Source organism: Bos indicus x Bos taurus, chromosome 15 (assembly GCF_003369695.1).
Source record: "Bos indicus x Bos taurus breed Angus x Brahman F1 hybrid chromosome 15, Bos_hybrid_MaternalHap_v2.0, whole genome shotgun sequence".
Taxonomy (NCBI): domain Eukaryota; kingdom Metazoa; phylum Chordata; class Mammalia; order Artiodactyla; family Bovidae; genus Bos; species Bos indicus x Bos taurus.
The window spans coordinates 4,021,512-4,165,690 of NC_040090.1; the positions used below are offsets into that span (position 1 = coordinate 4,021,512).

Sequence of the window (144,179 nt, forward strand, 5' to 3'; positions counted from 1 at the left end):
GGATTCAACATGGGGATGATAACAGTGTAGAACATGGAGGCCCATTTGTCTTGATCCAGGGAGTAGCTGGATGTTGGCCTCAGGTACATAAACATGACTGTACCATAAAAAAGTGTGACACCAGTGAGGTGAGACCCGCAGGTGGAGAAAGCCTTAAGGTGGCCTTCAGCTGAGCGCATTCTGATGATTGCGATGAGGATGAAGGCATAGGAGATAAAGATGATGAGGATGGTGCTGAATTCAATGAAGCCACAGAGACTGAAGAGCAAGATCTCGCTGATGTAGGTGTCTGAGCAAGAGAGGGCTAAGAGTGGTGGGATTTCATAGAAGAAGTGGTTGAGGATGTTGGAACCACAGTAACTCAGACTGAAAGTGAGGGCAGTGTGGGCGACTAAACTCACCAAGCCAGCCAGGTAGGAGCCCAGCATGAGAGCCAAGCAGACTCGCTTGGACATGAGAGCGCTGTAGTGGAGGGGTCGACAGATGGCCATAAAGCGGTCGTAGGCCATGGCAGCGAGGACATAGCACTCAGCATCCACAAAGCCTACGAAGAACACAAACTGGGTGGCACAGCTGGAGAAAGAGATGACTTTGTGCTTTGTTAGGAAGTCAGCCAGCATCCTGGGGGCAATGGCTGAGGAGTAGCCCAGGTCGACAAAAGAGAGGTTGCAGAGGAAAAAATACATGGGTGTGTGAAGCTGAGTGTCTGTTATGATCAGGATAATCATCCCAGCATTCCCCACTACATTGACCAGGTAGACCAAGAGGAAGATCACAAAAAAGATGATCTGCAGCTGAGGGTCTTGAGTGATGCCCATAAAGATAAACTCAGTCACCATTGAGTGGTTTTCTTTATCCATCTTTTCAATTTTATGTGTGTCTGGATTTGGCTTATTGTTTAAGGTGATTCTTAAAAATCCTCCCAGTAATTAGACTCAGTGATCCACAGGGCAAATCAAATGACTTTGGTGAAGGTGATGGCCATGGGTTTCCTGCAGGAACTCAGTCAACATAGGAGAAGATGTTAGCATCTTAGGGATGGCAAATCTTCTTCTCCAAAAACCTTGGTGTTCTGAGGTCATTTACCACATAGTACCAAATGTTTGACCTGATTGGTGTGAATATATACCTAATTAATTAGTAAAGAATAATTTTGAGTGCCCCTTCTTTCTAAAACAAAGCAGACAGCAAACATTAACTCTCATTGCATATAGGCACACAAACACACACACAAAAAGATCCCTGAGTCTCAGGACATAACACATCATACCACCCCACTCTCCACACACACACACACACACACACACACACACACACAGACACACAGAAAGTGAAATACTTGGAGCAGAGGGTGAGCAATACAAGATTAAAGCAGTGAATAATGATAATTTTTAAAGGGCCAGAATGCTAACTGTATGCCAGAATTTTTATTTCTTCTACACATTATGTAATTTCATCCTCATCACAGCTCTATGAAGTAGGTGCCAACATTATCTCCATCTTACATCTGAAAAGAGCAAGGCTAGATACTAAGTAGCTTCAGTACAATCAAGAGCCAGTAAGTAGCAGAGCTGGATCTGACTCTAGAATCTACTTCACTTTGTCATCTTCTGTGTATATGTGATTTGATGGAGGTTATAGATCTTTACTTTTGTGCCCACCTTTCTTTCTTTCCTGTCTTGCCTATTATTCATGGGCATGTAATCAGTTCTTTGGTTTCTCTGATCTTTAGAAGCACCCAGGATTTTGGCATGGAGCATAACAAGGATGAAGACACTGCTGTGTCTTTGGACGATTTTATAGCCTAGCCAACAGCTTCAACTCAGAGTTAAGATTCAAGGATTCCTCTCTTGGGAGAATAGGGAAAGTGTTATCCATCTCTATGGACACAAAGGAGCATGTGTTGGTAAACTTTTTCTCTGTTTTTATGGATAACTGGTCCATTGAAAAATTCTAAGAAGGGAATGGGCAAGAGTAAACCAAACTAAACCAAAATATGAACTTAGAAATAAATAGGGTGCATATAGATGTAAACCTGAAAGAAGTCAGACTGAATCTACTCTATTTGGTTTATTGCTCAAGAAAGTAGAGAAGTATAGTGCATCTTTCACTGGGGTGTGGTCATTCATAATGGGCTTCCCAGGTGGTGCTAGTGGTAAAGAACCTGCCTGTCAGTGCAGGTAGATGTAAGAGACCCAGGTTCAATTCCTGGGTCTGGAAGATCCCCTAGAGGAGGGCATGGCAATCCACTCCAGTATTCTTTCTTAGAGAATCCCTTGGACAGAGGAGCCTGGCAGGATGCAGTCCTGCATCCTGAGAGTCAAACATGACTGAAGTGACTTAGCACACAGTATGCACACATTCATAATAAGCTAAATCTTGGTGTGATTGATAGTAATACCACCATCAACTAAATTAATTGTTTGAACTTGATGAATTGCTGTGAGATGCAGCTTCCTTATCTGCGAAATTTCCAATTCTAGCAGTTTAAATTCTGACTTAGAGTGAGACATTTAAAAGTCAAACCCATGGTCTATATCTCTTTTGTAAACTTTAAGATAGCATGGACCTGATGCCAAGGAAATCCATGCCCAAAGGAGCACTTAGTAGCATAATACTCCATTCTGAACAGGTCATATTTATTTTTAGCCCCAAACATGCTGACATGGGACTAACTTGTGTGGTTTTGTGTTTGTTTGTTTGTTTTTTACCTTTGGGGAGAGGTCCAATGTCTCCTCTTCTCTTACTGAGTTATGCTGAACAAATATTCTGAGAAGAATCCCAAGATGAGCAATCTCACTCCTGCTGTCCCTGAGCCATCCGCTCATCCCACTTTTGCTCTATTTGCAGAAAATATTTAAGTTTCAGTCATCACTTCTCCCAGAGGAAATATGATGAAATGGTTTTTGCACTCACAGGAGACTCAATGATTTGATGAACTACCATTCCGTATGGAATTTCACTCTCTCTCCCTTCAACTTTAGTGATAAAAGAAGGAAACACAAGGGAATTTTTTTCAGCCTCTCTAGTTGTGGTAACTGAGTCAATGATGAATGTTACCTGCACTGTTTTTACAATCCCCAAACTGCCTTCATGATATTATTTTGGCTGTAATTTAGAAAGTTCTGCTTACTGATGGCTGAAGTCACTTCAAAGAGGATGAGACTTTCCACGCTATACAGAGTGGCCATATTTTGTTGCTGTTTAGTCACTCAGCCATGTCCGATTCTGCAACCTCATTGACTATAGCATGCCAGGCTTCCCTGTCCTTCAACATCTCCCTGAGTTTGCTCAGACTCATATCCTTTGAGTCAGTGAAGCCATCCAACCATCTCATATTTAAACTATACTTCTCTATTTAATGTGAAAGAATCTGGAATAAAAGACTGAAATTTAACAACAACAACAACAACAAAACCCAAATTTTTGAGATTGATCTTTTTTTGAGAGCCTAGTGGATAGGAAAAGGAAAAAAAAAAAAAAAGGGCTGCAGAAAATTAACACTTTTTGAGCATTTATTCATCAGAGATTCTGCAGGGTAATTTCCTTATTTGGTCAATTGAATCTTCTGATGGTACCATGATTGAGATCAGAAAAGTCATATGAGGAAAAGTCATATCTTCGTTAGTCAGCATTACTTCTATTTTTTGATGAGTAAATGGTAGTTGCTTGTTTTTTGGACTTGAAAGTCCCATGGCTCTCCATGAAAACTGTGTTGCAACTTGTCAGTGGTTTCTCTTTTATGGTGCCAATCTCACATTCTTATTTCCAAGGTGAATTCTCAGAAAACTCCATGGAGCTCTCATTGCATCCTAACTTCTGATGGTTCTCATCTTGGTTAGGGAGATAAAATGCTGTCTGTTTTCTAAGATAGTTATTTATTTGGCTGTGCAAGGTCATAGTTGCAGCATGTGGAGTCTTTGTTGCTTCATGTGGGATCTTTCGTTGCAGCGATGGACTCTCGTTGTGGCACATGGGCTCAGTAGTTGAGGCCAGCTGATTCCAGTAGCTGTGGAGGGTAGGCTTAGTTGCTCTGGGCATGTATGATCCTAGTTCCCTGACCAGGAATTGAACCCATGTCCCCTGGAAAGGTGGATTCTTATCCACTGGACTGCCAGGGAAGTCCCTGTCTGGTGCCTCTTTGAATGACACTTAAACTGGGTTTAGAAATTAATTATTTTCTTATTCTGAAGCTCCTTGAGACTTTCTGCTTCACAGCTTGGGCTGACTAGGACATGTCCCCTATCCTGTCCATGATTAATTACTCCTGTGCTGTTCAGTGGTCTCATTCCACCACTGTGATGTCACCTAGGGTTCTTTTAGTCCTATATCCCTTACCATTGATCTCTTAGTGCCGTGTGATCTTTCTTCCAGCTTCCACTCACAGTCCTGTATAATAATGAACTCACTATTAATTGAAGAAAGGTTATTTATTTACTTATTAAGTAAACTTCATTGTTTGCCAATTATGTTTCAGACTCTGTGTTGATAGGAGCCTACTGTATTTTCCCTCTAAAAAAAGGCTAAGGTTTAACCAAAATAATGCAAATGTTGTCTGAATTGCTAGAGATAAAGCAATGTACCTTTTAAGTCTTTGTGTCCCCCAGAATTTAGTGCAAATTACATTGATTACATTGTAATGAGAGAAATTAATTGGGATATCTTCTCAAAGTGACATAGATTATATAAATAATTGTAATATGTTGATCAATTTATTTGAGACTCTGTATCTCTTATATGAAAGATACATTTAGGTGATGGGAAACTTGTAAGCATCAATCTAGACTACATACACTGATAACTATTTCTTATTCTAGACAGTAGGAAGGAGAATCAGGGTGGGGGAAACTCTTGCTTATCAGTCAGCTATCTATATGTATTTGATGCAACAATTCACATGCATTCATCCATTTATCTACAGATTCAATCTATGAGGTGGGTATCAGTATTCCTACATAGAAATGAAAAAGCTGATATATAAAGAGGTTTGATGCATTATCCAAAATCACACAATCAGTGATAGATACCCATGACTGAAAGTCAGGTCAATCCTTTTTCTTGCTGGCTCCCTTTCAGTTCAGTTCAGTTCAGTCGCTCAGTCATGTCCGACTCTTTGAGACCCCATGAATCGCAGCACGCCAGGCCTCCCTTGTTCATCACCGTCTCCCAGAGTTCACTCAGACTCACATCCATCGAGTCAGGTCGATGGGGGCAGGTCCTCCTGCTCCCAATTCCTCCCAGCATCAGAGTCTTTTCCAATGAGTCAACTCTTCGCATCACATGGCCAAAGTACTGGAGTTTCAGCTTCAGCATCATTCCTTCCAAAGAAATCCCAGGGCTGATCTCCTTTAGAATGGACTGGTTGGATCTCCTTGCAGTCCAAAGGACTCTCAAGAGTCTTCTCCAGCACCACAGTTCAAAAGCATCAATTCTTCGGCACTCAGCCTTCTTCACAGTCCAACTCTCACATCCATACATGACCACTGGAAAAACCATAGCCTTGATTAGACGGACCTTTGTTGGCAATGTAATGTCTCTGCTTTTCAATATGCTATCTAGGTTGGTCATAACTTTTCTTCCAAGGAGTAAGCGTCTTTTAATTTCATGGCTGCAGTCACCATCTGCAGTGGTTTTGGAGCCCCCCAAAAATAAAGTCTGACACTGTTTCCACTGTTTCCCCATCTATTTCCCATGAAGTGATGGGACTGGATGCCATGATCTTTGTTTTCTGAATGTTGAGCTTTAAGCCAACTTTTTCACTCTCCACTTTCAATTTCATCAAGAGGCTTTTTAGTTCCTCTTCACTTTCTGCCATAAGGGTGGTGTCATCTGCATATCTGAGGTTATTGATATTTCTCCCGGCAATCTTGATTCCAGCTTGTGTTTCTTCCAGTCCAGCGTTTCTCATGATGTACTCTGCAAATACTCTGCATATGGATCCCTTTACCTCCCTCAATTAGTCCATTACAGTGATTCAGGTAGCATAATTTCCCCTATGTACCCAAAGTCCTTATAAAAGGCAAGATCAGAGATTGAACTAACCTGCTCTTTTGTGGATACTTGTAATGCTCCCAAGGGGACTAGACCACTAACTGTTGGGATGACAATAAAAGGGTGTTTAATGGTGATTAGCGGGGCTTCCCTGGTGTTTCAGTGATTAGGAATCTGCCTGCCAGTGTAGGGGACATGGGTTCAGACCCCTGGTCTGGGAAGATCCCACATGCCAGAAAGACCTGGTGCTGGAGCTACTAAGCCTATGCCTCAGCACTCAGCACCCTGGAGACTGTGAGCTACAACTACTGAAGCCCACACACCAGAGCGCATGTGCTGCAACAAAAGACCACAATAACGAGAAGCCTGCATAATGAGAAGTACTGCAGTGAGAGAGCAATCCCTGCTCATGGCAATTAGTGAAAGTCTGACATAGCAATGAAGCAAGGAATCAAAAAAAAAAAAAAAATCAAAACAGTGGTTAGGACTACTCATCTGAAAATTCATTCTATTTAGCCCCAGGTATCCCAAGGGTAAAGGAGAGGAACATGAAACAGACATGTGAGTCCCGTAGTTGCAGAGGGGAAAAACAAAAACAAAAACAAAAACAAAAACAAGTATATTAAAATGAGATAACATGGGGAACACAGTCCCCAGAGCCATAAGAACAAGAAATATATCCTATTTAAAATGTCAGGATGCTTACTCCAGACTCTGGTCTAGGGACTCTCCAACTGGAAATAGCTGCAAACAGTATTACAAATATACTGCAGCAATGTATTCTATATTTTGAAATGTATTTTACATTTTAACACATTGGGATTCTTACCTTAAAGGAAAAGTAAAAATAAGGAGGACTCAGTCTCTGCTGAATGTGAGAGATTCTCTCATGACAGGAAAGGTATAAGTGTTTCAGTTTTCTCATCTCTGTAATGGTTGGTGTCTAAAGTCCTTTACAACTGTGTCTACTGTTTAGCCTGGGACAATTAGAGGAAACTTTTCTAAAAAGTTTTTATGTTTTCTTGCCTCCTGATTTTCTTTTTCTGGTGAATTTGGGCATTGGATAAGAACAAGCAAAGGGATCAAGTAGAAGTCAACCAATTAAGAAAGGTAAGAAAAAAATATTAAAGTTGTGTACCATGTAGCTTACTGATCTCAAGAAAAATTCACAATCTTGTTAATTTCTCCAATTACCCACAGACCCAAGGTTCCAAGAATACTAAATGACTAAGAAAGTATGTTAAATAACTGCTCTGTCCATTTTTATCAACACAAAATTTCTTAGTCTTTAGGAGAAAGCTAAGAAGAATAAATAATATATGACTTGAATGCTTTTTTAAACACCAGAGATTTTAAGGAAATCTTACTATTATTTTCACAAACTCTTAGAAATTGAAAACCCAGATGAAGAATCTCTGGACTAAATGGTTGACTGCAAACTCTCAGTTGGGGGAAAGAGTATATTTCATAAGAACAAGAAATGTATTTGCTAAGGAAGATGAGAGAATGAGGCATGTAATTTACAATGCTAGATATAAAATAAATGGTATTTTGCTAAAAGACAAATTAATGAGAGTGAGTTCTGAAAAAGGCAATTTTCAGCCACTCTATTTTCTTTTTAGGAGATATACACTTTTTTTCCCTAATGTAGGTAAATGGATTCTAATGTATTAATACAGTTCTGAGAATTACAATATCAACATCTATGTATATTAGTGCTCACACCTATTATTGACAAGGTCCTTATAAATGACCTTGAATGTTAAGAGAAGGAGAACTGCACTGACTGGATGTAAATTATACATCCATAGGCGATCTATGGGACTCTGAGCAGCAGTCATCAATCTTTCGTACCTCTCATTTCTCATGTGCAAAAAGAGGACTGTAATACTGCTTACCTCATAGAATTTAAATAAAATAATGCAGGAAACATACTTAACACAGAGCTTGCAGCTCATAGGGAATGAGTAACCTAATTTAGTACTTGCTGTTTTTACACATTGTTGCCTTTCTTTATGTGCCTAACACACACACACAAGTTTCTAGAGCATTTTATTCTCTCTGCTATTTCTGATGGAAAAGTACTCTCATGGAAGCTTTCATGTTGAAGATGAGAGGAAAAGACCCTTTCCTTCTTTTTAATACCTGCTGAAGATGCTCTTCTGTGAAATTCAAACTAGCTTTAGTCCAAGGACAAGGACCTGGGCTGAATATCTGCCCAGTGAAATCAGAAGAGGGGCAGTGTAGTTTTGAGGAAAAAAATAATGTGGCATCAAGAGACCTATGCTCTATCCAGCATTCACCACTGATTAGCTGAGACATTCCTATACTTCACTGACCTCACCTAACAAAAGATTATCTTCTGGGTCGTCCCAGTGCACTAGCCCCAAGCATCCAGTATCGTGCACTGAACTTGGACTGGCAAATCGTTTCTTACATGATATTTTACATGTTTCAATGCCATTCAGAGGGATGGTATGGGGAGGGAGGAGGGAGGAGGGTTCAGGATGGGGAACACATGTATACCTGTGGCGGATTCATTTTGATATTTGGCAAAACTAATACAATTATGTAAAGTTTAAAAATAAAACTAAAAAAAAAGATTATCTTCTTAATACTCCTGGGCTTATTCTTGATTATCTCCTTCACTGAATTGTGGTGAGGTTTAGATAAGATAATGGGTGCAGTGATACATTGAAAGTATTACAGTACTGTATAAAAATGCCAGGCTTTTTACTTATTGGAGTATTGAGTCCCTGTCCCAGTGGAAACTGAGCAGATCTGAGCATGACTAGGCACTTCTTGTACAGTGGTGTCTGTAAGAATGGAACCAGATCCTGCCACCCTTCCCTCAAGCTGTGCTCAGTAGATCCTTTAACATCAATATTAGCACAGGTGCTGAGTTACTTTGATCTTCTGTTTTAAGTTTTTTTTAAAAAAGATTGATATTAATTCAGTTCAGTCGCTTCCGTTCAGTTCAGTTCAGTCGCTCAGTCATGTCTGACTCTTTGCAACCCCATGAATCGCAGCACACCAGGCCTCCCTGTCCATCACCAACTTCCAGAGTTCACCCAAACTCATGTGCATCGAGTCAGTGATGCCATTCAGCCATCTCATCCTCTGTCGTCCCCTTTTCCTCCTGCTCCCAGTCCCTCCCAGCATCAGGGTCTTTTCCAATGAATCAACTCTTTGCATGAGGTGGCCAAAGTATTGGAGTTTCAGCTTCAGCATCAGTCCTTCCAAAGAACATCCAGGGCTGATCTCCTTTAGAACGGACTGGTTGGATCTCCTTGCAGTCCAAGGGACTCAAGAGTCTTCTCCAGCACCATAGTTCAAAAGCATCAATTCTTCGGCGCTCAGCTTTCTTCACAGTCCAACTCTCACATCCATACAGTCGCTTAGTCATGTCTGATTGTTTGCGACATGGACTGCAGCACACCGGGCTTCCCTGTCCATCACCAACTCCTGGAGCTTGCTCAAACACATGCCCATTGAGTCGGTGATGCCTTCCAACCATCTCCTCCTCTTTCATCCACTTCTCCTCCTGCCTTCAATCTTTTCCAGACTCAGGGTCTTTTCCAATGAGTCAGTTCTTCACATCAGGTGGCCAAAGTATTGGCATTTCAGCTTCACCATGAGTCTCCTCTGTTCATGGAATGTTCTAGGCAAAAATACTGGGGTGGGTTGCCATTTCCTTCTCCAGGGGATCTTCCCCACCCAAGGATCGAACTTGAAGCTCCTGTATTGGCGAGCTCATTTACCATAGAGCCAGCAGGGAACCCCAAAAGTCATGTATTCATCTGACCAAATAGCATGTTCCATCTTTTCTCTTATTGCAGCCCGTGTCAGATATATGAAAGAGATGCAAACCAGGAATCAAACAGAAGTGACAGCATTTATCCTCTTAGGACTCTCGGACAATTCAGAGCTACAGGTCGTCCTCTTTGGATTATTTCTGTTGATCTATATGGCAACCGTGGTGGGTAATTTGGGGGTGATTGTGTTAATTAAGATGGATCCTTGTCTCCACACCCCCATGTACTTTTTTCTCAGCAGTCTCTCCTTTGTTGATGCCTCTTACTCTTCTTCTGTCACTCCTAAGATGCTGGTGAACCTTGTGGCTGAGAGCAAGGCCATTTCTTTTAATGGGCGTGCTGCCCAGTTCTATTTCTTTGGCTCCTTCCTGGGGACTGAGTGCCTCTTGTTAGCTACGATGGCATATGACCTCTACATAGCCATTTGGAACCCTTTGCTGTATCCAGTTCTCATGTCTGGGAGAATTTGCTTCTTGCTAGCAGCTACCTCATTCCTAGCAGGTTTTGGAAATGTAGCCATACACACAGGAATGACTTTCAAGTTGTCCTTTTGTGGCTCAAATAAGACCAATCATTTGTACTGTGATACACCAGCCCTGCTCAAACTCTCTTGCTCTGATACCCGCATCAATGGCATCGTGATCATGGCTTTCTCCAGTGTTACTGTCATTGGCTGTGTTATGATCGTCCTCACTTCCTACCTATGCATCCTCGTTGCCATCTTGAGGATGCCCTCCTTGGAGGGCAGGCACAGAGCCTTCTCCACCTGTGCCTCTCACCATATTCTTTGGGACTATTCTCTTCATGTACTCACGTCCTAAGACTAGCTACTCAATGGAGCAGGACAAGATTGTCTCTGTCTTTTATACGGTAGTGATCCCTATGCTAAACCCCCTCATCTACAGTTTGAAAAATAAGGATGTGAAAGGGGCCTTAAAGAAGATCTTACAGCAACAGATACTGTGAAGCCATGTTACATATCACCCTATTATGTGGAATAAGAATGTTTTCATGTTAATGGTATTGTCTAATTGCTTGAACTGTTTTTCTGTGTTAAACTATATTGTGTAAAATGAGATGCATTCTTAAATTCCTGGTGTCCTAAATGTGTATTTATTAGCCTATAGTATGAATCAATACAGTGAAGGAAGGCAGTGTCTGGCAAAATATCAAAATACTTGGAATTGGCTGGCCTAGATTTAAATCTCAATGTCAAATTTGAGCTTTTTCACTCTTAATTATATATATATATATATATATATATATGACTTTGATTGGATCTTGGAAAATAGACTCTGAGACAGATATTTGTATTTAGGAAATTTACTGGAGAGTGTTCCCAGGAACAATACTGATAAAGAAGTAAGGGAAAACAGATTGGGTAGAAGAAACTAATTTGTGATGAAATTGCAACAGAGTATTCAGCCAGTTCCATGTGGAGATCTAGAGCTGAGGTTATCCTTCTCAGAGATGTTTCAAATTTGAACAGGTATTTATACCTCCATAATAACCTGCTTTAGATATGGGTCACCCACTGGAAGCAGTCTAACTTTCAGAATGACAATGCCTTTCAGCAGGGATATTCCAAGAGTAGAGCTCAGCTATGAGGTGTGAGCTGTCGATGCCCTAGGAAGCTGGGAAGTAAATACTTCAATACTGAAAGTCCAATCTGGGTAGTATATCACAGCATCTATTGTAAACAGTAACACTCTTCCATTCACATGGATGTCAATAGTACCAAATACTATAGAAGAAAGTCTTAGCTGTTTAATAATAAGGGTGCCATAGCAATAATGGGGGTATAGTTTACTGACTTTGTGAATTAACTGAAATATTTAAGTGTAGTAATCTCAAAGTCAAAGTGTTCTAACTTTTTATCTGTAGCCCAGCCAAAGTTTCACATAATTTTCAATAAACAGTTATCAAACACAATTATTTATTTATTGCTCATTGTAGTGGGGTCAGGGCTGTCAATGTTGGAACAACAGGGAAAAAACTGTCTTTCATGAGATGATATGTTGAAGAAATAATTTCAAATCGGCTAAATGTCTGTTTCCTATGTCTTTCCATCCCACTCTCCACTACAGACCTGAAGGTGGAATACCAATGTTCCAAATGAGACCACTTCATCCCCAAAAGGTTTGTTAGAGACCACAAAGGAGGAGGTAACTCATCCTATTCCCCAGGAACAACCCTCCAATCTCCTGTTAATTCCACTTTTAATTATTGACCAACGTTTCTCTCGAGGACATTAGTGGAAAAATGTATTCAGCAGATAACACATGCTGAAGATACACCACGTGAGAAAACAAAATTATTGATTTCATTAAACTTGTTTTTGAGTGAGGAAGACTTTATTGTCAACAGCAAAGTGTGTATGCATGTGTGCACAGGCATTTGCTCCTGTTTGTGTGGGATGCATGTGTGTGACATGGATAAGAGTTGTGCTTTAAATAAATTAAAGTGAGAGAAAAGGGTTGCATGGGAGTAGAGCAACCTGTGGAAATAACATTTGAGCAAGTCCTGCATAGGAATAACATTGCATGAATATCTGTGGTGAATCAAAGGCCCTGAGGTGAGATCCTCCTTGGTTTGTTAAAAGAATAGTAAGGGAACAAATTATACATGGAACAGAGTAAGCAAATAAAAAGAGAGAAAAAACTGCAATTTCAGGAAGGTGTTTCGGGAGTGATGGATCAATTGGAGTAGATTATGGTAACTCATTCCAGTATTCTTGCCTATTAAAATAGATATGAGTATGGATTATATTTTCAGTGGAATTGTGAATTTTTGAGGCAAGACCTAATAAATTTTATATCATTTAATTTAATTCAGTGTTATTCACAATGGAGTCTTAAGACCATAAAATACATTTTGTACTTCAAATGCCTAACTTATTCACAAAGGTATAAGTGACTCCCTGGGGAGAAAATAGTTCAATTATCTCAGTGAAAAAAAAGTGGATGTCTTAATTTTGGGTTAGTATATTTCAGGCTTTCATTTTTTTAGTGTTTTGCAAAGATGATTAAATCTCAAGAGCATCATCACAACCTTAATAATCTGACCCTCAGCCTCAAATTCAGAAGTAGCATCTTATACTCTTTGTTGAATTAATTAACCATATCTTAAGTCTGTCACAGATGAGTTCCTTAAGCCACTTCCATTTTCATCAAAGCTATAAATTTCACACTGTAGGGGAAAAAAAACTGTATTCCTCCAAAAAGCAATAAATAAAACTAAACTTATAAACACCACTACTTTCAGTGAGTATGTCTTAAGGACAGCAGGTAAGATGATTTGATTTATCTCTAACTGGTTAGATATAGAAAGCTTCAAAGAGGATTCAAAAAGCATTCAAGGAATTAAGACAAAAGCCTCTCAGTGCTCTGTGACAACCTGGAGGGATAGGGTTGACAGGGAGGGAGCCTCAGCATGGAGGGGACACACATGTGCCTATGGCAAATTCATATTGATGTAGGCAAAAACCATCACAATATTGTAAAGTACTTATCCTCCAATTAAGATCAATAAATAAAAATGTTAAAAACACTATGTCTCTAAATTGCAATGTCTGAAACACTGAATTGAAGGTTAGCAACTAAACTAACACAATTTTTTTTTAGAAGAAAGAAGTTTAGGACAACTAATAAGAGATGAGGACTTTATAGAATATTCAACCTATGCACACACATACAAACACACATGTACACATGCATCTCTCTGTGTATATATGTGTGTTTTTGTGTGTGTATGAAGCTGCTGCTGCTAAGTCGCTTCAGTCTTGTCCGACTCTGTGCGACCCCATGGACTGCAGCCCACTAGGCTCCTCTGTCCATGGGATTTTCCAGGCAAGAGCACTGGAATGGGTTGCCATTGCCTTCTCATGTATGAAGCAGGGAAATTTAATTAATTTTGTGCAGAATGCCAAGGCACTTGGCATATTTAATACACTGTGTAGTACATTAAATAAAATTATTTTATGCTCTTATATGCACACTTTGAGAAACTACTGCAATTGTCAGCCTTTATCTATATATCTATATATCTATATACATAAACATATGTAAACACATACACACATATATGATCATATATGTCATATAGGATATAATTTATATCATATAGATAGATGTATATATATTTATATGTATAAAGTAGAGATCTACAAAATGGCTGTGAATTTTTTTAAGTGGTATTTTATAGGGTGGAATTTAACTGATTTTAGAGAAAGAACGGTCAGTTAAAGGACTATCTAGGTGAAAGATGATGTTGACTTGAGCCTTAATGGTAGAAATAAATAAAGTTGGCTTGTTGACGTAGACATTTCAAAAATAGAGACAACATGATTATCTGATAGACTAGTTACATAGTATGTGAGAAAGAAAAGAACAATTTCTTTAATATTTATTTGCCTGTATTTATTCTTTATTTGAACACATGGAAGTAGAGAGTTGTCACTGACTTGAGACAGAGAATGTTATGTTTGGGAAAATTAAAGGAAGACATGAGCAAATCAGCTTTGAGTTAGGTTGAGTCATTATTTGATATTAGTATGAAAATGTGAGTAAGTGATTGCATTATAAGTCTAGGATTTGGGAAAGAGGTCGGGGCTGAAATAAATTCAGGAGTTGTAAATATATAGATAGTATTTATAGTCATGAGACTGAATAAGATCATGAAGGTAGAGTGTAAATAGGAAAAAAAAATAGAAGAAGATCACAAAATGAGTTCTGAGCTACTCCAATCTTAACAGTCAGAGAAAAGAGGAATAAACAAAGAAGGCTGAGAAGGAGCAGCCCATATGGTAGGAGGAAAACTCAGAATGGTGTGTCCTGGGAGACAAGAGATGATAGTTTTTCAGGGAGTAGTTAGCAATTAACTCTGCCAAATATTATCAATAGATCAAAAAGATGAAGATTGAGAATTGACCACTGAATTTAGCAGCATAAAGAACCCTAACAACCTCGACAAGAACAATTTCTGTGGAGTGATGGAGTGAAAATTTGATTAGAGTGGGCTTAAGAGAAAACAGGAAAAAACCAAACTGAATTCAGAAAGTATTTATTATATATCCAAGTATGTCTTACATTTCATTGCCAAAGAGAATGTAAAGGAACTGGATGATAGACAGTGAAGGCAAAAAGGTCAACGGAAGAGGTGAAAAACTTGGGGAGGTAAGGTAAGATATAGACAAGCAGGGGCTGATTATCAACAATTTCACACATGCATGGATAAATGCTCATTTTAAAATAAAAGTTGCTGAGTTCACTAAAGAAATCTTTTTGTTGTTCTGCAGTTAAAAAAATAAAAAGCGTTAATACACATGTTCTTTGGACATTTTAGAAGTAATTCTATAGTAGAGAATAAACTGTTTGATTTTCTTTTTTTTTTCATAATTTATATCACCAATTTCTTTCTTATCTCAGCAAGCAAATCATCCATTCTGAGACAAAGGGATGAGCAACCATTCGACAGTGACTGAATTTATTCTCCTGGGGTTCAGCGATCATCCAGAGCTACAGTCTTCTTTTTATGGTATTTCTAGTCATCTGTATGATCACTGTGTTTGGAAATCTTGGCATGATCCTCTTAATCAAGATTGACTCACATCTCCACATGCTAATGTATTTTTTCCTCAGTAACCTGTCCCTTGTTGACTTCTGTTACTCTTCTGTCATTGCCCCTAAAATGCTCATAAATTTCTGGGCAGAGAACTCAGTCATTTCATTCAATGAATGTGCCACTCAGTTCTTCTGTTTTGGTTCTTTTGCTGGCATTGAGGGATTCCTGTTGACCGTGATGTCCTATGACCATTATGTGGCCATCTGCAAACCTCGCCTTTACACGGCCACTGTGTCCCCCCCAACTTAACGTCCTACTGGTGTTGACCACATACCTCACTGGCTTCATAAATGCTGCCATTCACATTGCCTCACCTTCCAGCTGCCTTTCTGCCACTCCAGTGTCATCAACCACTTTTTCTGTGACATTCCACCCCTCCTGAAACTCACTTGTTCAGACACTCGTGTCAATGAAGCTGTCATTCTTGCTTTTGCCAGTTTTAATGAGCTGAGCTGCCTCCTGACCATTCTCACTTCCTATCTCTGCATCCTCACTGCTGTCGTGAGGATCCGCTCTGCTGATGGAGGCACAAAACCTTCTCCACCTGTGCGTCCCACCTGATGGTGGTCACCATCTTCTCTGGCACAATCCTGTTCATGTATCTGCACCCCAGCTCCAGATACTCAATGGACCTCCAGATACTCAAGTATCTGGACCTCCAGATACTCAAGACCAAGTGCTGTCTGTGTTTTATATGGTGGTCACCCTCATGTTAAATCCTCTCATCTGAGAAGATAAGTCTGAGAAATAAGGAGGTCAAAACTTCCTTTGGCAAAAAATTTTTTAATTTAAATTTATATATTTTAATTGGAGGCTAATTACTTTACAATATTGTATTAGTTTTGCCATACATCAACATGAATCTGCCATGAGTGTACACGTGTTCCCAATCCTGAACCCCCCTCCCCGTACCATCCCTCTGGGTCATCCCAGTGTACCAGCCCTTTTTAAAACATTCTCTTTTTGCTTCTGTACTTAGAATTGCCAAAGCATGGGCTTTTAGGGCTCCGAGGGAACTTAGAAATGGTCAGATCCACATGTGTTTACTCTGGCTCCATGTCATTCTGTCACGAGGTTCCTGTTTTGTTTTTGCTTTTTTTTTCTACTAGTGGAATTGGACCAAATATTCCAAGCATCCTCAGGAATATGATTGCTCTATATAAATCTCATTTATTCCAGAGAACGTATATGCTTGAAAAAACAAATTATCATAGTTCAACTCCCTATTTAGAAGCATAAAAGCCAAAATAGACATACCTAAAATATAGTGTAGGCTTTGTTCTAGACCACTGCAATACTGGCATAATAAAGCAAATTACACAATTTTTTGGTTTCCCAGCTCATGTAACAGTTATATTTATATTATATTATAGTCTATTAAGTATGCAACAGCATTATGTGTAAAGCGTATATATTTTAGTTAAAATACTTTATTAAAATCTAGTCTTCAGTGAGTTACAATCATTTTACTGGTGAAGGATATTGCTTTACTGCTGATGACTGCTGACTGCTCAGGGTGGCAGTTGCTCAAAATGTGGACTAATGCAGCAATGAAGTTTGCTACATCAATTGACATTGTCACAGAAGATTTGCCTGTAGCATGTAATGCTGTTCCACAGCATTTTACCCACAGCAGAACTTTGAAAGCTCAAATTGATACTCTCAAAGGCTGTCACTGCTTTATCAACTAAGTTTATGTAATATTCTAATTTTTTTGTTGTCATGTCAACAATCTGTCCAACATTTTTCACCAGCAGTGATTCCATCTCAAGAAACGATATGCTTTGCACATCCACAAGAAGCAAGTCCTCATCCACTAAAGTTTTATCCTGAGATTGCAGCAATTCAGTCACATCTTCAGTCCCTACTTCTAATCAAGTTCTCTTACTATTTCCACAACATCTGCAGCTACTCTCTCCACTGAAGTTTTGAACTCCTCAAAGTCATTCATGAAGGTGGGATACAACTTACCCCAAATCCTGTTAATGTTAGTATTTTTACGTCTTCCAAATGGATCATGAATGTTCTTAATGGCATTCACAATAATGAATCCATTCTGGAAGCTTTCAATTTCCTTTGCCCAGATATCAAAGAAATCACTAACTACAACAGCCATAGCCTTACAAAACATATTTTTAAAATAATAACATCTGAAAGTTGAAATGATATCTTGATCTATAGGCTGCAGAATGGGTGGGGAATGTGATTGCTCTGTTGTGTTAGCAGGCATAAAAACAGCACATATCTTGTTGTACATCTCCATTAGAACTCTTGGGTGAACAGGTGCATTGTCAATAAGTAATAGTACTTTAAAAAGAAATCTTATTTTCTTCCTTTTATTTTATTTTTTTCTGAGCAGTAGATCTCAACAGTGAGCTTAAAATATTTAGCGAACCATGCTTCTCAGGTGGCACTAGTGGTAAAGAACTCGCCTGTCAATGCAGGAGATACAAGAGACGTGGGTTCAAACTCTAAGTCGGGAAGATTCCCCTGGAGTAGGCATGGCAACCAACTCCAGTATTCCTGCCTGGAGAATCCCATGGACAGAGGAAGCCTGGCAGGCGACAGTCCATAGTGTAGCACAGAGTTGGACACGACTGAAGCAACGTAGCAGCAGCAGCATGTTGTAAGCAGATGTGCTATCATCTTACACTGTTGTTTTATTTATAGAGCAGAGGCACAGTAGATTTATCATACTTCATAAGGGCCCTAGAATTTTCAAAGTGGTAAATGAGCATTGGCTTCAAATGAAGCCTTGAGCTACATTAGCCCCTAACAAGAGAGTCAGTCAATCCTTTGAAGGTTTGAAGTGAGGCAAACCTTGTCCTTTGAAACTTTGACTTCTCTTTAGCTTTGGAAGTCCTAGATAACATCTCCTTCCAATATAAAGCTGTTTCACCCATATTGAAAATATCTTGTTCAGAGTAGCTAAATTTATTGTTTTGAGTGCTGTAGTTCCTTACTAACTCTTAAAATTAGATAGTGTAAATCATTTAAAGATTTTTCTTCTGTCTCAAAATTGTTTTGGATAATTTAAGAATGTTTTTTTTTAATAATCACTATATACCTTAGAATCAGTTTGTCTATTAAAAATAAGCAAGCTGAACTGGCATTAAAACTATTGATCAATTTTAGACAAATTGGTAACTTAAAAATATTGGACTTAAAACTACTGAATATTACAATCCACAAGGAAGATATATCTCTCCATTATTCAAGTCTCCTTTAATTTCTCTCTGCATGCAATGTTTTGTGGTTATCAGTATGTAACTCTTGAAGTTTTATTAAAAAATCATTTTTAAGTGGCTTACTCTTTTGATGTTATTATAAGTGATATATGCTGCTGCTAAGTCACTTCAGTCGTGTCCGACTCTGTGCGACCCCATAGACGGCAGCCCACCAGGCTCCCCCGTCCCTGGGATTCTCCAGGCAAGAACACTGGAGTGGGTTGCCATTTCTTTCTCCAATGCATGAAAGTGAAAAGTGAAAGTGAAGTCGCTCAGTAGTGTCCGACTCTTAGCGACCCCATGGACTGCAGCGTACCAGGCTCTTCCATTCATGGGATTTTCCAGGCAAGAGTACTGGAGTGGGGTGCCATTGCCTTCTCCAAGTGATATATAGAAGCATTTGTTTTCTAGTTATGGTTGGCTTTTACATAACAATATAAATAATCTATGCATATTGATCTTTACCTTGTGACCTTCCACTATGTAGGCTTAGCTTTTCTTCTGCATATTAAAAAATGGGATGTACAACTTAATGATCACCACAATAAATCTAGTTAACATTTTATTTGTGTATCTTAAAAGGAGATTCTATATAAACTATTCGGAGAAGGCAATGGCACCCCACTCCAGTACTCTTGCCTGGAGAATCCCATGGACAGAGGAGCCTGGTGGGCTGCAGTCCATGGGGTCGCTAAGAGTCGGACACTACTGAGCGACTTCACTTTCACTTTTCACTTTCATGCACTGGAGAAGGAAATGGCAACCCACTCCAGTGTTCTTGCCTGGAGAATCCCAGGGACGGGGGAACCTGGTGGGCTGCTGTCTCTGGGGTCACACAGAGTCAGACACGACTGAAGCGACTTAGCAGCAGCAGCAGCATATAAACTATTAAGCGATCTATGAATAGGATGCTTTTATTTTTTTCCCCTTTCAATCAATACAATTTTATTACATAGATTAGAACTTCCAGTATATTATTGAATCTGCCATAACCAAAAATATAGTGAATTAAATAATCATAAGAACACAAATAGCAGAGTCAGTGGGATAGTTTCAATTATCTGACTGTTTGACATTTGTGTAGCTAAAACAATTATGTGTTCTTTTAGCAGACACGTGTCAACTGGTCATTGCAATTGAAGCAGAGTGATATTAACTAAGGCATTTGTGTCTTCAAATATAAATTAAATAGAATCTCCTGAAGGCTTTCCAGGAAAATAAAATAAGAATGCTGAAAATCCTTCTTTTAACCAGTATCAATGGTAGATAGGTAAATTCTGTGCCCTCCAGTATTATTTGTTGTTATACATGTAAAATAAATAAGCATTTACTTCTTATGCATGAACTTTTGATCAAATGATCCCATACTGAAAAGTATTGTTATTTTGCCTTTCCAGAGTTAATTCACTACTTTTTTCTTACTTGTTCAATTGCTACTGAGTTAGTCCTACCTCTTCTTGGAAAAATCTGTTTGTAAATATTATGATTATTACAACATTATTCTATATTAAAGTATATCAGGATGTAGTGGTGGTGGTGGTTTAATCACTGAGTCCTGTCCAACTCTTGTGTGCCCATGGACTGTAGCCCACCAGGCTCCTCTGTCCATGGGATTCTCCAGGCAAGAACACTGGAGTGGGTTGCCATTTCCTTCTCCAGGGGATCTTCCTAACTCAGGGCTTGAGCCAGTGTTTCCTGCTTGGCAGGCAGATTCTTTATTATCTGAGCCACCAGGGAAGCCCATATCAGAATGTACTTACATACATATATAAGTACTTTAGGAAACCAGCGCTGACATTCAGCTTAAAGAAGGGTCAAACCTTCAGGTATCTTTATGCAAGATAAGGAATCTTTACATTAAGGGGTCAGGAAATAAGAGCTCTACTATTCTACAATTAGCCTTACAATCATATAAGAAACTTTTATTTCATGGGAATATTTAGGATTTTACACTTTAAAATTTTATTTAATTTGTTCAAGGAATCAAGGTAAAACAGAAAATGTTGGGATAAATAAATATTTTTGACCCCAATCTGAAAAATACACCATTATGCTCAAATCTCTCCTAATGTGCTAAGTTGATGACAATATACATTTTTATAATGATATACAGCTTTATTTCACTGACTGATTTCTCAGACTATAACCCAGTATTTGGAAATCTAAAACAATCAGAGATGCCTCTCTTGTCTTAATGAGACTCTACTTTAATTCCTTTGATTGAATTGGCTGGAGTTATCAATGCCCTGGAAGATAGAGGCTACTGAGACCATCTATGGATTCCTTTATTCTCTAACAAATGCAGTATCAAACAATATTCAGATGTTCTTTACTCATATTTGACCTTTCCTCCTAAATCACCAATTTTGTGATACATCAATTTTATGAATGATCCTGGTTCTCAGTCACTTTTAGACACAAAAAATGCAAAATTCATCCAACCATATTTTTGTCCATTCATACTATTAAAAGTGATGGTGAACTTCTTTATTTTTGCCTAAGATTTCAGCCACATAGTATAAAGCAGCATACAAAGATGTTGCATACAGATTTTGGTCTTGAAGGAAAATTAAAGATCTCAAAACATGAAATTAAGGTTATGCCCTTGAGGGAACAAAATCTATCTTAATTGGATTATAAGAATTAAAAAAAAAATACTCTAGGGAATATTCCTAAGAAAGACTATAAATCTTCCCACCTGTTTTAGAAAATATAGTAATTCAGTTTTACACGTAAGTCATTTTCTACATTTGTTCACTAAAAATATGTTTTTTATTTTGTGTGAAAATTAATATTCTCACCAATACTGAAAAAATTATTTTCATCATATATACTTTCTATTCAAATGTTAATATTTCATGGCATCTCTGAAAAATCAAGTATTATATACAGGCTCTTCTGATGTGTATGTGAAAACTAAATTTAAAAAGCCTTAAGGTGAGATTCTTGAGGCATAATGCTTCCAGTCACATCTTACTTTCCCAAAAAAACAAAAACAAAAACCAGAAATGATAATTCCAGCTGGGAGCTAAGTCTACATTTAAATATTATCCTGATGTGTTTTCCTAAACAAATATATTCAGAGGTGTGTCAGTTTTAAAAAATAATGGAAACAAATTCCTCTTCAGGTATTTGAATTCTTTATTTACTGTTCAAATTCTGCCCCCTCAGATTTTCTTTGAATGGCCATCTAAAAGCACTCCACCTTTAATTTTCCTCATAGTGTTTTCTTCTAAGTGACACACTGCAGTAAACGTTTGTCTATGTGCTAAATATCTATTACCTCTCTTACAATATATGGTTCACCGGGATAGGTAATTTGCTCACTCATGTAACCCCAGAAGCTAGAATAGAAAAAAAAATGCCTCCATAAATAATGAGTGGGTGAATTTAAAAAGCAGAAAGAACAATTCTTCATTTCTTAGCCATATGTCAAGAGATGCATCTACTAATTAAATGTCTTCTGAATGAATTTAAGCTAGACAAGTATGGGTTTCAGGAGAAAATGCTGGATTGAACATGTCTTCTAATGTGTGTCGAAAACAATAGTGTATCAGAGGTGCAGGGACCATAGAAACTCTGCATCCTTCATTTGTCCATTTGAATGATGCCACTGACCTGCTGCTTTCCAGACCTGGTTTTCATTCTTTTGGCTTTCTTTTTCACAGAATTTGAAAAAAAAAATACTGAATATGGAGTTTTCCAAGAAAACAGGTTTAATTGTATATGTGTATACAAGATTTACAAATAAGAAGGAGAAAGAGAATGTGTGAGTTTGTGAGTGTGTGCTTCCAGTATATATATAGAAAAATATATCTCAAAGAGATAAGGTGCAAATATTTACATAGATGCTCTGATGCATTGGTTGAGAAGAGTAATTTCCTTATAGAGAGATAGGTCAAAAGTAAATGACAAAAGAATGGAATAAATGCATAATCAGGATCAGATAGAATTCTTCACTTTACCACTTTCAGTTTTTAAGGGATGAGAATATGTCTTCCCCTAACCACACTGCAGTGACTGAATTCATTCTCCTGGGACTCACAGATGACCCAGTGCTACAGAAGGCCCTGTTTGGGGTGTTCCTGGTGATCTACCTAGTCACACTGGCAGGGAATCTGGGCATGATCATGCTGATCAGGACCAATCCCCACCTCCAGACCCCCATGTACTTCTTCCTCAGCCACCTCTCCTTTGTAGACCTTTGCTATTCCTCCAATGTTACTCCAAATATGCTGTACAATTTCCTCTCAGACCAGAAGACCATCTCCTATACTGGATGCTTCACACAGTGCCTTCTCTTCATTGCCCTGGTGATCACTGAGTTTTATCTCCTTGCTTCAATGGCCTTGGACCGCTATGTAGCCATCTGCAGCCCTCTATATTACAGCACCAGGATGTCCAAGGACGTTTGCATCTTTCTAGTCACAGTCCCTTATACTTGTGGATTCTTCAATGGTCTCTCTCAGGCACTGCTGACCTTTCACTTGTCCTTCTGTGACTCCCTTGAGATCAACCATTTCTACTGTGCTGATCCTCCTCTGATAATGTTGGCCTGCTCTGACACCTATGTCAAAAAGATGGCAATGTTTGTGGTTGCTGGTTTCACTCTCTCGAGCTCTTTGTTCATCATTCTCCTGTCTTATGTTTTCATCATTGCATCTATCTTGGAGATCCATTCTGTGGAAGGCAGGCACAAAGCCTTTTCTACCTGTGGTTCCCACCTGGCAATAGTCACTCTATTTTATGGAACCCTCTTCTGCATGTACTTGAGGCCTCCAACTGAGAAGTCTGTAAAGGAGTCTAAAATATTTGCAGTCTTTTATAGTTTTTTGAGCCCAATGTTGAACCCATTGATCTACAGTATGAGGAACAAGGATGTGATCCAAGCCATGCAGCAAATGATTAAGAGAAATCTTTCATAAAATTGAAGTTTAAGCATCTGTTCACTTGATATGACTAAGTGTCCATAACAACTTTGTGTTATAGAGATTAGAAATGAGTAACACAGAACTCTGTGATAGAACTCCAGTTTCCTTTTTTTTTTTTTTGAGGATCAAATCATTTAGACATTGGGACATGACATATAGCAATCTCTTCTTTTGGTTAAGCAAAGAGCTGTGTTTCACCCTTAGCCAACAGAATATTCTGATGTCAAGATTTATATCCAGTTTGAAAATGTGTTTTAAAATCATTGTAAAGTACTTAACATTTTGCCTAAATTTTGTAGTCTTGAAAACCACTGTGGCTTTTAGGACCCAAATTTAAACTCAGTCTTTGCAATTCTTAATCCAATGGTTGACCTATTTGGAGTCTCTCATTTTTTAATATTCTAATTATTGACCTCTATTTGTGATTTATGTTTTCGTACTCTGTAAGTCTTTGTGTGAAACTTACCTCAGAAATTCTTGAGAGTATACATCAACATGTATGAAAATAATCATAAGTAACACCATTATATTTGAGTTCTCACTTTTATGTCATTATGCATTAAATCCTAACAAATGAACTAGTGAGAAAATGATCATCTCCATTTATAAGCTTTACTTTGTTAGGCACAGGGAGACCCTTAGGGTCTACCCAAAGTCATTCAGCCATTTAGTAGCACAAAGGCAATTTGATTTTATATTCTCTCTCTTTCAAATTCATATTGAAGTGGCTACACCTCTTTTGTGTGCATGATAAGTTACTTCAGTTGTGTCTGACTCTTTGTGACCTTGTGGACTGTAGCCCACCAGGCTCCTCTGACCATGGGATTCTCCAGGCAAGAATACTGGAGTGGGGTGCCATGCCTCCTCCAGAGGACCTTCCTAACCCAGGGATCAAAGCCGCATCTCTTGCCTCTCCTGCTTTGGCAGGGGGGTTCCTTTAGCACTAGAACCGCCTGAAGAACTCAGCTAAACCGCTTATTTTTTTTTTAAACTATTGCCAATTTCATTTAGTAATGGATACACTTGTTTTAAAAACAGAAAATAATTTCACAAAAAGAAATAATATTTTCTACTCACTATAAATATATAGTTTATGTCTTCATTGATGTTTCTTTGTCTTCTCTGTGTGTGTATTAATAAACCACTTATTATACAACAAATACTGGATGGGATGTTGGGGATGATGAATTGACCAGTTTAATGCTATAAATGATCATAGTGATTGTAATGAGAGCAAGATAACTAATAACAGCTAATGTGAATTTCTTCTACATGTCCTCAGGATAATTTGTGGGTAATATAATAGAACTGTCTTGTTGTTCCATGTAAAGCAGGCAATTTTGATATGTGGAAGATTTATTTTGACCATATTTTATGAATATATTTTTCAGATTATAAAACATACATATTCATTATAAATGACTAGAAAATAAAAACAGATGTGAAGAAATAACTTTTATGAGTCATGTGTTCTAAACCAATGAATGAATTCTCTTTGTGTTTTTAAATATTGCTTCTCAATAATATTATGTACATATATTATTATAATTGATAAAGCAAAATTGGAATCATGTGCTATATATAAATCTTGAGTTTCATTTGATAGTATAAGGTTTACATTTCAAAGATACTATTTTCGGTGAACACCACTTTTAATGCAGTTAATATTAACAATTAAATCACACTAACTTAGTTACAAAAATAATTGAACATATTAATTGTAGAAAAACAAAGAAATACCAAAATATATAAAATGTAATATTTTCCCTGTATTTTTTAATTAATTTATTTTAATTGGAGGCTAATTACTTTATAATATTGTAGTGGGTTTTGCCATACATTGACATAATCAGCCATGAGTGTACATGTGTTGCCCATCCTGAACTCACCTCCCACCTCTCTCCCCATCCCATCCCTCTGGGTCATCCCAGTGCACCAGCCCTGAGCACCCTGTCTCATGCATTGAACCTGGACTGGTGATCTCTTTCACATATGATAACGAGAGGGTAACAATTAGGAAGGCTAGGGGTTTCCAAACGGAGGAAATAGGCTGCAAGTGTCAGACATTTTTATCTCTCTTGAGCGGCAGGAGGAAACACACAAGCAATATTTTTTTTCCTTCTCTATACAAATGTAAAAGGTTTCTCTTAAAATACTGTGTTGCCATAATGACATTTGGTTTCACCTGAAGTTAACCATTCTCAAACCTTGAGTTAACCAATGCATTTTTCTTATGGAAATGTTTGTCTTAAGCTATGCTAATGTACTATGCATTTACCCCAGACTTTGTCTTCAAGTTGGTTCCGCCTAATAGCTCAGAATCTACTTGACAAACCAGTATGTTATATTCAGATATTGTTCCCCTGACTGTGAAGAAAGCTGAGTGCCAAAGAATTGATGCTTTTGAGCTGTGGTGCTGGAGAAGACTCTTGAGAGTCCCTTGGACTGCAAGGAGATCCAACCATTCCGTTCTGAAGGAGATCAGCCCTGGGTGTTCTTTGGAAGGAATGATGCTGAAGCTGAAACTCCAATACTTTGGCCACCTCATGCAAAGAGTTGACTCGTTGGAAAAGACCCTGATGCTGGTAGGGATTGGAGGCAGGAGGAGAAGGGGACGACAGAGGATGAGATGGCTGGATGGCATCACCGACTCAATGGACCTGAGTTTGAGTGAACTCCGGGAGTTGGTGATGGACAGGGAGGCCTGGCGTGCTGCTATTCATGGGATTGCAAAGAGTCAGACACGACTGAGTGACTGAACCGAAATGAACTGAATCTATGTAAACGAAACTATTTGTATGGTAATCTGCCCTTCTACAAGATTCAAGTCAATGGTTTTATGTCCCAGGATGAATCTTCTGGTGCCAAGATTATCCCAAAATGCATCTTATGGATGAGGGGCCTGGTGCCATTCTGACTTTTAAGACATTCTTTTCTTTCATTAACAGACTGCTCAGTTCAGTTCAGTTCAGTTGCTCAGTTGTGTCTGACTTAGCAGGGGGGTACTCTTTTGGCTCCCTTCTGATGCCTGTGTCAGAAGCTTTCTCTATCTCCTTTATACTTTAATAAAACTTTGTTACACAAAAACTCTGAGTGATCAAGCCTCATCTCTGGCCCTGGGTTGAATTCTCCTCCAGAGGCCAAGAATCCTGGCATCTTTTCGTGGGTCAATAACAACCTTTCAATAATATACGTGATTCAAAAAAATAATAATAATATACGTGTTTCAAAGCTATTATCTCAGATCATCCCACCCTTGCCTTCTCCCACAGAGTTCAAAAGTCTGTTCTTTACATCTGTGTCTCTGTCTTGCACAGAGGGTCATGGTTACCATCTTTCTAAATTCCATATATATGTGCGTTAATATACTGTATTGGTGTTTTTCTTTGGACTTACTTCACTCTGTATAATAGGCTCCAGTTTCATCCACCTCATTAGAACTGATTCAAATGCATTATTTATAATAGCTGAGTAATGTTCCATTGTGTATATGTACCACAGCTTTCTTATCCACTCATCTGCCGATGAACATGTAGGTTGCTTCCATGTCCTGGCTGTTGCAAACAGTGCTGCAGTGAACATCAGGGTACACGTGTCTCTTTCAATTCTGGTTTTCTTGGTGTGTATGCCCAGTAATGGGATTACTGGTTCATTTGGTAGTTCTATTCCCATTTTTTAAAGGAATCTCCACAGTGTTCTCTATAGTGGCTGTACTAGTCTGCATTCCCACCAACAGTGTAAGAGCTTTCCTTTTTCTCTACACCCTCTCCAGCATTTATTGTTCGTAGACTTTTTGATAGCAGCCATTCTAACCAGAGTGAGATGGTACCTCATTGACTTCAGTTTCTTGATGGCTCCTGAATGTGTCCACACACAGTTCATTGTCACGGGTATCTTCCTAAGGAAACTCACAATATATCTGCTTATCTCAAATCCAGAGAGAAAGAGATACTACTGGCAAGACAAAAGTCACAATTTTATATTGCCTAATTATGGAAGTGGCATCCATCATCTTTGCCACTTTCTGTGCACCCTCTTCAGCACCCTCTTCAGCATTTGTTGTTTGTAGACTTTTTGACAGCAGCCATTCTGACTGACGTGAGATGGTACGTCATTGTGGTTTTGATTTGCATTTCTCTGATAATGAGTGATGTTGAATATCTTTTCATGTGTGTATTAGCCATCTGTATGTCTTCTTTGGAGAAATGTCTGTTTAGTTCTTTGGTCCATTTCTTAACTGGGTCGTTTATTTTTCTAGAATTGAACTGCAGACGCTGCTTGTATATTTTTGAGATGAATTCTTTGTCAGTTGCTTCCTTTGCTATTATTTTCTCCCATTCTGAAGGCTATCTTTTCACCTTCCTTTGTTGTGCACAAGCTTTTAATTAGGTCCCACTTGTTTATTTTTGCTTTTATTTCCATAAATCTGGGAGGTGGGTCATAGAGGATCCTGCTGTGATTTATGTCACAGAGTGTTCTGCCTATGTTTTCCTCTAGGAGTCTTATAGTTTCTGGTCTTACATTTAGATCTTTAGTCCATTTTGAGTTTATTTTTGTGTATGGTGTTAGAAAGTGTTCTAGTTTCATTCTTTTTTTTTTTTTTTTTTAACAAGTAGTTGACCAGTTTCCCCAGCACCACTTGTTAAACAGATTGTTTTTTATTCATTGTATATTCTTGCCACCTTTGTCAAAGATAAGGTCTGTAGATTTATCTCTGGGCTTTCTATTTTGTTCCATTGATCTATATTTCTGTCTTTGTGCCAGTACTATACTGTCTTGATGACTGTAGCTTTGTAGTATAGTCTGAAGTTAGGCAGGTTGATTCCTCCAGTTCCATTCTTCTTTCTCAAGATTGCTTTCACTATTCAAGGTTTTTGTATTTCCATACAAATTGCAAAATTATTTATTCCAGTTCTCTGAAAAATACCATTGGTAGCTTGATACGGATTGCATTGAATCTATAGATTGTTTTGGGTAGTATACTGATTTTCACTGTATCGATTCTTCCAATCCATGAACATGGTATATTTCTCCATCTATTTGTGTCATCTTTGATTTTGTTCATCAATGTTTTATAGTTTTCTATATATAGGTCTTTTTTTTTTCCCATAGGTAGATTTATTCCTAAGTATTTTATTCTTTTTGTTGCAATGGTGAATGGAATTGTTTCCTTAATTTCTCTTTCTGTTTACTCATTGTTAGTGTATAGGAATGCAAGGGATTTCTGTGTGTTAATTTTATATCCTGCAATTTTACTATATTCATTGATTAACTCTAGTAATTTTTTGGTGGAGTCTTTAGGATTTTCTATGTAGAGGATCATGTCATCTACAAACAGGGAGAGTTTTACCTCTTTTCCAATCTGGATTTCATTTCTTTTCTTCTGCTGTGGCTAAAACTTCCAAAACTATGTTGAATAGTAGTGGTGAGAGTGGGCACCCTTGTCTTGTTCCTGACTTTAGGGGAAATGTTTTATATCTTTCACCATTGAGGATAATGTTAGTTGTGGGTTTATCATATATTGCTTTTATTATGTTGTTGAGGTATGTTACTTCTATGAATGCTTTCTGGAGAATTGTTATCGTAAATGGATGTTGAATTTTGTCAAAGGGTTTCTCAGCATCTATTGAAATAATCATATGGTTTTTATCTTTCAATTTGTTAATGTATATCACATTGATTGATCTTTAAATATTGAAGAATCCTTGCGTTCCTGGGATAAAGCCCGCTTGGTCATGGTGTATGATCTTTTTAATGTGTTGTTGGATTCTGTTTGCTAGACTTTTGTTAAGGATTTTTGCATCTATGTTCATCAGTGATATTGGCTTGTAGTTTTCTTTTTTTGTGGCATCTTTATTTGGTTTCGGTATTAGGGTGATGGTGGCCTCATAGAATGAGTTTGGAAGTTTACCTTCCTCTGCAATTTTCTGGAAGAGTTTGAGGAGGATAGGTGTTAGCTCTTCTCTAAATGGTAGAATGGTAGAATTTTTCAGTAAAATGCAGATGTGAAGCTGTCTGGTCCTGGGCTTTTGTTTGTTGGAAGATTTCTGATTATAGTTTCAATTTCTGTGCTTGTGATAGGTATGTTAAGATTTTCTATTTCTTCCTTGGTCAGTTTTGTAAAGTTATACTTTTCTAAGAATTTGCCCATTTCTTGCAGTTTGTCCACTTTATTGGCATATAGTTGCTGATAGTAGTTTCTTATGATCCTTCGTATTTCTGTGTTGTCTGTTGTGATATCTCCATTTTAATTTCTAATTTTGTTGATTTGATTCTTCTCCGTTTTTTTCTGGATGAGTCTGGCTAATGGTTTGGCTATTTTATTTATCTTCTCAAGAACCAGCTTTTAGCTTTGTTGATTTTAGATATAGTTTTCTTTCTTTCATTTCCCCCGTTTATTTCTGCCCTAATTTTTATGAGTTGTTCCTTTCTACTAACCCTGGGGTTCTTCATTTCTTCTTTTTCTAGTTGATCTATGTGTAGAGTTAGGTTTTTATTTGATTTTTGTCTTGTTTCTTGCAGTAAGCTTGTATTGCTATGAACCTTCCCGTTAGCACTGCTCTCACTGAATCCCATAGGTTTGGGGTTGTGTTTTCATTTTAATTAGTTTCTATGCATATTTTTATTTCTTTTTTTTTTAATTTCTTCTGTGATTTGTTGGTTATTCAGAAGTGTGTTGTTTAGCCTCCATGTGTTTGCATTTTTAATAGTTCCCCCCCCCCCCCCGTAGTTGACATCTAATCTTACCACATTGTGATCAGAAAAGAGGCTTGAAATGATTTCCATTTTTTGGAATTTACCAAGGGTAGATTTATGGCCAGGATGTGATCTGTCCTGGAGAAGGTTCCATGTGCACTTGAGAAAAAGGTGAAATTCATTTTTGGGGGGGATGAAACGTTCTATAGATATCAATTAGGTCTAACTAGTCCCTTGTATCATTTAAAGTTTGTGTCTCCTTGCTAGTTTTATGTTAAGTTGATTTATCCATAGGTGTAAGTGGGGTATTACACTCTTCCACTATTATTGTGTTACTGTTAATTTCTGCTTTCATACTTGTTAGCATTTGCCTTACATATTGTGGTGTGCCTATGTTGGGTGCATGCTGCTGCTGCTGCTGCTAAGTCGCTTCAGTCATGTCCAAACCTGTGCGACCCCATAGATAGCAGCCCGCCAGGCTCAGCCATCCCTGGGATTCTCCAGGCAAGAACACCGGAGTGGGTTGCCATTTCCTTCTCCAATGCATGAAAGTGAAAGGTGAAAGTGAAGTCGCTCAGTTGCGTCTGACTCTTAGCGACCCCATGGACTGCAGCCTACCAGGCTCCTCCGTCCATGGGATTTTCCAAGCAAGAGTACTGGAGTGGGGTGCCATTGCCTTCTCCATGTTGGGTGCATATATATTTATAATTGTTATATTTTCTTCTTGGATTGATCTTTTGATCATTATGTAGTGTCCTTCTTTGTCTTTTTTCACAGCCTTTATTTCAAAGTCTATTTTATCTGATATGAGTATTGCTACTCCTGCTTTCTTTTGGTCTCTACTTGCATGAAACCCTTTTCCAGCCCTTGACTTTCAGTCTGTATGTGTCCCTTGGTTTGAGGTGGGTCTCTTGTAGACAGCATATATAGGGGTCTTGTTTTTGTATCCATTCAGCCAGTCTTTGTCTTTTGGTTAGGGCATTCAAACCATTTACATTTAAGGTAATTATTAATAAGTATGATTCCATTTCAATTTACTTTGTTGTTTTGGTTTCGAGTTTATACACCCTTTCTGTGTTTCCTGTCTAGAGAAGATCCTTTAGCGTTTGTTGGAGAGCTTGTTTGGTGCTGCTGAATTATCTCAACTTTTGCTTGTCTGTAAAGCTTTTGATTTCTCCTTCATATTTGGATGAGATCCTTGCTGAGTACAGTATTCTGGGTTGTAGCCTTTTCTCTTTCATCACTTTAAGTATGTCCTGCCATTCCCTTCTGGCCTGAAGAGTTTCTATTGAAAGATAATATTCATTCTTTGTGTTTGATCTTAATTTGATTAATATGTGCCTTGGTGTGTTTCTCCTTGGGTTTATCCTGTTTGGACTTGCTTGGTTTCTTGGACTCGGATGGCTATTTCCTTCACCATTTTAGGGAACTTTTCAACTATTGTCTCCTCAAGTATTTCTCATGACCTTTCTTATTGTGTTCTTCTGGGACTCCTATGATTTGAATGTTGGGGCATTTGATACTGTCCCAGAGGTCTTTGAAGTTGTCCTCATTTCTTTTATTTATTTATTTTTTCTTTTCTCCTCTCTGCTTCATTTATTTCCATCATCCTGTCTTCCACCTCACTAATCCTATCTTCTGCCTCAGTTATTCTACTGTTGGTTCTCTCTAGAGTGCTTTTGATCTGTTATTGCATTATTCATCATTGATTGACTCTTTTACTTCTTCCAGGTGCTTGTGAAACATTTCTTGCATATTCTCAATCCTTGTCCCCAGACTATTTATCTGTAACTCCATTTTGTTTTCAAGATTTGGGGTCATTTTTACTATCATTATTCTGAATTCTTTTTCAGATAGACTCCCTATCTCCCTCTCTTTTGTTTGGTTTGGTGGGCATTGATCATGTTCTTTTACCTGCTGAATATTTCTCTGCCTTTTCATCTTGTTCAGGTTGTTGTGTTTGGGGTGGCCTTTCTGTATGCTGGAAGTTCGTAGTTCCTCTTTATTGTGGAGGTTCCTCCCTGTGGGTGGGGTTAGATGAGTGGCTTGTCAAGGGTTCCTGGTTAGGGAAGTTTGCGTCGGTGTTCTGGTGGGTGAAGCTGGATCTCTTCTCTCTGGAGTGCAATGAAGTGTAAAGTAGTGAGTTTTGAGGTGTCTATGGTTTGCTGTGACTTTTGGCCACCTGTATATTAATGCTCAGGGTTATATTCCTGTGTTGCTAGAGAATTAGCTTGGTATGTCTTGCTCTGAAATTTGTTGGCTCTTGGGTGGGGCTTGGTTTCAGTGTAGGTATGGAGGCTTTTGGATTAGCTCTTGTCAATTAATGTTCCCTGGAGTCAGGTGTTTTCTGGTGTTCTCAAATTTTGAATGTAAGCCTCCTGCCTCTGGTTTTCAGTCTTATTCTTACAGTAGCCTCAAGACTTCTTCATCCATATCACACTGATGATAAAACATCTCCTTTCAAAGAGAATGGGTTGCCTTTCTGGGTGCCTGGTGTCCTCTGCCAGCATTCAGAAGTTGTTTTGTGGAATTTGCTCAGCGTTCAAATGATCCTTCTATGAATTTGTGGGGGAGAAAGTGGTCTCCCCATCCTATTCCTCTGCCATCTTAGGACCTCCATCATTGTTTAGTGAAAGATTTTTAAAAATCTTCAATGTTTTAAAATTTTCAAGAGTTTCATACACATGATTTTACATATTCTACTACCTCGATTTCCCCCTAACCCTATATTGCCTTTCCCCACTTCCCTCTCCCCACTGGTAGCCATAGTTTGGTTTCTATGTATGTGAGTTTGCTTCTTTTTTTGTTTACTTATTGTTTGTTATGTTTTTGCTATTCCACATACATGCCATATCATACAACATTTGTGTATTTTCTCTTTCTGCATTATTTCAGCAGTTTAATGCCCTCCAAGTGAATCCATGTTCTCACAAACAGCAAAACTGTATTCATATACAATAAGTCCTTTACATATGAAGATATGTAAGATAACTGCAGGTGTCTCATCATCAATAGAAATGTCCTTTTCTGCTCTGTGTAGTTGATACCCAGTCCATCTCAGTCAGAGATGCTGCTTGGTCATGTCAAAGGGGAGGAGGAGGGAGCAAGAATTATCTCACTATTCTGCTTGCCCAGGTGACTCTAATTCTCAAGAAAGGGGTGGAGAAGCATGTATAAGCCACATTCTCATATCCAGTTTTATCTCCAATAATGCTGATATTTTGGCTGGTAAAGAATCCACCTGCAATGCAGGAGATCCTGGTTCAATTCCTGGGTCAGGAAGTTCCCCTGCAGAAGGAGTAGACTACCCACTCCAGTGTTCTTGGGCTTCCTTGATGACTCAGACAGTAAAGAATCTGCCTGCAATGCAAAGACCCGGGTACAACCCCTGGATTGGAAAGATCCACTGGAGGAGGCCATGGCAACCCACTCTAACATTCTTGCCTGGAGAATCCCCATGGACAGAGGTGCCTGGTAGGTGACAGTCCATGAAGTCACAAAGAGTCAGACTAGTTGAGTGAATAAGTACAGCACAATTCTAGTAATTTTAATCTCTGACTCCTGTGTGTAGTCTGCAAGTGATCCATGACCCAGAAGGATGATGATTCAATGGTCCTTTTAGTATCCAGCAATGGTGAAGCCAGAAATATCACTTCAATCACATTTATTGAGTAATTATTGTGAAACCCTCTGGTCTGAGTCAGGGATGTGAGACAAAACAAAATCCTACTCAGATGTTTTAACTGAAGAGAATTTAATGGAAAGAATTTAATTTAATAAGGAGAATACTGGCAGTGTTAATTAAATCAGTCCACGAGCTTGAAGTACCTGGAGGCTAAGTTCATAAGGCAATTTTCATACCAGTCCCAAAGCAGTCAACACAAGGGCCTCTGTCAGGATTCTAGTGTCACAAGATCCAGGAAGAGCATGCCAGGCCACCTTTTCAACACACACCTTAGCAGGAATTTTCTTTGAAAAGATGCAGCCACCTTGGCACTTCATTGTGAAACTGGGAGAAAATGAAATTTGGATACTTTTCTCTTCCTCTCATTTCTGTTATGCTCCTGATTTCTTCCATTGGCCTAACTCAGATGGAAACTAGACACTCAAGGAGCCTTATTGATGGAATTTAAAGATTAAGCTCCAGGTAGACCCCCCCCCCCAAAAAAAAAAAAGAAAAGAAAAAGAAAAAAGGTAAACTGTACAGATGGTCTAGACTGACAAAAGAAGCATCATTAGCACATTTATATTATCTGTATATCCATGGTGTTCCCTTTGCTATGTGTTTATTATTATAATAATTAAAATATAAAGAGCAAGGTTCAGAATCAGTAAATAAGTAGTTCAAATGCAGCCAAAGTTATCTGACTGTCTGATGGTTTTCCTATATCATTCAGTCTTCTATCTGCATGATAACTTAATAACTTACTCAAGTCAAGTCTCAAAATATCAAGACATTTAGGCATAAGTTAAAAAAAAAATGATTCCCATTAGTATACCATTTCAGAAGATTTGATTCCCTGAAGATACTGGGGAGAGGCAAGAATCATGTCCTCAGTGGGCTTAAGATTTTAAAAAGAGTAAATTACTCATGGTGGTTTATAGTCTAAATGATTTTCTGTGAAAAATAATTGAACCCTAAGGTGTTGATCCCTCTGTGACAATTCTGGTATAAATTTCTCAGCTACTTCATATTTGTGCTGTCACTGGGAAATCACCCTTCTTTCTCAGGTAGGACTAGGTATTGAACAGTTTGCTGTGGTGTGTGCTTAGTCACTCAATCTTGTTTGACTCTTTGTGACCCCATGGACTGTAGCCCACCAGACTTCTCTGTCCATGAGGATTCTCCAGGCAGGAATACTGGAGTGGGTTGCCACGGCCTCCTCCAGGGGATTTTCCCAACCCAGGGATCAAACCCAGGTCTTCTGCATTGAGGGCTGATGCTTTACCATCTGAGCCACCAGGGAAGCCCAAGAATACTGGAGTGGGAAGCCTATCCCTTCTCCAGGGGATCTTCTGGACCCTGCAATCAAAACGGAGTCTCCTGCATTGCAGGCATATTCTTTACCAGCTAAGCAAAATTCTATTTTTCTCATAGTACAAATATCTATAAATATACCATGGAGTGGTATCACAATGGAAAAAGAAAGAGATCAAAGGGCACAAGACAGAGCCTAAGGTCGAGAGCGTCTGTCAAGAATAGGAAGGTTTATAGTGTCGCAAGCCATTTCTGTCCACTACTCTCTAAGACTACGTTGCCAAGTCAGTTCTTCGCATCAGGTGGCCAAAGCATTGGAGCTTCAGCTTCAGTATCAGTCCTTCCAATGAATGTTCAGGACTGATTTCTTTTAGGATGAACTGGTTGGATCTCCTTGCAGTCCAAGGGACTCTCTTGGACTCTCAAGAGTCTTCTCCAACACCATAGCTCAAAAACATCAATTCTTAGGTGTTCAGCTTTCTTTATGGTCCAACTCTTACATCCATACCTGACTACTGAAAAATCCATACCTTATGCTAGACAGACCTTTGTCAACAAAGTAATGTCTCTGCTTTTTAATGTGCTGTCTAGGATCATCATAGATTTTCTTCCAAGGAGATGGTCTCCTTTATCATGTACAAAAGTTGCAAAATGCACTTTATGATTTATTACATACTGTCTCAGTTTTATAAAAAGTACTATCATTATTCTCCGTGTGACCTTTACAGAACTCAAATTGAATCCCTATCATACAACTTATTCTTACATTATGAAAGAGTTAAAATGAGGTAAAGTTACAACAAAATTATTACAGTTTGGGGATGGGTGTGTCAATCACTTTTTAAAAAATTGTCTTCTCCTCAAGGGGACATTTTTAATACATTATTTTATCCCAATTATTCCCTCCTTTAATATTTAACATCACTGATAAATCTGGATATATAAAAATAATCACATGTTGTTTATGTACTGTATTTTTACCTGTATTTATACAAAAACACCAATTTAATTTTGTGTCCCATGAGCCAATTGCTGCTGCTGCTAAGTCAATTATTGCCCTAAATAATTGTCTGAAATATACAAAGCTAAGGATAGCTTGGGATATCTTACTGAAGTAAGATTTGGTAATGTAAGGGCAACCTGAGATAGGCAAGTGTGGATAAAATGAACATGCATTACAGGGTGAGGGACTAGCTTGAAAATAACCTTGAGGTTAGAGTGGCAGGTAGGCAGACACTGGTTCTATAAAGATCTATCTGTTCTGTTTCCCTAAATCATTCACCTGTGGGGGGAACAAAATGAATTTCAATTACTGACTCTTTAGACACCACATCAAAATCATTCTGAAAACAAAGAATCATAGTTTTAAAGAAAAGCAATATTTAAAGGGATTGGAAGTGACCTATTCATGATAATGATTTGTAGGAAAGATCTAAGCTTCTCAACTATGAAAAGACTTGCAGAAAAGCATTTGAAACTATGTAATTGTGTTCTATATTAAGTTAAATATTGAAGCATCTAGTGTATGATTACTAGGTTATTTCTGGATATTTAAAGAAAAATTTGATATGGAACATTTTAAAAGACTACCGAATTTCTTATAATATTGTTTCTGTTTTATGTTTTGTTTTTTTTGGCCATGAGGCATGTGGGATCATGGTTTCCTAAAAGGGGTTCAAATCCTTGTTCCCTGCATTGCAAAATGAAGTTTTAACTGCTGGATCACCTAGAAAGTCCTCTATGGAACTTCTTTATGCCATATGTGTTTAGAAGTTTGAAAGAAGTAGGCATTGATGATGTGAGTAATGGAAAATGATAAAAAAAACAAATGCATTTTTATTTCATTTACTTTAGACATCATTGGAAGCTGAGCAAACACAATGTTAAGAGAAAATTACACAGAAGTGACTGAGTTTATCCTCCTGGGACTGACAGATCGAGTTGAGTTGCAGCCTGTCCTTTTTGTGGTCTTCCTAGTCATCTACCTGATCACAGTCTTTGGCAATGTGAGCATGATTTTGTTAATCAGAGCTGACTCAAAGCTTCAGACTCCAATGTACTTCTTCCTCAGCCACCTCTCCTTTGTAGATCTCTGTTATGCCACCAATGTCACTCCTCAGATGCTGGTCAATCTTTTATCCAAGAGAAAAACTATTTCCTTCCTTGGTTGCTTTATACAGTTTGACTTTTTCATTTCTTTGGGGCTCACAGATAGCTATATGCTCACAGCAATGGCTTATGACCGCTACACGGCCATCTGCAAACCCTTGTTATATGGCAGCAAAATGTCCCGAGGTGTCTGCCTCTCTCTCGTTGCTACATCTTATACTTACGGCTTTGCAAACGGTCTTGCACAGACCATCCTGATGCTCCGCCTCTCCTTCTGTGGACCCAATGAAATCAACCACTTTTATTGTGCGGACCCTCCTCTCCTAGTCCTGGCCTGCTCAGACACTCATGTCAATGAAACTGCCATGTTCGTGGTGGCTGGTTCCAATCTCGTGTTTTCTCTCACCATCATCCTCATTTCCTACATTTTCATCTTTACAGCCATTCTGCAAATGTGTTCTCCAGAAGGGAGGCACAAGGCCTTCTCCACCTGTGGGTCTCATCTGACAGTTGTCACTATGTTTTATGGCACACTGTTCTGGATGTATCTGAGGCCGCCTTCTGAGGCATCTGTAGAACAGACCAAAATTGCAGCTGTTTTTTATATCTTTCTGAGTCCTATGCTTAACCCTTTGATCTACAGCCTTCGGAACAAAGATGTTAAAAGAGCAATAAGGAGAGTAATGCAAGAGAAAATTTTTGTTTAATTAGGTACACATTTGGCCAGACATATGTAATAGATTTGTATTTTCTGACCGATTAGAGAGAATTTTAAATTGATAAGTCACTTTTTGTCATTGACTTAGTTTTTCCTTTTGCAATTCACTTATGAAATGTGAAAGAATCTGTCAGATCATTAGCTTGTGTCATTTCAGTGTATTTAAAAGGAATACCACGTGGAAATTCAATGACAAGACCAGACAGCATTGCTATTTTTGTAATATTAGTAAAGGACAGATAATTCTGTGCACAGTACTCATAAAGGTAGAAAGTTATAAAAGGCAGAATTACCAATGATCCTAAGACAATGCCAATTTGTTTGATTTGAGGGGTTTAATATTTTCCAAATTATTTTCCAAAACTTGTCAATCGTATAAGGAGGAAAGTTTTTTCTTTGGTTGGTTGGTTTTTTCCTTTGTTCACATTATATATCCAAGATCTTTGAGTATCTTAAATTATTACTTAAGAACTATACTAATGGAATCCTCATTGATTAAATGTTTGACAGAAATGCCAAATTTCCTTTAGATTTTTAAAAATTATTTCTTAAAAATTTTTTTTAACCAATATGCCTCCAGCACTAACTTATATTAGGCTTTCACTTTTTTTTTTTTTTTTTAAATTATGCTCTGTTAACAGCTCACAGACAAAAATAGTGAATGATATAAAGAACACTTTTCGAAGCATAACTAATCATCATTAAGTTTTCACACAATGACGCTTATTTCAAATTTGCTCAAATCTCCATTTCATGGACCTGACTGCTCACCTTTGGTGTCTCCCCCGGGACATACAAGTTGGGGAAGCTCACGATGCTGGAAAACTCAGAAGAGATGAGAGTTGAGCAGAACTTGGTTCTGTTAAGTAAATCGAGTTGATTTTTTAAAAAACTGATTTTTCTAAATTCCATGTATATGCGTTAGTATACTGTATTGGTGTTTTTCTTTCTGGCTTACTTCAGTCTGTATAATAGGCTCCAGTTTCATCCACCTCATTAGAACTGATTCAAATGTATTCATTTTAATGGCTGAGTAATACCCTAACCCTAACCCTGTATATGAGACAGCAAAAGAGACACTGATGTATAGAACAGTCTTTTGGACTCTGTGGGAGAAGGAGAGGGTGGGATGATTTGGGAGAATGGCATTGAAACGTGTAATATCATATATGGAACTAGTAGCCAGTCCAGGTTCGATGTACGATACTGGATGCTTGGGGCTGGTGCACTGGGACGACCCAGAGGGATGGTGTGGAGAGGGAGGAGGGAGGAGGGTTCAAGATGGGGAACATATGTATACTAATTAAATAATTTTCTATTAAAGAAAAAAAAAAGAAAAATAAAAAAAAATGAATTATGGTTAAAAAAAAGAGTGAGTGCAGTTGAAAAAAAACAAAATAAAGTAAAAGACAAAAAAAAAAAAAACTGATTTATAACTGATTTGTAATTTTAAGTTTCAGGTATACAACATTTGAAAGTCCCCCAGTCATGTCCGACTCTTTGTGATCCCATGGACTGTAGCCTGCCAGGCTCCTCTGTCCATGGGGATTCTCCAGGCAAGAATACTCAAGTAGGTTGACATGCCCCTCTCTAGGGTATCTTCCCAACTCAGAGATTGAACCCAGGTCTCCCACATTGCGGGCAGATTCTTTAGAGTCCGAGCCACCAGGAAAGCCTGGTGTTCAGCATAGTGATTTACAATTTTTAGAACGGTTATAGAGGCTTTTCCAGTGGCTCAGTGGTAAAGGATCTGCTTGCAGTTCAGGGGACTCAGAAAATGCAGGTTTCAGAACTGGGTTGGGAAGATCCACTGGTGGAGAAAATGTTTAAAAAGCAGTAAGAAGAGCGATTCAAGAGAAGCTATTTGCCAAATAGTGTAGACATTTTGGTCACTGGCATGTAACATACCTGTATTCTCTGATCAATCAGTGAGCACTTTAATTTAACAAATCATTTTGCCTATTGACTATTCTTTTCCTTTTATAATTCACCTATGAGACTTGGAAGAATGTTATCAAATTGTTAGTTTTGACTCAGTATATTAAAATAATACCACACATATGTTAAGACACAAGACCAAACAGCATTGTCATTGCTCTATAAAATTAGCAAAAAAACAGATTATTCTATCTACATTACCCATAGTCACCAAATATGTGAACTTGCTTGTTGGACTTTTTTTTTGTATTTTTTATTAAAATTATATGAAGTGAAAACCTTTAGGAATCTCAGGTTATTACTCCAAGATATATCTTTAGCTATTTGTACTGGTCCAATAGAATCTTCATTCATAAGATTGTTGAAGTAAATCCTAAATATCCTACAGAATATTTTTATTATATATTTTAAGTGTTTTAATCTATCTATATCCCCATCACAAAACTAGTTTTGAGGTTCCATTTTTTCTGTTTTGTTTTGTTATGAACAATTTCCAGCATACATCCAAAATATAAAGCAGTATAGACTACCAGTGTCAGGATAACTAGCAGTGTTAGGATATCACGCAATGCCACATTTTCTTTTTTTTTTTCTATTTTTTTTTAATTTTTAACTTTACAATATTGTATTGGTTTTGCCATATATCAACATGAATCCACCACAAGTATACACGTGTTCCCCATCCTGAACCCTCCTCCCTCCCCATACCATCCCTCTGGGTCATCCCAATGCACCAGCCCCAAGCATCCAGTATCGTGCATTGAACCTGGACTGGTGACTCGTTTCATATATGATATTATACATGTTTCAATGCTATTCTCCCAAATAATCCCACCCTCTCCCTCTCCCACAGAGTTCAAAAGACTGTTCTATACATCAGTGTCTATTTTGCTGTCTCGTAATAACCTCAGATATGCAGATGACACCATCTTTATGGCAGAAAGTGAAGAGGAACTAGAAAGCCTCTTGATGAAGGTGAAAGTGGAGAGTGAAAAAGTTGGCTTAAAGCTCAACATTCAGAAAATTAAGATTATGGCATCCGGTCCCATCACTTCATGAGAAATAGATGGGGAAAAGTGGAAACAGTGTCAGACTTTATTTTTTTGGCTCCAAAATCACAGCAGATGGTGACTGCAGCCATGAAATTAAAAGACACTTACTCCTTGGAAGGAAAGTTATGACCAACCTAGATGGCATATTCAAAAGCAGAGACATTACTTTGCCAACAAAGGTCTGTCTAGTCAAGGCTATGGTGTTTCCTGTGGTCATGTATGGATGTGAGAGTTGGACTGTGAAGAAGGCTGAGTGCCGAAGAACTGATACTTTTGAACTGTGGTGTTGGAGAAGACTCTTGAGAGTCCTGTGGACTGCAAGGAGATCCAACCAGTCCATTCTGAAGGAGATCAGCCCTGGGATTTCTTTGGAAGGAATGATGCTAAAGCTGAAACTCCAGTACTTTGGCCACCTCATGCGATGAATTGACTCATTGGAAAAGACTCTGATGCTGGGAGGGATTGGGGGCAGGAGGAGAAGGGGACAACAGAGGATGAGATGGCTGGATGGCATCACGGACTCGATGGACGTGAGTCTGGGTGAACTCCGGGAGTTGGTGATGGACAGGGAGGCGTGGCGTGCTGCGATTCATGGGGTCGAAAAGAGTCGGACGCGACTGAACTGAACTGAACTGATACAGGATTATTGTTACCATCTTTCTAAATTCCATACATATGCATTAGTATACTGTACTGGTGTTTTTCTTTCTGGCTTACTTCACTCTGTATAATAGGCTCCAGTTTCATCCACCTCATTAGAACTGATTCAAATGTATTCTTTTTAATGGCTGAATAATACTCCATTGTGTATATGTACAACAGCTTTCTTATCATCTTGGAGCATAGTTGATTAACAATGTTGTGTGAGTTTCAGGTGTACAGCAAAGCGACTCAGTTATAACTATACATGAATCTATATTTTTCAAATTGTTTACCCATTTAGATTATTGTAGAATATTGAGCAGTCCTCCCTGTGCTATAACAGCAGGTCCTTTTATTTCATTGTTTCAGAAACTCAGATCCATCACCTCTCCATGTCATGGACACTAGGGCTCATCTTTGGCATATCCTCCTGAAGCATATCTGGGGGAAAGACGATGACACTGAAACATGCTTAGAAGAGATGGGAACTGAGCAGAGCAGCGTCCTATTAAGTCTATCCAGTAAATTTTTTTAATCAGATCTTCAGTGTTTGAATTTTAAGATATGAAAATGGAGAACGATGATGTGGAATTGCCTATTTTCTTTTGTAGTTTTTGAAACTATTTAGACTATATTATTAGGTCTTATCAACTGCTAAACTAGTATTATTCCTTTTATCACTTATACTTTCTTTCCCTTCTATGATGTATAAAGTCTAAAAGCCTGATTTGTCTGATATTCACATATATTTGACTGTTATTTTTTGTTTTTGGTTGGTTATGTCCAGTATGTTTATTTTTACCTTTTTATTTTCAGGCCCAGAGTCCTTTTGATCACTATTTCTTATTTTATTGTGGATATTGCCACTTTTGAATAATTCTGACAACTTAGTTTGTGCTTTCCACAATTTTTTTTGTGCTTTTTCTCCTCTTTACCTACTGTGAATTAAATCATATTTTGCAACTTTCTTTCCTTTTTAATCCTTGTTTGACTATGACACAGTCTATTTTCTATTATTAGTAAGTTCCCTTAAATTGTGTATGCATACTTGTCTTAACTTAGTCTTCGTTAATCAGTATATCTATATTGCTATTAAATAATGAAAGGAATATGCTGCTGCTGCTAAGTTGCTTCAGTCGTGTCCGACTCTGTGAGACCCCATGGACTGCAGCCTACCAGGCTTCTCCGTCCTTGGGATTCTCCAGGCAAGAACACTGGAGTGGGTTGCCATTTCCTTCTGCAATGCATGAAAGTGGAAAGTGAAAGTGAAGTCGCTCAGTCGTGTCTGACTCTTAGCGACCCCGTGGACTGCAGCCTACAAGGCTCCTCCGTCCATGGGATTTTCCAGGCAACAGTACTGGAGTGGGGTGCCATTGCCTTCTCCCAAAAGGAATATACAATATTTTAATTATGAATTCATCCTGCTTCTAACTTATAAACTGTCATTTGCAGGTATAGAATAAATCATCAATAGTAAATCATTTATTAATGAACTTTAAATATTATCTTTATTGTATATGATTACAGTTATATTAAATGGTGATTCAATGTTCATGTTCCTTTAACTTTCATGACATTTATCAATTTTTCTCTCACTATTATAGTAACCCACTCCAGTATTCTTGCCCGGAGAATCCCATGGACGGAGAAGCCTGGTGGGCTACAGTCCACGGGGTTGCAAAGAGTTGGACACGACTGAGCGACTTCACTTTCACATTATATGGCACCCATTGTTCATTTATGGTTTAGTTTTCTTCTGTGTGATATATATCCTTAATCAGTTCTTTCAGTGAGAGTCCCTCTCTATCCACTTATCTGAGAATATCACTTGTCCATTCTCAGAGGAGAATTTATTTGGGTATGAATGTAGAAAGACAGATACTTGCTTTCAGTATTTAAAATGTCTTATATTCTGGCTTATTTTTGTTGACCTATGCAGGCGGCTGCAACGACCGGCGCACTAAGCGTGGCTGAGAGGAGCTACCCCACGTCTGAGGTCAGGGGCAGAAGCCAGGAGGACACAACACCCGAAGGGTGGTGGCCAAGAGGAGTTACCCCATGTCCGAGGTCAGGGGCAGTGGCCAAGAGTGCCATGCTGGGATGGCTCAGGAACGGCCGAGAGGAGCTACCTTGTGTCCAAGGTTGGGGGGGCGGCCGAGAGGAGCTACCAGGCATCCGAGGTCAGGGGCAGTGGCCAGGAGGAGCTACCCCACGTCTGAGGTCAGGGGAAGCGGCTGGGAGGAGCTACCCCACACCAACACGCCCAAGGCCAGAGGTGGCAGCTGGGAGGACCAACCCCATGTCCAAGGAGCCATGGCTGCACAGGCGCAGGAGGGCCTAGAAGAGCTATCCCACGTTGAAGGTCAGGAAGGGTGGCGGTGAGGAGATACCCCTCGTCCAAGGTTAGGAGCAGCCACTGCGCTTTGCTGGAGTAGCCGTGAAGAGATACTTAGCCCAAGGTAAGAGAAACCCAAGTAAGACGGTAGGTGTTGCAAAAGGGCATCAGAGGGCAGACACACTGAAACCATACTCACAGAAAACTAGTCGATCTAATCACACTAGGACCACAGCCTTGTCTAACTCAATGAAACTAAGCCATGCCCGTGGGGCAACCCAAGATGGGCGGGTCATGGTGGAGAGATCTGACAGAATGTGGTCCACTGGAGAAGGGAATGGCAAACCATTATTCTTGCCTCGAGAACCCCATAAACAGTATGAAAAAGCAAAATGATAGGATACTGAAAGAGGAACTCCCTAGGTCAGTAGGTGCCCAATATGCTACTGGAGATCAGTGGAGAAATAACTCCAGAAAGAATGAAGGGATGGAGCCAAAGCAAAAAGAATACCCAGCTCTGGATGTGACTGGTGATAGAAGCAAGGTCCGATGCTGTAAAGAGCAATATTGCTTTGGAACCTGGAATGTCAGGTCCATGAATCAAGGCAAATTGGAAATGGACAAACAAGAGATGGCAAGAGTGAATGTCAACATTCTAGGAATTAGCGAACTGAAATGGACTGGAATGGGTGAATTTAACTCAGATGACCATTATATCTACTACTGCAGGCAGGAATCTCTTAGAAGAAATGGAGTAGCCATCATGGTCAACAAAAGAGTCAGAAATGCAGTACTTGGATGCAATCTCAAAAACGATAGAATGATCTCTGTTCATTTCCAAGGCAAACCATTCAATATCACAGTAATCCAAGTTTATGCTCCAACCAGTAACGCTGAAGAAGCTGAAGTTGAATGGTTCTATGAAGACCTACAAGATCTTTTAGAACTAACACCCAAAAAAGATGTCCTTTTCATTATAGAGGACTGGAATGCAAAAGCAGGAAGTCGAGAAACACCCGGAGTAACAGGCAAATTTGGCCTTGGAATACGGAATGAAGCAGGGCAAAGATGTACAGAGTTTTGCCAAGAAAATGCACTGATCATAACAAACACCCTCTTCCAAAAACACCAGAGAAGACTCTACACATGGACATCACCAGATGGTCAACACTGAAATCAGATTGATTATATTCTTTGCAGCCAAAGATGGAGAAGCTCTATACAGTCAGCAAAAACAAGACAAGGAGCCAATTGTGGCTCAGATCATGAATTCCTTATTGCCAAATTCAGACTTAAATTGAAGAAAGTAGGGAAAACCACTAGACCATCGAGGTATGACCTAAATCAAATCCCTTATGACTATACAGTGGAAGTGAGAAATAGATTTAAGGGCCTAGATCTGATAGATTAGAGTGCCTGATGAACTATGGAATGAGGTTTGTGACATTGTACAGGAGGCAGGGATCAAGACCATCCCCATGGAAAATAAATGCAAAAACCCAAAATGGCTGTATGAGGAGGCCTTAAAAATAGCTATGAAAAGAAGAGAAGTGAAAAGCAAAGGAACAAAGGAAAGATATAAACATCTGAATGCAGAGTTCCAAAGAATAGCAAGAAGAGATCAGAAAGCCTTCCTCAGTGATCAATGCAAAGAAATAGAGGAAAACAACAGAATGGGAAAGACTAGAGATCTCTTCAAGAAAATTAGAGATACCAAGGGAACATTTCATGCAAAGATGGGCACAATAAAGGACAGAAATGGCATGGACCTAACAGAAGCAGAGGATATTAAGAAGAGATGGCAAGAATACACAGAAGAACTGTACAAAACAGATCTTCACGACCCAGATAATCACGATGGTGTGATCACTGACCTAGAGCCAGACATCCTGGAATGTGAAGTCAAGTGGGCCTTAGAAAGCATCACTACGAACAAAGCTAGTGGAGGTGATGGAATTCCAGTTGAGCTCTTTCAAATCCTGAAACATGATGCTGTGAAAGTGCTGCACTCAATATACCAGCAAATTTGGGAAACTCAGCAGTGGCCACAGGACTGGAAAAGGTCAGTTTTCATTCCAGTCCCAAAGAAAGGCAATGCCAAGGAATGCTCAAACTACCACACAATTGCACTCATCTCACACTAGTAAAGTAATGCTCAAAATTCTCCAAGCCAGGCTTCAGCAATATGTGAACCATGAACTTCCTGATGTTCAAGGTGGTTTTAGAAAAGGCAGAGGAACCAGAGATCAAATTGCCAACATTCGCTGGATCATGGAAAAAGCAAGAGAGTTCCAGAAAAACATCTATTTCTGCTTTATTGACTATGCCAAAGCCTTTGGCTGTGTAGATCATAATAAACTGTGGAAAATTCTTCAAGAGATGGGAATACCAGACTACCTGATCTGCCTCTTGAGAAACCTATATGCAGGTCAGGCAGCAACAGTTAGAACTGGACATGGAACAACAGACTGGTTCCAAATAGGAAAAGGACTTCGTCAAGGCTATATATTGTCACCCTGTTTATTTAACTTATATGCAGAGTACATCATGAGAAACGCTGGACTGGAAGAAACACAAGCTGGAATCAAGATTGCCGGGAGAAATATCAATAACCTCAGATATGCAGATGACACCACCCTTATGGCAGAAAGTGAAGAGGAACTCAAAAGCCTCTTGATGAAGGTGAAAGTGGAGAGTGAAAAAGTTGGCTTAAAGCTCAACATTCAGAAAACGAAGATCGTGGTATCCAGTCCCATGACTTCATGGGAAATAGATGGGAAACAGTGTCAGACTTTATTTTTTTGGCTCCAAAATCACTGCAGATGGTGACTGCAGCCATGAAATTAAAACACGCCTACTCCTTGGAAGGAAAGTTATGACCAACCTAGATAGCATATTGAAAAGCAGAGATATTACTTTGCCATCAAAGGTCCGTCTATTCAAGGCTATGGTTTTTCCAGTGGTCATGTATGGATGTGAGAGTTGGACTGTGAAGAAGGCTGAGTGCTGAAGAATTGATGCTTTTGAACTGTGGTGTTGGAGAAGACTCTTGAGAGTCCCTTGGACTGCAAGGAATTTCAACTAGTCCATTCTGAAGGAGAGCAGCCCTGGGATTTCTTTGGAAGGAATGATGCTAAAGCTGAAACTCCAGTACTTTGGCCACCTCATGCGAAGAGTTGACTCATTGGAAAAGACTCTGATGCTGGGAGGGACTGGGGGGCAAGAGGAGAAGGGGACAACAGAGGATGAGATGGCTGGATGGCATCACTGACTCGATGGACATGAGTCTCAGTGAACTCCGGGAGTTGGTGATTACCAGGGAGGCCTGGCGTGCTGTGATTCATGGTGTCACAAAGAGCCGGACATGACTGAGCGACTAATCTGATCTGATCTGATTGAGGTTAATAGATTCAAGGGAATAATTCGGTAGGTAGAGTGCCTGGGGAACAACCGACGAGGATTCATAACATTGTACTGGAACAGTGATCAAAACCATCCCCAAGAAGAAACACAAAAAGGCAAAATGGTTGTCTGAGGAGACCTTACAAATAGCTGAGAAAAGAAGAGATGTGAAAGGCAAAGGAGAAAAGGAAAGATATATCCATCTGAATACAGATTTCAGAAGAATAGCAAGGGAAGATAAGAAAGCAACCCCAAGTGATCAGTGAAAAGAAATGGAAAACAATAGACTAGGAAAGACTAGAGAATTCCTCAAGCAAATTGGATATACCAAGGAAGCAGTTCATGCAGAGATGGGCTATATAAAGGATAGAAATGGCATGGACCTAACAAAGCAGAAGATATTAAGAAGAGGTGGCAAGAATACACAGAAGAACTATACAAAAAAGACCTTAATGCCCCAGATAACCACTATGGTATCATCACTCACCTGGATTCAAGCAACCTGTAGTGTGAAGTCAAGCGGGCCTCAGGAGGTATCACTATCATCACTATGAACAAAGCTAGTCGAGGTGATAGATTCCCAGCTGAGCTATTTCAAATCCTAAAGGATGATGCTGTGAAAAAGATGCACTCAATATGTCAGCAAGTATGGAAAACACAGCAGTGGCTATAGGCCTGAAAAAGGTCAATTTTCATTCCGGTCCCAAAGACGCAATATCAAAGAGTGTTCAAACTGTCACACAATTGCACACATTTCACACACTAGCAAAGTAATGCTCAAAATTCTCCAAGCCAGGCTTCAGCAATACATGAACCGTGAACTTTCAGATTTTCAAACTGGTTTTAGAAAAGGCAGAGGAACCAGAGATCAAATTGCCACCATCCGCTGGATCATTGTAAAAGCAAGAGAGTTTCAAAAACAACAACAACAACAAAAAAACCAAACATCTTTTTCTGCTTTATTGACTATGCCAGAGCCTGTGACTGTGTGGATCACAATAAACTGTGGAAAATTCTTCAAGAGATGGGAATACCAGACCACCTGACCTGCCTCTTGACAAACCTGAATGCAGGTCTGGAAGCAACAGTTAGGACTGGACATGGAACAATGGAGTGGTTCCAAATAGGAAAAGGAGTAAGCCAAGCCTGTATATTGTCACCCTGCTTATTTAACTTATGTGCAGACTATATCATGAGAAACCTTGGGCTGGATGAAGCACAAGCTGGAACCAGGATTGTGGGGAGAAATATCAATAACCTCAGATATGCAGATGACACCACCCTTATGGCAGAAAGTGAAGAGAAACTAAAGAGCTTCTTGATGAAAGTGAAAGAGGAGAGTGAAAAAGTTGGCTTAAAGCTCAACATTCAGAAAAGTAAGATTATGGCATCCCATCTTTTCATGGCAAATCAATGGGGAATCTGTGGAAACAGTGACTGACTATTTTTTGGGGTCCAAAATCACTGCAGATGGTGACTGCAGCCATGAAATTAAAATATGCTGTCTCCTTGGAAGGAAAGTTATGACCAATCTAGATAGCATATTCAAAAGCAGAGACATTACTTTGTCAATAAAGGTCCATCTAGTCAAGGCTATGGTTTTTCCAGTAGTCACATATGGATGTGAGTGTTGGACTATAAAGAAGGCTGAGTGCCGAAGAATTGATGCTTTTGAACTGTGGTGTTGGATAAGCCTTTTGAGAGTCCTTTGGACTGCAAGGAGATCCAACCAGTCCATCCTAAAGGAGATCAGTCCTGAGTGTTCATTGGAAGGACTGATGCTGAAGCTGAAACTCCAGTAATTTGGCCACCTCATGCAGAGTTGACTCATTGGAAAAGACCCTGATGCTGGGAGGGATTGAGGGCAGGAGGAGAAGAGGACGGTAGAGGATGAGATGGTTGGATGTCTTCTCCAACTCAATGGACATGAGTTTGGGTAAACTCCGGGAGTTGATGATGGACAGGGAAGCCTGGCCTGTTGCAGTTCATGGGGTTGCAAGAATTCAGACATGATTGAGTGACTGAACTGAACTGAACTGAACTGGAGAACTAACCCATGAGTAGAAAGTGGATCTCCTTTGGTGATGTAATGTGCTGAAGAATAAATTAGAGTTTATAGTGTATTTGGGAAGTATAAAGCAGAAGGGGATTAATTCAATCTCAGGTATAATGACAGAAGAGTGAGAAATGCATCACAAGGGACTAGCCTTGAACTTGGCCTTATAAGATAAGTAGAGCTGCAGAAGAAAAAATAGTGCAGGGAGATAACGATTATGCACCTCACTTGTGACCATGAATGTAGCTATGGTTAGAAGCATAGTTATCTATAGATACAGCCATAGATACAAGAATAGGTAAAAGATGGAAATAAAATAATAGTTCAGTATTAAAAAAAAAGAAAGAAACTGAAACAATGGCTTAATAGAAGTAAAGCAGCCGTGTATGACAATATTCATTTTGAGTAACATCTAGAGTATTAGAAAAATCATTTCAATTGTAATAAAATGTGTACCTTCTTATCTCCTTTGGTTGCATTTGTTTCAAGTGTAGAAAATGTCCCTCACCAATGACACTGCACTAAGAGAATTCATTTTCCTGGGGCTCATGGATCACCCAAAGCTCCAGTCTCTCTTCTTTTTAGAAGAGAGTTTAGAAGAGAGTGTTTCTGGTCATTTACCTGGTCACCCTCCTAGGCAACCTGAGCATGATGGTTTTAATCAGACTGGACTCTCACCTTCACACGCCCATGTACTTCTTCCTCACTCATTTATCCCTTGTAGACTTGTGCTATACCTCTACTGCAGCCCCACAGATGCTGACTAACCTGGTATCTCAGAAGAAGACCATCAGCCTTGCTGGTTGTTTTGCACAGTTATTTTTTCATAGCACTTCTCCTCACTGAGTTTTACATGCTGACAGCAATGGCCTATGACCACTATGTGGTCATATACAACCCTCTGCACTACAGTGTGAAGATGTCCAGGTGCATCTGCACAAACTTGACTCTTCCAGGCCATCCTGACTTTTTGTTTGAACTTTTGTAGATCAAATGTCGTCAACCATTTCTACTCTGCTGACCCACCACTCATTAAGTTTGCTTGGTCTTAAACTCATGTCAAAGAGCTTTATTTGCTCATATCAACAGGCTTCAACCTCTGCAACTGCCTCATCACCATCCTGTGTCTTATGCTTTCATTCTTGCTGTCATCTTCAGGATCAAATCAGCAGAAGGAAGGCACAAGGCATTCTTCACCTGTGGTTCCCACGTGACGATTGTAACCCTATATTATGGGGCAATCTTCTGCACATATTTAAGATCACCAACAGATAAGAATGCTGAAGGATCCAAGATAATAGCTGTTTTCTACACCTTTGTACGTCCAGTACTTAATCCATTGATTGACAGCCTGTGGAACAACAATGTAAAACAAGCATTGAAGAGGATCCCGAAGAAATATGGTCACTCAGACGGCAACGCCTCCAATTTCCAATAAACGGTAACTCTTAACCTTTGACTCAAAGGCCTTTGCATTATCATGATGGGTTTTCAGGTTCTTTATGACTATATCTGCCGAAGTCCAGCTCCAGCAGCCAGGGAATCAGCCTGAAGGGGTGAGTGGTGTCGGCGGGCAATGATGTAGCCTCTGACTCAAAGTACAGGACTACATGTTTATTTCAAGCTTCAGGTTTTCTTTTATACTTTGACAAAAGCATTAGGTCATAGGTTTGACATTTTTAGTTTCCCCCACCCAAATTTATTGTCTCCAGAAATCATTGTTGTCCTACAAACAGAGTTCCTGCTTCAGCGATTCTCTCAGAATCAGCTTTACTATCTACTTCCTCTTATGTGTCCTATACTTAACTTGTGATTACATTGTGACTCATGCTACATTCCTCAGTTTATTTCTTATCTTTCTAGATCCTGTTTGCCCCTAGTATCTAAAGATTACTGTCTCCTAAAAAGGCTTCTTAAGATCACTGTCTCCTAAAAAGGCTTCTATCTATTCTTAATTAACCCTAAGCTCAGCAAACTTCTTTTGCCATAAACATTCCCCTCACAAGCAGGTCTCAGATAACAATCCTTCCCCTGGCCTCAAGCTGCGGCCTATGTGCTGATCCTGGAACATTCTTTGTAAAGATTCTTGAATAAATGTCAGTGGTTAACTTTATGGATTATTTTCTGGGCACAACTGCAGAAGGCTTTGTGCTTTCTCATGCTCCTGTCAAGAACAATAAGCACCTTAACATTCCTTCCAGCCAACTCAACCAAAGAAAGGAAGAAACAAGTCAGAATCACAAGAGCTAACTCCTTCATGCCGGGACCGTGCCTGCGGAATGAGGAGAGGGGGTTGGGGCTGTACCTCCATTTTATCAGTAATGCCTAACGCGGCTCCCGACATATGTCTTTATGGAAGAATATTTCACCAAAAAATACTCAGGTCTGGAACAATGAACTACACTTAGTAGTCTAGGCTGTTGCCCTTCAATGTTGTCCATGAACCAGGAGAAACAGCATAACTTTGGAGGTCTCAGCTCCATGGAGGCAAGGTGCATGTCTAGTTTTGCCCACTGTTTGAAATGAAGTGAACATTTTTCACAAAACCTGTGAATAAGATGATTCTCGATAAATATTTCTTGAACTATTATTATAGCCCTTTCTCATTATGGAGAATTAAGTGCAATCTCTACATACTACCACTTTCCAGAATGGTCTTCATGAAGAATTCTTAACAATCTAAAATCCTATTGTGTGACTTTAAATATGCGTGTCTCACCTTTCCCACTGTGAAAAGGAAATGGTTTAAGGACACAAATCATCATTTACGTTTCTATTATACTCTCTATATTCATAGCAAAGTGCAAGCAAAAGTTTTTCCTTGAAAATTTATTAACTATATAGATTAATGAAGAAATGAATGAATGAATGATTGCCTCTACCCAGAATGTAGTACTGTGTGAGCTTGCCACATTTCTTTCCTAAACAACATGATATTAAAGACCATCTATTAATCTGTTTAAACCCTTTCTCAAAATTTATTAATAGTAATATGACAGAGAAAGTTAATTATCCTCCACTGTCCTCAGTTTCCCTTTTGTAAAGTGAATATAATAATACTGATGACCCAAAGAGTTTGTGAGGATTGACTGAACTAATCCATGTAAAGTGGTGAGGTCAATGCCTCACACATATTAAGGATTTGATGTCTATTACCCATAATCAATTATTTCCATTCATTTTTCCCCCCTGCAGTTGTTAAACAAGAGAGTCACTCACCCCATATGATCTCCCTACAGAATTTCAAGTATGAGGGATGAGGTTGTGTATTCAATAAATGCAAATGTACCTGGGAAGCAATATACAAGAAGACAAGGAGTGCAGTATATTTGCTGAATTATACACTGCACACACTCCTTAAATTATTCATCAATATTTGTTAACTTTTTTTTTTTTGGCCACATCATGAGACACATGGCATGTGGGATCTTGATTCTCCCCATCAGTGCTTGTTGATCAAGTATTAATCTCCAGGGCACAAGCTAAACTGTGGAGATTACAGTTCTTACAGATAAGAGATTGCAGTGTAGTGGTGGCAACAGAAATATTAGTAGGAGATGAAAACTGAGTGTGTCAGCCCAGGATGGGGCAAAGTGGTGAGACAGAGTGGAGGACGGAGGTGAAACCCAGTTCTGTGGAGGCAAGAAAGCATCCTCTGAGAATCCTTCCATGTAAGCATTTCCTAGTTTCAAGATTAACATGAACCAGAGGAGAACAAGGAAAGCACTGACTGAAAAGAAACTGAAACAAGAATTTTAAAGAAAGGTGAGAGAAAAAGGACAAACTGACTTCACGTTAAGGAAAGGCAGCTTCCCTTCCCATAGTTGAAAAAGTGGTTTTGAAAGTATGTTTGCTATTAATTTCTCATTTAAATGCGTTCTTCTCTGCAATCACCCATTTTCTTTTTCTTTTTTTCAGTTTTCTAACTTTATTGAAGCTTTCAGTGGCTAAGTCAAAGACCTCTCTTGGCAAATGTCACATTGCACTTGAAAATATATGGGTTATTTTCAAATATATTTTGATATCAATTTCTAACATAATTCTCCAGTGATAATAAGAGAACAGACTCTGTATGGTTTCAATACGTTCAGACCCTGAACATTTTGCACCCTCTTTTATGTCCCTGGATATGTTCCAGTGTCTCTTAGTTTATACTCTGTGGGAACTTGAATAGAATTTTTATCTTACTGTTGTGTGAAAATTGTATAAATCTTAATTATGTTGAATTGATTTGGGGTGTTTTGAGGACTACTATACCCTTCTATGTTCCTATGTATTTTTTAATCAATTTTTGAGAGTTTGATATTAAAAATTCAACTAAAAATTTATTTTCATACTTAAAAATAATTGTAAAATATAGTGGAACTATATGTCACTTCATTCTGTATTTCCCAAGTCTCCTGCATATGTGTTATCACACTTTCATAACTTAAAAAATAAAAAAAGAAAGAAAAAGAAAAACTAGTCAGTTGGGTACAGGAAGGCAGAAATTCAAAACCTAAACCAGTCCAGGTTTGATGCATGATACAGGGTGCTCAGGGCTGGTGCACTGGGATGACCCAGAGGGATGGGATGCGGAGGGAGGTGGGAGGAGGGTTCAGGATGGGGAACACATCTATACTCGTGTCTGATTCAAGTCAATGTATGGCAAAACCAACACAATATTGTAAAGTAAAATAAATAAATTAATTAAAAAAAAAACCTACCCTGCCACTGTCTGGACATGTGGCATAGGCTTTACTCTTCCTTTAGTGGAGGTCTGATTCTTTAGCTGAAATGACAGGAAGGAGTCCCTACCTCCAAGTGTCATTTTGAGGAATCAATTAAATTGCCAAGGGAAAGTGCTCCACACAAGAAGTGCTCAATAAGGTGACTGCCAATTTCATAGTCTATTTCATAGTCCTGTTCATGCCTAATCTTGCCCAAGACATGGATGTCCATTAGAAAGGACATTGCTAAGAGCTCTGGATTTTAGGAGAAGAGGAAGTTTCAGTATAAAAGAAAAATAAAACATAAAATAAGACCATCTTCAAAATGTGAAAATGAAATCATTGCTTGCCTTCCATGTCACTCTCAGGGCAAGTAATAATTTAGAAAATATGAAAAAATATGTCTGAAACACATGATTAGCTCTTTGATCCCATAGTGTTACAGTGAATCCCTGAAGGGCTGATGCCTAATGACACACTTGTTTCTGCTGCTGCTAAGTACCTCTGAGATTTGCTTTAAGAACAGGTTCCTACCTCCCAAATCCTGCTAGAAATACATCAATGGTATTCAGCTTAGAGAGGCATCAATGAACTTTCCTAAACAGACGTTGAGAAAATGGGTTCATACCCAAACCAGAAGTAAGTCTTTGTTTGTCTTATTTTTAAGTCAACAGGAGATTGTTGTAAAATCTCAAGCAGGTCCACCAACTTTTACACTGTTTGACCAAAATATACAAATGCAAATCTCTATGTTTCACTTGTCTGGAAAATCCCATGGACAGGGGAGCTTGGTAGGCTGCAGTCCACGGGATCGCGAAGAGTCAGACACAACTGAGTGACTCACCTTCACTTTCATGCATTGGAGAAGGCAATGGTAACCCACTCCAGTGTTCTTGCCTGGAGAATCCCAGGGACAGCGGAGCCTGGTGGGCTGCCGTCTATGGGGTCGCACAGAGTCGGACACGACTGAAGTGACTCAGCAGCAGCTGTTGTTCAGGCACCTAATCATGTCCGACTTTTTGCCACTCCATGGATTGCAGTGCACTAGGCTTCACTGTCATTCACTATCTCCTGGGGTTTGCTCACACTCATGTTCATTGAGTCTGTGATGCTATCCAACCATCTCTTCTGTTGCCCCCTTCTCCTCCAGTTCTCAATCTCGAGCTCTAGCCCACTGAGCTGGGTTCCTCTCTAGGGTGATCTCATCAGAGCTGAACTCTTCTTCCTGGACTCTGGTACCTTGCTTTCTTTCTTCCTTCCATTTCTTTTTTGCAGAACAGGATACTCTCCTTCTCCATATACCCTATTGTCAGTTCTGCTGGCCTGAGTGCTGTAGGAATGGCTGATTTCATGTGCATGTAACTAATGCCGTTGACAGGGCTCTGTTTTCAGAAACTTTACAGATTAAATATGATGTTCTTCCTCACTGTCTTAATTATCCTTAATTAATTAATTAATTAATCCTTAATTATTTTTGAACAAGGATGTTGTATATTTTCTCTGTTACTGGATTGTGTCTATTGTGTAGATTGTCCTAGTTACCCAGGTTTAACAATTTGTAGCTTTCTCCTGTCCTTGACAGAGAAGGCAATGACACCCCACTCCAGTACTCTTGCCTGGAAAATCCCACGGACGGAGGAGCCTGGTAGGCTGCAGTCCATGGGGTTGCTAAGAGTCAGACATGACTGAACGACTTCACGTTCACTTTCATGCACTGGAGAAGGAAATGGAAACCCACTTCAGTGTTCTTGCCTGGAGAATCCCAGGGATGGGGGAGCCTGGTAGGCTGCCATCTATGGGGTCTCACAGAGTCGGACATGACTGAAGCTACTTAGCAACAGCAACTGTCCTTGAATTGCTCCTTTGCTGTCTCTTCCTCCATCAGAGAGAGGCTCTCCTTGGCTGTGAGGGAGTAAACCCACAAATGCCCTATTAAGAAGATGCTCACCTGTCATTCTAGGCTAACAAAGGTAGCCAGGTCAGCTGTGATTTTCTTTCTTACTCTCCATAGGTGTTTTGGTATCTCGCCACCTATCAGTACTCCTGCTGCCCTCCAGTCGGGGTATGGCTGGATTCACACAGGTCACTGAGACAGTGAATCAAGACCTTTTCAGATCCCAGAAGCAATCATTATGTGACATGTAATAAACAAGTCCTTCTGCAATAGTGGAGTGGTCCTTCAGTCTAATTTCCTGCCATGTCTTAATAAACCTGAAATTTCTACATCCTGATCTTTTTCTTTCTAGCATTTTCTCTTCCAATAACTACTACCTCTTCTCTCTCTGGTATTCTTGGGTGTCGAAGAACATGAAAAATCTCCTAAGCCACCTTGTTGCTGGCATACAAGCAGATAACCTGATTTCAGCTTATTCATTTTTAGACACTTCTTATAGGAAAGCTGAAATAAACCACCAATTAACTTCTTTTTCTCCAGTGAATGTTGTGGTATCTTGATAAAATCTCATAGGCAGAGATAAATCAGTCTCTCAGTGAAGTGAAACATTTGTGCTTTAGTGGAGGTATCAGCTCTGACTTTCTGCATTCTTCTGTATGAATTCTGTACATGCACATATAGACCTCAGTGCAGTTCAGTTCAGTTGTTCAGTTGTGTCTGACTCTTTGTGATGCCATGAACCACAGCAGACAGGCTTCCCTGTCCATCACGAACTCCCAGGGTTTACTCAAACTCATGTCCATTGAGTCAGTGATGCCATACAACCATCTCAGCCTTTGTAGTCCTCTTCTCCCACTTCCAATGTTTCCCAGAATCAGGGTCTTTTCCAATAGGCCAGTTATTCACATCAGGTGGCCAAAGTATTGGAGTTTCAGCTTCAGCATCAGTCCTTCCAATGAATATTCAGGACTGATTTCCTTTAGGATGGACTGGTTGGATCTCCTAGTTTACCAAAGGACTCTCAAGAGTCTTCTCCAACACCACAATTCAAAAGTATCAATTCTTCATGACTCAGCTTTCTTTAGAGTCCAACTCTCACATCCATACATGACCAATGGAAAAACCACAGCCTTGACTAGACGGACCTTTGTTGGCAAAGTAATGTCTCTGCTTTTTAATATTCTGTCTAGGTTGGTCATAACTTTTCTTCCAAGGAGCAAGGATCTTTTAATTTCATGGCTGCAGTCACCATCTGCAGTGATTTTAGAGCCCCTCAAAATAAAGTCTGTTGCTGTTTCCATTCTTTCCCCATCTATTAGCCATGAAGTGATGAGACCAGATGCCATGATCTTAGTTTTCTGAATATTGAGTTTAAAGGCAACTTTTTCACTCTCCTCTTTCACTTTCATCAAGACGCTCTTTTGTTTTACTTCACTTTCTGCCATAAGGATGGTGTCATCTGAATATCTGACATTATTAATATATCTCCCAGTAATCTTGATTCCACCTTGTGCTTCATCCAGCCTGGCATTTCTCATGATGTACTCTGCATATAAGTTAAATAAGCAGGGTGACAATATACAGCCTTGGTATACTCCTTTCCCGATTTGGATCCAGGGTGTTGTTCCATGTCCACTTCACATAGACCTACAGGTTTCCAAATGTATCACACATGGTATCTTTGCCTCTGGTCCTTATCCTTCCTAGAATATTCTCCTTTGAATTCCTGATTGATTTTTCTTTCTCTTTCAGATTGCTATTTAAAAAGTCCCTTTTACATGAGTTCCTTGTTAATGTTGCTGTTTAAAATCTAAACAACCTTTCCTTCATTTTCTTTCTTTTCCTCCATGCCAGAGTCATCTGAAACACTAATGATTTATTGTGGCATTATCCTTCTGTGTCCACTAGAATGTGAATGCCAGAAAGGCAGGGATTTTGAAGCTTTGGTTCATTTTTCCATCTACAGTGCATAAATACATAATGTATTAATTATCAATAAATACTTTTGGACTACTCTGTGATCTCTGTAAAGATTTTAGAGTAAAACAAAACAGATATTACTATTTCCATTTAAAATAAGGAAATGAAGTGCCTTCCGGGTAAGAATCATTATCTACTATCGGTAACTACTATTAGCATATTCCATAGATGTATATTAAGTACTTAATATAAAATGGAAGGGAGGTATAGGTACAAAAGCACGTTTTAAAAACTGTATTTCTAAATTATAACTACAGTAAATTTTAGTGACTTATTTGGAAATGAGACAAGAATTGGGCAAGTTTAAAAAAATGAAGTGTGAGAGAAATAAAAACATAAAAGCATGTGTGGAGTACAAAAGAGGGGACTCAGTACTTATTTAGAAGTGACGATGAACTAGTAAGCCACAAATTGTCATATGTCTAGATAGATGGAGGTCATATTTAATAACTTAAATACCTTTTATGCCAAGCTTGTTTCTTTTCTTTATGAAAACACTCTGTCATTGTTGTAGACCATCCTCAAAATACTGTGTAAGAATTAATTTCATCTAAAAATTCTTTGTTCATTGATTTGTCATGTGTTTATAGGACTCTGGTGACTGTGCCTTTGTGTTTTGGTTTGTAATTATATTTTTAAAGTGTGATTCTGGGAACATCTGTGTTAGGATCATCGGGATAAATGTTAAGTGTGAGACTCCACTGTCCCATGAGACTTTCTGACACAGATGTTCTGTAGATTATCTTGATTAACAAGCTTCTTGGAGCAATTGTTTTGTCAAACAGTTTGTAAGCCCCTGTTTTTCCTGTGAAAGATATAACACTGTGAATCATTCTGTGGGAATTCAGAATAAAAGATTGCAAGTAGTTTGGTATTTCATGCTCATGCTATTTTTTTTTCTTTTCTATTTTACCTGCTACTTCTAAGTCACTTCGGTCGTGTCCAACTCTGTGCGACACCATAGACAGCAGCCCACCAGGCTCCCCTATCCCTGGGATTCTCCAGGCAAGAACACTGGGGTGGGTTGCCATGGCCTTCTCCAATGAATGAAAATGAAAAGTGAAAGTGAAATCACTCAGTCATGCCCGACCCTCAGTGACCCCATGGACTGCAGCCTACCAGGCTCCTCTATCCATGGGATTTTCCAGGCAAGAGTAGTAGAGTGGGGTGCCATTAAAGTAGCATATAAATATGCCCTTAGAAATCACAGAACAGTAATGAAGAATAATTTACTCTGTCCTTGAAGAACTAACATATAAGGAGCAAGTGGATCCATTTTAGTGATGTAATGTGCTAAACAATAAATGAGAGGATATAGGGTGTGTGGTGGAAGTAAAAAGCAGAAAGGGAGTAATTCAGTTTTATGTATGATGGGAGAGGAGTGAAAGTACTTCATAAAGGATAGCCTTGAAGCTGGGGCTATAAAGGTATGTAAAATGCAGAAGCTTAGAAAGTGCAGGGAGATACGGAATATGCAGTTCACTTACACATATGGACATAGCTATAAGCATAGTTATCTTTAGGTACAGATGTAGGTACAAGGTAGGAAGGAAACAAAGGAAGGAAATAAAATAATAGTTCTGTATTAAAGAAGCTGAAACAATGGCTCAGTAGAAGCAAAACTTCATCTTACAATAGTATTCATTTTGAATGATCTGGAGGTATAGATAAAAATCATTTCAATAGTAATAAAAAGTGCACCTTCATGTCTCTGATTCCATCTGTTTCAAGTGCAGAAAATGCCCTTCACCAATGACACCATACTAAGAGAATTCATCCTCCTGGGGCTCACAGATCGCCCAGAGCTCCAGCCTCTCCTCTTTGTGCTGTTTCTGGTCATTTACCTGGTCACCCTCCTAGGCAACCTGGGCATGATGGTGTTAATCAGACTGGACTCTCACCTTCACACACCCATGTACTTCTTCCTCACTCATTTATCCTTTGTAGACTTGTGCTATACCTCTACTGCAGCCCCACAGATGCTGACTAATCTGGTATCACAGAAGAAGACCATCAGCTTCGCTGGCTGCTTTGTACAATGTTACCTTTTCATAGCACTTCTCCTCACTGAGTTTTACATGCTGGCAGCAATGGCCTATGACCGCTACGTGGCCATATGCAACCCTCTGCACTACAGTGTGAAGATGTCCAGGTGCATCTGCATAAGCTTGGCCACATTTCCTTATGTCTATGGCTTCTCAGATGGACTCTTCCAGGCCATCCTGACCTTCCACTTGACCTTCTGTAGATCCAACATCATCAACCATTTCTACTGTGCTGACCCGCCACTCATCAAGCTTTCTTGCTCTGATACTTATGTCAAAGAGCATGCCATGTTGATATCAGCAGGCTTCAACCTCTCCAACTCCCTCATCATCATCCTGACTTCTTACGCCTTAATTCTCACTGCAATCCTCAGGATCAAATCAGCAGAAGGAAGGCGCAAGGCATTCTCCACCTGTGGTTCCCACATGATGGCTGTAACACTATTTTATGGGACACTCTTCTGCATGTATGTAAGACCACCAACAGACAAGACGGTGGAAGAATCCAAGATAATAGCTGTTTTCTACACCTTTGTAAGTCCAGTACTTAATCCATTGATCTACACTCTGAGGAACAAATATGTAAAACAAGCACTGAAGAGAGTCCTCAGGAGAAACATAGTCACTAAGATGGCCATGCCTCAATTTCCAATAAGTGGTTACTCTTAATCTTTGGCTCAAATGTCTCTACATTTATAAGATCAGTTTTCATATTCTTTGTGTCTGTGTTTCAATTGTTCTTCGGACTGAGAATAAATAAGCTGTACTTAGTCTAGACTGCTGTCCTTTAATATGTTTTCCTGGGTTGACAGTAGTAACATCTCCTTGGATATTGTTAGAAATGAAGCATAGAGTTCTGCACCTCAGATCAACTATTTCAGAACTGCTTTTAGAATGAAATTTTAGGTTCTTTGAAGTCATTTCATTTTGAGGAGCCCCTCTCTAAGTGAAAATTCCTACTACGTATTCCCTGGAGCACAGATATGCTCTTACTGCTGATAATAGTAAACAGGATACACATGCTGTGAGCTCAGTTCTTTGAATTTATTTTCTTTTTATTGTCATCTATTTTGAGGGGCTACGAATCTTTAAGAAGACCAACCTTCTGTACTCTTCCCCTAACTTACTAAGTAAAACTGAACTATGGGTCATGATAGCTTTCTGGTTCTTATGAATGCACTTGTTTGACGGTCAGTCTGGAATGAGAAGAGAGAAGAATATAATCATTCTTTTCCTAGACAGCTGTTTGTGGATCTGGTTTGTGGCCTCTGATCTGTAGGGACCTACTTTCTCCCTCAGATCTGCGAGTGTGAATACACATACTCAGATCTAGGGAAAGAAAAAATGTTTTTTGTGTCATTGATCTGAAAAAGGTAGATTACTTGGGATTACTTTTTACTTTCTTTTCTAGATTTTTTAACAAAAATTGGAAATATAGTTTTGAGTCTTGTTTCTTTTCTTATGCAAAATCTTTATATATTTCACATATGTATTGCTTGAGCTAAAAGTCATTCACTTTGCTATATTTTATCCCTGAATTTGTAATATATATTTTTTTCTGTGCCTTTGTTAACTTGTGTGCTATTTAGATGATAGTGCTTAATTAACCGGAGAAGGCAATGGCACCCCACTCCAGTACTCTTGCCTGGAAAATCCCATGGACGGAGGAGCCTGGTAGGCTGCAGTCCATGCTAAGGGTCAGACACAACTGAGCGACTTCACTTTCACTTTTCACTTTCATGCATTGGAGAAGGAAATGGCAACCCACTCCAGTGTTCTTGCCTGGAGAATCCCAGGGATGGGGGAGTCTGGTGGGCTGCCGTCTATGGGGTTGCACAGAGTCAGACATGACTGAAGTGACTTAGCAGCAGCAGCAGGGGGGCAGTAGTGTTAGATAAATTGAATTTTAACACTCTGGCAGCATATTGTCTTTCCCTAAGCAGTCTATTTAACTGAGAGGAAGAGATGGACTTCCTTAGGAAGGTAGAATGTTACAGAGGAAAGAAGTATGTGATGTCTATAGCAAACTGGGGACTATAATATCTGATTCCTCTTCTAGTTCTTCTATAACTGAGCTGTGAGCCAGGGTCCAAGAGTTAAATGTTCTGGACTTGGTTATCCACCTAACTTAACCTTTTGCAGTTGTCTTGTCCATCATCTTACTTCTAGCCTCCAGCATCACATCTGAGTTTTGAAAGATGCACAATAATAACTTGTGATAAGCGTGTATAGATAAATGAGTGAATAACTTATTTAGTAACTTAAAATGTTGTGAACTATAAACCTGAATGCTAACAAGATGAGTGCAATTGTTCAAAGACCTCATAATATTTAATAATTAAGACAATGAGATTTGAAATCAGAAGGCCAAAGAATTTCTTTATTGTATTGTATTTCTTTATTGTAAAATGGTTTAGTATAGTGTATATTTCAAAGGATTGCTGTAATTAAGCAAACATATGAAGGAAGCTATTTTAATATGCTGCATGGATTTTAAGAACCCAACAAATTGGGTTCTTATTATTGCTATATGGAAGAATTCTCCAGGCACAAATACTGAAGTGCCTTGCCATTCTTTTCCCCAAGTACTCTTCCCAATCTGTGGGATCAAATCCTGGTCTCCTGCACTGCAGGCAAATTCTTTACCCTCTGAATCACTATCAAAGCCCTATATATTTTTTTAATATAAATGTATTTATTTTAATTGGAGGCTAATTACTTTTCAATATTGTATTGGTTTTGCCATACATCAACATGAATCTGCCATGGGTGTACAAGTGTTCCCCATCCTGAACCCCCCTCCCACGTCCCTCCCTGTACCATGCCTCTGGGTCATCCCAGTGCACCAGCCCCAAGCATCCTATACTGTTATGCTGCTGCTGCTGCTGCTACTGAGTTGCTTCAATAGTGTCCAACTCTGTGCGACCCCGTAGACGGCAGCCCACCAGGCTCCACCATCCCTGGGATTCTCCAGGCAAGAACACTGGAGTGGGTTGCCATTTCCTTCTCCAGTGCATGAAAGCGAAAAGTGAAAGTGAAGTCGCTCAGTCGTGTCCGACTCTTCGTTACCCCATGGACTGCAGCCTACCAGGCTCCTCCGTCTGTGGGATTTTTCCATGGAAGAATACTGGAGTGGGTCACCATTGCCTTCTGTGCTATATTGTTATACATTTATTCAAATTATATAAGTCTATTAGTTTCATTTATATGGTTTGGGCAGCTGAAAAATGAAGTGCTATTCATATTGACCACATTGTGATGTTCAGTTCAGTGGTTAAGTTGTGTCCAACTCTTTGCGACCCCATGGACTGCAGCAAGCCAGGTTTTCCTGTCCTTCACCAACTCCTGGAGCTTATTCAAACTCATGTCCATTGAGCCGGTGATGCTATCTAACCATCTCATCCTCTGTCATCCACTCCTCCTCCCTCCTTCAATCTTTCCCAGCACCAGGGTCTTTTCTAAGGAGTCAGTTTTTCACATAAAGTAGCCAAAATATTAGAGCTTCAGCTTCAACATCAGTCCTTCCAAAGAATATTCAGGGTTTATTTGCTTTCAGATTGACTGGATTGATCTCTTTGCAGTCCAAGAGATTCTCAGGATCTTCTCCAACACCACAGTTCAAAAGCATCAATTCTTCACCACTCAGCTTTCTTTCCAATCCAACTCTCACATCCATACATGACTACTGGAAAGACCATAGCTTTGGCTAGATGGATTTTGTTGGCAAAGTAATGCCTCTGTTTTTTAATATGCTGTCCAGGCTAGTCATAACTTTTCTTCCAAAGAACAAGCGTCTTTTAATTTCATGGGTGTAGTCACCATCTGCAGTGATTTTGGAGCCCTCTCCCCCCAAAATAAAGTATCTCTCTGTTTCCATTGCTTCCCCATCTATTTCCGTGAAGTTATGGGACCATATGCCATGATCTCAGTTTTCTGAATGCTGAGTTTTAAGCCAACTTTTTCAGTCTCCTCTTTAATTTTCATCAAGAAGCTCTTTAGTTCTTCTCTTTCTGCCATAAGGGTGATGTCATCATCTTGAGGATATTGTTATTTCTCCCAGAAATCTTGATTCCAGATTGTCCTTCATCCAGCCTGGCACTTCACAAGATGTACTCTGCATTGAAATTAAATAAGCAGGGTGACAATATACAGCTTTGATGGACTTCTTTCCCAATTTGGAACCATTCTGTTGTTCCAAGTCCATTTCTAACAGTGGCAGACTTTATTGTTTTGGGCTCCAAAATCACTGCAGATGGTGAGTGTAGCCATGAAATTAGAAGATGCTTTACTCCTTGGAAGAAAGGTTATCACCAATCTAGACCCCATATTAAAAAGCAGAGACATTACTTTGCCAACAAAGGTCCATCTAGTCAAGTCTATGGTTTTTCCAGTTGTCATGTATGAATGTGAGAGTTGGACTATAAAGAAAGCTGAGACTAAAGTTGGACTATAAAGAAAGCATCACTATGAACAAAGCTAGTGGAGGTGATGGAATTCTAGTTAAGCTATTTCAAAACCTGAAAGATTATGCTGTGAAAGTGCTGCACTCAATATGCCAGCAAATTTTGAAAACTCAGCAGTGGCCACAGGACTGGAAAAGATCAGTTTTCATTCCAATCCCAGAAGAAAGGCAATGCCAAGAAATGCTCAAACTACCACACAATTGCACTCATCTCACATGCTAGTAGAGTAATGCTAAAAATTCTCCAAGCCAGGCTTCAGCAATTCGTGAACTGTGAACTTCCAGATGTTCAAGCTGGTTTTAGAAAAGACAGAGGAACCAGACATCAAATTGCCAACATCCTCTGGATCATTGAAAAAAGCAAGAGAGTTCCAGAAAAATATCTATTTCTGCTTTATTGACTATGCCAAAGCCTTTGACTGTGTGGATCACATTAAACTCGAAAATTCTGAAAGAGATGGGAATACCAGACCACCTGACCTGCCTCTTGAGACACCCATATGCAGGTCAGGCAGCAACAGTTAGAACTGGACATGGAACAACAGACTGGTTCCAAATAGGAAAAGGAGTACATCAAGGCTGTATATTGTCACCCTACTTATTTAACTTATATGCAGAGTACATCATAAGAAACACTGGGCTGGAAAAAGCACAAGCTGGAATCAAGATTGCCAGAAGAAATATCAATAACCTCAGATATTGCAGATAACGCCACCCTTATGGCAGAAAGTGAAGAGGAACTAAAAAGCCTCTTGATGAAGGTGAAAGAGGAGAGTGGAAAAGTTGGCTTAAAGCTCAACATTCAGAAAACTAAGGTCATGGCATCTGGTCCCATCACTTCATGGGAAATAGATGGGGAAACAGTGTCAGACTTTATTTTTCTGGGCCCCAAAATCACTGCATATGGTGACTGCAGCCATGAAATTGAAAGATGCTTACTCCTTGGAAGGAAAGTTATGACCAACCTAGATGGCATATTCAAAAGCAGAGACATTACTTTGCTAACAAAGGTTAATCTAGTCAAGGCTATGGTTTTTCCAGTAGTCATGTATGGATTTGAGAGTTGGACTGTGAAGAAAGCTGAGTGCCAAAGAATTGATGCTTTTGAACTGTGTTGTTGGAGAAGACTCTTGAGAGTCCCTTGGACTGCAAGGAGATCCAACCAGTCCATTCTAAAGGAGATCAGTCCTGGGTGTTCTTTGGAAGGAATGATGCTGAAGCTGAAACTCCAGTACTTTGACCACCTCATGCGAAGAGTTGAATCACTGGAAAAGACTCTGATGCTGGGAGGGATTGGAAGCAGGAGGAGAAGGGGACGGCAGAGGATGAGATGCCATCACCGACTCGAGGGATGTGAGTTTGAGTGAACTCCGGGAGTTGGTGATGGACAGGGAGGCCTGGCGTGCTGTGATTCATGGAGTTGCAAAGAGTTGGACATGACTGAGTGACTGAACTGAACTGAACTGAACACATTTATCCTTATTGCTGTCCTGAGAATGCACTCAGCAGAAGGAAGAAAACCTTCTCTACATGTGGACCCCACTTGACAGCGGTCCCCATATTTTATGGAAATCTTTTCTTCGTGTGTCTCAGAAGTCCAACTGAAGAGTCTGTAGAACAGGGGGAAATGGTGGCTACGTTTTACATCACAGTAATTCCTAAATGTTGTACTCTATGATTTTTAGTCTCAGCAACAAAGATGAAGGAGCAGAACAGCTTTAACTAAATAAAATGGAAAGTTAAAGTATATGATGAGACCCATGGTTCAATAGAAGGGGTAGACAGTTATCATTTCTTTTGGGTAATTTTGAGGAAATTTGTCATTTATGTTTTCCATGAATAGATGAAGATTATGTATAATTGAAAATGTAATAATAGTGTAAACATAAAATAAGCACATTTGAAACAAGAGTCTCTGGGTCTATGAAATCTAAATTTAGTAGGTGTGACTGGAAAAAATTTTATGTAAAATATTTGCAATTTTTATACATTCACTTTTTTTTTAATTTTATTTTTTAACTACAATATTTTATTGGTTTTGCCATATATCAGCATGAATCCTCCACAGGTATACACGTGTTCCCTGTTTAGATTCTGATTTTAGAGAAAGTGTAATAGTCTTTTCTTGCACCTAAAATAGATATTGGTTTGGGATATCTGTTATTTTTAGGTGCTTAAATTGACTGTTATTCCACTGTATCTCATTGTTACAATTGTAGATAACATCCCTGATTGTGGAATATTTTATTCAACATATGCTACAAGCCTCATTCAATAGTATTAATCAATGCAACTGTATCCTAGATGAGTCTGGATTTTTCAAATGTTTACTAATAATTAAATAAACCTCATTTATATGTAAGCATATTTTACTTATATGGTTTCTATTTAAGGCCCATTTGTGTCTTACCTTTAATGACCATCAGAAGGTAATATAATCTCACTGTTGATTTGGAGTTTGGAATGTGTTTCTGTAAATATATTTCAACAACTTATCTTTAGACAATTTTTGGAAAATAGAAAAATATATTTACTCTTATTTTGTTTTATTTTTAAAAAATATTTTTGGGGTTGGTGATAGCAGAAACTAGCAGAAAACTTGCTAGTCCTAGTACATACATATGTAATGTGATTCTTTTATATCTGATTTTAAAATGAACACATTATCAATATAGCAGATATCCTGAATTTTGTTTTTAGCAATACTGTTGCCTGGTTTTCAAAATGTTTTTTTTGAAAGATGAGAAAAATTTGAGGCACAGATAGCTGCTTGATTGTGAATGAATCTTAAACTTTCTTGTCAATATTCAAATTCTGTTCATTTTCTTTTATTTATCAATATTTTATAAGAAAATTTTAAAAATAAAGTTTTCCTCACAATTATTTCCACAAATGAAACAAAATTATCCATCAACATTATATATGTAAGTATAAATGTTATATATGTTACACATATATAGATAGGTTATATGTGTGTTTACACATGTGTGTGCATATGTATGTTCCAGAGTATTCAACTTGATCAATACTTTCCAGGAATTTTGTTTAAGAATTTACCTCAGGGTTAAATTAGTTGTCACATAAAATAATCAACATTAATAACATAATCTTGTATGCTATTTTTCTCCTTCTATTTATGTGTGTAACTCTAAACTGCCTAATTTACCAACAGCAGAACTAATTTCTCTACCTAGCTGTATTCTTGCCCTAGATTATAAAACTTAATCAATTTGAAAGCCATATGATTTCAGAGGTAATTATGCAACTAGTGCAATTTTAAGTACTATGAGAAACTATATAATCATTCACATAAAAGTTATTGCATTACACACATATTTAAATATTTAATTTATATAGTTTGCAATTTAGTTTTTGCATGCAGTCTGAAGCAAGATACCAACACTAATTCTCATAGGACATTACCATTAGTAAATTAATAGTCTCTCTAACCCTAATCATATTAAAATGCCAATAATAAATACATAAACTTATTTATAATTATTTTGGCCTACTTCTAAGCATTTTAACCTTCAGTTGAATTAATTAATTCACTTATTTGTCCAACGAATATTAGCTGAGTGCCTGTTATGTTTGAGGCTCTGTTTTAGTTATTTGTTATCAGTGAACAAAACAGAAAAAGAAATCCTTGATCTCATGAGACTTATATTCCATTTGTGTGAAACAAGCATAAACCATCAGGAAAATACATAAATAAATCTTAGAGTATATTAGTGATGTTATAGAAAAATCTGGAAAAAATCATCTTGTAAGATAAAGGAGCAAAGGGGGATCTCTGGCTCAGATATGAGAATGAAGGTTGATTTCATTGAGAAGAGGATAATTGAACAAAAATCTCATGAAGGTGGTTTAGAGATGAGCCATGGAGGTCCTTACGGAGCAGTGTTTTAGAAGATGGAGTAACTAAGGAAAAGGCAGATGCAAGCGTTCAAGGAAAGTTTTAAGAACAAATGGAAGCCAGTGTGGCTGCAGCCCAGGGCAGTGAGAAAACTAATGGAATATGAGACCATAGGCATGATAAGGGACTAGAGGCCAAGGTCCTGTGAGCCATGAAGCACAGAACACAAGCTGGGCTTATGAATGTTGAGGAACGTCATCACCAAGTTTAGTGTGATGCAAACCCAAAGCAAAGAACGTTATTTGATCCCAGAATACTTTCAAAATAACTTGAATGGGGGAGGTGGATTTTTTGCTAATCTGTTACAAAACAAAAACTCAGTGATCAACTTTTCCTCTAGAGATATACTTTCCCCAGGGTTATTTCTAGAAGATTCTTAATTTTTTTTTTAATAAGGCAATAATTTAAGGCAAACTTCTCTTGTGGATTTCCAGTTTCTTTTCTACCTGGCATCATCTCATCTCTTACACAACATTCACTTTCCCATTCTGCATCCTTCCTGGGAATACTTTGCTCTATTTAGAGGTTGGTATACAAACACATCTATCTGGAGCTGGAAGATGAAGCTTTCATTATATATTTTATTTTATTATATTCTTCATTAATTATTCCATTTATATTATCCATGTATGGAGGTGTCTATTTGTCAGAGACAGAAATTTTATATTTAGATTTGAATATTTGATTATTAAAAGCTATTAATGAAGCTACAGTTTCCATAAGTGCATTCAGTAATAATTGCACCTTCTTATTTATTATTGGAGGAGGAAATGGCAACTTACTCCAGTATTCTTGCCTGGAGAATCCCATGGACAGAGGAATCTGGTGGGCTACCATCCATGGGGTTGCAAGAGATCTGAATATGTCTTTTCATACTCTCAAACAATGAAGTTAATACTGTTAATTAATACTTGTTACATCATCTTAAGACACAGAAAAATGAAACACAAAACAAACTAAGAGCAAAGCCTGCCTAAGTTCACAAAATAAGTCATGGGGCCAGAATTCAAAACCACTTTACAACAGAAACAGAATTCTCTAACTGGAATACTTAATGTTTCCTCTTTTCTGGTCCTGGGGGAAAATAATCTACAATTACTGGTAACTTAATTTGAAAGCCAGGGTGATACAATATGGGTAGTTTTTGTACATATTTTTGCCTGAAGAAGGTGGTGAGCAAAACTGTCTGTCTCCAAATCCTTCTCTTTTTTCCAGTCTCCATAATTCCTAAGATCAGACCTGACTATTCCATTTTCCCTGTGAGTTCCTCAGAGCTCTCAATTACCTGTCTAACCACCACACAGGTTTTCATCTATTTTACCTTTGTGAGGTACTAACAACACTGATCTTTTATATCATCTTTCTGGATCATCCTTGGTACAGTTAGATGCAATGAGATCTGACATTCCAAATAAAAATTCCTCTTCTGCTGTTTTAAAAGTAAGTGCAAAATCCTGGCACATTTTGTTAACACAATATCAACATGCTCTATTAACATATTTGTAATCTCTTTCCACATTCAGAATCTCTCCTTCATCTTTGTATTTTCTCTATCATTTATGATGGTGTCTAAAACATATCTTTCATTAATATCTCAATCTTTAAAAATCCTTTTTTTTTTTTTTTTTTGGTTGAGGGCATTGATCTTATTCAAAAGCTAACATACTATTTTTTTTTCTAATTTTATTTTATTTTTAAACTTTACATAATTGTATTAGTTTTGCCAAATATCAAAATGAATCCGCCACAGGTATACATGTGTTCCCCATCCTGAACCCTCCTCCCTCCTCCCTCCCCATACCATCCCTCTGGGTCGTCCCAGTGCACTAGCCCCAAGCATCCAGTATCGTGCATCGAACCTGGACTGGCAACTCGTTTCTTACATGATATTTTACATGTTTCAATGCCATTCTCCCAAATCTTCCCACCCTCTCCCTCTCCCACAGAGTCCATAAGACTGTTCTATACATCAGTGTCTCTTTTGCTGTCTCGTACACCGGGTTATTGTTACCATCTTTCTAAATTCCATATATATGCGTTAGTATACTGTATTTATGTTTTTCCTTCTGGCTTACTTCACTCTGTATAATAGGCTCCAGTTTCATCCACCTCATTAGAACTGATTCAAATGTATTCTTTTTAATGGCTGAGTAATACTCCATTGTGCATATGTACCACAGCTTTCTTATCCATTCATCTGCTGATGGACATCTAGGTTGCTTCCATGTCCTGGCTATTATAAACAGTGCTGCGATGAACATTGGGGTACACGTGTCTCTTTCCCTTCTGGTTTCCTCAGTGTGTATGCCCAGCAGTGGGATTGCTGGATCATAAGGCAGTTCTATTTCCAGTTTTTTAAGGAATCTCCACACTGTTCTCCATAGTGGCTGTACTAGTTTGCATTCCCACCAACAGTGTAAGAGGGTTCCCTTTTCTCCACACCCTCTCCAGCATTTATTATTTGTAGACTTTTGGATCGCAGCCATTCTGACTGGTGTAAAATGGTACCTCATAGTGGTTTTGATTTGCATTTCTCTGATAATGAGTGATGTTGAACATCTTTTCATGTGTTTGTTAGCCATCTATATGTCTTCTTTGGAGAAATGTCTATTTAGTTCTTAGGCCCATTTTTTGATTGGATCGTTTATTTTTCTGGAGTTGAGCTGTAGGAGTTGCTTGTATATTTTTGAGATTAGTTGTTTGTCGGTTGCTTCATTTGCTATTATTTTCTCCCATTCTGAAGGCTGTCTTTTCACCTTGCTAATAGTTTCCTTTGATGTGCAGAAGCTTTTAAGGTTAATTAGGTCCCATTTGTTTATTTTTGCTTTTATTTCCAATATTCTGGGAGGTGGGTCATAGAGGATCCTGCTGTGATGTATGTCGGAGAGTGTTTTGCCTATGTTCTCCTCTAGGAGTTTTATAGTTTCTGGTCTTACGTTGAGATCTTTAATCCATTTTGAGTTTATTTTTGTGTATAACATACTATTTTTAAAACTTTTTATTAAGTTGCATTGTTTGGGTGGTTTACAAACAGTTCTGTGTTCCATTTTTCTTTTTCTGGTTCCCTTGGACTGAGCAGGTTCACAAGCAGCTCAAAATGATACTGTGGCACATTTAGGACAAATATGGCTCTCCTTCGTATCTCAGAAGGATTGCTTCTAGAGCATCACCCTCCACCCTATCCCCCCAGGATCCCCAAATCTGCAGAAACTCAAGTCCCTTGTATACAATGGTGTCATGATTGCATAAAACCTATGCCATCCTTTCATATACTTAAAGTCACCTCTATCTCTTTCTCCTTTCTCTCATTTAAAGCTAAGTAAATGCTAGCTAGACTAAGTGTATTAGAATTCTTTCCCAAACAGTTTTGCATATTTTATGAGGTAAGTTGCATAATTATAAGAATTTGGATAAGACACAAAGATTTCTCATTATTTGATGAATAAACGCTTGTGGATTTTCCTCCATAATACTTATTAACAGAATGCAAGGCACTAGTATTTTCTCATGAAAATATTTTGTGAAGTACTGTCCTGGAGAGGTTCATATGATACAATCTGTATTTGAAAATAAATTTGTAACTATCCAAGAAGCTTTCTTAGACCACTGGATCTCCACGGAAGAGTCAATCATTCCCTGCTTTATCCCCATATTATAACACTGTAGGAATACATCATGATTTTACAAGGTTTAATTACATTACTACCACTTCTCACTAGTGACACTGATCTGGTCTTATCTTTGAATCTGCAGAACATAACAGTGGAGGGTATCTAGTAGGTTATAATTACATGCTAGGTTTGTCAGAGTCCTTATCCAGGGAATACACACAATATATGAAAGTGTGTAAGTGATTTAACCCTTTATTTCAAAGATTACTGGGAACAGTTTGTCCCTTTTTAAATGAGTCCAAGTATGAGGTTAGATTAAAAACAAATTTTATCTGATATTTAGGGCTGACAGTTTATTGGATTAAATGGTTTTTCTCTATAATCCTGGAAGTGAAAGTGAAGTCGCTCAGTCTTGTCTGACTCTTTGCGACCCCATGGACTGTAGCCCACCAGGCTCCTCCATCCATGGAATTTTCCAGGAAAGAGTACTGGATGCATGCATGCATGCTAAGTCACTTCAGTTGTGTCCAACTCTATGCGACCCTATGGACAGCAGCCCACCAGGCTCCTCTGTCCATGGGTTTCTCTAGGCAAGAATACTGGAGTGTGTTGCCATTTCCTTCTCCAGGGGATCTTCCTGACCCAGGGATTGAACCCAGGTCTCCCACATTGCAGGAAGACACTGTACTGTCTGAGCCACCAGGGAAGCCCATAATCCTGGAGAACATGCTTATATTAAAATGGAGAAAAAGTATTATTTTTGAGTGACATTTAAAAGAGAAATCTTACCCTCCATAAATATCTTAAAATGAATAATTACCAAAATGCCAGTTGAAAGCAAGGGATATTTAAGAAATAGTCTTGAGCTTCCCTGGTGGCTAAGTGGTAAAGAATCCACCTGCCAATGCAGGAGACTCCGGTTCAGCGCTGGGTTGGGAAGATCCCCTGGAGGAGGAAATGGCAATCTACTCCAGTATTTTTGCCTGGAAAGACTCTGGTGGGCTATAGTCCCTGGAGTCCTAAAGAGTCGGACACAACTGAATACACACACACATACACACTTGGACATTTGGACAATTACAATTTTTAGGAATAGCATGTTTCAATCACATTTTGTACAACTCTTATGTAAGTGGGTCAGTGTATTATATTTGTCAATGTAGATACCTTCAGGGAGCTTGTTAAACAGCAGGTGCTCAGAAAAAAATTGCTGAAAAAGACTGTCAAAATGAAGTCATAGTTATTTAATTAAAATAAAAGAGCATGAATAAAATGTAAATTGATAATAATCAACATCTGATTTTAAATTTATTTACTAAAACTTATCGTAGAAGTTTGTATCAAATATTGACTTAGAGAAGAGAAAATGCTCAACTTCACGGATGTGACAGAGTTTATTCTATTGGGACTAACCAGTCGTCGGGAATGGCAAGTTCTCTCGTTCGTCATTTTCCTGCTGGTCTATGTGATCACCGTGGTGGGTAATATCGGCATGATCCTGTTAATTAAGGTCAGTCCACAACTCAGCAGCCCCATGTACTTTTTTTTGAGTCATTTGTCATTTGTTGATATGTGGTTTTCCTCCAATGTCACTCCTAAAATGCTGGAAAACCTGTTATCAGAGACAAAAACGATTTCATACGCTGGCTATTTGGTACAGTGTTTCTTTTTATTGCTGTCGTCCATGTAGAGGTTTTTATTCTTGCTGTGATGGCCTTTGATAGATACATGGCCATTGGGGACCCTTTGCTCTACGGCAGCAAAATGTCAAGGGTTGTCTGTATCTGACTGATTTCTTTCCCTTATGTGTATGGTTTTCTGGTTAGTCTGGTATCAACATTATCGACCTATGGCTTGTACTTCTGTGGGAAAATTGAGATCAACCACTTCTACTGTGCAGACCCACCTCTCATCAAAATGGCCTGTGCTGGAACCTTTGTAAAAGAATACACGATGATCACACTAGCTGGCATTGATTTCACATATTCTCTAATTGTAGTTATCCTATCTTACCTGTTCATCCTCATTGCCATTCTACGGATGAACTCGGCGGAAGGTAGGTGCAAGGCCTTTTCCACCTGTGGGTCCCATTTGACAGCTGTTGTCATATTCTACGGAACCCTTATTTTCATGTATCTCAGACGTCCCACAGAGGAGTCTGTGGAGCAGGGGAAGATGGTGGCTGTGTTTTACACCACAGTGATCCCCATGTTGAACCCCATGATCTACAGTCTGAGAAACAGAGATGTGAAAGAGGCCATGAACAAAGTGATTGGAAGAATTTTAACAAGTCAAAATAAAGTTGTATTACATCTGTCCTCTACTATTCATTCATATGTGTCAACAGATCATTGCTCAGTACATAGCTGAAGACATCTTGCATAGAAAGAAAATCAAGAGGAAGACTAAAATTCAGAGAAAGAAGTCGATTGACCGATTCATGCTTACATAAGTAATCAAATGACTTAAATTTAGTAAATAAATTAATAGAATATGTTATTTGAGCCTAAGTTCACAGGTCTAGTCATTGAAGTGATTCACACTCAGCTAGAATGAGATGATTTTGCTTTATTTTTTTTTATTCAAAAATGCAGTGGGTGAGTTTAGGAAAGGCTTATCAATGCACCTATTAAGAGGCTAATTTGGTGTAGAAAAATAACATTTTGTTTAGTTTTCTAGGCTGAGTGTATAAAAATTGTGGCCTTGCTAATGGTTTTGAGCTTGTGTGATATTTAATGCTACTTTCAGTGTGAGACATGGATCTATTCAGAGACTTCTGCTTTGAAAACAGGAACCCTATTGTATTTCATCTTTTTTCAGTTTTTTGGTGTTCACAACACAGAGTAGAGTAAGTGTTTCTCTTTACTGATTCCTAGAACCTCTATATTCTAACCTAAGGCCAACAGGGACCAGGCCGCACACATCTCATGGACACCAGCTAGCGTCTTCATTCTCACTGAAAAGTGGGCGGAATTAGTGAATTTCTCATACTGAAAGCACAGTTCTCCAGATTCCACTTAAAAAATTAAATCAATATTTCTGTGGATTATTTTGCCTATTTTTGACCAAATAATTATTTGAAAATTTAAAATATTTTAAAATAATATTTGCATTGAAAGAAATAAAAAATTTGTTGTCTATTTGCTATTAACAATGACATGATATATATATATGTGTGTATGTGTGTGTGTGTCCATACATATAATATTAACATAATTTAGTTTGTCTCATAATTCAAGAGAAATTTTGTCATACAAGTATGAGGCAACAACTTTAAAATTTGGTTTTCTCTAAAGTTTCTATGTCCTCTAATATAAATAAATACATAATTCAAACCTACTGAAATGTCATTTGTGCATTTAATTTATATACTTAATCACAAAATTAGCTGCAAAGATATCAGTATAAAATTATACTGATGCACTATGAAAATAAACCTTCTTTGTACAAGTGGATATTTTTATTTACCTCTGGAAAAGCAGAAATGCATATGAATTCATTTCCACATAGATATAGGTATATCATGAGTGCGGAACATTTCATGCAAAGATGAGCTCAGTAAAGGACAGAAATGGTATGGACCTAACAGAAGCAGAAGGTATTAAGAAGAGATGGCAAGAATACATAGAAAAACTGTACAAAAAAGATCTTCACAACCCAGATAATCATGATGGTGTGATCACTGACCTAGAGCCAGACATCCTGGAATGTGAACTCAAGTGGGCCTTAGAAAGCATCACTATGAACAAAGTTAGTGGAGGTGATAGAATTCCAGTTGAGCTATTCCAAATCCTGAAAGATGATGCTGTAAAAATGCTGCACAAAATATGCCAGCAAATTTGGAAAAGATCAGTTTTCATTCCAATCCCTAAGAAAGGAAATGCCAAAGAATGCTCAAACTACCACACAATTGCACTCATCTCACACGCTAGTAAAGTAATGCTCAAAATTCTCCAAGCCAGGCTTCAGCAATTCGTGAACTGTGAACTTCCTGATGTTCAAGCTTGTTTTAGAAAAGACAGAGGAACCAGAGATCAAATTGCCAACATCTGCTGGATCATGGAAAAAGCAAGAGAGTTCCAGAAAAACGTCTATTTCTGCTTTATTGACTATGCTAAAGCCTTTGACTGTGTGGATCACAATAAACTGTGGACAATTCTGAAAGAGATGGGAATACCAGACCACCTGATCTGCCTCTTGAGAAATTTGTATGCAGGTCAGAAAGCAACAGTTAGAACTGGACATGGAACAACAGACTGGTTCCAAATAGGAAAAGGAGTATGTCCAGGCTCTATATTGTCACCCTGTTTATTTAACTTCTATGCAGAGTACATCATGAGAAACACTGGACTGGAAGAAACACAAGCTGGAATCAAGATTGCCGGGAGAAATATCAATAACCTCAGATATGCAGATGACACCACCCTTATGGCAGAAAGTGAAGAGGAACTCAAAAGCCTCTTGATGAAAGTGAAAGTGGAGAGTGAAAGAGTTGACTTAAAGCTCAACATTCAGAAAATGAAGATTATGGCATCTGGTCCCATCACTTCATGGGAAATAGATGGGGAAACAGTGGAAACAGTGTCAGACTTTATTTTTCTGGGCTCCAAAATCACTGCAGATGGTGACTGCAGCCATGAAATTAAAAGACACTTACTCCTTGGAAGGAAAGTTATGACCAACCTAGATGGTATATTCAAAAGCAGAGACATTACTTTGCCAACAAAGGTTCATCTAGTCAAGGCTATGGTTTTTCCTGTGGTCATGTATGGATGTGAGAGTTGGACTGTGAAGAAGGCTGAGTGCCGAAGAATTGATGCTTTTGAACTGTGTTGTTGGAGAAGACTCTTGAGAGTCCCTTGGACTGCAAGGAGATCCAACCAGTCCATTCTGAAGGAGATCAGCCCTGGGATTTCTTTGGAAAGAATGATGCTAAAGCTGAAACTCCAGTACTTTGGCCACCTCATGCGAAGAGTTGACTCATTGGAAAAGACTCTGATGCTGGGAGGGATTGGGGGCAGGAGGAGAAGGGGACGACAGAGGATGAGATGGCTGGATGGCATCACTGATTCGATGGACATGAGTCTGAGTGAACTCCGGGAGTTGGTGATGGACAGGGAGGCCTGGCGTGCTGCAATTCATGGGGTCGCAAAGAGTTGGACATGACTGAGCGACTGATCTGATCTGATTTTAAAGTTCTTTGCATACTATCGTTGCTAATTTTGATTAAATTATATTACTATTACTGTGTCTAGAGTTGGAAAACTTAAACCCCTTAAACATTTTAAGATCTTACACAGTTAATATTACTTTCTAAGTGAGTTAAAAGTAATTTCTTTTGGCAGTAAGACCATGTGTTTATCATTTGTTGCAAACTCTCAATATATCAAATTAGTTGCTGATTATGAATACATTTTAAAGTATATATTAAAGCCTTTTAATTCTATATTAGCAAATGGATTTGGATAACCTTTGTTACCTCTTTTTTTTTTCTTTTCAAAAATGTACCACTTTCTCTACTTTCTTTTGAGAGTTGGTTTAGTGTTACATGAAAAATGATGATGTAAAGTCAATGTTAAATAATGTTACTGATTTTGCAAATTTCAAGTTAAGTTTTGGGTAACATTGAGCCACCTCCCTAATAGCTCAGTTGGTAAAGAATCTGCCTGCAAGGCAGGAGACCCTGGTTCAATTCATGGGTCAGATTAATCCATTGGAGAAGGGATAGGCTACCAACTCCAGTATTCTTGGACTTCCGTTGAGGCTCAGCTGGTAAAGAATCAGCCCGCAATGCGGGAGACGTGGGTTCAATCCCTGGATTGGAAGATCCCCTGGTAAAGGGAAAGGCTACCCACTCCAGTATTATTGCCTGGTGAATTCCATGGACTGTATAGTCCATGGGGTTGCAAAGAGTTGGACATGACTGAGCAACTTACACTTTGAGTCACTTATTTTTGTGTGTTCATCCAGTGTATTTGTAGACTGTAGCATCTGATCTCAAGATCTTTCTGGATCATAACTTCCATGAGTCTGGATACTTTAGCAGAACTTACAGCAATTTTGCCACTTGCTTAATATTTGAGATAGCTTTGTAAAGTAGATCTTATGGTTACATTCATTTCTACATGTATCAAACTCATTATAGTTAAGCTCTCCAATATAAGTTGTATTTATCTCTCTCTGGCTCTCTCTTCCTTGTTCTCTCCTTCTCTAATACAGACAAACACACAGAAACACATACACACACATCACATTTTATTCTTTTCAAATTTACATTTTTCTTGAGAGAATGCATATTGCATTGTACAACACATGGTACAAATGTGTTGACATGAGTCACTTTCTCCATAATAACTGCAAAGAAACTCAGGAGTCCTGGGTACTTGGGCACTGAAGTTATAATCTCCAGCTCTTCTCTCACAGGTTCCTGAAACTCTATTAGCCATTTTATTTGAAAATACAAAGATAAGACTTTATTTAAAGTATTCTTAGGCTAAATAGGCTCCAAGTTTCCTGGTAGAAACCCATGTAATACTCTAATGGAAGTCCATTCCATCATCCAAAATATATAAGAATTCTTACAGATGTAACCCCCTGAAAAAATGAATCACAACCAAAATCTGAGTTCCGCTGCCACCTAGGATGAATGTGTGCATTTTGGAGTGTGTGCTAGTTGAGTGGGGAAATGTGGGGTGGGATTTGTGGAGATGGATATGTGGGATATCTATTATATACTCTGGGTGTCTCTAGGTATGTGTCCCCATGTGAATGAACAGGATAGGAATATATACCTTATATATTCTCCACATGATACTCCCCACATGACCTAGGAAAACACTTTGTATTAAATGAGTATAAAGGATGCAATAAGGAGTAAGACACTGTGTCATGTCTCAGATTGTCCATAGTTTCGAAACAGACACTTACATGTGATATAATGTAATAAGAACTCTATAAGCAACAAGAACTAAATGCTAAGAAAATTCAGGGGAGGAGATTATTAATTTTATGTAGGGAACCCCAAAGAAACAGAGAAGGCTGTTTTTGCAGGAATCACATAGCTACACCTTAAGTCATCATCTTTGTGACCTGGATGTAGAATCATAAGACTCAGTGACTTGCTCTGTGGCAGTTGCCCTGCCTAGATTTCTCTATGTTAAAGGAGTGGTTGTCATTCACAATGAGAACCACGTTTGTACCTTAAGACACAGAGGAATCCCATGAGGCTATTTCATGTCTTATGGAGGCTGGCCTTAAAAAATCAAACTAAATAAAATATTTGAGGGGATAAACAGTTAATTTGCAACTGAAAAAAAAATTCTGCGCTCTGAGGTAAGTTACTGTTTAAGATGCTAGTTCCCAGACTTCTATGGGGAGTAGACTCATAGCCCTGGGGAGCACAAGGATTCTCTCAAGACAGCACTTTTTCTCTGAAGATCCACATACAGCACTGATTCACAAATGCTTAGTGAGCACTCTGCAATTCCAAAATGTGGCTTCACTGTAAGCGTGGAGCTTTTCAATCTTATTCTGAGATGTATCTAGGTATTACTCAGATATGTGCCTTTCTTACATGTATAGTTCACCTATTGAAAACATGATAATTTCCCATTTACTTTACTGAAAAAGTATTTCTTGTACATGTACCATGTGGCCAGTGTTGTTATAGGTCCTGGGGCAGGGCCATGAGCAAGGCTCTCTCATCAAAATTTATTGCAATGGAAGAAGAACGGGTTTGGAGGACAAGCAGCAATGTCCTCCACAGATCATAAGCTGGAATAGGCTACTGTTGAAGCAACTGAAGGGGAGGTGGTATGAGTGCAATATCCTGATCTGGCCAAGAAAGGAAACAAGTTTGAGAGGGGGGCATGAATCCCTAGGCAACTCAAATGCATGCATCATTAAAACTATCCATAATTTTTAGGCTGTACAAAGAACACATTTTTATTTCCCAAGTTCATAACATTGTTGTAGAACACTGAAAATACATCAGTAATACAGAGGCAATGACACTCTTCAAGGGCAGGACTTGAGTTTTGCTTTGCTCTATTAATACTTACTAATATTTATTGGACAATAGAATGGGATGATTAACAGTACAACTCTGGAATCAGGATTGTCCCTGATTCATTGAAAGTGTGACCTTGACCAAGTTACTGAACTTCTCTAAGACTAATTTTTTGGTCTGAAAATGGATAATAATAATGATTACCTCAGGAGGTAGTTATGAGAATTAAAATACCATAATGTCTGGCATGTGCTAACTGTAATAAATGCTTTGTTGTGGCTGTGATTCAGTTTCTAGGTCTACTTGTTTATAAAATGAGGGAGTTGGAAAGGATTCATTCTTCATGCTTTGAAAAATGCATTTTGAAGATAATTTTTTCATACATTATATTATATGCCATAATTTTGGTTATAAGGAGTAATACGCACTTCATCTTTCACTGGAAAATTCAAGTGGCACAGACCAAACAGCCCAGAGCATGGACTTGGCTTATGCAGGATGACCGACATCATTGCAGAGCTGAGTGTGATGCAAATCCAAACAAAGTACGTTATTTGATCCCAGGACACTTTCAAAATAACTTGAATTTGGGGGAAAGTAAAATTATTCAAATCTGTTATGAAAAGTAGGGAAACCAAGAGCTGACTCTTCCTCAGAGATTTCTAGGGAAATTTCTAGGGAAAACTTAATTGCTTCATTTTTTTTTTTCCTAAGGCAAGCATTTAAAGGAAATTTCTCTTGTGGATTTCCAGTTTCTCTTTTGCATATTGCCATCTCTTATACAGCAGTTTGTTTTGAATTCTGCATCTTAACTGGGAATGCTTCCCTTTATTCTGAGGTTGGTATACAAATGTATCTATCTAGAGCTGCAAGAGGAGGATTGTGCCTTAGTTTTTATTTTCTTTTATTATTTATCAATTAACATTAATTATCCCATATGTATTATCCTTGCCTGGAGGTGTATATTTGTATGTTTGTCAAAGAGAGAGACATAGGAAATTTTTTGGAGAAGTTTGATTACTTGACTGTTATAAACTATTGATGGAAGCTACTATTGACAGGAGTGCATTTAATAATAATTCTGCCTTGTGCATTTATTACATATTGATGTGCAATGTCTCTTTTCATGTCACAACAAATTTAACAGTATATTAATATTATATCATGTTAAACATAGATAAAGACAAAACACAATATTAATAAAAATTGCCGAAGTTCATAAATTAAGTCATGGAACCAAAATTCAAAATCTCACAATAAGGGAAGGGGATTCAGGATGGGGAACACGTGTATACCTGTGGCAGATTCATGTTGATGTATGGCAAAATGAATACAATATTGTAAAGTAATTAACCTCCAATTAAAATAAATAAATTTATATTAAAAAATCTTAGAGACAGAATTCTTTAAATGTAATACTTAATGTTTCCTCTTTCCTGGCCTTGGGGAAAAAACAATCCACATTTATAGGTAACTGAATTTGAAACACAGAGAAATACAATATGGGAGGTTTTGTGTCCATAGGTTTGCCTGGAGATGGCGAGGAAAAACATCGAAGCGCTTCTAAGTTCCCCAGACTCTTCACTTTTTTCCCAAACCTCATCCCTCCTAAGATCAGATCTGACCACTCCAGTTTCCCTGTGAGTTCACTAAAGGTAACAATTATCAGACTAACCAGCACTCAGAATTTCATGTATTTAGCTTTTGCAAAGTACTAACACCACTACCTTTTCATGTTGCTGCTTGTTTTTCCTGTTGCTAAGTTGTGTCCAACTCTTTGTGACCCCATGGCTGTAGCATGCCAGGCTCCTCAATCCTCCACTATCTCTTGGAGAGTTTGCTCAAATTCACGTCCATTGAATCACTGATGTTATCTAACCTTCTCATCCTCTGTTGTCCCCTTCTCCTCCTGTGCTCAACCTTTCCCAGCATCAGGATCTTTTCCAATGAGTCGGCTCTTTGCATTGTGTCCAAAGTTAAGTGTCCAGCTTCAGCTTCAGCATCAGTCCATCCAATGAATGTTCGAGATTAATTTCCTTTAGGATGGAATGGTTTGAACTGTTTTTTCATATCTTTTTTTTTTCCCCTAGATCATCCTTGATACCACACAGTTAGATCTGACTTGCCAAATAAACTGTTCTCTATTGCTTATCCTTTAAAAATGCATTAGTGTGGGGACATCCCTAGCAGTCCTGTGGTTAATACACCACACTCCCCATTCAGGGGACACAGGTTACATCCCTGCTCAGGGAACGAAGATCGAACACTGCAGGGTGAGTCGCACATGCGGGTGAACACCACCAACAGCCGCAAGCACATTCTGTTGATTTAATACCAGTGTGCCCTGCAGGTACGTTTGCAATCCTTTTCAGGGATGAAACCTCTCCTTCACCTTTGTGTTTCCTCTATTATTTTTGATGGTTTCTACAACTTATTTTCATCAATTTATCTTTGAATATGAAATTGCCAGACACTTAATATCCAGTGTTCTTGTTCAGGGTATTCAATTTTTTTTCCAAAAATTAATACATTATCTTAAAATTTTTTAATAAACTAGCATTATTTGGTCAGTTTACAGGTAAATCTGTAATCTGATTTTCTTCTTCCTGTTCCTGTTTGGCAAGTAAGTTCACAGGAAGCTCAAAATGACCCTTGAACACATTTGAGACAGATACAATCCTCCTTCAGTATACAACAGGGTTTGCTTCTCTCCCCAAGACACCAAACTCTGTAGAGATTCAAGTCTCTCCTACACAATGGCCTAGTGTTTGCATATAACCCATGTATATCCTCCTGTATAATTCATCATCTCTAGGATAGGTACAGAGAAGACAATGGCACCCCACTCCAGTACTTTTGCCTGGAAAATCCTATGGACAGAGGAGCCTGGAAGGCTGCAGTCCATGGGGTAGCTGAGGGTCGGACACGACTGAGCGACTTCATTTTCACTTTTCACTTTCATGCATTGGAGAAGGAAACGGCAACCCACTCCAGTGTTCTTGCCTGGAGAATCCCAGGGACGGGGGAGCCTCATTGGCTGCCGTCTATGGGGTCGCACAGAGTCAGACACGACTGAAGCGACTTAGCAGCAGCAGCAACAGCAGAATAGGTATGATATTGTAGTATTTTATTACATTAATACAACTCTAAAGATTAGCATTAATCTCTTTGTCTTACTTATTTCTTAATCTGCAGCACATAACTGTGGAGGATATCTAGTTGATTATAATTGCATGTTAGATATAAAAGAGTCCTTAGCTAGGGAATATGCATAATGCTTGAATGTGAGGTTTGCCTCTTTATTTTGATAACTATTGTGACCAGGTTGTCTCTCTTTAAATGAGCACAACTAGCAGGCTTAGATTAAGGATAACTTTTTATCTAGTAATTAAGGCTGATAGTTGAGTTTGAGCAAGCTCCAGGAGTTAGTGATAGACAGGGAAGCCTGGCATGCAGCAGTCCATGGGGTCCCAAAGAGTCGGACACAGCTGAGTGACTGAACTGAACTGAGGGCTGATAATACATCTGATTAAGTAGCTTCCATTTATAATATGGTTAAAATTAGAAGGAGATAAAGTAATATTTGTGATGTGTTTAAAAGAGAAACTAACCCTCCATAAATATTTTAAAAACGTGTGACTACCAAATACACCAGTGTTAGAAACAAGGGATATTTAAAAAGTAGTTAATGGACAATTGGCCAGTTACAAATTTTAGTACTAGCCTAGTTCAATCACATTTTATACAACTGTTATGTAATTAGAGTTGTGTAACTGTTATGTAATTATAGTTGTGTATTTATCCATCTAGTATTCATAATTATCAGAGAGACTGTTACATGGCAAGTGTTCAGACATGATTTGTTGAAAAGAATGGAATAACACATTCATAGATATTTAATAAAGTAAAAATTGAAAGGGGACATAAAAATATAAATTAGTAATAAATACTTGATTTTAAATTTGTTTCATTTTAATTATCACAGAGGCTTATAAATAATATTGACCAAGAACAGAGAAAATGCTCAACTTCACGGATGTGACAGAGTTTATTCTTTTGGGACTAACCAGTGGTCGGGAATGGCAAGTTCTCTTGTTCGTCATTTTCCTGCTGGTCTACGTGATCACCGTGGTGGGTAATATCTGCATGATCCTGTTAATTAAGGTCAGTCCACAACTCAGCAGCCCCATGTACTTTTTTTTGAGTCATTTGTCATTTGTTGATGTGTGGTTTTCCTCCAATGTCACTCCTAAAATGCTGGAAAACCTGTTATCAGAGACAAAAACGATTTCATATGCTGGCTGTTTGGTACAGTGTTTCTTTTTTATTGCTCTCGTCCATGTAGAAGTTTTTATTCTTGCTGTGATGGCCTTTGATAGATACATGGCCATTGGGGACCCTTTGCTCTATGGCAGCAAAATGTCAAGGACTGTCTGTATCCGACTGATTTCTTTCCCTTATGTGTATGGTTTTCTGGTTAGTCTGGCAGCAACATTATGGACCTATGGCTTGTACTTCTGTGGGAAGATTGAGATCAACCACTTCTACTGTGCAGACCCACCTCTCATCAAAATGGCCTGTGCTGGAACCTTTGTAAAAGAATATACGATGCTCATACTCGCCGGCATTAACTTCGTATATTCTCTAACTGTAGTTATCTTATCTTACCTGTTCATCCTCATTGCCATTGTACGGATGAACTCAGCGGAAGGGAGGCGCAAGGCCTTCTCCACCTGTGGATCCCATTTGACAGCTGTCGTCATGTTCTATGGAACCCTTATTTTCATGTATCTCAGACGTCCCACAGAGGAGTCTGTGGAGCAGGGGAAGATGGTGGCTGTGTTTTACACCACAGTGATCCCCATGTTGAACCCCATGATCTACAGTCTGAGGAACAGAGATGTGAAAGAGGCCATGAACAAAGTGATCAGCAGGACAATTTTAACAAAGTAAAGTTGTGTTACTTTTATTCTCTGCATTTCATCAATACTCATTTGTCAAAAGATTACTGCTTAGTACACAGCTTTAGAAAATTCACAAAAAGAACTTTACCCTTTACAAAAAACAAGAAAAAATTAAAATTCAGAGGGAAAAAGTGAATTTTCTCTCATTGATACAAGTAGTCAAGCTTAGCTAAAATTAATAAATTAATAGAGAAGACTATTTCAGCCCAAGTTCACAGGTATATGTATTGACATTGTTTATATCCCTTGTTAGAATAAAAAGATTTTGATTTTATTATTCAAAAATGTAGTAATGAATTTAGGAAATATTTATCTATTTATCTACTAGACTACAATCTGAGGTAGAAGAAATAGCAACATATTTCATTCAGTTCTCTAATGTAAGTGCATAAAGATGGTGGTCTTGCTAATGGTTTTTATTTTCCTGTGGGGAAACGAGAAGCACATGTGAATTCATCTCCACTGACTCACACGTGCATTATGGGCAACATTTCAAAGCTCTTTGCCCATAAACAAATTGGGAATTTTGTTCAAATTATAATAACATCACTGGGTAGCTGAAAAACTTAAACCTGATATTTAATGCCTTTTTCAATGTGAAAGGTAGATTTGTTCATAGATCTTTGTTTTGAAAATAGAGATACTATGATATGTAATCCTTTTCCAACGTTTTTGTATTTAAGAGACATAACAGCATAAGTGTCTCTTTTTTACTGATTCTAATAGTTGTTGTGTAGCCAGACTGTGCACATGTCATGTACCCCAGCCAAAGTGCCATCATTCTAACTGAGAAGTAGGCAGAATTAGTGTCATTTTGCAAGTACAAAGGTACATATTTCTCCTCACAAATTAAATAAATATTCATGTGGATTATTTTGCACATTTTTGACCTAAGTGTTATATCAAATACTAAATTCTTTTTCCTTGAAAGAAGGAATATTTGGGTGCTCTCTTTTTTCTTAACAATAACATATCCTGACTTAATAGTGTAAACATAGTTTGGCTTCTCTCTTGTAGCTTGGTTCGTCTAGTACAGCGATGAGGCAACAAGTTTACAACTTGGACATCCATAATGTTTCTATGTCTTCTGATATAGGTAAACAAATAAATATCCTAATATCTCGACACAGAAACACATAGCCACTGAAATGTCATTCACACATTAAGATCATGCATTTAAATCATCACAAAATTCATAATTTATCTACAGAGATGTAGATATAAAATAAGAATGATGTATAGGAGAACAAACATTTCTCTTTGTCCAGTGTTCTTTTTTAATTATTATATTCATATATTTATTGTTGGATACGTAGGATCTTCATTTCTGTGAGGGCTTTTCTCTAGCTGTGGCCAGTGGAGGGTATCTCTAGTTGCATAGGCTGATCTCTAGTTGCAGTTCATGGGCTTTTCATTGCAGTGGCATCTCCTGTTGCCCAGCGCAGGTTCTAGAGCATGTGGACTTCAATGGTTTTGACACATGGGCTCAAGAGTTGTGGCTCCCAGGCTCTAGAGCACAGGCTCAGCTGTTGTAGCATTTGGGCTTATCTGCTCCATGGCTGGTGGGATCTTCCTGGATCAGGGATCAACCCATGTTTCCTGCACTGGCAGGTGGATTCTTTACAATGAGCCACCAGGGAAGTCCTCTTTGTCCAATGTGAGTTTTTATTTTCCTCACGGGAAAGCAGAAGCACATATAAACTCATTTCCATTCATTCACACATACATCATGGGCAACATTTCAAAGCTGTTTGTATGTAAGCACATTGGGGATTTTGATTAAATTATAATAATATCATTGTGTCTGTAATGCAAAACTTAACCTCCCTAAAGAATTTAAGCTCTTACTTAATGTTACTATTTGGGTGAGCTAGACATAATTCCTTTTGTCTGTAAGACTATTTATTCACCATTTATTGGAAAACTATTGGCATTCCAAATTAGTTGATAATTACTAATAAATTTTAAAATGTAATTTTAAAGCTTTTAAATTAAGGATAGTTTTCATTTAGAATAGTTTTGTAAAACGGCTTTTAAAACTGAATGCTATTGCTACATTTGGAGAAGGCAATGGCACCCCACTCCAGTACTCTTGCCTGGAAAATCCCATGGACAAAGGAGCCTGGTAGGCTGCAGTCCATAGGGTCGCTAAGAGTCGGACATGACTGAGTGACTTCACTTTCACTTTCACTTTCATGCATTGGAGAAGGAAATGGCAACCCACTCCAGTGTTCTTGCCTGGAGAATCCTAGGGACGGGGCAGCCTGGTGGGGTCGCACAGAGTTGGACACGACTGAAGCGACTTAGCAACAGCAGCAGCATTGCTACATTTGTTTCTATGTTTACCGACATCATTATAGTTAAGCATCTTCAGGATAAAGTGTACTTATCTTTCTCAGTCACCCTCTCTCTTTCTTGATCTCTCCCTCACTAACACACACACACACACAAATGCCACAGTTTCTTCTGAAATCTACATTTCCTTGAGGGAGTGTAGATTACATTGTAATGACCTATTGCCAGTGAGTTTACCTGATGCATTTTCTCCATAGTTAGTGAGAAGGAATTGAGGACTCCTGCATACTTGGGCACTGAAATTGCAATCATGAACTCAGCTCTCAGGGGTTCATGAAATCCTATTAGCTATTTTGTCTTAAAAATATTAAGCCAAGAATTTATTTCAAATACTCTTAGGTTGAAAAAGCTCCAAAGTTTCTGGGAGAAAGGGAAAGTGAGAGTGAAATTCAGTCGTGTCTGACTGCGACTCATGGACTATACAGTCCATGGAATACTCCAGGCCAGAATGCTGGGGCGGGTAGCCTTTCCCTTCTGCAGGGGACCTTCCCAACCCAGGGACTTAACCCTGGTCTCCCAAATTGCAGGTGGATTCTTTGCCAGCTGAGCCACGAGGGAAACCAGGTAAAGATAGGTAGGGATGAATTTGGTGTGTCTATTATGTGTTCAGTGTGTCTCTATGTGTTTCAATAGGTGTGAAGTGTGTATGTGTGTGTGTGTGTGTGTGTGTGTGTGTGCATGCTCAGTCATGCCCAGCTCTTTGCAACCCCATGGACTATAACCCACTAGGCTCCTATGTCCATGGAATTTCCCAGACAAAATTACCAGAGTGGGTATGCTATTTCCTTGTCCAGGGGATCTTCCTGAAGCAAGGACTGAACACTTGTCTCTCGTGTCTCCTGCAGGACTCTTTACCACTACCCCCACTTAAACAGGATATGATGTTACACACCTTCCTGCATCCTTCATAAGACCTAACAAATGCTTTGTATTAAATAATTACGAAGAGTGCAGTAATAGAACACTGTGCATTTTTTCAGATTGTTCTAATTTCACATTATGAATCAGGCAATTGAAATTATATGTGATACAATGTAATAAGGACTGTATAAGCAATATGAGCTAAATATCCCATGTGGCTTAGACACTAAAAAATTTACCTGTGGTACAGGAGATCCAGAAGGTCAGGAAGAACCCCTGGAGAAGGGCATGGCAGCCCACTCCAATATTCTTGCCTGGAGAATTCCATGGAACATGAGAAACTCTGGGCTGGAAGAAGCACAAGCTGGAATCAAGATTGCTGGGAGAAATATCAATAACCTCAGATATGCAGATGACACCACCCTCATGGCAGAAAGTGAAGAGGAACTAAGAAGCCTCTTGATGAAAGTGAAAGAGGAGAGTGAAAAGGTTGGCTTAACAATGTTCAGAAAATGAAGATCGTGGCATCTGGTCCCATCACTTCATGGGAAATAGATGGGGAAACAGTGGAAACAGTGTCAGACTTTATTTTGGGGGCTCCAAAATCACTGCAGATGGTGACTGCAGCCATGAAATTAAAAGACACTTACTCCTTGGAAGGAAAGTTATGACCATCCTAGATAGCATATTCAAAGGCAGAGACATTACTTTGCCAACAAAGGTCCATCTAGTCAAGGCTATGGCTTTTCCAGTGGTCATGTATGGATGTGAGAGTTGGACTGTGAAGAAAGCTGAATGCTGAAGAATTGATGCTTTTGGAGACTCCAGGAGTTGGTGATGGACAGGGAGGTCTGGCGTGCTGCAGTTCATGGGGTTGCAAAAAGTTGGACACAACTGAGTGACTGAACTGAACTGAGGAGCCTGGTGGGTTATAGTCCATGAGGTCGAAAAGAGTTGGACATTACTGAGTAACTAACACTTTCACTTTCAGCATGGAAATTCAGGTGAGGAAGTTATAGGCTTTACGTGGGTAGCCCCAAGGGAATGGTGGTGAAAGAGGTGGTCATTTTTACATGAATTACAAAAGTAGATTCTGCTTTATCTATATCTTTGGGGCCTGAAGAATAGAATCATGAAACTCAGTCTCTTGCTAAGGGAGTTGTCCTACCTAGATTTCTCTGTGATAAATGAGTGATCCTCCTGGTTACTTATATTGAGAACCATATTTGTACCATAAAACCCAAGGGCATCACATGAGGCTGTTTAGTGTCCTGTAGAGGATGGCCTTAAAAATTAAACTTAGAAAAACATTAAGGTGATAAAATTAATTGGCAGTTGAAAAGTATCCTGGGTCAGAGGTAGGTTTCTCTGAAAGATAATAGATCCAAAACTTCTGTGAGGAGTCGATTCCTATTCCTGGGGAGCACGTGGATTTTCTCAAGTTAGAAGTTTTCTCTCAAGATCCACTCAGAGCGCTAACTTATACGCACCAAATATTTTATACCAATTACCAAAGTATGGTTTAATTGTAACACTAGGGCTTCTCAGCCTTAACCTGAGGTGTATCTAAGTGTTAGATATATGCCTCTCTTACCTGTGTCAGTCACCTATTTGAAAGTCTGATAATCACTCGTTTTCTTTATTGAATGAACATTTCTTGCACTTCTACCATGTGCCCCATGTGTCATGGGTCCTGGGGCAGGGTCATGCCCAGGGCTCTCTAATAAAAGGTTTATTGCAACAGAAAATCAAGAATAGCTTTGGAAGAAAATCAGCAATTTCCTTCATAATTCTTCGTAAGCAGAAATAGGCTCTTGTTATAAGAACTGAAGGGGAAGCAGTATGAGTATACTGATCTGGAGAGGAAAGGAAACAAGTTTGATGGATGGGCATAAATTGCCAGGCCAATGAGTTAAAATGATCGAATGTATACACCACTAATATTATTAAGGATTTTGTAGTTGTGCAAAAGACATTTTTTGTGTGTGGGGAGCATGCTGCTAAGCTGTATGATTTTAGTTCTCCACCCAGGAACCTGGGCCCACGACAGTGAAAGCACCTAGTCTTAACCACTGGACTACCAGGTAATTCCCACAAAGGACGTATTTTTGTTTCCCAAGTACATATAACCATACGAGTGCATGCTAAGTCACTTCAGTTGTGTCTGAATCTTTGAGACCCTATGGACCTGGACTGTAGCCTGCCTGACTTCTCTGTCCATGGGATTCTCTAGGCAAGAATACTGGACTGGGTAGCCGTTCCCTTCTCCTCCGAGGAGTCTTCCTGACCCAAAGATTTAACTTCCCAGCATCTCTTAAGTGTCCTGCATTGACAGGTAGTTTTTTCGTTTGGTTTGGTTTTAACCACTAGCGCCACCTGGGAAGCTCACATAAAACCATAATAGAGCATTAAGCATACACCATTCATGCAGTGGAGGGAGAAGGCAATGGCAACCCCCTTCAGTACTCTTGCCTAGAAAATCCCATGGACAGAGGAGCCTGGTAAACTTCAGTCCATGGGGTCACTAAGAGTCAGACACGACTGAGCAACTTCACTTTTCACTTTTCACTTTCATGCATTGGAGAAGGAAATGGAAACCCATTCCAGTGTTCTTACCTGGAGAATCCCAGGAACAGGGGAGCCTGGTGGGCTGCCGTCTATGGGGTCGCACAGACTCGAACACAACGGAAGTGACATAGCAGCAGTCATACAATAGAAGAGGCATCTCTGGTGGCTCAAATGGTAAAGAATCTGTCTGTAATGCAGGAGATCTGGGTTAAATCCTTAGGTCAGGAAGACCCCCTGGAGAAGGGAATGGCAACCAACTTGAGTTTTCTTGCCTGGAAATCCCATGGGCAGAGGTGCCTGGTGGGCTAAAGTTCACAGGGTCACAAAGAGCTGGATACAACTGAATGACTAAGTTCAGTTCAGTCGCTCAGTCCTGTCTGACTCTTTGTAACCCCATAAATTGCAGCAAGCCAGGCATCTCTGTCCATCACCAGCTCTTGGAGTTCACCCAAACTCATGTCCATCAATTCAGTGATGACATCCAGCCATCTCATCCTCTGTCGTCCCCTTCTCCAACTGCACCCAATCCCTCCCAGCATCATGGTCTTTTCCAATGACTCAACTCTTCACATTAGGTGGCCCAAATATTGGAATTTCAGCCTCAGCATTAGTCCTTCCATTGAACACCCAGGACTGGTCTCCTTTAGAATGGACTGGGTGGATCTCCTCTCACTCCAAGGGGCTCCCAAGAGTCTTTTCCAACACCACAGTTCAAAAGCATCAATTCTTCAGCATTCAGCTTTCTTCACAGTCCAACTCTCACATCCATACATGACCACTGGAAAAACCATAGCCTTTACTATACGGAGCTTTATTGGCAAAGTAATGTCTCTGCTTTTGAATATGCTATCTAGGTTGGTCATAACTTTCCTTCCAAGGAGTAAGCATCTTTTAATTTCATGGCTGCAATCACTATCTGCAATGATTTTGGAGCCCAGAAAAATAAAGTCAGCCTTGTTTCCACTGTTCCCCCATCTATTTCCCATGAGGTGATGGGACAAGATGCCATGATCTTCCTTTCTGAACGTTGAGCTATAAGCCAACTTTTTCACTCTCCTCTTTCACTTTCATCAAGAAGCTTTTTGGTTCCTCTTCACTGCATCTGCATATCTGAGGTTATTGATATTTGTCCCAGCAATCTGATTCCAGCTTGTGCTTCTTCCAGCCCAGCATTTCTCATGGTGTACTCTGCATAGAAGTTAAATAAGTAGGGTGACAATATACAGCCTTGATGTACTCCTTTTCCTATTTGGAACCAGTCTGTTGTTCCATGTCCAGTTCTAACGGTTGCTTCCTGACCTGCATATAGGTTTCTCAAGAGGCAGGTCAGGTGATCTGGTATTCCCATCTCTTTCAGAATTGTCCACAGTTTATTGTGATCCACACAGTCAAAGGCTTTAGCATAGTTAATAAAGCAGAAATAAATGTTTTTATGGAACTCTCTTGCTTTTTCCATGATGCAGTGGATGATGGCAGTTTGATCTCTGGTTCCTCTGCCTTTCCTAAATCCAGATTGAACTTCTCAAAATTCATGGTTCACGTATTGTTAAAGCCTGGCTTGGAGAATTTTGAGCATTACTTTACTAGTGTATGAGATGAGTGTAACTGTGTGGTTCAGTTCAGTTTAGTCACTCAGTCATGTCCAACTCCTTGAGATCCCATGAATCACAGCACCCCAAGCCTCCCTGTCCATCACCAACTCCCGGGGTTCACTCAAACTCATGTCCATCGAGTCAGTGATGCCATCCAGCCATCTCATCCTCTGTTGTCCCCGTCTCCTCCTGCCTCCAATCCCTCCCAGCATCAGAGTCTTCTCCAATGAGTAAACTCTTCGCATGAGGTGGCCAAGATACTGGAGTTTCAGCTTTAGCATCATTCTTTCCAAAGAACAATTAGGACTGATCTTTTTAGAATGGACTGGTTGGATCTCCTTGCAGTCCAAGAGACTCTGGACTGTGTGGATCACAATAAACTGTGGGAAATTCTGAAAGAGATGGGAATACCAGACCACCTGATCTGCCTCTTGAGAAATTTGTACGCAGGTCAGGAAGAAACAGTTAGAACTGGACATGGAACAACAGACTGGTTCCAAATAGGAAAAGGAGTACGTCAAGGCTGTATATTGCCACCCTGCTTACTTAACTTATATGCAGAGTACCTCATGAGAAACACTGGGCTGAAAGAAGCACAAGCTGGAGTCAAGATTGCTGGGAAAAATATCAATAACCTCAGGTATGCAGATGACACCACCCTTATGGCAGAAAGTGAAGAGGAACTAAAAAGCTTCTTGATGAAAGTGAAAGAGGAGAGTGAAAAAGTTGGCTTAGAGCTCAACATTCAGAAAATGAAGATCATGGCATCTGGTCCCATCACTTCATAGGAAATAGGTGGGGAACTGCGGAAACAGTGTCAGATTTTATTTTTGAGGGCTCCAAAATCACTTCAGATAGTGATTGCAGCCATGAAATTAAAAGACGCTTGCTCCTTGGAAGGAAAGTTATGACCAACCTAGATAGCATGTTCAAAAGCAGAGACATTACTTTGCCAACAAAGGTCTGTATAGTCAAGGCTATGGTTTTTCCAGTGGTCATGTATGGATGTGAAAGTTGGACTGTGAAGAAAGCTGAATGCTGAAGAAATGATGCTTTTGAACTGTGGTGTTGGAGAAGACTCTTGAGAGTCCCTTGGAGTGCAAGAAGATCCAACCAGTCCATCCTAAAGGTGATCAATCCTGGTGTTCATTGGAAGGACTGATGTTGAAGCTGAAACTCCAATACTCCAGCAACTTGATGAGAAGAGCTGACTCATTGGAAAAGACCCTGATGCTGGAAAAGACTGAGGGCATGAGGAGAAGGAGACTACAGAGGATGAGATGGTTGCATGGCATCACTGACTCAATGGACATGAGCTTGGGTGGACCCCGGGATTTGGTGATGGACAGGGAGGCCTGGCGTGCTGCGATTCATGGGGTCACAAAGAGTTTGACATGACTGAGCGACTGAACTGAACTGACTGAAAAGGAGTGAATGAAAAATATACAAATGAGGCAATTTAAGGAATGGAGTGAGACAAAAACAGAGCATGCTGATAAACACAGAAATAAGAAGAGGCAGGATGCACATAGAATGGTCAAAGATCTCTTTGAGGAGGTGACTTTTCAGTTATGTGCCAGTAGCCAGCTATGTTGGAGAAGGAAATGGCAACCCACTCCAGTGTTCTTGCCTGGAGAATCCCAGGGATGGTGGAGCCTGGTGAGCTGCCGTCTATGGGGTCGCACAGAGTTGGACACAATTGAAGCGACTTAGAAGCAGCAACAGCAGCAGCAGCCAGCCATGTAAAATACTGAGGAAAAAGAGAATGAAAATATGAAAAATTAAAAGAGGAAATATTTTAAAAAGTATATAAACTCTGTGATTGTTTCATGTCTCCCTCCAACTAGTAGCAACTCACAATTTGGAATTTGATTAATCACTGTGAAGTATTTTCCTACCCCTGAAACGATTCATATGGTAATTATATACACCATAGAGAAAACGATTTGGGCACGTAACATAGGCACTGATTTTTCAGTTCTGGTCTGAGTTCACCAGTACCCTATATTTTCACGATCGTAGATATTCCGGCTGCTAAGTGTGGGTATACTAAGCCAGATGAGAGTTGCTGATTTTCACTGGGAGATAAAGCTAAAACCAAGAATTTTCATGTATAAAAACTCTTGACTCTACTTGGTGAATCCATAATTACCTAATTAACAAAATTTTACTTGGATTATTGGTACAACTAATTATAAGAGGATGAGATGGTTAGATGGCATCACCAACTTAAACGACATGAGTCTGAGCAAACTCTGGGAGATAGTGAAGGACAGAGGAACCTTGCGTGCTGCAGTCCATGGGGTCTCAAATAGCCGAATACGACTTAGTGGACTGAACAATTATGATACAAACCAGAATCTCGTGTAGCTTGTTCAATTTCATATTACAAAACTTAGACTAATTTCTAGATTTAAAGTAATAAATAATAAATATAATATAGCAAATATATTTGACATAAAGTTGGTTTTGATGTGTGTAAATTATTACAAGCAATTATAACTAAAGCCCATTTTATGTCACAATATTCTCTTAAAGCAATATTATTATGGGGATCTTGAATTCCAAAGATGATGTAAATCCTACAGATGCATCCCTAAATACTCAGAGCAGTTTACTTCTCAGAAGACTTATCTGGGGAAATGTATTAAATGGAGAAAATATTCCTTGAGGACACTTTCCTTGTAATGACATTAAATTTGAAAATAAATAATTAGACAAATAATGGATTGTTGCTGAAAAGCAGTAGAAACTGAAATAAGACAGTAATTTTAAAAACATGGCACCTGAATTTTATTTTATATGTATATAGAATTTATCTATTGATATAATTTTGATATGGTGATTGAACCATTTGCAGTTTACTTTTCTAACTGTTAAACTGATACGGTCCATGTTGTTAAATACCTCTTACCTCATCCTGCAAGCAGCAGTAATCAAGCAAGTGAAATATATAGCTAAATAAAATAACACATGACTAGGATTTTCATAAGTTGAAAGCTTTTGATATCATAAGCTGACATAGTGTAGAAAAGTATGTCAATGACTAGATTGTAAGACCAAGGATCATCCTGTGAAATTGTGTAGATAAGAAGATACCTTCTGGACTTCCCTGGTGGCACAGTGGATAAGAATCTGACTACCAATATAGGGGACATAAGTTCGATCCCTGCTTGGAGGAAGATTCCACATGCCATGGAGCAACTAAGCCCGAGTGCCACAACTACTGAGCCTGCGCTCTAGAACCTGTGAGCCACAGCCATTTAAGCCTGCTCACCTAGAGTCAGCGCTCCACAAGAGAAGCCACTGCAGTGAGAAGCCCACACACCCCAACCAAGAGGAGGCCAAGCACAGCCAAAAATAAATACATTTTTTTAAAAAAGGATATCTTCCAAGTCAAAGGAAAATGAGTAAGTTAATATTGCATGTGTATTTGTATTAATACTGACAATGAGAGGCAACCATCATACACAAAATTAGTATTCAATGGAATTTCAATGATTCACTCTTCTTACTTCCCTGTTCGGCACAAAGTGGTTGTCTGACCTTGTTTGAATATTTACATTTATGAGTCTCAAGTCTTTTTCTATAAGACAATACGTTGAAATGGATTTAGTCTTTCTCTAATGACTCTCAGTCTAGCTTTACTTTTACTGGAACTCTATGAGGTTAACATCATTGTAATAATTTAGCAAAAATAAGTGTCTAATACTAGTAGTATATGAATGTAATTGCCTCTTTTAGAATTAAGAAACTAATAAATATTGCAATAATTACCTATAAGGCCTATTAAAGGAAATAAATGTGATTATATAGTCTTATATTAGACTTTGTGCAAAGTCTACATTGATTTTTATATCATTTGAACTAGAATACTAATAAACATGACTCAAAATTTTCAAGAATAAAATAAATCCATTCATTTCTTTTAATTTGTCCATACGCACTACAGACTGGGTCTAAGTGAAGGCAACGCCAAAGTTCACAGATGTGACAGAATTTGTTCTTCTGGGGTTGACCAGTCACCAGGAGCTTCAAGTTCTCTTTTTTGTGGTGTTTCTAGTAGTTTACATGATCACTCTGATAGGGAACATTGGTATGATTATTTTGATCAACATCAGCCTCCAGCTTCAGAGCCCATGTACTTTTTCTTGAGTTATTTGTTTTTTGTGGGTGTGTGGTTCTCTTCCAATGTCACTCTGAAGATGTTGGAAAACTTACTATCAAACAAAAACCATTTCCTATGTGGGGTGTTTGGTGCAGTGTTACTTCTTCATAGCCCTTGTCCATGTGGAAGTATATATCTTGGCTGTGATGGCCTTTGATCGCTACATGGCCATCTGCAACCCTCTGCTTTATGGCAGTAAAATGTCCAGGACTGTCTGTAATCGTCTCATCTTTCTGACATACATCTAGGGGTTCTCTGTCAGCCTAAACTGCACACTGTGGACATATGGCCTGTGCTTCTGTGGAAACTTTGAAATCAACTACTTCTACTGTGCTGACCCTCCTCTATCAAGACTGCCTGTGGAGGGGTCCACATCAAAGAATGCACCATGATTGTTATTGCTGGGATTAATTTCACACATTCCCTCTCAGTGGTTCTCATTTCCTATACCCTCAGCGGAGCATCCATGCTGCACATGTGCTCTGCCGATGGCAGGAGGAAGGCATTCTCCACTGTTACAATGTTTTATGGGACTCTCCCCTTCATGTATCTCAGGAGGCCCACTGAAGAGTCTGTGGAGCAGGGGAAGATGGTGGCTATGTTTTACACCACAGTGATTCCCATGCTGAATCCCATGATCTACAGTTTGAGGAACAAAGATGTAAAAGAGGTGGTCAACAAAGCAATTGTCAAGGCAAACTTGAGGCAGTAAACCTGCAATACATAATTCCGTGTATGCCACTTCCTGTTATAAATGCCCAGGCATATAAATTCCCTGTTTAAAATAGACTGTATACAGGCAACACTTAAATATACTAAGAGGTCCAGTCTAACACAGCGATGGTTTACCCCATGAATGGATTCTCAGGACTAAGCCTCCTTTATCTACGTGTGCAAACATACTAACCCTGACCTATTACTGGTGGTCACAGTGTATGTAAAATTGTGCTAAGTGTAGTCATCGGATAACTGATAAGTACATTTGGATAAGCACATGCTAATTTTGAGGGTATCTTTGTAAGAGTTGAATATGACTTCTTAGGATACTTTCTATATAAAATTGCTCTTCATTTGTTTTATAAGTAATATATAAGTTCATGAGAAAAATTAAGACTTTATCACTTTCGCATGAATACAAAAGTTGGTGAATTCTCATTTACCAAGAAAGCTTTCAATAACATTCATACATGCATGGACTTTTGAAAACAAAAATGTATTCAGAATCTTCAACTAGTGCCGGGAGTCAGCATGAGGAACTCTGCCCCTGGCAAAGGTCATGAGGAAGGAGGCTCGGCATATGCAAAGGCGGGATCAAGCCTCAGGAGTCCCCCTGGAAATTCTCAAGCACCTACCCCCAAAACCAGAGTCTGCCTACTTTACTGCTTTGTGCTCTCACCTACACCTCTGACTTTACAGGGGGCTGTCCCCCACCACCTCTTTCTGAAAAAGAATTAACTTACAGCTCCAGTTAATAAAGTTTCTGGGCATGACAAGAGTGTTTCAACCTACCAACTCCTTTGGAAGTCCTCTAGCCTACCTGAACAGGTTCTTCTGGCCACATGTAACTGTTTACAGCCTCCCAACCATGAAAGGCATGAGTGTTCTAAACTGTCTAAATACAGATTCCTTTGAGCAGTTAAATGATTGATTAGAAATTGTATTGGTGAAGGGTTTTTCACTTGTTGGGCCAATGTTTGCTGCTAAGTTTCCATGTCCCTTACCTACTGTGTCCCTGGGAGTGTATTGATTAATATAATTGGTATATAGCAATGTAAGTAGTAGCTTTAATGTTTGTAACCTTGGACCCTTGAGTTAATTCTTTTCTTGTTATAGCCCACCACACCTTTGCCCTATAGGAATGCAACTTTATCTAATGCTTTCAGAGGGTGGCGCCTGACTTAAAATAATCACCTTTAGAGAAAAATAAGTTTTCTGAAGAAAGGGTCATAAAATGTTAACAGGCCTCCTGGCCAGAAGATGATGTAAATCACCTAAACTTTTGCATATGATAAGTTTGAAAGCCTGGCTTCAATAAGGATCAAGGACTGCTGTCCTTGCATGACTCTACCCCTTCCCCTATTGTCCTCTATGCACAACTTAAGGTATAAACGCTACTTTGGAAAATAAAGTGCGGGTCTTGTTCACCAAAGCTTGGTCTCGCCATGTCGCTCTTTCTCTCACCTTCTGGCTGAATTCCCATCTGGAGAATGGAGGCTCGTCAAGCCTACTAATTATGCCTGGGCTCTAAGATCTGACTGGGGAGGCCTTAGTGTCTCCTCTCCTTTGGGAGAACGGGAGGATGCCTGCGGCCTATGTAGGTGACGCAAATTCCTTGTCTTGGAATTTTATTAGCTTTCCACATAAACCAAGTTATTCAGCCTCTTTTCTCCACTGAATTTTCTCACTGAGCTATCCTTATTTAACCACTCTTTATATCTTAAATTCTATCGTATCCTGATCGCCGAAGCTGTCTCCCCTTTGAATTCCCTGGATCCACCGGGACTGGACCCTGGAAAACTAGTGTCATGAATTCAGAAGATTAATTCTCGGTATATATTGCTCTAGAATTAACACTATTTGTGTTTCAAACAATCTGTTGACTCACTGTGATTCTACTCTTTGATTTGGATTTTGGCTAGTTGTTTTTCTCTTTATTAATTTAAATAGGTGAAATATTTATGACTAAAGCCTATCATGTCCTTCTCATAGTTTAAAAAGATGAAGCAATATGGATTTTTGTCATTTAAAATCTATCTTTTAATCAGAAGAATGTTCTGTTAAACATTTGATTGCTATAATGAAGCTATTGTTTGATTCCAAATTCTTATCACTAACATTACATTCTTAGGTCTGTGTTTAGCTGCTTGTTGCTGCTACTGCTAAGTTGCTTCAGTCGTGTCTGACTCTGTGTGATGCCATAGATGGCAGCCCACCAGGCTCCCCTGTCTCTGGGATTCTCCAGGCAAGAACACTGGAGTGGCTTGCCATTTCCTTCTCCAATGCATGAAAGTGAAAAGTGAAAGTGAAGTCGCTCAGTCGTGTCAGACTCCTAGTGACCCCATGGACTGCAGCTTACCAGGCTTCTCTGTCCATGGGATTTTCCAGGCAGGGTACTGGAGTGTGGTGCCATTGCCTTCTCCGGTTTAGCTGCCTAAGTCAAGCTTTTCATAACTAGAGTGGATCAACCAGATAAGAATCACTGTAAAACCGAATGCCATTGCACTAGACATGTGTTAAAATGTGATCAGCACAGCTCAAACTGGTATCCATTGGGATCTGATTACAAGTTTACTATTCAATTTATGTTCACTGGTGTCCACTTATTCTACCTTCATTCTTAATATAAGTGGAATACATTTTTTGTCCTTGTTGACTCTTGCTAATAATACCAGCATAAAAGCAAATCAGAAGCAGAAGTAATTTCTCATGAATGAGTTTATTCTTGTTTAAGGGCTAATCCAATTAAAAGGGGTGGACAATTGAACATGTGTAGAAAGACTCTGAGAAGTAACATTTACTTGTGGTAATATCACTGGAAAGATGTATTCATTTAAGCACAGAAAATATTGTTACTCAGGCTAATTGACTAATTGCCCACAAGTCACATTCCCTCAGATTGGTTCTGAGAAAAGGCAAATGGTGGGAGGAGAGTTCCTTTTCATAACTTTAGGTTCTGAGCAGGAAGAAAGAGTACCATTTGATTAGTATTGGAAACTACATTATCAAAGTTTTGTTTTGTTTTTTAATGTTTTCAAATCACCCAAGTTTGCTTCTAACAAGTTGGTGTCAAGTATGAAACGATAGGCTGCTCAAGAAACAATCGTATTGACAGAGATCACTATAATTTTACCCTTTAAGATCACATTTTCTGTGATGCTTATGGCAGACATATTCCTCAGTGTCCACTATTTGATGTTTTATTTTATAAGTAAAACCTTTGTCATCCAGCTGTTCACCACCATTCCCATTGCCCCTTGTCAGTGGGATACATAATGTTGACAAGTCTTGGCAATGAGCCATCAGTAGAAAGTGATGCCTGGAACCTAAAGATCACCTTATGTATGTTAAAGCCATTAGATACAGACTTTTTTCTCTTCCTTCCCGCTTGAAAATGTTGCCGCTGAAATGATCACTTTTTAGATAAAGATGGAAAACATATATTGAGGGTCTAATTGCCCTTCCCAAACTCCTTAACTCATACTGTTGCCTGAGAAAGGAATAAATTACTTTATTAAGCCACTGCATCTTGGGAGTTCACTTAGCTATAGTGCTATATTTGCTTTTATAATACTTTCCATAAACATATCCTTGGCACTTCACCTCTGCCTCTTACCACTCACTAGGACGATTTTTTACCTGAGAATGATCAAGTCTCTTCAGAAACGATTCTGGTATTGAGAGAAGGTCATCTTGTACTCTGTCTTAACCAGAAGGAGAAAACTCAAACTTCTGATCTATCTCAGATATTAGGCTATATATCCCTCTGTCCTAACTACTTGATGAATCCTTGGGCTTTTGAAGGCAACAGGGGAGTCTTAAGACCTCCAGTTTTCACATTAAATGGTTTTGGATCCCTTTTGACCTGTCATCTAGGTCATTTTGCTAGCCTTTTTAGGTACTTATGTATCTCTTTCTTAAGCTTAGGAAATCTCAGCTATTTTTTTTTTTCCTTTCTGCACTGTGCTTGCAGGTGTAGATAAGGTGTGTTTTCACCATACATTTGAGCCAGCACATCTTTAACTGTCCTTACTTATTAGTGGGCTTCTCCAATGCCTCAGCAGTAAAGAATTATCTGCTAGGCAAGAGACATGGTTTCAATCCCTGGGGGAACATCCCCTGGAGAAGGAAATGGCAACCCACTCTAGTATTCTTGCCTGGAAAATCCCATGGACAGAGGAGCCTGGCGGGTTACAGTCCATAGGGTCACACAGAGTCGAACACAACTGAGCATGCACACACTTACATGCACTTATTATGAGTGCAATTGTTCCCCCAAAAGATGTGTTAAGTTCCTAACCTGAAGAACTTCAGAGTTTGTTTATAGGATCATTGGGTTATAGGGTCAGTATTTGGATATAGGGCCGTTGAAGATGCAATTGTTAATATGAAGTCATACTGAAGTAAGGTGGACTGTTAGTCCAGTGTGAGTGATGTCCTTACAGGAATGAAGGAATCTGGACACAGATGTAGAGGGAAGATGATCATGAGAAGACAGCAGAGACTAGAAAGATGCTTACAAGCCAAGGAATGCCTGGGACCACTAGCAGCTGGAAAAAAACAAGGAAGGAACCTCCCCTAGAGCTTCATAGAGAGCATGGTTCTGCCAATACCTTGACTTCAGACTTGTAGGCTCCAGAAATGTGAGAAAATAAATTTTTGTTGTTCTAAGTCAATGAGTGTGTGGTACTTTGTTAATGCAGACGGATGAAACTAATATATTTCTTTACAGTTTTGTTTCAATGTTAGAACTTTGGTTTTACTTTAGTCTTTTTTAGCCTCCCAGGCTATCGTCCTTTCTTCTCTGGGACCTCTTTAACTGTATCTGAAGTTTCTTTGGTAAACGTGTGGTTTTGCAGCAACCTCCCCTGAATCCAGTGTGCTACCCAGAAGGGGCACCGGGTTCCTTTTGAAAGATTCACTGACCTTTAAACCCTTCTCACATCGCCAATCTGAGGTTTAGCCCTTACTCTGCAGTTTACTATAGAAGCTTTCTGCTGTGCTTTTAACTATTTAAATTATACTTTTGGAATTATTAAAAAAAAATAGCAACAACAAAGATGTTCTCTTTTCTTGAGTTTTATCTTTGGCAATTGACAGTCGTGATTTCCAAGACTGATTTCGCTGCAACTATGCTCCCTGACTCTGAAAGAAGTTGATTTAAGAACTTGAAAATCAGGATTATAATTCATTGCTTCTCTTAAGAATTTGTACAATTTACCTCCACTTAGAACACCTTGTTGCTGCTTTAACAATGGCATATATTAAAGGCATATATTAAAATAGAGGCATATATTAAAATAAAGTTTAATATAAATAATTTAACATGGCAATATTGATGTCTTCACATAAATCTGAAATCTAACAATGAAATGTGTACTAAGATAACTTGGATAAAATAAGCTAAAATGTTTCTGAATAACTTATATGATCATGTTTTTTTTTTTTTTTTTTGCCAGTATTTCCAAAAATAGCTAGCTGTTCAGCATATTCAGGAATGTTTTAGATTTTGCCCTACAAGAATAGCTCACAATATCACCCACATGGTAGACACCAAATATTTGAATCTAAATTAAAAAAACAAAACAAAAAGCATTCCAGTTGACGGTTTAAGTTGGTCTTAGATTACATCACTGTACAACCACCCCAACATAAAACTATATTCCTGACATCTGACAGCAACCACATTTATAACTTGGTTTTACACTACCTCTTCCTGTCCCTTCAACCCACCGTAATTTCTTCAAATCCCTAAAATATAAAAGGATCTTAAGCTTTGCTGAGGGAATATAGGGTTATATCTTCATTTTTGTTTTGATACAGAAAAAGAGAGTATGACTTTCCAAAAGCTGACCCTGATTCCCAGGTCTGCATGGCAAATAATGACATCTTTTTGAACAACATGAGAACCAAGAAATTACAGAGAGTGACCAACAGTGAATCTAGTGGGGGTCAGAAGCAGAGAGGAATGATTTTTAGCAGACAGGATACAGTTGAGGAACAGCTGCTGCATGGAATGACATGGGGATGGACAAGAAACTTCCTTTACCACCTCCCTTTTTCTGTCTCCACAATGTATAAAATAGAAACATTTTTGAAAGCAGTGGCTAAATCTTATTATCAGTTAAATAGAAACTATCCAGGTCAAAACTATCAAGTGTCACATATGCAAATAGCAATTTGTTAAAAATGTGCATTATAATCTTTTAAACCTTTTATCTTACTTATAAATTATATGAAAAATAGAACACATGTGCAACGTCATTTTGCTCATACAAAAATGGTAAAATTAACCTATCAAAGATAATAAAAACAACATATCGGCATGTGGTACAGTTCCAAGACAGTCAGTGTTACAAGTTACATTCTAATGTATATTAGAGACAGAAAATAACATTTTTCAAAGCTTTCCTCAAGGCATTTTTTACCTCTTGGTTCCTCAGGCTGTAGATCATGGGATTCAACATAAGAATGACTATTGTGTAGAAGACAGAGGCCATTTTGTCGGTGTCAAGGGAATGGTTTGATTTGGGCTGCAGATACATGAAGATCAGAGTCCCGTAGAATAAGTGACAGCAGTCAGATGAGAACCACAGGTTGAGGATGCTTTGCGCCTCCCTTCTGCAGATTGGATTCTCAGGATGGCAGCCACAAAGTATAGGTAAGAAATAAGGACCGTGGTCAAAGAGCTGATCATGTTGAATCCAGCAAAGATAAAAATCAAGATCTCTTTGAGGCTGGTGTCTGAGCATGCAAGGGCCATCAAAGGGACATCATCACAATAGAAGTGATTAATAGCATTGGGGCCACAGTAAATCAATCGAAAAGTAACAACTGTGTGGAGGAAAGCAACAGAAAAGCTGTATCAGTAAGGGCCTGCAACCAGTTGCATGCACACCTTTTGGGACATGATCACCATGTAAAGAAGAGGATCGCAGACGACCACATAGCAGTCATAAGCCATTACTGCAAGAAGGAACATCTCTAAAACCAAGAAGTTTAGGAAAAAGCCCAGCTGTGTCGCACATGCATAGAGAGATATGGACCTGTTCTTGGTCAGGAGGATTTCCAGGAACTTTGGGGCTATTGATGAGGAGTAACAAAAGTCCACAAAGGCCAGATTACTGAGAAAAAAAAATACATGGGTGTGTGAAGGTGAGGATCCAACCAGATTATGTAAATCAGGCCAATATTTCCCACCAGAGTCAGAGAATATACCACTAAAATGAGAAGAAAGAGAAGGATTTCAATCTCTCTCTGGACTGAAAAACCCAAAAGAATGAATTCCATCACCCTGGTAATATTCTCTTCAATCATTTGTTCTAGTCTCTGAACTGCAGAAAAGAGACAAGGTAAAGATAGATAAGTTATCAGGAGCAAGGAATTGTCATCAGATGCCAAAATGTGTGTGTTTTAACTTGAGAAATTATTGCTCATTGAAGCAGAATATCAGAACAAATAAATATATCCCCTCTCAAACTCTCCTGTTTGACTATTTATAATTTTCTGAAGCCAAAAATTGAGGTTTAATAAAAATAATACTTATAAAAATATGGGATATTTTAGGTTTAGATTATTTTTAGTTACATTAAATAACAGAAAGAATAAAGATGTTGTTAAATATCCTGCTCCCAATATTTACTTCTCAGTGGAGTAAAATTTTAATATGTAATACTTTATCTGTTTTAACAGACATATATTTTATTTTTAAAAATGTACATTATGCTAAATATAATAATACAAAGCCTAACAGGATAGTCAATGGATAGAAAAATGGAGGCAATTAAATACTCCTATTTGTGAATTAGGCAAGTTTTGGATTCCTTTTCAAATGCTACTTTCTAAAAGTGATAACGTACACTTGTAGTTAGAGTTAGAATACACATATGTTAAAAAGTAGAGTTCTTGATAATCATTTACTCAATGAACATGAGTTTGAGCAATCTCCAGGGGATAGTGAAGGACAGGGAAGGCTGGCATGCTGCAGCCCATGGGGTCACAAAGAGCCAGACATGACTGAGTGAGTGAACAATAACAAATAGTTTTACATTAATTATTTTCAACACTTATAATCAGGAATGCTTTCTAAATTATCTGGTAAATTTTTAGTGTAACAATAGCATGCACTCCTGCTTTTGAAAGGTAGCCATCTCTTTGACAAGAGAAATAGCAATTATATGGAAATGGTATTCCTATCATAATGTTCAACTTGCATGATGTGGTTTTTGAGAGTTCTATGCCTCTTTTCACTTCTGAGGCAAAGGAAGATAACTAGCTAATTTTAATTTCAGAAGTAAAGTTAAAAAGAAAAAATTTTCATCATAGCAAATTAAAATGAAGTGTGCAAAATAGAAAGAATAACCCCTTACTTTTCCCCTAAACATTTCACCCAAAGGGAAGTTTTGTTTCTTGTTGTTGTTTTTTAACAAGTTACTGTGAGTAGTCAGAAAATGTGTCCTTTTAGTTTTTTCTCCTCTTTCTATTGACTCAGCTTAATATGATGACTTGTACCTAATGTGTTTTCCAGAAAAAAAATAATACACATGCACCTATGTGTATATACTTGCGTGTGTTAAGTCACTTCAGTTGTGTCTGACTCTTTGTGACACTATGAATTGTAGTCTGCAAAGGTCCTCTATCCACAGAATTCTCCAGGCAAGAATACTTTGGTGGGTTGTTGTACCCTCTTCCAGGGAATCTTCCCAACCCAGGAATCGAACCTGCATCTCCTTTGGCTCCTGAACTGCAAGCAGATGCTTTACCGCTGAGCCACTAGAGAAGCCTATATATATATATATATATATATATATATATATATATATATATATATGCACACACATACATACATATATGGTAAATCATCTGCCTGCAATGTAGGAGACCCAGGTTCGATTTCTGTGTTGGGAAGAGCCCCTAAGAGAAGGAAATGTCAACCCACTCCAGTATTCTTGCCTGGAGAATCCAATGGACAGAGGAGCCTTGTGGGCTATAGTCCATAGGGTAGCAAGAGTCAGACACGACTTACCGACTAAACCAGCACCACATACATATATACATACATATGCATATATACAAACACACACATACTTACACATAAGTACATATATATCACATGAAAACTGTTTTCCCCCATTCATTTATTTTCCTCTTGCTGGAGGCAAAACCTAGCTTGTGAAAGGCATTGTTTTAACTAACTTATCTTCCTGAACAGACATCTTAACAGAGCTACTGGCACTACAGATCACCATTCTGGCAAAAGAATGGAAAAAAATGGTAAAATATTGATCTGAACATCATTTGCCCATTTCCATTATGGTAATATAATAACTCTGGTCTCACTTTGGTCTTCCATGATAAATATCAATTTGGATATTTTAGAGGTAGTTAACAGATATTTTGATACTGAGTTACTTTTCATTGAGCATACATTGAAATCAGGCTTATTTTTTTATATTTCTTCTTTGTAATAAAAGGAAAAAGATGCCAAACTCACACAGCCACATCAATTAAAAAAAAAAAAAACTTCCCTATTTTGTGAATTACTTTCAGCCACAAATGTCTCTTTTTTACATTTTTTTAAACCATCAAAAGTTTCCCCTGAGAGAAAGACAACACTCACACATACAAATGCTCTTTTTCCTTAGGAATTGGCTTCTACAGTTTCATCAATAAAGTGTTGTATTCTAAAGGAAACCCAAGTCTTGGGCAGAAGTCAAAGAGGATATTTTATTTGAGGTGGGCCAAGACAGGTATTTCATTATTGTGTATACATGTCAGCTTCATCCAGCTGGGGAAGAGTTAGGCAGGGTCATCTACTTTCCTTTAAATTGTGAAAAGTGTCTACTAGAGGCTTGGGAAAGGAGGGTTATGGAAATGACCGACAGTACCTCTTAACCTACTTGGTTGTAGAAGAAATCTTCCCCTGAAACTTGAAATACCCAGGGTACCTGAATGTGTGAAGTAGGCCTTTATAAAGTGCAGTCCCTATTCCTTGGGGACTTAATTCCTAATATTCCCCAGATGTGACTGCACCAGGTTCACTGACCCTCCAGGGTGCAACTGTGATTAGAAAGCTTCAATTAGGAAAAAAAAAAAAAAACCTATAAAGACAAAGGTAAAATAGGTCTTATTTTAAACTAGAATGCTGTGAAGTAATTAGCCTTCAATTAAAATAAATTAATTAATTAAAAATAAACTGTAATGATGTAATCATGAAATCACTAATCCTTGATTCAGTTCACTTCAGTCACTCAGTCATGTCCAACTCTTTGCAGCCCCATGGACTGTAGGATGCCAGGCTTCCCTATCCATCACCAACTCCTGAAGATTACTCAGACTCATGTCTATCACTTCGGTCGGTAATGCCATCCAAACATCTGATACTCTGTCGGTCCCTTCTCCTCTCGCCTTCAATTTCTCCCAGCATGAGGGTCTTTTCTAGTGAGTCAGGTCTTAGCATCAAGTGGCCAAAGTACTGGAGTTTCAGCTTCACCATCGGTTCTTCCAATGAATATTCAGGACTGATTTACTTTTTGGATAGATTGGTTGGATCTCCTTGCTGTCCAAGTTCAAAAACATCAATTCTTCTGCACTCAGCTTTCTTTATGTTCCAATTCTCACATCCATATATGACTACTGGAAAAACCATAGCTTTGACTAGAAGGACCTTTGTTGGCAAAGTAATGTTTCTGCGTTTTAATAGGGTGTCTAGGTTGATAATAGCTTTTCTTCCAAGGAGCAAGGGTCTTTTAATGTCATGGCTGCAGTCATTATCTGCACTGATTTTGGAGCCCCCCAAATAAAGTTTCTCACTGTTTCCATTGTTTCCCCATCTATTAGCATGAAGTGATTGGACCAGATGCCATAATATAAATCTTAAGTTGTTTTCTTTATTCTTTGCTACGTGTAGACCTAAGAACAATAAATACCCTCTATTTACATCATATGTCATTAAAATTCAGCTTTTAAAATTACATAGCATTAATTTGTGTGTGACCTGTGGCAAGAATCTAAGCTATTGTTTTTCCACACTGTGAACTAATTTTCTTAATATTATTAATTAAATAATCTATCTCCTTCTTATTATATTTATAATTAACAAGACTTTAAAAGTATCAACTCATTTACTAAAATATCTCAATAAAATCCATGAGTTTAGAGTTTTAGAAAACTTTTAGGTCATTTTTACATATGCTTTACTTTATGAAAAGAAAATGTTTTTTAAGAACATAAATAAAGTATAGTTGACACCTGAACAACAGGTATTTGAACTGCATGGATCCACTCATATGCCATTTTCTCTTCAATAAATACTACTACAGTCCTACTCTACTCAAAGTTGGTTGACCCTTCAGATGAAAAACTGCATATCTAATGCAAAATTAAAGCAAATTCTACAACCAGTTGGGTAGGATTAGGGACACAAACCCCACTGGTTGTAGAATTTGTTTTAATTTTGCATTAGATAAAGATGGGCTCAATAAAAGACAGAAATTGTATGAACCTAAGAGAAGCAAAAGATATTAAGAAGAGGTGGCAAGAATACACAGAAGCATTATACAAAAAAGCTCTTCATGACTCAGATAATCACGATGGCATGATCACTTTTCACCTCCATGGAAGCAGCTTGCCAGTCTTCCCTGTCCTTCACTATCTCCGAGAGTTTGCTCAGACTCATGTACATTCAGTCAGTGATGCCATCCAACTATCTCATCCTCCATCACCTCCTACTCCTCCTGTCCTCAAACTTTCTCAGCATTAAGGTCTTTTCTAATGAGTTGGCTCTCACATCAGGTGGCCAAAGTATTGGAACTTCAGATTCAGCATCAGTCCTTCCAATGAATATTCAGGTTTAATTTCCTTTAGGATTAATTGGTTTGATCTCCCTGCAGTCCAAGGACTCTCAAGAATCTTCTCCAGCATTACAATTTGAAAGAATAAATTCTTTGACCCTCAGTCTTCTTTACAGTCCAACCGTCTCATCCATACATGACTACTGGAAACAAAGTGAAAGTGAAGTCGCTCAGTCGTGTCCGACTCTTAGCGACCCCATGGACTGCAGCCTACCAGGCTCCTCCGTCCATGGGATTTTCCAGGCAAGAGTACTGGAGTGGGGTGCCATTGCCTTCTCCAACTAGAAACAAACAAACAAACATAGCCTTGTACTTATTTTAATGCAAAAATTATCTTTTTAGCAGCGCTGTTCTTTGCAAAGTTGTTTGTGTTCGTTTGCTGCCTCTAGTGTATGTCCTCCCACTCCTCATGAAATCATTCCAGTCAATCTTTTATTCCCATTATTCACTATAAAGTCCACTTAAGAAGATCATGCTATTTAAACTATCACCCATATTTGCCATAGTTTTCCCTTCCTTCATGAATTTTCTCACATTTGAATTTTCATGCCCCCCTGAATTTTTTCCCTGAATGTTCATCCTCAGCTTCATTACTGGTTTCTCTTCATTGCCTTGATCTCTAAATATTGGACAGACATAAGTTCAAGTCTTTGTAAATTTCATCTGTTTATATCTACACATTTTCCTTTACTTGTTAATTACATTCAGTCTTAGTCCATATGACCTAAATCAAATCCCTTATGATTATACAGTGGAAGTGAGAAGAGAAATAGATTTAAAGGCCTAGATTTGATAGATAGAGTGCCTGATGACCTATGGAATGAGGTTCGTGACATTGTACAGGAGACAAGGATCAAGACCATCCCCATGGAAAAGAAATGCAAAAAAGCAAAATGGCTGTCTGGGGAGGCCTTACAAATAGCTGTGAAAAGAAGAGAAGCGAAAAGCAAAGGAAAAAAGGAAAGATATAAACATCTGAATGCAGAGTTCCAAAGAATAGCAAGAAGAGATAAGAAATCCTTCCTCAGCGATCAATGCAAAGAAATAGAGGAAAACAACAGAATGGGAAAGACTGGAGATCACTTCAAGAAAATCAGAGATACCAAAGGAATATTTCATGCAAAGATGGGCTTGATAAAGGACAGAAATGGTATGGACCTAACGGAAGCAGAAGATATTAAGAAGAGATGGCAAGAATACACAGAAGAACTATACAAAAAAGATCTTCACGACCCAGATAATCATGATGGTGTGATCACTCACCTAGAGCCAGACATCCTGGAATGTGAAGTCAAGTGGGCTTTAGAAAGCATCACTACGAACAAAGCTAGTGGAGGTGATGGAATTCCAGTTGAGCTATTCCAAATCCTGAAAGATGATGCTGTGAAAGTGCTGCACTCAATATGCCAGCAAATTTGGAAAACTCAACAGTGGCCACAGGACTGGAAAAGGTCAGTTTTCATTCCAATCCCAAAAAAAGGCAATGCCAAAGAGTACTCAAACTACTGCACAATTGCACTCATCTCACAAGCTAGTAAAGTAATGCTCAAAATTCTCCAAGCCAGGCTTCAGCAATATGTGAACCATGAACTTCCTGATGTTCAAGCTGGTTTTAGAAAAGGCAGAGGAACCAGAGATCAAATTGCCAACATTCGCTGGATCATGGAAAAAGCAAGAGAGTTCCAGAAAAACATCTATTTCTGCTTTATTGACTATGCCAAAGCCTTTGCCTGTGTGGGTCACAATAAACTGTGGGAAATTCTGAAAGAGATGGGAATACCAGACCACCTGATCTGCCTCTTGAGAAATGTGTGTGCAGGTCAGGAAGCAACAGTTAGAACTGGACATGGAACAACAGACTGGTTCCAAATAGGAAAGGAGTACATCAAGGCTGTATATTGTCACCCTGTGTATTTAACTTACATGCAGAGTACATCATGAGAAACGCTGGACTGGAAGAAACACAAGCTGGAATCTAGATTGCTGGGAGAAATATCAATAACCTCAGATATGCAGATGACACCACCCTTATGGCAGAAAATGAAGAGGAACTAAAAAGCCTCTTGATGAAGGTGAAAGTGGAGAGTGAAAAAGTTGGCTTAAAGGTCAACATTCAGGAAACGAAGATCATGGCATCCGGTCCCATCACTTCATGGGAAATAGATGGGGAAACGGTGGAAACAGTGTCAGACTTTATTTTTCTGGGCTCCAAAATCACTGCAGATGGTGACTGCAGCCATGAAATTAAAAGACGCTTACTCCTTGGAAGGAAAGTTATGACCAACCTAGATAGCATATTCAAAAGCAGAGACGTTACTTTGCCAACAAAGGTTCGTCTAGTCAAGGCTATGGTTTTTCCTGTGGTCATGTATGGATGTGAGAGTTGGACTGTGAAGAAGGCTGAGTGCCGAAGAATTGATGCTTTTGAACTGTGGTGTTGGAGAAGACTCTTGAGAGTCCCTTGGACTGCAAGGAGATCCAACCAGTCCATTCTGAAGGAGATCAGCCCTGGGATTTCTTTGGAAGGAATGATGCTATAGCTGAAACTCCAGTAATTTGGCCACCTCATGCGAAGAGTTGACTCATTGGAAAAGACCATGTTTTGGGAGGGATTGGGGGCAAGAGGAGAAGGGGACAACAGAGGATGAGATGGCTGGATGGCATCACTGACTCGATGGACATGAGTCTGAGTGGACTCCGGGAGTTGGTGATGGACAGGGAGGTCTGGCGTGCTGCGATTCATGGGGTTGCAAAGAGTCGGACACGACTGAGCGACTGATCTGATCTGAAATGCAAATTTTTCCCAATGTAACTCTTCACCTTAGTACATTCTGAATTCTGAACTCTCACATTCAACATCAGATTGATGTCTTTACTTGGTAGTGCACTAAGTATCTTAGATTTAGTGTCCATAATTGAGTTTCTAATACCATGTCCTTTCCTTTCTCAAGCCTGTTCCTCTCTAAGTCCTCTAAATCCTATGGTTGCTCCAGGCAAATACCTTGAGTGACTTTTGATTTGGAGAAATTCAGAGTGGTGTTACCTTCCAATTCATCTGGCATCCAACTTATTTTACCAGCTAAAATGCTACTCCATGTTTTTATCCATCATCCTTTCAGCTAGGTTCCCTGTTTCCATCCTTTCTCTCTTCAGTCGATAGTAAAGCAGAGTAATTTATTTAAAAAGTAAGTTAGGTTATTTCATTCCCTGGCCCAGAATCCTCCAATAGTTGTCCATTTCACCCAGTATAGAAATCAGATTCTTTTTTATGTTTTTTTCAAATTTAAAATTTTTTCAAATTTTGAATTGGAAGATAATTGCTTGACAATGTTGTGTCGATTTCTGCTGTACAACAATGTGAGTCATCTTTAAGTAGACATATATCTCCTCTTGAGTTTCCCTCCTAGTTCCCCGCTCTATCCCATCCTCTAGATCATCACAGAGCACCAAATGAGCTCCCTGTCCTCTACAGAAATTTCCCACTAGGTCTCTATTATACACATGGTGGTGTTTACATGTCAATGCTCCACTTTCAATTTGCCCCACTCTCTCGGATATGCAGAGGACACTGTTCTAATGGCAGAAAGAAAAGAGAAACTAAGGAACCTTTTGATGAAGGTGAAAGAGGAGAATGAAAAAGCTGGCTTAATACTCAGCATTCAAAAAACTAAGGTCATGGCATTCAACCCCATCACTTCATGGCAAATAGATGGGGGAAAAGTGGAAACAGTGCTAGATTTTATTTTCTTGGGCTCCAAAATTTCTTCAGACTGTGACTGTAGCCACAAAATTAAAAGATGTTTGCTCCTTGGAAGAAAAGATAATAAATCTAGACAACTTCTTAAAAATCAGAGACATTACTCTGCTGACAAAGGTCCGTATAATCAAAGCTATAATTTTTTCAGTAGTCATGTAAAGATGTGACAGTTGAACCATAAAGAAGGCTGACCACTAAATAATTGATGCCTTCCAATTGTGGAGCTGCAGAAGACTATTGAGAGTCCTTGGACTGCAAGAACATCAAACCAGTCAATCCTAAAGGAAATCAACACTGAGTATTCATTGGAAGGACTAATGAAGAAGCTCCAATGATTTGGCCCCCTGATATGAAGTACTGTCTCATTGGAAAAGATCCCAATGCTGGGAAAGATTGAGGGCTGGAAGAAAAAGGAGTGACAGAGAATGAGATGGTTGGATGGCATAACTGACTCAATGGACATGAGTTTGAGCAAACTCCAAGAGATGGTGAAATACAGGGAAGCCTGGCATGCTGCAGTCCATGGGTTTGAAAAGAACCAGACATGTTTAGGGGCTGATTGACAACTCCTTCTCCTGTGTCCACAAGTCCCTTCTCTATGTCTGTGTCTCTATTCCTGTCCTGCAGTCAGGTTCATCAGCACCATTTTTCTAGATTCCATATATATGCATTAATATATGATAGAATGTGGCCCACTGGAGAAGGGAATGGCAAACCACTTCAGTATTCTTACCTTGAGAACCCCATGAACAGTATGAAAAGGCAAAATGATAGGATACTGAAAGAGAAACTCCCCAGGTCAGTAGGTGCCCAATATGCTACTGGAGATCAGTGGAAAAATAACTCCAGAAGGAATGAAGGGATGGAGCCAAGCAAAAAGAATACTCAGCTGTGGATGTGACTGGTGATAGAAGCAAGGTCCGATGCTGAAAAAGCAATATTGCATAGGAACCTGGAATGTCAGGTCCATGAATCAAGGCAAATTGGAAGTAGTCAAACATATGGCAAGAGTGAATGTAGACATTCTAAGAATCAGCAAACTGAAATGGACTGGAATGGGTGAATTTAACTCAGATGACCATTATATCTACTACTGTGGGCAGGAATCCCTCAGAAGAAATGGAGTAGCCACCATGGACAACAAAAGAGTCTGAAATGCAGTACTTGGATGCAATCTCAAAAATGACAGAATGATCTATGTTCATTTCCATGGCAAACCATTCAATATCACAGTAATCCAAGTCTATGCCCAACCAGTAAGACTGAAGAAGCTGAAGTTGAACGGTTCTATGAAGACCTACAAGATCTTTTAGAACTAACACCCAACAAAGATGTCCTTTTCATTATAGGGGACTGGAATGCAAAAGTAGGAAGGCAAGAAACACCTGGAGTAACAGGCAAATTTGGCCTTGGAATACGGAATGAAGCAGGGCAAAGACTAATAGAGTTTTGGCAAGAAAATGCACTGGTCATAACAACCACCCTCTTCCAACAACACAAGAGAAGACTCTACACATGGACATCAACAGATGGTCAACACCGAAATCAGATTGATTATATTCTTTGCAGCCAAAGATGGAGAAGCTCTATACAGTCAGCAAAAACAAGACAAGGAGCCAATTGTGGCTCAGATCATGAACTCCTTATTGCCAAATTCAGACTTAAATTGAAGAAAGTAGGGAAAACCACTAGACCATCGAGGTATGACCTAAATCAAATCCCTTATGACTATACAGTGGAAGTGAGAAATAGATTTAAGGGCCTAGATCTGATAGATTAGAGTGCCTGATGAACTATGGAATGAGTCATGCCCTCCCTCAGGGAAATCTTCCCAACTCAGGGATCAAACCTATGTCTCATATCTCCTGCATTGGCAAACTTGTTCTTTACCACTGAAGCCACCTGGGAGACCCCATGTTTGCATTTGCTCCCTCTGCCTAGAATACCTTTCTTTGACATCTCAATCTTTCACCCCCTGGATACTTTCACAGTGTGAAATGTGAGAACACTAAAGTTAGATTATCTGGGCCCAAATTCTGGCTTTGTTGTTATGTGCAGTGACAATACTTATTCACATAACACCCTGTGTTTTGTTTTCAACATCTTTGAAACAAAAATGGACATAATAACTGCTTCTGGTGTGGCTCTGAGGATTAAATATGTATGTGTGTAAACTATGCAAATATGAAGGATGTAAATTGTGTAAAAGATCTAGAATCATGTCTGTGTTATCATAAATGCCACATCAGCATTAATTGCTAGTATATTACTTCTCTTCCCTAACTTACTTTTGTTTCCCCAATATCATTTATCATTATACCAAATTTTTAGTTGGTTTTTTCTTTGTCTTCTCTGTTATGTATCATGTGGGAAGAAGTTTTGGTCTCTTATCAGTCTCTTTATATGTATTTGTTGACACAAACTGGAGACTCAATAAAGATTCTCAACAGAGTTGTAACAGTTTACATTTTTTCTGCACTAACATTAATAATTATATATTTATATATATATATAGTTATTACTTGCCAAGCTCATTCTTTAAAAGTAATATTTTCTCTTTTATGCCTATTAAATCATTGTTGTTGTTTATTTGCTATGTCATTTCCAACTCTTTTTCAACCCCGAGGACTGTAACCCACTAGGCTCCTGTGTTCATGGGATTTTCCAGATAAGCATATGGAGTGGGTTGCTATTTCCTTCCACAGAAGGTCTTCCTGACCCAGGGATTGAACTCGTGTCTCCTTCATTGGAAGGCAGATTCTTTATCACTGAGCCACAAGGGAAGCATTAAATCTTTAGTAAATTTTATGTTAATCATTAGTAAAATATAAATTTTATTAATAATTAAAAAAATAAACATAAAAGAGGAAACATCCTTTGAAAATAATGAGATTGCTATTGTTGTGAGTCAAACTGCCAAAACTTTTTGAGAAATTCATTTATTGCTCAACAATAATTTATCAACTCCCCAGTTGTGTCAGGAACTACAGATAAAGTGGCTAAAAAATGACTCCATTTAGTTATGTTTTCTTTGTTGTTGTTTTTTAATTCCTAAATCAAGTTACATAAGGCTTATTTTCTTTACCCAGTTTTTTGTACTTAATTTCTTTTTTTATGTTTATTTATTTTTTAGACACCCAGAAAAGTTTGTGAAATTTCCTGTATTAGTTTCAGACAATTGCACAATAAATTAGCCCCCATGGAAAAAAAATTTTTTTAAAAATGTATTTATTTTAATTGGAGGCTAATTACTTTATAATATTGTATTGGTTTTGCCATACACCAACATGTATCCACCACAGGTATACACGTGTCCCCTATCCTGAACCCCCCGCCCACCTCCCTCCCTAGTTTCAATCTTTCTTATTTAACTACCAAGGAAGATACAGCTATTCATGAATAATTCTCTACATATATCTTCATTTGTATTTTTTTAGCTTTTATTTGGGCTTCCCTGATAGCTCAGATGGTAAAGAATACGCCTGCAGTGTAGGAGACCCTGGTATTAAACACACACACATATACAATTATTTCTCTGATACTTTTAAGCTGAAAATTTGACTTATTCCTTGAAGCAAGTTTTGTATTTGTTTTCACAGAGTAAGTTGATTTGAGGGCTTCCCAGATAATGATAAATAATCTGCCTGCCAGTACAGGAGAGCAACAGATGCAGGTTCAATCCCTGAGCTGGGAAGATTCCCTGAATTAGGAAATGGTAACCTACTCCAGTATTCTTGCCTGGAAAAGTCCATGGACAGAGGACTTTGCAGGTTACAATTCACGCAGTAACAAAGAGTTGGACAAAGCTGGACACTGAGCCCTGGCACTGATTGGACTCCATTTGATGGCTTCATTATCTTGTTTTCATCGTGATGAGACTTTTGTGCTCTGTCTAATTTCTAGAAAATGATCAAACCCTAAATATGAGCATTTTAATCATATTTTGATTCATAATTTCCATTCTAGAGTTATGAAGAAACCAAAACTTTGTCTAATTATTGCAGCTCACACACTATCACCTCTTCCAGACTATGCACACATGGTGTATGGCGTCTCACATTGGTAGTACATATATTTCACATTTGCTACTTCAATCCTATCTTCATCTGAGTTAGCTTTTACCTAGCTGACTATTTAGGATTTTATTTTTTAATTCAGGGAAATATTAAACCCATTGGTATCCTTTAATGCATTCTAGCAGGACCTTCCCTGATAAGCTAAAAATCCAAAATATGAAAAAAAAAATAGTAGCAGCATTGAATTTGAAAAAAGAATTAATCAGTGATCCTATTACCAAATTATTTGGTGTTAGTGAATATGAAGTATCTCTCCACAAAATTTACAAGTTCCCAAGTGCCTGTTGCTTGTCCATAATATATAATATGAAATAAATTAGGTTAATATTTCCATTTCTAGTCCGTTTGCAAAAATTCAGAATATCTGGGAAAACTAAGAAAAAAAAATATATTTTTGTAGCTACCATTCTTTACTTGTCTATTTTGATTGAATAATTGCTGATCATTAAGTAAAGAGAAACTGAAGTCAGAGTGTGCTTGAGTGCCAGTGATGAAACTAGTCTCTCTGGGTCTTATTACAAAACTCTTCCCTGCAAACAGAATCCCCTACTGTAATTGCTGAAAGTAGATTTACCTTTTAATCAGTTTCAAGGAGACATTAAAATAATTTCTCAGCTTTTTCTTGGGGATGTATTAACAGAAACCAGTTTCAACAAACAAAGTTTAAACTCAGGATTAATGAATATGGGGTGCAGTTTGAGTGTGTTGAAGGAATCATCTGATTCCTCAGGGATGACTCTGTCCTCCGCCTTGAAGCATCTTCCTTTGGGAGATCAAACTGCAGACTGCAGTAGGAAGATTAGAGGTTTTGGAGAAGGATGCAGGTTTGACTCAGGTTCATCAATTACCTCCCCACACACACTTGGGAAAGTCATAAACTCTGAGCCCCAATTAAGAAAGAAAAATACTACTTATAACACCAGGCACTTTTGATGAATAAACCTTTAATGGACAGTAAATGAATTTGCAAACTGAAAATTGATGCTGCTGTAATAATTGCAAGTAGAATGATAGTAACGATGGTAACTGTGACTAAGATTTATTGGGTCCTAAGTATGTGCCAAGCAAGGTAGTAAAAAGATCTACATTCTTTATATTATTATTCCTTACAAAACACAATGATGCAGGAAAAATAGTCCCATATTTTAGATAAGAGAAATTCAGACAATTTAAATAATTTGTCTCAAGTCACAGCTGATTAAATCTTTAGCTAGTATCAAGAATCAAGGTCTAACTGCAGAATGGCTATTATTTCAAAATTAATGCAATCTAAAATTCTCAAGAATGTACTATTACTGTGTCCCTTTCAGAATGTCTAACAAACTTCCTGGATACTTGTGTCATTTTTGTAGTAGTATAATAGAGAGAAGATAGATAGACAGATGCATACATACATAGATACTTATGCATATCATTAACTTGTTTTAAATATCTCAACCAAAGAAATTTTCTTTCCTCAAATAATAATCCCAGTATAGAACCCCTTATCACACCAACATAAACCAGAGAGCAGTAAACTATAAAATTACATCTCTAAATTCTCTTGTTTTTGAAGTACACACACATCATCTATAATATGTATTTTTTTCACTTTGAATTCCACTTTTTCTATCACATCCAGAGGTAACAACTGTAAAGGACAGTTTGAAGTTATATATATATATATATATTTTTTTTTTCTTGTGTGAAGATTTGCTGACCTGTATGACATTAGTTTTAAAAAGGATGTATTAGTATTTCAAAGCACAAGCTGAAACAGCTACTTACAGACTTTCAGTGATTTTTATCTTTTTACTAAGAAAACTAATTATCATATAATCAGGTTTTTTACTATGGGAATTTTCAAACCTATACAAAATTACAAGATTTGACACAATAATTTCCTCCATAAAACCTGCCAGCTTTAACATGTCTGTTCATTGTCAGATAGGTTCCATCCATACCTCCTGTTGTTCAGTGGCTCTGTTCATCTGTAGGTCCATTCATGTTGCTACAAATGGCATTATTTCGTTTTTTCTTTATGGCTCAGTAGTAGTATTTTCGGAGAAGGCAATGGCAACCCACTCCAGTACTCTTGCCTGGAAAATCCCATGGATGGAGGAGCCTGGTGGGCTGAAGTCCATGGGGTCGCTAAGAGTCGGACACGACTGAGCGACTTCACTTTCACTTTTCACTTTCATGCATTGGAGAAGGAAATGGCAACCCACTCCAGTGTTCTTGCCTGGAGAATCCCAGGGATGGGGGAGCCTCATGGGCTGCCGTCTATGGGGTCGCACAGAATCGGACACGACTGAAGCGACTTAGCAGCAGCAGCAGCAGTAGTATTCTACTGTATATATTTTAATTGTAAGGACATATAGGATGGATAAACAACAAGGTCCCACTGTATAACACAGGGAACTATATTAAATATTCTGTGATAAACCATAATAGAAATGAACATGAAGAATATATATATATATATAAAATGCATGCTCAGTCACTCAGTCATGTCTACCTCATTGAGACCCCATGAACTGTAAGCCTTCCAGGCATAATATATACATATATGTATACACAGAGATATGAATCACTTTGCTCTGCAGAAGAAATTAATGTCAACTATCCTTTAATAAAAAATTAAAAAAAAATAAAATGTGCCTTATACATACATGGGAATATCAGTGTTAAAAAGAAATTCTGCCATATGTGACAACATAAATGAGCCTGGAGGATATTGTAAGTAAAATAAGCCAGTTAGAGTAGGATACACTGCTTATTATTCCACTTATATAATGTACCTAAAATAGTCCTTGAAAGAAATGGTAGAATGGTGGTTGTGGGGGAGGAGCCAAGATGGCGGAGGAGTAGGACGGGGAGAACACTCTCTCCCCCACAAATACATCAAAAGAGCATTTAAACGTCGAGTAAATTCCATAAAACAACTTCTGAATGCCGGCAGAGGACATCAGGCACCCAGAAAAGCAACCCAACTCTTTGAAAAGGAGGTAGGAAAAAATATGAAAGACAAAAAAAGAGACAAAAGAGGGAGGGATGGAATTCCGTCCCGGGAAGGGAGTCTTAAAAAGAGAGAAGTTTCCAAACATCAGGAAACCTTCTCACTGCCGAATCTGTGCCGAGCTTTGGAAGCACAGAGGGCAACATAACAGGGAGAAAAAATAAATAAACAATTAAAACTCGCAGATTGCGAGCCCTATGGTAACTTCCCCAGTGGAGAAGTAGCGCAGATGCCTGCACACGCCATTAGCAAGCGGGGGCTGGGCAGGGAGGCGCGGCGCGTGCTGCATAGCTTAGAGTAAGAATCTGGCCTGAATACCCTGAGCGCTATCTGAACGAAATAATTTGGGCTAGCAAACAGACTGTGGGATATCTACCACGCGAAAAGCCAGCCCCAACCTAAGACACCGCCAGGTTCGCGCATGGAGCAAAGGACTGAACAGAGATAGCCGGCTGCAGGCCTTCCCCCTCCGGTGACAGGCAGCCAGAGCCGAAAGGGGGTAATCGCGGCCCCAGAGAGACATTATCTATAAAAGTGTAAGCAGGCTTCTTTGCTAATTAAACTTCTTGGGGGTCTGGACGGTTAACATCTGCCTGAGAAGGTGCGCCGGTTTTACACCCACATAACCGAGTGGCGGGGAGGCGATAAGTCGCAGCATTGGCGCTCCCCAAACACCTCATCACCTGAGCTGCTCAGACCTGGGAAGAGCACAAAACGCAGGCCCAACTGAGTCTGTGACTCTGAGGACCACCCGAGTGCCTGAACCTGAGTGGCTTGGACCTGGGAGGTACATGCAGCCCAGGGCCGGCCTCGGATTGATCCCAGCGAAACAACCTAGGGCCTGAGCAGTGTGGGCAGGGAGGCTACACGCGCCATGAGCCGGGGCAGACCCAGTGTGGCTGAGGCACTGTGAGCGCACGCCAGTGTTACTTGTTTGCAGCATCCCTCCCTCCCTCCCCACAGTGCAACTGAACAAGTGAGCCTAAAAAAAAAAGTTTTCTCCACTGTCCCCTTTGTGTCAGGGCGGAAACCAGACACTGAAGAGACCAGCAAACAGAAGAAGCTATAACAGAGGGAAACGCCCTGGAAGCTACAGGCAATAGATGAAAACCCTGTGGTTACTACGGACTACATAGGAAGGGGCCTATAGATCTTGAGAAATATAAGTCGGACCAAGGAACTAGCCAAAAATGAACTGAACCCACAATACTCACAACAAAACCAGAAAAAGTCCTAGATATATTTTTCCTATTTTTACGATTGTTCTTTCTTTCTTTTTTTTTTAATTAAAAAAAAATTTTAAGTCCTCTATTGTTCCTTTAATTTTCACTTTTATAACCTATTACTTTGCAAAAAAAAAAAAAGACCCCATTTTTTTTTTCTTTTTCAGCAAACTTCATATATATATATTTCATAATTTTTTGACCTTGTTTTTTCTTTTTTTTTCTTATTTTCTTTAACATTGTATTTTTGAAATTTCAAACTCTTCTCTAGTTTTTCAATTTTAGCTTTTTGATATATGTTATCAATTTTGTACCTATAGTTCTTTTTATAATTTCTGTGACTTTTTTTTTTTCTGTTTCTTTCTCTTCTTTTATATAACATTGTATATCTGAAATTCCAAACTCTACTCCAGATTTTTAATTTATGCTTTTTGGTATTTGATATCAATTTTGTACCTGTATTTTCTTTATGATTTTTGTGACATTATTTATTTTTATTTGTTTGTTTTCTCTGTTTATGCTTCTTCTTCTTTTTTTTAACATTGTATTTTTGAATATCCAAACTCTACTCTAGATTTTTAATTTTTGCTTTTTGGTATTAGTTATCAATTTTGTACCTATATTTTCTTTATAATTTTCTCCACCTTGTTTGTTTTTCTTTGTTCGTTTTTTCTCTCTTTCTTTTCCTTCTTCTTTTCTTTAACATCGTATTTTTGAAATTCCAAACTCTACCCTAGATTTTTAATTTTTGCTTTTATGTATTTGTTAACAATTTGGTACCTTTAAGAACCCAATCTTCAGGACCCATTTTTCACTAGGGAGCAAGATTACTGGCTTGACTGCTTTCTCTCCCTTTGGACTCTCCTTTTTCTCCACCAGGTCACCTGTGTCTCCTCCCTAACCCCTCTCTACTCTACCCAACTCTGTGAATTTCTGTGTGTTCCAGACGGTGGAGAACACTTAGGGAACTGATTACTGGCTGGATCTGTCTCCCTCCTTTTCATTCCCCCTTTTATCCTTCTGGCCACCTCTGTCTCCTTCCTCCTTCTTCTCTTCTCTGTATAATTCCATGAACATCTCTGACCGGTCCAGTTGTGGAGTGCACATAAGGAAGTGACAACTGGCTAGCTCACTCTCTCCACTATTGATTCCACCTCATTTCATTTGGGTCACCTCTAACGCCCTCCTCCCTCTCCTCTTCTCCATGTAACGCTGTGAACCTCTCTGAGTGACCCTCACAATAGAGAAACTTTTCATCTTTAACATTGATGTTTTATCAATGGTGCTGTATAGAAGGAGAAGTTTTGAAACTTCTGTAAAAATAAGACCAATAACTGGAAGCAGGAGGCTTAAGTCCAAACCCTAACTCCAGGGAACTCCTGACTCCAAGGAACATTAATTGACAGGAGCTCATCAAACGCCTCCATACCGACACTGAAACCAAACACCACACAAGGGCCAATGAGTTCCAGGGCAAGACATACCAAGCAAATTCTCCAGCAACAAAGGAACACAGCCCTGAGCTTCAAAATACAAGCTGCCCAAAGTCACCCCAAAACCATAGACATCTCATAACTCATTACTGGACCTTTCATTGCACTCCAGAGAGAAGAAATACAGCTCCACCCACCAGAACACCGACACAAGCTTCCCTAACCAGGAAACCTTGACAAGCCACCTGTACAAACCCACACACAGCTAGGAAAAGCCACAATAAAGAGAACTCCACAAACTGCCAGAATACAGAAAGGACACCCCAAACTCAGCAATTTAAATAAGATGAAGAGACAGAGGAATACCCAGCAGATAAAGGAACAGGATAAATGCCCACCAAACCAAACAAAAGAGGAAGAGATAGGGAATCTACCTGATAAAGAATTCCGAATAAGGATAGTGAAATTGATCCAAAATCTTGAAATTAAAATGGAATCACAGATAAATAGCCTGGAGACAAGGATTGAGAAGATGCAAGAAAGGTTTAACAAGGACCTAGAAGAAATAAAAAAGGGTCAATATATAATGAATAATGCAATAAATGAAATTAAAAACACTCTGGAGGCAACAAATGGTAGAATAACAGAGGCAGAAGATAGGATTAGTGAATTAGAAGATGGAATGGTAGAAATAAATGAATCAGAGAGAATAAAAGAAAAACGAATTAAAGGAAATGAGGACAATCTCAGAGACCTCCAGGACAATATTAAACGCTACAACATTCGAATCATAGGGGTTCCAGAAGAAGAAGACAAAAAGAAAGACCATGAGAAAATACTTGAGGAGATAATAGTTGAAAACTTCCCTAAAATGGGGAAGGAAATAATCACCCAAGTCCAAGAAACCCAGAGAGTCCCAAACAGGATAAACCCAAGGCGAAACACCCCAAGACACATATTAATCAAATTAACAAAGATCAAACACAAAGAACAAATATTAAAAGCAGCAAGGGAAAAACAACAAATAACACACAAGGGAATTCCCATAAGGATAACAGCTGATCTTTCAATAGAGACGCTTCAAGCCAGGAGGCAATGGCAAGACATACTTAAAATGATGAAAGAAAATAACCTACAGCCCAGATTATTGTACCCAGCAAGGATTTCATTCAAATATGAAGGAGAAATCAAAAGCTTTTAAGGCAAGCAAAAGCTGAGAGAATTCTGCACCACCAAACCAGCTCTCCAACAAATACTAAAGGATATTCTCTCGACAGGAAACACAAAAACGGTGTATAAATTCAAACCCAAAACAATAAAGTAAATGGCAATGGGATCATACTTATCAGTAATTACCTTAAACGTAAATGGGTTGAATGCCCCAACCAAAAGACAAAGACTGGCTGAATGGATACAAAAACAAGACCCCTACATATGTTGTCTACAGGAGACCCACCTCAAAACAGGCGACACATACAGACTGAAAGTGAAGGGCTGGAAAAAGATTTTCCATGCAAATAGGGACCAAAAGAAAGCAGGAGTAGCAATACTCATATCAGATAAAATAGACTTTAAAACAAAGGCTGTGAAGAGACACAAAGAAGGTCACTACATAATGATCAAGGATCAATCCAAGAACAAGATATAACAATTATAAATATATATGCACCCAACACGGGAGCACCGCAGTATGTAAGACAAATGCTAACAAGTATGAAAGGAGAAATTAACAATAACACAATAATAGTGGGAGACTTTAATACCCCATTCACATCTATGGATAGATCAACTAAACAGAAAATTAACAAGGAAACACAAACTTTAAACGATACAATAGATCAGTTATCTATTGATATCTATAGGACATTTCATCGAAAAACAATGAATTTCACCTTTTTCTCAAGCGCACATGGAACCTTCTCCAGGATAGATCACATCCTGGGCCATAAAGCTAGCCTTGGTAAATTCAAAAAAATAGAAATCATTCCAAGCATCTTTTCTGACCACAATGCAGTAAGATTAGATCTCAATTACAGGAGAAAAACTATTAAAAATTCCAACATATGGAGACTGAACAACATGCTGCTGAATAACCAACAAATCACAGAAGAAATCAAGAAAGAAATCAAAATTTGCATAGAAATGAATGAAAATGAAAACACAACAACCCAAAACCTGTGGGACATGGTAAAAGCAGTCCTAAGGGGAAAGTTCATAGCAATACAGGCATACCTCAAGAAACAAGAAAAAAATCAAATAAATAACCTAACTCTACACCTAAAGCAACTAGAAAAGGAAGAAATGAAGAACCCCAGGGTTAGTAGAAGGAAAGAAATCTTAAAAATTAGAGCAGAAATAAATGCAAAAGAAACAAAAGAGACCATAGCAAAAATCAACAAAACCAAAAGCTGGTTCTTTGAAAGGATAAATAAAATTGACAAACCATTAGCCAGACTCATCAAGAAACAAAGGGAGAAAAATCAAATCAATAAAATTAGAAAAGAAAATGGAGAGATCACAACAGACAACACAGAAATACAAAGGATCAAAAGAGACTACTATCAACAATTATATGCCAATAAAATGGACAATGAGGAAGAAATGGACAAATTGTTAGAAAAGTACAACTTTCCCAAACTGTACCATGAAGAAATAGAAAATCTTAACAGACCCATCACAAGCATGGAAATTGAAACTGTAATCAAAAATCTTCCAGCAAACAAAAGCCCAGGTCCAGACGGCTTCACAGCTGAATTCTACCAAAAATTTAGAGAAGAGCTAACACCTATCCTACTCAATCTCTTCCAGAAAATTGCAGAGGAAGGTAAACTTCCAAACTCATTCTATGTGGCGACCATCACCCTAATACCAAAACCTGACAAAGATCCGTCAAAAAAAGAAAATTACAGGCCAATATAACTGATGAACATAGATGCAAAAATCCTTAACAAAATTCTAGCAATCAGAATCCAACAACACATTAAAAAGATCATACACCATGACCAAGTGGGCTTTATCCCAGGGATGCAAGGATCCTTCAATATCCACAAATCAATCAATGTTATACACCACATTAACAAACTGAAAAATAAAAACCATATGATTATCTCAATAGATGCAGAGAAAGCCTTTGACAAAATTTAACACCCATTTATGATAAAAACTCTCCAGAAAGCAGGAATAGAAGGAACATACCTCAACATAATAAAAGCTATATATGACAAACCCACAGCAAACATTAGCCTCAATGGTGAAAAATTGAAAGCATTTCCTCTAAAGTCAGGAACAAGACAAGGGTGCCCACTTTCACCATTACTATTCAACATAGTTTTGGAAGTTTTGGCCACAGCAATCAGAGCAGAAAAAGAAATAAAAGGAATCCAAATTGGAAAAGAAGAAGTAAAACTCTCACTGTTTGCAGATGACATGATCCTCTACATAGAAAACCCTAAAGACTCCACCAGAAAATTACTAGAGCTAATCAATGACTATAGTAAATTTGCAGGATATAAAATCAACACACAGAAACCCCTTGCATTCCTATACACTAATAATGAGAAAACAGAAAGAGAAATTAAGGAAACAATTCCATTCACCATTGAAACGGAAAGAATAAAATACTTAGGAATATATCTACCTAAAGAAACTAACGACCTATATATAGAAAACTATAAAACACTGGTGAAAGAAATCAAAGAGGACACTAATAGATGGAGAAATATACCATGTTCATGGATTGGAAGAATCAATATAGTGAAAATGAGCATACTACCCAAAGCAATTTATAGATTCAATGCAATCCCTATCAAGCTACCAACAGTATTCTTCACAGAGCTAGAACAAATAATTTCACAATTTGTATGGAAATACAAAAAACCTCAAATAGCCAAAGCAATCTTGAGAAAGAAGAATGAAACTGGAGGAATCAACCTACCAGACTTCAGGCTCTACTACAAAGCCACAGTTATCAAGACAGAATGGTACTGGCACAAAGACAGAAATATAGATCAATGGAACAAAATAGAAAGCCCAGAGATAAATCCATGCACATATGGACGCCTTATCTTTGACAAAGGAGGTAAGAATATACAATGGATTAAAGACCATCTCTTTATCACGTGGTGCTAGGAAATCTGGTCAACCACTTGTAAAAGAATGAAACTAGAACACTTTCTAACACCATACACAAAAATAAACTCAAAAATGGATTAAAGATCTAAATGTAAGACCAGAAACTATAAAACTCCTAGAGGAGAACATAGGCAAAACACTCTCTGACATGCATCACAGCAGGATCCTCTATGACCCACCTCCCAGAATATTGGAAATAAAAGCAAAAATAAACAAATGGGACCTAATTAAACTTAAAAGCTTCTGCACATCAAAGGAAACTATTAACAAGGTGAAAAGACAGCCTTCAGAATGGGAGAAAATAATAGCAAATGAAGCAACTGACAAACAACTAATCTCAAAAATATACAATCAACTCCTACAGCTCAACTCCAGAAAAATAAATGACCCAATCAAAAAATGGGCCAAAGAACTAAATAGACATTTCTGCAAAGAAGACATACAGATGGCTAACAAACACATGAAAAGATGCTCAACATCACTCATTATCAGAGAAATGCAAATCAAAACCACTATGAGGTACCATTTCACACCAGTCAGAATGGCTGCGATCCAAAAGTCTACATTAATAAATGCTGGAGAGGGTGTGGAGAAAAGGGAACCCTCTTACACTGTTGGTGGGAATGCAAAGTAGTACAGCCACTATGGAGAACAGTGTGGAGATTCCTTAAAAAACTGGAAATAGAACTGCCTTATGATCCAGCAATCCCACTGCTGGGCATACACACTAAGGAAACCAGAAGGGAAAGAGACATGTGTACCCCAATGTTCATCGCAGCACTGTTTATAATAGCCAGGACATGGAAGCAACCTAGATGTCCATCAGCAGATGAATGGATAAGAAAGCAGTGGTACATATACACAAAGGAGTATTACTCAGCCATTAAAAAGAATTCATTTGAATCAGTTCTAATGAGGTGGATGAAACTGGAGCCTATTATACAGAGTGAAGTAAGCCAGAAGGAAAAACACCAATACAGTATACTAACACATATATATGGAATTTAGAAAGATGGTAACAATAACCCTGTGTATGAGACAGCAAAAGACACACTGATGTATAGAACAGTCTTATGGACTCTATGGGAGAGGGAGAGGGTGGGAAGATTTGGGAGAATGGCATTGAAACATGTAAAACATCATGTATGAAACGAGATGCCAGTCCAGGTTCGATGCACGATACTGGATGCTTGGGGCTAGAGCACTGGGACGACCCAGAGGGATGGTATGGAGAGGGAGGAGAGAGGAGGGTTCAGGATGGGGAAGACATGTATACCTGTGGCGGATTCATTTTGATATTTGGCAAAACTAATACAATTATGTAAAGTTTTAAAATAAAATAAAATTAAAAAAAAGAAAAAAAGAATGGTGGTTCCCAGGATCTGGGAGGACGGGTCAATAAGAGTTGTTTAGGAAAGAAATGTATCAGTTGTACAAGATGAATAGCTTTATTATTTTTTTTTAATTTTATTTTATTTTTAAACTTTACATAATTGTATTAGTTTTGCCAAATATCAAAATGAATCCATCACAGGTATACATGTGCTCCCCATCCTGAACCCTCCTCCCTCCTCCCTCCCCATACCATCCCTCTGGCTCGTCCCAGTGCACTAGCCCCAAGCATCCAGTATCGTGCATTGAACCTGGACTGGCATCTCGTTTCATACATGATATTTTACATGTTTCAATGCCATTCTCCCAAATCTTCCCACCCTCTCCCTCTCCCACAGAGTCCATAAGACTGTTCCATACATCAGTGTCTCTTTTGCTGTCTCCTACACAGGGTTATTGTTATCATCTTTCTAAATTCCATACATATGCGTTAGTATACTGTATTGGTGTTTTTCCTTCTGGCTTACTTCACTCTGTAAAATAGGTTCCAGTTTCATCCACCTCATTAGAACTGATTCAAATGAATTCTTTTTAATGGCTGAGTAATACTCCTTTGTGTATATGTACCACTGCTTTCTTATCCATTCATCTGCTGATGGGCATCTAGGTTGCTTCCATGTCCTGACTATTATAAACAGTGCTGCGATGAACATTGGGGTACACGTGTCTCTTTCCCTTCTGGTTTCCTCAGTGTGTATGCCCAGCAGTGGGATTGCTGGATCATAAGGCAGTTCTATTTTCAGTTTTTTAAGGAATCTCCACACTGTTCTCCATATTGGCTGTACTAGTTTGCATTCCCACCAACAGTGTAAGAGGGTTCCCTTTTCTCCACATCCTCTCCAGCATTTATTATTTGTAGACTTTTGGATCGCAGCCATTCTGACTGGTGTGAAATGGTACCTCATAGTGGTTTTGATTTGCATTTCTCTGATAATGAGTGATGTTGAGCATCTTTTCATGTGTTTGTTAGCCATCTGTATGTCTTCTTTGCAGAAATGTCTATTTAGTTCTTTGGCCCATTTTTTGATTGGGTCATTTATTTTTCTGGAGTTGAGCTGTAGGAGTTGATTGTATATTTTTGAGATTAGTTGTTTGTAAGTTGCTTCATTTGCTATTATTTTCTCCCATTCTGAAGTCTGTCTTTTCACCTTGCTGATAGTTTCCTTTGATGTGCAGAAGCTTTTAAGTTTAATTAGGTCCCATTTGTTTATTTTTGCTTTTATTTCCGATATTCTGGGTGGTGGGTCATAGAGGATCCTGCTGTGATATATGTCGGAGAGTGTTTTGCCTATGTTCTCCTCTAGGAGTTTTATAGTTTCTGGTCTTACGTTGAGATCTTTAATCCATTTTGAGTTTATTTTTGTGTATGATGTTAGAAAGTGTTCCAGTTTCATTCTTTTACAAGTGGTTGACCAGTTTTCCCAGCACCACTTGTTAAAGAGATTGTCTTTAATCCATTGTATATTCTTACCTCCTTTGTCAAAGATAAGGTGTTCATATGTGTGTGGATTTATCTCTGGGCTTTCTATTTTGTTCCATTGATCAATATTTCTGTCTTTGTGCCAGTACCATACTGTCTTGATAACTGTGGCTTTGTAGTACCGCCTGAAGTCAGGTAGGTTGATTCCTCCAGTTTCATTCTTCTTTCTCAAGATTGCTTTGGCTATTTGAGGTTTTTTGTATTTCCATACAAATTGTGAAATTATTTGTTCTAGCTCTGTGAAGAATACTGTTGGTAGCTTGATAGGGATTGCATTGAATCTATAAATTGCTTTGGGTAGTATACTCATTTTCACTATATTGATTCTTCCAATCCATGAACATGGTATATTTCTCCATCTATTAGTGTCCTCTTTGATTTCCTTCACCAGTGTTTTATAGTTTTCTATATATAGGTCGTTAGTTTCTTTAGGTAGATATATTCCTAAGTATTTTATTCTTTCCGTTTCAATGGTGAATGGAATTGTTTCCTTAATTTCTCTTTCTGTTTTCTCATTATTAGTGTATAGGAATGCAAGGGATTTCTATGTGTTCATTTTATATCCTGCAAATTTACTATAGTCATTGATTAGTTCTAGTAATTTTCTGGTGGAGTCTTTAGGGTTTCCTATGTAGAGGATCATGTCATCTGCAAACAGTGAGAGTTTTACTTCTTCTTTTCCAATTTGGATTCCTTTTATTTCTTTTTCTGCTCTGATTGCTGTGGCCAAAACTATGTTGAATAGTAATGGTGAAAGTGCGCACCCTTGTCTTGTTCCTGACTTTAGAGGAAACGCTTTCAATTTTTCACCATTGAGGATAATGTTTGCTGTGGGTTTGTCATATATAGCTTTTATTATGTTGAGGTATGTTCCTTCTATTCCTGCTTTCTGGAGAGTTTTTATCATAAATGGGTGTTGAATCTTGTCAAAGGCTTTCTCTGCACCTTTAGAGATCTCCTGTACAACACTTTGTCTGTCGTTAACAATATCTTATTGTGAACTTAAAAATAAAAGTGGGTAGATCTTATGTTAAGTGTCCTTCAGATCAGATCAGTCACTCAGTCGTGTCTCACTCTTTGCAACCCCATGAATAGCAGCACTCCAGGCCTCCCTGTCCATAACTAACTCCCGGAGTTCACTTAGAATCACATCCATCGAGTCAGTGATGCCATCCTGCCATCTCATCCTCTGTCATTCCCTTCTCCTCTTGCCCCCAATCCCTACCAGCATCAGAGTCTTTTCCAATGAGTCAACTCTTCGCATGAGGTATCCAAAGTACTGGAGTTTCAGCTTTAGCATCATTTCTTCCAAAGAAATCCCAGGGCTGATCTCCTTTAGAATGGACTGGTTGGATCTCCTTGCAGTCCAAGGGACTCTCAAGAGTCTTCTCCAACACCACAGTTCAAAAGCATCAATTCTTCTGCTCTCAGCCTTCTTCACAGTCCAACTTTCACATCCATACATGACCACTGGAAAAACCATAGCCTTGACTAGACGAACCTTTGTTGGCAAAGTAATGTCTCTGCTTTTCAATATGCTATCTAGGTTGGTCATAACTTTCCTTCCAAGGAGTAAGCGTCTTTTAATTTCATGGCTGCAGTCACTATCTGCAGTGATTTTGGAGCCCAGAAAAATAAAGTCTGACACTGTTTCCCCATCTATTTCCCACGAAGTGATGTAAGCAGATGCCATGATCTTCGTTTTCTGAATGTTGAGCTTTAAGCCAACTTTTTCACTCTTCACTTTCACCTTCATCAAGAGGCTTTTTAGTTCCTCTTCACTTTCTGCCATAAGGGTGGTGTCATCTGCATATCTGAGGTTATTGATATTTCTCCCGGCAATGGTTGTAACTGTTGCTTCCTGACCTGCATACACATTTCTCAAGAGGCAGGTCAGGTGGTCTGGTTTTCCCATCTCTTTCAGAATTTTCCACAGTTTATTGTGATCCACACAGGCAAAGGCTTTGGCATAGTCAATAAAGCAGAAATAGATGTTTTTTCTGGAACTGTCTTGCTTTTTCTATGATCCAGTAGATGTTGCCAATTTGATGTCTGGTTCCTCTGCCTTTTCTAAAACCAGCTTGAACATAAGGAAGTTCACGGTTTGAGTATTGCTAAAGCCTGGCTTGGAGAATTTTGAGCATTACTTTAGTAGCATGTGAGATGAATGCAATTGTGCAGTAGTTTGAGCATTCTTTGGCATTGCCTTTCTTTGGGATTGGAATGAAAACTGATCTTTTCCAGTCCTGTGGCCACTGCTGAGTTTTCCAAATTTGCTGGCATATTGAGTGCAGCACTTTCACAGCATCATGTTTCAGGATTTGAAAGAGCTCAACTGGAATTCCATCACCTCCACTAGCTTTGTTCATAGTGATGCTTTCTCAGGCCAACTTGAGTTCACATTCCAGGATGTCTGGCTCTAGGTCAGTGATCACACCATCGTGATTATCTGGGTCATGAAGATCTTTTTTGTATAGTTCTTCTGTGTATTCTTGCCATCTTTTCTTAATATCTTCTGCTTCTGTTAGGTCCATACCATTTCTGTCCTTTATCAAGCCCATCTTTGCATGAAATTTTCCTTTAGTATCTCTGATTTTCTTGAAGAGATCTCTAGTCTTTCCCATTATGTTGTTTTCCTCTATTTCTTTGCATTGATCTCTGAGGAAGGATTTCTTATCTCTTCTTGCTATTCTTTGGAACTCTGCATTCAGATGTTTATACCTTACCTTTTCTCCTTTGCTTTTCACTTCTCTTCTTTTCACAGCTATTTGTAAGGCCTTCCTATATAGCCATTTTTCTTTTTTACATTTCTTTTCCATGGGGATGGTCTTGATACCTGTCTCCTGTACAATGTCCTGAACCTCATTCCATAGGTCATCAGGCACTCTATCAGATCTAGGCCCTTAAATCTATTTCTCACTTCCATTGTATAATCATAAGGTATTTGATTTAGGTCATACCTGAATGGTCTAGTGGTTTTCCCTACTTTCTTCAATTTAAGTCTGAATTTGGCAATAAGGAGTTCATGGTCTCAGCCACAGTCAGGTCCTGGTTTTTTTTTTTTTTTTTGCTGACTGTATCAAGCTTCTCCATCTTTGACTTACTACAGGTAAAAAAAAAAAAAAAAAAGCAAAAGAAAGAATGAAACAGGAACTTCCTTGGTGGCCCAGTGGTTAAGTATCTGCCTGCCAATGCAGGGGACACAGGCTCTATCCCTGGTCTGGAAAGATCCCACATTTTGTGGAGAAACTGAGCCTGTGCACCACAGACTCACAGATTTCCGAAGCCTGTGGTCCTAGACCCCATGCTCCATAATGAGCACAGCCACTGAGATGAGAAACCCATGCACTGCAATGAAGATCAAAATGAATAAATTAAAAATAACATTAAAAAATAAATCAAGGGAATCATGGTATCATAAATGACAAGAAGTGAGATAATGTACAACATTTTCAGATTTCAGAGAAATTTAACTAAGACTTGGCAAAAGTTTGTTGTGTTTACTGATCAAATAATAATCACACAACCTAGAAAGGACTGGTGTCAGTGCTGTGGGAAAAAACTCGTTGGAAAGGACAAAGGTTAGGAGAAACCGGAAGCAGTGGATAACTTTTCAGTAATTGGTCTACTGCTATGATTACCGTTTTCATGCACAAACATTTTGAAATTGGTTTAAAGTTGATTTTCTTGTTTGTAATTTGTGAAAAAAAATATGGATTTCATCATTAATGATAATGTTTCCTTTACTGTGCAGATTCACCAAGATAGAGTCTGACACTGTGATGAAGTTGTTCCATTTTTCAGGTAGTTTCTTGGAGTAAGTATGTTTATTTTTTTTTATGTTCTGATTTACTTTCCTTTTTAAAGCAAATCTCTTTTGAGTATTCACTATCATAGAGTTACTGAGTCTTTACATACATTAACACATTCAATATTCATTAAAACATAAAACATGTTTCACTTGACTTTACAATTGAGAAAGCTGAGATCAAAAAAAAAAAAAAAACGGACATTACCCACATTTCCATAATTTACTCAGAATTTAAATGCTGGTCTTAACCTTTCACAAAACTTGAGTTCTTATTTAAATGAATGAAAGTGTATGGTCTTTTTACATTGTTGTCTTTAATACAGCCTTCTTTTGCTTCTGTGGAAATTGTCTGATAGGTATACTTGAAGTATAGTTCCTTCAGGAATACAGATAATTATATATTTTTTCAAATCCCCAGTATAATTTGTTCAGCTCATCATACTTTGAGAGAAACAGAGATGGAGATATTACATCTTTCAGATATCTCTAGAGGTTCAAATTTAGACTCAGAAGGATCTAGGAACTATTAAATGACCCAGACAACTTCGGAATGAGTACATTTGGAGCCAGAATCATGGCTGAGCAGGTGAGTCATGTGAAGTTTGTAGAGTGAATAGTCAACCATCCACCTGGAACTTAGCTTTCCACTAGAAACCTTTCTGTTTTATGAGCTGCTGTATTAAATGGAATCATAATACTTCTAACGTCTTAACTTCATTTCTTACTTTCATACTCTGCATTTCAGTCCTTTCTACAGGATATCTATTTGTACTTCACATACTTTTAGAAAAGTTTTTAGAAGTTTGATCTCCTGAAATTTGGCTCAACTACAGTTTTCATGTTTGACTTCTCTAAATATCAGGTTCATACCAGAGCAAAATGGACGTATCTGCCAGTATTGTTACACAGTGGACAGCATGGCTTGATGGATTAGGAATATGGGCTCTGCAGTCAAACAAACCCAGTTACACCCACACTGTACCATCTACTCTCTGTGTTGCTGTTGCTGTTTAGTTGCTAAGTCATTTCCAACCCTTTGCAACCCCGTGGACTGTACCCCACCAAGCTCCTCTATGCATGGAATTTCCCAGGCAAGAATACAGGAGTGGGTTTCCATTTCCTTTTCTAGGGGATCTTCCTAACATAGGAATTGAACCTGCATCGCCTGCACTGGCAGGCATATTCTTTACTGCTGAGCCACCAGGGAAGTCCCTACTCTGTGACCATAGCTCTAAGCCTGGGTTTTTCCCATTGCTACTCAGATATGATGGGATAGAAATTTCATCAGAGTGTGTTAGTAACAAACTATGAAAAGTGAAAGTCTCTCAGTTGTGTCCAACTCTTTGGGACCCAATGGACTTCACAGTCCATGGAATTCTCCAGGCCAGAATCCTGGAGTGGGTAACCTTTCCCCTCTTCAGGGGATCTTTCCAAGCCGGGGATTGAACCCAAGTCTCCTGCATTGCTGGTGGATTTTTTACCAGCTGAGCCACAAAAGAAGCCCAAGAATACTGGAGTGGGTAGCCTATCCCTTCTCTAGTGGATTATCCCGACCCAGGAATTGAACTGGGTTCTCCTGCATTGCAGGTAGACCAATTGAGCTGTAAGGGAAGCCCATACCAAAGGTGAATTCATGTTTTGCACTATGTAGAGTATCTGTAAGGACAGTCCTCAAATTCAACAGATAAATAATAATAGTATTAATAAATAAAATTTGAAATATGAAGGAGTTATACACAGTAATGTCTTGAGGCTCCTTTTTTGTTAATATTTCATGGTTCCACTATGTGGGAAATAAAGACAGGATCAAAAATAAAATTCAAACAGGCTAACATTGGATTTAGAGAAACTAGTCTTATTTTTCCAGAGCTGTCAAAAATACAAGTAATTATTCTGAAGCATTCATCAAGAACTACTATACATGCTTCCACAAAACTTCACTTACAACTGAAGGTAAGTACTTTGGATATTTTAAGCCCCTGAAATATACTGACACATGTTTATGGGAAAAGGTGTTCATCTACATATAGTATATAAAAAATTATCTAACAGACTACTTAATGTTATCTCTCAGAAACAAACTACAAAATGTAGTCAATTTTCGAATTGGAAAATAATGCTAAGGCTCTTTAATTCCTATGCAAATAAAATGATAGTTTCCCATAGATCTGATTAATTACTTTTTAACTTACATAGCACCAAGTACTTATTTTATAAAAGTAAGTAAGTCATGCTAGATCATTTTTATATTTTAAAGCTTTGGGGACTTACACAAAATTGAAAAACAGGGAAATAAAAATGTACTTTCATGTATCTGTTATGTATTTTTAACTGCTACATATGTTACCTAATTTAAGCTCACTCTGCTTACTGCAAGGCAAGCCAATTAACTGTGAGTTTAGGTGTTGAGGCAAGGAATATTGACTTTATGCAGAAAGCCAGCAGAAAAAGAAGATAGCAGACTGATGTCTCAAAATAGTCATCTAATCGGGGTCCAGATGACAGGTTCTTTTACAGAACAGAGATGAGGGGAGGGTGAAGAAGTAAATTAAAAAGTCCATTAGTTTTGCAGTTATCTCCTGGAATGGCAAGCCTTGGGCAGAGGATGTGATCATTTCTTCCCTCCTGTAGCCGTCCACAAGTGGACAGGGTCCTGAACAAACGCACTTTGATTTAACATTCAGGCAGAGGAGCAGGGTTTTCCAAAGTAGACCAATATGTATGAACAGTGTTCTTTCAGTGAACAAATGCCACAGAAAACAAAGGTTAAAGGAAAGAAATATATCCAACACGGAGTAAGTTATTCCCTGTAACATATACATGGGCACCAAAACCTTGGTGGCACCTGAAACACTGGAATATTACTATTAATTGTCTCAAGTGCTTTCTTTCAGATACTATTTAATTTTTCATCAGCATCTTCCTATATTTTCTACATCATAAAGCAAAGAAACACCACTTCTTTGTAAAGCAAAGTAAGGCTTAAGAAGACTACTCTGAGAGTATTAGATTCCTTTCCCTGGAGCAAGAATGGCATGTCATTGGAGAGCTGCAGCTACCTTTTGCCCACAAGGTGGAGTGACTCACGGGTAGAAGATGCTAATGATCACCTCCCCAACACTGGCAGAGGCTGTAGAAGGTGTTGTTTTTATTCAACTCACAACAAACTCTTCAAAATCCATCAGGTTAAATGGCTAAAGTGAATCTTACTTTTGTCACTGAATTCATTCTCAAGGGAATTACAGAACGGCCAGAGCTTCAGGTCCCCTGCTTTGTGGTGTTCTTGGTCATTTATCTGGTCACGGTGCTGGGCAACCTGGGCTTGATTACCTTGATCAGAACTGATGCTCGACTGCACACGCCTATGTACTGTTTCCTCAGTCACTTGGCCTTTGTTGATCTTTGCTACTCCTCTGCTATCACACCAAAGATGATGGTGAACTTTGTCGTGGAGCACAATACTATTGCTTTCTATGCTTGTGCGATGCAACTGGGCTGTTTTCTCACCTTCATGATCACGGAGTGTTTCCTCTTAGCTTCCATGGCCTATGATCGCTATGTAGCCATCTGTAGTCCCCTGCATTATTCCACACTGATGTCAAAGAGAGTCTGCATTCGACTAGTGGCAGTTCCATATGTATACAGCTTTCTGGTTGCCCTGTTCCATACCATCATCACCTTCCGTCTAACCTACTGTGGCCCCAATGTCATTAACCATTTCTACTGTGATGACCTTCCTCTCTTGGCTCTGTCATGCTCAGACACACGCATGAAGGAAATTCTGATCTTTGCCTTTGCTGGTTTTGATATGATCTGTTCATCTTCCATTGTCCTCACGTCCTACCTCTTCATCATCACCACCATCCTAAGGATCCGCTCTACCCAGGGGCGACTCAAGGCCATTTCTACCTGTGGCTCCCACATAGTGGCTGTTACTATTTTTTATGGCACGCTGATCTTTATGTACCTGCAACCCAAGTCAAACCACTCCCTGGACACAGACAAAATGGCATCTGTGTTTTACACTGTGGTGATCCCCATGTTGAACCCACTCATCTATAGTCTAAGAAACAAAGAGGTGAAAAGTGCCTCCAAGAAAGTCTTGGGAAAAGGTTGTGAAACTTTAAAGATATTAAAATTAAGAAAATAATAATTATAACATTGTATTAAATACAAGAAGAAATATAAGTCAGTCTTTCCCTTTTTGACATTGCTTGTAATTTCTTTACCAGTAAACTGAAAATGTGATTATTACTTCAACAGACCCTGATAATTACTATAAGGACCCAGGTCAATTCTGGAAAGTCAGTTTGATTCTGAGTCCTGCTCAGGACATAGTAGCATTTAAAGACCATGAAATCATCTTCAAAAGCAAACACAAATACACTCCCAAACACATATACATGTATCCCAAACAAAGGTAGCAGCATCTTTTTCTTAGAACTCAGGACTCTAGAACCAAGACTGCATGTGTTTGAATTCTATCTTCTTTTATTAGCTGTGAAACTCTGGACAATTGACCTGAACTCTGCATGACTCTCTTTACAACTTTACAAAATAATGGGAACCAGATGGTTGATTGGTTTTGAAGGTTAAACAGGTTAATGTTTATGAAAGGCTTAGAACTGTATCATGTTATAGTAAGTGCTATGCCTGCTAAGTCACTTCAGTCACGTTCATCTCTCTGTGACTCCATGGACTACAGCCTGTCAGGCGTCTCTGTTCATGGGATTTATTGGGCAAGAATACTGGAGTGAATTGCCATGCCCTCCAGGGGATCTTCCTGACCCAGAAATCAAACCTGCATCTCATAAGTCTCCTGGAGGCAGATTCTTTTCCACTAGGTCCACCTGGGAAGCCCATAAGTTCTATGTGTTGTTATATAAATACTTTTATGTGTAACCAAAAATCAATCAGTTAAGTTCTTAAAAGTCTATCAGTCTTAAATAAGAAAGACAAAGCTTTTAAATTTCTACTACCTTCCAGGACTTTAATCACCTAGTTGCACTGAATCCTATATATCAAATCTACTGGAGTGTAAGGTTTCACTTCTAGGTCTCAATAATTTATAAATTGTCTAAGGTCACATAACTAATAATAGGAATATTCTAAGTTCAAATTCAAGTCTATTTGAAGTTTGTTTTCTTAACACTTTGGATGTTAAGAGTAAAGGGTATTATAGATTGCACTCTTAGTCTCCCAGTCTTGTCCAGTTATTTGCAACACTTCGGACTGTACCCTACCGGGCTTCTCAGTCCACTGGATTCTCCAGGGAAGAATTCTGGAGTGGGCTGCCATTTCCTACTCCAGGGGATCTTTCCAACTTGGGGCTTGAATTTGCCTCTCCTGTGTCTCCTGCACTGCAGGCAGAATCTTTACCACTAGAGTCACTTGGGAAGCTCTAATTATAGATCACTGTGTTATTGTTATTTAGTTTGCTAAGTTTTGTTAGATTCTTTGTGACCCCATGGACTGTACCCTACCAGTTTCCTCTGTCCATGGGATTTCCAAGGCAAGAATACTGGAGTGGGTTACCACTCCTTTCTCCCGGGGTTCTTCCTGACCCAGGGATCGAACTCAGGTCCCCTGCATTGGCAGGCAGATTCACTGAGCCAGCTGGGAAACCTAATTATAGGTTATCTGTACTTAGAGGTGTCATTATCAGATTTTTAAATATAATTGGAAAACATGGTTTATAAGAAATTATATTTTAAAAATGAATAAATTCTCATATGTTCAAATAGAAATAATCTTAGGTTACAATGTCATTTATTCAATTACCCTTATAGGATCATGACATGAAATTTAAAAATTAGTGATTCTAAGTTCTTTTATTATTTTGAGTTTATAAAAATTAATTAAATTACTGATTTAACATTATCATTTTACCATTTTGGAAGGTGACTTTGCTAGTTACAGTCATTATATAAAATTCAGTTTGAGGTTTGTAATGTTGTTGTTGTTTAGTTGCTAAGTCATGTCTGACTGTTTTGTGACCCTATGCATTCTAGCCCACCAGGCTCCTCTGTCCATAACATTTTCCAGGTTAGAATACTGGAGTGGGTTGCCCTTTCCTTCCCCAGCGGATCTTCCCAATCAGAGATCAAACCTGAGTCTCCTTCATGGCATCTGAATTCTTCACCCTGAGCCAATAGGGAAGCCTTGAGGTATATTGTACAAGGGAATTATTTCCTCTTCTGCACTTAATTTGTAAGAAACCCATGTATGTTGCCATGAAGCGTGTTTAGAATCTTGTGAGTTGAATGAATCCTCAGATTTTTAAGTCAGGTTTGACAGAGAACATGGTGCTTCTAGTCACTGCAACTATGCCTTGTGAGTGCATATTTATCTGATGGATATTCACACATATTCTCACATATCACATACAAAACACAAAGAAGGAACACAGGAAGTTTCTCTTTCACAGGTAAAGAGGTTCAAACCTAAAGAATCTTAATGCTTCACTTGAAGAACTCTGCTCTTCTTATGTTTAACTTTACCTTTTTGCTTCCAATGATTATTTACAATAGCAATGTTGAAACACTAATTGGAGTTTCCATGTCCACACAATTTTAATCCCTTACTATTAGCAGTCATTTCTTAATGTAATCCTGACTTTTCTCAGGGAAATTCAAGAAGAAATTCACATATAATCAATAGTTATGTTATTCAGCTTCTTCCTAAACAGACACATACAATTCTGTGTGGCCTTTAAAACTGTACTGTGAAACATCATTCCCTCAGCTAAAATATCAAAATCCACATTCTTATGCAGTCTTAGGAGCAGCACTTCCCCAGGTCTATCCCAGGTCTGCACTCACTCTAGCTGGAGTCAACCTGCCAAAGTCACCAGTTGCAAGCAGTGGACACAAGACATGCACCCACACAAAGATACTCCTTCAAGACAAGGAGAGCTAGATGTTTTGCCTAATTCATAGGAACAGAAATCAAAAGTCAGACATAATGAGGAGACAAAGGAATGAGTTCCAAACAAAAGAGCAAAATAAGACCCCAGAACAAACCCTAATGAAATGGTCTTTAGATAAGTGTTTACCTGATAGAGTTCAAAGAAAAGATCAAAGGAGGTTCACCAAACTCAGAAAATGAATGGAGAGATTCAGTGAGAAACATCAACAGAGACAGAAAATATAAGAAAGAACCAACACAACTGAATACAATAACTGAAATTTTAAAAGATGTATGTATATATATATATATATATATATACACATATACATATATATGTATATATATAACATATGAGAGAGAATCAATGTTAGAGAAAAATGATTTGGAAGATAGAATAGTGAAAATCACCCAATAAGAACAGCAACAAGAAGACAAAATTTATAAAAATGAAGAGAGTTTAAGGGAACTCTGTGTCAATATCAAGTATAATAATATTCACATTAAAGGGATCCCTGAAAGAGAAGAGAGAGAGATAGGGGCAGAAAATGTATTTGAAGAAATAATGGTATACAGGTATTTTTTTTTCCATAGCTCCAGATATATTTCTAATGAACAATCATGTTTAAAAACAACTGGACTATATGATGATCTCTTATTTTACCTCGTTTGTTTCACTTTTTCTATTTTGTAATCAGTGCTCCCATTTCATTTATTTTGTTTTCCAATTTCTCCATCTCTTCTTTTTTTTTGGAGGGGGGATGTTCTTAAACCTTTATCAAAAGTAATAGAAAATTTTTATATACTTATATAAATAATATATATAATATATGTATTTTAGAAAAAATATGAATTTTTGCCTAACTAAAAATATATGACATTTGACTCCACTTGTTTGACTTACTCTGAATAGAATGTTAAATTTCTAATTAAAATAGACATACAATAAAGGTTTACTATGTAGCGGGGAACTATACTCAATATCTTGTAGTAACCTATAATGGAAATAATTTCAAAAATAATACATGTGTATATAAATTTTTAAAAAGGCAGAAAATTACTCTAACCTGAGGAAGAAAACAGACCCTTTGGTACAGAAAGCAAGATCCTCTCAATTCTTTTCAGTTTCTTTCTTTTTTATTTTTTTTAAATTTTAATATAAATTTATTTAATTGGAGACTAATTACTTTCCAATATTGTATTGGTTTTGCTATACATCAAATTTTCAGTTTCTTGAGTGACAATTGAATTATTTTAAAGAGGACAGCACACTTTCTTTACAACTTATTTTTACATGATATATTTAAACAAAGACCATCACTCACTTATACAATTTATTTACTAGCAACAAAGAAAAAGAAGAAAAATACCTGACATTTATTGAGTGCTTGCTATTTCTTAGCCTAATTTTGAATTTTATCAACTGATTTAATCCTCTTACCAATGCTAAGAAATAAGTCATATGTATTTAAGTTTAGCAATGTGAAAATCAGGATTTACAAAATAAGCAAAGTGAGCTTTAACCCATTTTGCCTTTTTGAAAATGATAAGTAGAAAACATATGAAGTTAAATTTTCTTGAAGTATAATTTATTAATTTAACAAAAAAATTGTTGTAGAAGTACTAGATTATCAAGAATATGCTTAGAATGTAAATATTCTGATGAGTTTAATTATTTGTTGTTTATGTATAAGTACCTCATATTTCCTCAATTATATTTTTTATTTGCATATTAGTTCAGAGAAGCCCATGTTTTAATATAGTTTGACTGCTTCATAGTAACATTACAGTGTTACCTATGAAGAAAAACCATTAGTAATTATATATTTATAGACCAATTTTTTTTCCCCTCAGACCTCCTTGTCACTTAATTTGGTTTTTAGATAATTAAATTAAGCATAGGATGTTGATATTTTATTATATAAGTAATAATCCAGGCTGAGGACCGTTAGAGTTCATTTCTCCTGAATATCTCAACTTACATGAAAAACTTGTGCCTCAGAGCTGTTAAAATCCTTTCCTTATATTCTAAGCCAAAGCAGTTATGTAATAGCAAAGGGATCAAGTGACACCAAAGGGTAGAAGTGAAATATGGTTACATCTTTTAGGAACTATTAAAAATCTAGCTTTTGGGAGATGATGATATATTCTCAGAAACTTCTGAAATTAACATCACTGGAAGGCAAAGAAATGATAAAGGAAAAGAGCTTTTGCCCCAAGTGTGGTGACTTTTCCCTTCATTTTCTTTTCCAGAGTATGTGAGCCCCATGAAATATTCATTCATTGTGCCAGATTCAGGCTCATCTATCTTTCAAATTATTTTTCTAATTAAACAAATAATTTAAATTTACTTTGTAAATGAATTTGGATCAATGTTCAAAACCAGTTCAGTTCAGTCGCTCAGTCCTGTCCAACTCTTTGTGACCCCATGAACTGCAGCACAGCAGGCTTCCCTGTCCATCACCAACTCCTGGAGCTTACTCAAACTCATGGCCATCAAGTTGGTGGTGTCATCCAACCATCTCATCCTCTCTCATCAGCTTCTCCTCCTGCCCTCAAACTTTCCCTGCTTTAGGGTCTTTTCCAATTAGTCATCTCTTTGCATCATGTGGACAAAGTATTGGAGCTTCAGCCTCAGTATCAGTCCTTCCAATGAATATTCAGGACTGATATTTCCTTTCAGATTGACTGGTTTGGTTGCCCTGTAGTCCGAGGGACTCTTGAGAGTCTTCTCTGACGCCATAGTTAAAAATGTTTAAAATAATCACTAAAAATCTGTTTTACAAAAAAAAAAAAAAAAAAAAAAAAAACTTATTTTTTCTAGTTATAAACTACATGCTTATTAAAGAACTACATAAACTGTTTTGGACTTTTTTATTTTTTAAATACCCGTCTCAGTAAAGGGTTATAAAAATTAGCTGATACCATCCATTTAAAGACTTTCATCCAGCACCAGACACACAGAAGAAGATTCAACTAAGTTTATCTCTGTTTTTACTTTGAAAAGTGGAACTAAATAAATTAACATTTTATTAATACAATCCTTACTAAATGCAGAAAATAGCTCAAATTTTGTTTCAAGAAAATATATGCTTATTTCAATAGCAGAAATGGAAGAACCAAAAAAAAATACGTTTCAAATATGCTCACAAACACAAGAAAAACTAAATTTAAAATGGCCATTCAAAAATAAATTTAAAATGGCCAACTAGGTAAGTGGGTGAGTGAGTGATATTCGCTCAGTCCTGTCCAACTCTTTGAGACCCCATGGACTGTATGTAGCCTGCCAGACTCCTCTGTCCATGGAATTCTCCAGGCAAGCGTATTTGAGTGGGTTGTCATTGCTACCCAACTGTAGTTTTGATCTGCATTTCACTAACAATTAGTGATATTGAGCATCTTTTCATGTATTTTTTTTACTATCTATATGTCTTCCTTGGAGAAATGTCTATCCATCTTCAAAATATCTACAGACGATGCATGCTAGAGAGGGTATGGAGAAAAAAAGAACCCTCCTATACTGTTGGTGGGGATGTAAATTGGTATCTATGGAGAACAGTATGGAAGTTTCTTAAAAAAAAAAAAAAAAAAAACTACAGGTGCTGTCTGTGAGCTTAGTTGCTCATTCATGTCCGATTCTTTGGAACCCTATGGAATGTCACCCACCAGGCTCCTCTGTCAATGGGGATTCTCCAGGAAAGCATACTGGAGTGGGTTGCTGTGCCCTCCTTTGAATGATCTTCAGCACCCAGGGATTG

At 38.5% G+C, this 144,179-nt stretch overlaps 7 protein-coding genes and 4 pseudogenes across 7 annotated transcripts in view; 9 read left to right on the forward strand and 2 right to left on the reverse strand.

The window, feature by feature from the left end:
- LOC113904776 (olfactory receptor 1019-like) overlaps positions 1-860 on the reverse strand; it is a 933-nt gene extending 73 nt beyond the window's left edge. The window contains exon 1 of the mRNA XM_027561867.1: positions 1-860. This exon is cut by the window's left edge and continues 73 nt beyond it. Within this exon, the coding sequence (XP_027417668.1) occupies positions 1-860 (860 nt within the window).
- An 8,921-nt stretch (positions 861-9,781) lies between these two features.
- On the forward strand, positions 9,782-10,772 carry LOC113906016 (olfactory receptor 5AP2-like). The gene is given in 2 exon segments (XM_027564042.1): positions 9,782-10,581; positions 10,583-10,772. Coding segments are annotated over 2 exon segments (990 nt in total).
- Positions 10,773-15,262: 4,490 nt separating this feature from the next.
- Positions 15,263-17,119, forward strand: LOC113906017 (annotated as a pseudogene).
- Positions 17,120-22,598: 5,479 nt separating this feature from the next.
- Positions 22,599-23,580, forward strand: LOC113904647 (olfactory receptor 5M10-like). The gene has a single exon (XM_027561769.1). It carries the CDS (start codon positions 22,648-22,650, stop codon positions 23,578-23,580), a length of 933 nt encoding a protein of 310 aa, XP_027417570.1. The 5' UTR covers positions 22,599-22,647.
- A 13,560-nt stretch (positions 23,581-37,140) lies between these two features.
- Positions 37,141-38,076, forward strand: LOC113904649 (olfactory receptor 1030-like). The gene has a single exon (XM_027561770.1). It carries the CDS (start codon positions 37,141-37,143, stop codon positions 38,074-38,076), a length of 936 nt encoding a protein of 311 aa, XP_027417571.1.
- Positions 38,077-47,926: 9,850 nt separating this feature from the next.
- On the forward strand, positions 47,927-50,950 carry LOC113906018 (annotated as a pseudogene).
- Positions 50,951-59,834: 8,884 nt separating this feature from the next.
- On the forward strand, positions 59,835-60,809 carry LOC113906020 (olfactory receptor 5M11-like). Its single transcript, XM_027564044.1, has one exon. It carries the CDS (start codon positions 59,835-59,837, stop codon positions 60,807-60,809), a length of 975 nt encoding a protein of 324 aa, XP_027419845.1.
- A 12,686-nt stretch (positions 60,810-73,495) lies between these two features.
- On the forward strand, positions 73,496-85,090 carry LOC113904650 (olfactory receptor 5M3-like). Its single transcript, XM_027561771.1, is given in 3 exon segments — positions 73,496-73,787; positions 73,790-74,094; positions 84,155-85,090. Coding segments are annotated over 3 exon segments (1,533 nt in total).
- A 1,049-nt stretch (positions 85,091-86,139) lies between these two features.
- On the forward strand, positions 86,140-97,357 carry LOC113906021 (annotated as a pseudogene).
- Positions 97,358-98,544: 1,187 nt separating this feature from the next.
- LOC113904651 lies at positions 98,545-104,679 on the reverse strand (annotated as a pseudogene).
- A 32,026-nt stretch (positions 104,680-136,705) lies between these two features.
- LOC113904652 (olfactory receptor 1038) lies at positions 136,706-137,665 on the forward strand. Its single transcript, XM_027561773.1, has one exon. The coding sequence runs from the start codon at positions 136,706-136,708 to the stop codon at positions 137,663-137,665; it is 960 nt and encodes a 319-aa protein (XP_027417574.1).
- The last annotated feature ends 6,514 nt before the right edge of the window (positions 137,666-144,179 follow it).

Coding starts and splice junctions, on each gene's coding strand:
- LOC113904647 (XM_027561769.1), top strand. CDS start 22,648: ATGTCTTCCCCTAACCACACTGCAGTGACTGAATTCATTCTCCTGGGA.
- LOC113904649 (XM_027561770.1), top strand. CDS start 37,141: ATGTTAAGAGAAAATTACACAGAAGTGACTGAGTTTATCCTCCTGGGA.
- LOC113906020 (XM_027564044.1), top strand. CDS start 59,835: ATGCCCTTCACCAATGACACCATACTAAGAGAATTCATCCTCCTGGGG.
- LOC113904652 (XM_027561773.1), top strand. CDS start 136,706: ATGGCTAAAGTGAATCTTACTTTTGTCACTGAATTCATTCTCAAGGGA.